The 141,753-nt window shown below is 37.4% G+C and overlaps 1 protein-coding gene across 4 annotated transcripts; it reads left to right on the top strand.

The window, feature by feature from the left end:
• The first annotated feature begins 22,065 nt into the window (after positions 1 to 22,065).
• LOC117403920 (A disintegrin and metalloproteinase with thrombospondin motifs 3-like) lies at positions 22,066 to 114,976 on the top strand. Of its 4 annotated transcripts, XM_034902489.2 has the most exons (24): positions 22,066 to 22,400; positions 23,080 to 23,104; positions 23,678 to 24,096; positions 45,995 to 46,151; positions 67,874 to 68,061; positions 79,678 to 79,761; positions 80,043 to 80,199; positions 81,391 to 81,496; positions 82,499 to 82,642; positions 82,823 to 82,955; positions 83,608 to 83,721; positions 83,826 to 83,971; positions 84,403 to 84,578; positions 85,700 to 85,833; positions 86,966 to 87,089; positions 88,486 to 88,542; positions 91,377 to 91,460; positions 92,358 to 92,438; positions 98,374 to 98,537; positions 103,239 to 103,410; positions 104,042 to 104,174; positions 107,047 to 107,254; positions 110,913 to 111,030; positions 112,407 to 114,976. In XM_034902489.2, exons 1-24 carry the CDS (start codon positions 22,332 to 22,334, stop codon positions 112,940 to 112,942), a joined length of 3,729 nt encoding a protein of 1,242 aa, XP_034758380.1. In that variant the 5' UTR covers positions 22,066 to 22,331; the 3' UTR covers positions 112,943 to 114,976. The 4 variants fall into 4 exon arrangements, with proteins under 4 accessions (XP_034758380.1, XP_034758388.1, XP_034758382.1 ...); XM_034902497.2 differs by lacking the exon at positions 91,377 to 91,460; XM_034902491.2 differs by lacking the exon at positions 92,358 to 92,438.
• Positions 114,977 to 141,753: the final 26,777 nt, after the last annotated feature.

Below are 141,753 nucleotides of genomic sequence, written 5' to 3'. Positions count from 1 at the left end.
AATGTAGAGTAAAGTAGGTGTGTCACACACCTTTCAGTCCAGCTCAGAACAGGTTTCAGACAGTCTGCAGGCAGGGGAAATTTACTCTGGCAGACGCTGAAAGGGAACTCTTGTGGATTGGCACCAGTAGAGTGAAGAAACTGTTATATGTTGTCGAATTTTAAAACCTTGGATTAGAGTAGCATTTCAAGGGCAGTTTATTTGTGTTTCTCAAGCTAATATCTAGTTGTGTGCAAGAGGTAGTGTAGTGATACAATAATGGTATTTACAACCCTCAGGAAAAAAAACAAAAAAAACTAGGCAAACAAATGTGCTCAAGGCTGCCAGTGGAGTCCAGCACTAGATATTTTGCTTCTTTATGAAACGAGAAAACAGCTTGGATTGTCTTTGGATAATTTAAATCACAGACTTGTGACTCTGCTTGTCTCTGTGGCAATAAATATCTTGCCTTTGGTTTGCAGTTTTTTTGTATGGATATTTACTGGGCATACATTTAGGAAATTCTTAAAAAAGAAATATGATACATTGTTTCTTAAATTTCTTCCATGAGAATACTGTTTAAAAACAACTAAGATACTGCTACTGGGAGAATCAAACGTGCTTTGCTTTTGTTCCATGTTTGATCACACTGAGCATTCTTTAAGAATACAGAACTTGGAATTTCAGTAATGGCACAACTGACTAAAGTTCATATTTAATACAATTATAATGTGTTCCCTTTATTTCAGGAATAACGGGCTAACTGAAATATTTTCATAATCCTTTCACTTTTCTTCAGCTAATGTGTGTTACATGAAAGAAAATGATTGGGATGGTAACATTCCTCAGCCCAGTAGGTTAATGCTCTGTTTTTGTTGTTGTCTTTTTTTTTTTTTTTTACTGAGCACTAACCCTGACACAGTTACGGGTTGTAGTTTCCTCTCAACAATTGTTTTTCCAAAGCCTTCTAACATATCACTGATATTTATATTTATAGCACTACAATTGATACCAACTATACAGTAGTTTAGTGATTTACTTCAGCTAGGGTAGTTCATCCTCACATTGATTCAATATGGTGTTGGTTATATTTTGTTATACTTTACATTTTTAAACTGGGAGCAGTCATCTTCCTTTATTTGCCTCAAAGGTTTTAATAATCGACTATACAAATACTATCCTATAGCATCTTATTGGACTACTGTACACATGTTTTGAAATGGAATTATAAGGGCCTAGGATTCCAGTTTGTTTCAAAACGAATTTTAATTCTAGCTCTGTTAAAACAAAGGCATCATAATTAGCAGAGTTGGCACTTGCAGTATATCCACAATGGGAAGAAAATGTGTGAGACATTCCAAAAAATGTTATTGCACCACAAATTATGAAGTACTTTATAATACTACAGCCAACACTTTACAAACGAGTCTCTACTACACACTTCACTAACACATGCATACATTATCATAATTACAAACATTTACATCAGCCCTGTAGACCCTTTCTTTTAGTGGTGCTAATGAACCACAGAGCCCACATTGCTTTAAAGTACTCATTTAAAACAAACAGCTGCGATAAAGATTACAGTGCACCCCATTCATGTCTCATTTAGGATCAGGAAACGACGAAGATATGATATTTTCTTTGACTATTTGAAATCCTTAGATGTGCATAACGGAGAACCCCATCTCTCTTAAAAATCAAGGGGGATGGGATTGTTCACATTTGAAGCTAGATGCCCAGAGATGCCTCATGCATGCATAGTTCTGAGGGTACTGGATATTTAAAACACCGCCAAGCCTTTTGGGCAAAAAAAATGGGCTCAGTTGTATAAGGGTGAAAAATTGGCAGCGGGCATGTGACCATACACATAAAGTATAAAAAGGGATGTTGACACGCTGGCTTGGACAGATAAGTTAACGCCTGTCTTCTTGGAAAAGGAGTGGAATGTTAGCATCCAAAAAAAATGCAATTCCATACCAATTTAAGTTAAATAGGGTCCTTCATGTATTTCAGTGATACAAACAAAACAAACAGAACATAATTAAAGACGCTCTAGGCAGCTTTTCAAGTACTTTCCCAAATCAAGAACGCTGTACATTTTTGCTTGAAAATATCTCTTTGTTGCTTCAACAGTTCTGTTGTTTTGCAGCTTGAACAGGGTTAGGTCAAATAAGAGAATGCTCATGATACAGCAGGAAGACATTGTACAGAAATAATAATTACATTAAAAAACATATTAAAACATTGTACTGGATTGGATTAACACTTCTGTGTCCTTGAGTGTTACTAAAAAAAAAAGTCTTATATTACAGCCTGAACGCGAGCTCCTGAAACATATATCAACATTTGTATGCATTGATGAAATGAATAGCATGACGCCCAAGTTAAATTAAATCTGCAGATGTTTAATCCTATAGCAACCTGCCCTCCACATTACAAAAAAAAAATCTTATTTGTATCTTCCCAAGTAATTTCAGTAAACGAGAATACACGTCCAGCAGCAGAAAACCTTTCACTTCAGTATATTCAGTTGAAAGATTATGTTCATCCATTTTGCAGCCAAAAAAAACATTTTAATGTCAACTGTTTTACTTTGCAGTTTCCATTGAATGTTTTTTTCAAGTGTTTTTTTATTGCTTTTCACAGAATGCACATTGAAAGGGAATTCACAGGGTTTTATAACCTTTTTATAGAAATAAAACATCTTATTTCTTTCCAGCTGTTGAATGATTTAACAACTTGTAAAGTATCAGTACACAAATACAGTATCCCATTGTTAAAATAAAACCATTACAACCATTTATTTACAATAATGTATTTTGTAATGGTGCAACCCATACTAGGTATTGGTCTAATTGTGTTTTCTGGAGTCTGCTGTTCAGCTTCATTACAAAGCTAACCAGTGTTGGATAATGACATGAAATAAGAGTGAAAAGTTCAAATATTAGACTTTCCTGTGGAGCTGGTTTCATGACAACTCAACAGCCAACATCAACACTGAGATGGTGTGGAGTTCGTTTCTGTCTAGTCTGTGGTGAACTGCTGAGATGGCATATGTTTGTGAAGAGAAAATATCCTGGGCATTAAAACCCCCACCTGTCCTATATGGTAGAGTCAGATTGAATTTCCCCATACATTTAATATTGGCCCTGAAGTATAGTTACATTAAACTAGTATTAGAACATGGATTGAAGATTTCCTGTAACCTGACTGGTCAATAGGAGGTCCTTACTCTCTGGTAAAGGACCTTGAATGTTATCGTTTAAACTATGTTTAATCACTGTTCCAAATCAATCCGCCCGAAAATGTGTAAATAAAATATTAACGTATTTTACCTTTTTCTGCTTGATGAAAGAAAATCTCTGTTCTAGTACACGCCCTCTGAATGTTGTCTGTTAATGTCGACTAAGTGTGCTTCCTCGCAGTCCTATACCTTCTATAAATCTATCTATTTAAATTTAGTATAGCAAATAAAGTTTAAAAAATAGCGAGAACAGTTTTTGCTGTCAGCAGCAATGCAGTAACCACAATAGCAACTAGTGTCCAGTTTGAATGACGAGTTGAAGAAATCAATCAACTAGATGCAGTCTGATTGCTTTCAGCAACGCTATTCAGCATATCACAGTAACAACACAAGACGGTGCTCTCTTGTCTAACAAACAAAGCCAGGAAGGAGGCTTTGAATAAATGTTACAAACGCACTGTGCACAAGTTACTGAACAAACAGCACGATCAGCATTAACACATGTATACTATTTTAATTAGTAAAATTCGCTAATATATTTTGGAAACTTGTAGGAACCAGAAGTAGAATGGTACCATAGTGGTAACATAACATTTTCCACTGTTGACATACACATGGTGGTACAATTGTAAATACAAAAGAAGGAACAGCAGTGAAAATAACCACTTTTCAGAAGAAACAATCCTTTGTTGTAGAAATGTTGCCCTCTTACCTTCTCCCTGAAGCCTGCTCTCTCTTTTTAAATCTAAAACTTAAAAGTTCTACTACGGAATACAAATCACAGAAGTTTTCTTGCAGTTTCCCAATGTTCAGGAAATATGTGCCATTTTCAAGCAAAATAAAAAGAAACTACCACAGGTTTGAACACTAGACATCCTGGACAAGGGTGTAGGAGGTCAACCACACCATGCAATGGTCCATATTTGGACTATATGGCACTGAGCAACTGCTAGTCCTCTGTACATAGCCTCAGTATCTATTTTGTTCACTGATAAATCATGATGTCCTTTAATGATCGATGTGTTAAGAGTATGGAGATCCTGCGGAGAACAATTTACTAAATTCAACATTGTTGACTAGGACTGTTTTGGTGGGGACTCACTTTTGCAGTGGATAGGCATCTGCATCAGAGGTTGCATGGATCTTATTGTGCATCCAAGGGGTGGTTTTACGACTCTATGGTACAGTCAGTCTTAGACCCTGTAGTAAATAGTAGTTTGTTCAGATGCAAAATAATACCTGTTGTCATACTGCCAGGATTGTCATGGATTATTTTGATCACCTTTGGGGCCTTCTAGGACATTGTGTTCATCAGTGTTGTAACATTCCATGTGACATCAGAGAGCTTGGTGTACTGACTGAAGAATGGCACAGGATCCCCCAAAATGTGATCTTCCCTCTGATTAGAATCAGGTCTCATCAATGTAGAGATTGCATAAACACAGGAAGAGCCCAAACTCGATACAGAGACATCCATATGGACCATTTTCAATCTGGATAAAAAACTGATCGCCAGAGACCAAGCCTATAGGCATTTTAATTTCATTGGGTCTTGTGTTCAGATAGGTGTCACTTATGTTACAGACATAATAAAATTCATGTATCTGTTCATTTCAGTGTGTAAAGAGTGCTCCATTGAAATATTCAAATTTGGTTAATTTTGTTAATTGTATTTGGGAATATTCAAGTTTTAAATGTTGCTCCCTTATTTTTTTGAGTAGTTATAACTTGCGTTAGTCCTGTGCTCAAGCAATTTCAACAAAGCACAGCAGCAAAAAAAATTATTTTTTGCTGGGACCAACGATTTCTGTCGTCCTGCAGTAGGAATGTGCTGTTAATTGGCCTTCCACCACTCCAGTGGTTTGCACTTGTGGATTGTGGAATGCATGTTTCCTTGAAGTAACTTTCCAGTTCACAGACCACTGATTGCTCAATTGGTGCTTGAAGGTAATCTTCACCCAACAAAATTGCTTTAGCACTCTTTGAAGTCACCACTGTTGTCATTTCAGTGCACTGCATTTGTGCATTCTTGCTGACTCAACCTCAACTTCTACAGCAGATTGAGCTTCCATAGAATACATCAGCTGTGAACGCTTAGGCAATAGCAGCAGTTTGTACATACGTGTTGGTGGATCAATCATAGCTCTAGTTAATGCTACCATAGCTACAGTGCTGTCCTGTTGCAAACTTGAGTAGCCTGGCAATTGACTTCAGTAGTATCAAATCTAGTGTGTGTGCTGTAAAATAATACAATTAAGAATTATACAACTGGTACATGACATAATAGTTCTTCCTTCGAAGAATCAAACAGAATAGATTTTATCTATATTTTTAAGTGGTAGTTAAGTATTTTTAAGTCATACTCAATATATTTCTTGTGTCTGTGATGTTATGGCATACACTTTGAATAGCAAGAGAATGAAGTTTAGTGAGGACTTCCCAGTTAGCACAGGGATTATAGAGCATAGATTTTCTAGCTATTCTGTACCTTGATCACATACATCTCTCTGTGTAGAAGACTAGAGGTTATAGGAATGTAAACATGCTGACTTCTTGAAAACGTACAGTATGCTGGGCAACCTCAGAGAGATCACAGGGAATCCCCATTGAGCTCTGTACTGCAGCTGTGCTGGTTATTGTTACACAATATTAATATGCTAATACCCATCAGGTAATATTTTAATACAAAAATAAGACTGATCAAGGATGTAACAGTCAGTGATGAGTTTATAGAGTACAAACAACATACTGTTCTGCAACATTGGCAATGTTTACAACAAAAATAGAGAACAAATCCACTTGACCCTCTCCTTTTTTATTTTGACACAGGTTTACAACAGGCATTTAAGTGCCACTCCAGTGGGTATCATTTATGTTAATTAAGGCGGGTCTATGCTAATATTTTGGATGGCATGCATCATTAAAACCATATAATTAATTAAACATACACTGTATTAAAAACTTTGATTTAGAATGGTATTACAGAAATTCTTCAATTTCACTTACCTAATCATGGCCATTTGGATTGGTATAATTCCATTGAAGTTTATTTTTTTGACTAAGCTCTATTTGTATGTGTTTTGTGTGGTTACCCTTCCACACTCAGCAATGCGACCATCAGTATCAAGAGGCTCACATATGAATTTCAAGTTAAAACAGTCTACTAAGAGACAGACGATTCTTAACTCCAAACAAATTACACTTTCAAAGAGAGGTTACAACTATGATAATTATAACAAAATAAGTACCTTTGTATTAAAATACTTTTCAACAGCTGGATTTGATGTAATGATCTTAAAGAGCTACATGTAGAGTTTTGCCTGCTGCTGAGATTTCAGTGGTTTAGCAGCAACAGTCTGGAGGTGTGTATATCTCAATACATTGTACATGTGTTTGTAATTCATATTTCTAAAAAAAATGTTCAGTATAAACAGATCAAGCTGTTCTGAAACATTGCTGTAGCTCTGGTTGACATTTTTTCCCTGGTTGGCTTTTCCATGCTTGGAATGCACATTTCCAAAATCTAGAAAAGCATAGTATAATAAGGGTATGATGACATAAAACATCTAGAAAAAGAATGTTACACTCTGGATGCCAACAATCATTGTAAACATAGCCATTTCTTTCTAATCATAAATGAACGTTCACAATACTTAAATACAAATAACAAAATTATACCCAAGGGTAAACAAACAGGCATTCACTGTCCTACAACAACATTGCTCTTATTTACCAAAAACGCTTTTAAAAAAATATTTGTTTTTAGGTAGGATTTACAAATACAGTTGGAAGTTTGTGCTTGTCGTAGAAAATTGACCCGGGTCCCAGCCACCCAGGATGTGGGTTGACATGCTTTGACCCGGGCTGAGCGAGACAAAACGCTTGACAGACGTTCGTGAGCCCACGCAATAACAAACAGCCACGTCTGCAAGAAGGATTCAGTTCTGCAAGGAACATTTCTGTTTATTCTGTTTAGCCAGATTTGTGTTGATTGAGACACAGGATGAGCCAGATTGCAGCAGGGATGAAGAAACATTTGCTCTTATCAAAATTTGGTCTGACGGTTCAATCCAGAGAAGCTTGGATGGAAGCGTCTGTAACAAGCTGCTTCCAGGGCACTGATACGCGTATTGCTTGCTTGCTTACCTCTGTCACCCAGGTCAACCCTGCTTTATCAAAAGCAGCGTGAAATTGTGTACCTGACCCGCATGACACCGGGTCCTGCCCGGGTAGGTTCTGACCCGGGTAGAGCATGCCAGTGTGAAAGGGGCTTAAGTTTCTTTAATAAAAGGATCCATAAACATGATATTTGCACTGAATAATATTAATAAAAGTGTATGTAAACTGGTTGAGTGTACAAGCAAATAAACAGACAAGTACATGTATTACTCAAAGTATGTTTTCTTATAATGCTTTAAATACAGTTTTATAAAGCATGTATCGCTTAGGTATATTATAAATGCTGTATGTGGGGAAAAAGTCAATGTGAGGCTCTAATCAGTGTATTTATTCCTGTTCATAACTTCAAAATTAGTTCCTTATTTGTGCATAAGAAAAAAAAAAATAATGGTCTTCAGAACTGTATTGCTACAGTGTATTTAACATACTCTATAGTCAGTTTTTGTGACACTAGTTTTCTGTAATGTTAAATGCAATCTTTCTGTACAGCCACTCATTTTTTGTATGCTGGAATGTTAAATATGGCACTTAGCCATTTGCAAAATAACTAAATAGTCACCAAATAACAGCTGTGTATAGACGTAGACACTGTTTTCAAGAGGCCACTATTTCCTGTATTTTATAAAACATTTATCTCAAGAGTTTAGCTTAAAGGATGCGGCTCACTGGAATCTAGCACAGCAATGGTCATACCATAACAAGAAAAAGTATAGTTTTATTGTTTTGTTGCAAATCTACCTTATATGATGATTTAATGTGTATCAGAATTGGTCTTTTCACCTGTTGTTCATTACAAGCGTTTAAAAGATCTAACCGTGGATACTAACAACACCCACCCCCGCCCCCCAGTGGAATATTCCAGAACCTACAGCTTCACTAAATCATGAAGACATTTTCAATTTTCAATTTCAAGCAGTTCACTTGTTATCATATATGATACAGTATAAACAAACATATTAGTTACATAAATTCCCTGCCAAAGCTGAAAATATAAAATGAGTACCTTGAAAAAGTAATCCACCATGTATATGAAAAAACTGAACTAGGATTTTATTTACGGACAGATGGACTACTTTTTATATATATAATATATAAAATGAGGAAGAAACACAGTAATTTGGGGACAGCAGGACAAAATGAGGGCTGGAGACAGAACTGGGTATGTCAATTAATGTATCTTTATAAATGAAGTGCAACATTTACTGGCTACCATAAGAACTACTGTTTGGGGACTTTGTTTTTGGATACACTGTCTGGCTGCAATATGTGATAATTTGTTTGAAAATAGCACATTTTCCCAAGTGACTATATTGAAATGATTTGTGAGCCAGTTATACATATAGGGATCCATTCTAAAAGTAGTGGTCAGATTTATTTCTCTAACCTCATAGTTCAGTGCAGATTTAATCAAATTAAGGCATAAGAACATATTGTAATAAAGATTGAATTAATACTCCAGTCATTATTGTTTTGTATATATAAAACAGGTGTTTGAGAATTGTTTACAAATTTACATTTCTTACGTTTTTGAAATCTTAATATATTGGAAAACGATTCAGTACCATCAGACAATCAGCTTCCAGCTTTAACAGACTTCTCTCAGACAGTAGACTGTAGCACCAACTGTGACTCAAAATATAAATCTATTGGACAGCAAATACTAAACAAAGATACAATTGGTAAACATGTAATGCATTATCCACCAAAACCAGCCAGTCAATACTTTGCACCAACGGAAGCAACCAGTCCTGTACCCGCAACTGCCAAATCAGCCAATCACAGCCTGTCAGCTCAGCTGGAGCTCAGCACATTTCCACAACAAACCGGGACCCGGACAATTAAGTAATGTTACTGCTCTATACAGATATCTGGCACTGTCCAGATAAACTGTAAACAACTCTAACAGGAAAAAAAGTTCTTTGTTTAATGAAGTTTTTTCTCCTCTAATTATGTATGTGATCCTTTGTGGACATTGTCATGACTATTTTCCTAAAACCTTTCTCAGCAGATGGTTGACCTTGATTTCGTTAGCAGCCTCGCTCAGGACGCATAACTCCAGTCGTTGTTTTTTACTTTCACTAATACATTTTAGCTCCTAATGGTAACTTCAATACTTAAACTAACACAAATACATGAATATGCACTCAACTCCTAATTCAAATATGAAGTTATTTAAGATGTAGATTAAAACAAGCAGTTCACAAACCATATTTCTCGTTTGTGTACTAGGGGCCTGAACTGAAGAATAGCTCCATGTAAGTAGAGGACTTTTTTTTATTGAGTTATTATTTAGGCTATTGGAAATTCCCACAACGCGACATCGTCCACCGCTGGGATACTGAAGCCTGAAGGCTACCAGACCATGTATGGAATTCTGAGCAAACCGCATTATGGAATATGATGGAAAACGTTTGTATTCATTAGCAACAAAAACTAGTACTGAATACGATCATGAAAAAAAGAAAACTATATATATATATTTTTAACAGTCATTTGCTTGTAACCATTGGGTGTTGTTTGGGGAGCAGGTGCAGGGGCTCCTCCCTAGTTAATCAAGCCAATCTATTAATTAACCTCCTGTGCCAGGGTGTCCCCGACACTGTGTATATTTGTATTAGTTTCTGTATTGTTGGTATTTTTATTGTTATTGTTTCGGTGTATTGTGTGTATCATTAGTGTAGGTATGTGGCAGCATGGCAGGGTGAAAGCTGGGAATGTGGCTGGAGCCGTCAATTGAATAAAAGTTGAAATGATTAATTAAGTCTCTAGCCTCGGTTATTCACATGTGCTAATTTAGATTTAGTTTGGAGAGTTTATGTTGGTGTTGGTGAGGGTGAGGGTTTTGTGTGATGTGCTGTGAGTAAATATATAAATAAATATCGTTGGGGTGTAGGGGAGTTTGTGAATCTGTGTTTTTTTGTTTTATTGTTTATAATTAAAAGTACGTATTTGCGTTTAAACTTGCAGCTTTCTTGTGTTTGAGTCTTCCTGGTAGAAACAGTGACTTTTCTCTCATCTATCCCTCCTGTTCGCCTTCTCCTTAAGGGGAGGGCGATGAGTGCCCCTCCTCCTTCTTCTTCCCATCCCCCCATCACTACTGATATCCTCTTGCATCTAATCTCAATCCTTCGTCAAGGCTGTTTTTCTCCTTTTGATGATATAGTCATGGAATCTCTTTGTCGTTCTGCCTTCTTTGGTTTTCTCCTCTGTTCTGAATTTGTTGTCCCCTCTCCTTTCAGTTTTCCTTCCCTGGGCCTTCATTCCTGCAACTTCTCTCTAGTCCCCCATCCACTCTATCTCCTCTTTCTTCATACTTCCAACAGACCAGCTACGCCAGGTTCAATTTGTGTTCCTCTGTAAACTCAACTCTCATCTTTGTCCTTATTCCGCAACCCCTCCAACCCTTCTGATCCTCTCTTCATCAATACTAATCACGATATCATAAAACAAAACAGTTTTTCTACTCATCTTTTCCCCCTCATTTCTAAAGCTGGTCTGCCACCTCAATTGTATTCCCCTCATTCCTTTCATATAGGGGCCGTAACCTCAGCAGCTAAAGTTAATGTTAGTCAGTTCCTTATCAAAAAAATGGGCAGCTGGTCTTCCACCACAGTGGAATCTTACATTCGTTCTTCACTTCCTGATATTTATTCAGCCCAACAGAGTATTGCTGGTATGCCTGGAGCGGGGGCCATCTCTCTGCCGGGACCACCAGAGGTTTCCTCCTAATCAAGGATGGGGGGCTCCTCTCCGCTGAGCTTTGTCCTTATATAAAAAAATAAAAATAAAGCAAAGTTTTAGTATTGATTGTCAATAATAAAGCTATATTTTCTTATTAGCCCGTTTTGCAATGGTGGCACAGATGCAGGGAGCCGGTGGTCCTCTTTTTGGGGCAAGTGAAGTCACTTCCCAACCTCGACCTCCAAGAGGAAGGCTCTCTGAGCCAGAGGGGACCCCTGGGCAAACCTATCTTAACAATCCCTCTATCATTCCAGCATCCCCTTGGGGGCAGCATACATGCTGTCCCGAAGCGTGGGCGTTCTTTGTTAGTCGAGGCGACTTCTAGTCTTCTCAGATGTATCCTCTATTCTTAATTTCATTTCCCCTTTGGCTGATCGGCTTGGTCACCTCTGTGAGGGCGGCTCTCTGCGAGCCAAGGGGAAAGCATGTCCTCTTCCTAAAGTCACAAGCACATAATTCCTATTTCAAGTTCCAGGGCTTATTCCTCTCAGCCCTTGCTCTTGTTCTGTGAATAATTAATCAATAGAATCTGAATAAGAGGGCTTTACCGTCTGGTAAGGCCTGACCCGTGCTGTTAAATGCCCAAGACGAGCTTAAGTAGTTCATGAGAAACAGTTTGACAATCTATAATGTATAACGTATAATCCATGGTATGCAGATCAAGTTCAAACTGAAACATTCACATATGTATACTGTACACACATCTCTCGATAATTGCAGTAAATGAATTGTACATTATTTTCCTGGATATCCCTATGAGACACCACATGAATTCGAGTTTGTTTGTGCAAGTATAATTCATCCACAAATTAAAATACATAATATTACAATAAGGTATAACAAATATATTACAAAAATATCCTTAATGTTACAGATAAAAGCGCTTAACTACTTAAAACAATAACAATTCTCATTTAAAAGTGTGTTTTCAATGTACATGACATAAAAGGAAAGTCAGTAACCTAAGGCTCTGAAAGAAAAAAACCTTGCCTGCCTACTTATTTCTAGGTAGTGTGTATCAAATTACCTTAAATTGACACGATTCCAACAAAATAGTTCTGGGCATAAGATGGAGCACCTGCTAGTAACTAAGACCAAACACAGCATAATTTTATCTAGATGCAGGTATTGCTAGAAAAGAAAACTTGCAAATAGCACTTAGTTGGCCATATCAAGAATGTTCCTGGCTTTAATGTAACAATTATATTATGGAAACTGGGCAAACCTCCTATAATCTTCTGTGCGAAAGGTTAACCGTCTGGAACATTCCCTTGTTGGGTATAAATAATGGGGAGATGCCTTTGTAAGTTAGGTTGAGTAGCCTGTGACAGGAGAGAGATTCCAAGGAAACTGCAGCAAGAGGGACACAACAGGAAGTACAAATGAGAGTTCACCACAACCCAGGTAAAAACAGCACACAGTGAAGTGCACTTTTTTGTGTTTTGTTTTCTGCACTCCCCATCAAAGGTCACAACAGCTACATTTTAAGAAGTGTTGTTTATTTTGACAATTAAGAGATGTACAACAGAACCACTCCTATAAACGCCCTCAGGGACATAAACCGGATTTCATAAAAAAAACAAGAATAATCACAATAATGAGTGTGTAGCAGGGCGATTGCCCTGCACGTGTGCATTTAGTGTTGGTATCATTTGTATGGGGAAATTTTGTTTATTGTGTGTCGTTTTGGAGTTGATTTGTTTAATTGAATTATTGTTTTACAGACGGGCGCTCGATTGAGACTTGCTGCCTGCTAGGTTTGGTTGAGAGGAAGGGCAGCAAGTGATTGGCTGTGCTGGACCTCAATCTGCGGGTGGGCGGGTCTTGATCGAGTGTCCGTCAGTTCAAAAGCATCCGCGGGAGATGGTTCGAGGCGACTGTAACGCCATGCCAGATGGGAGCAGGACACCTCGTTTTAAGGCTAGCGCTCGCCCTCTGGGGCACCTTTTATTTGTAGTTTTTGTACTGTGTTTTATTTTGCCTTTTGAACAGCTTGCTGTATGTGTCCTCTGTGCGTTACCGTGGCTGGTAACATCACATGACCACCTTTACTTTCTTTTCTGTTTGTGTTAATAAATCCTGCGCGCCTGTGCCGGCATTTCAACTCCACCCCCAGTTGTCTCTCTGTAGTTTGTAAACAGCGGCTATCCACGCAAGTGACGTAAGACCTGGTCACAGAGTGTTATAACGAAGGCAACATATTTATATGTATATTGTATTTAAAAGCACATGGGTCTTGATTCCCCAGTTTTTCATTTTTGATACTTGCTGAATCACTTCATTCACCCTGCTCAAAAGTGCTTACATCAGCTAAAAACAGGGAAAACAGGAATGCAGGTCCTAAATAGCATGTAGTAAATGACCTGTGAATTGCTGAAAACAGCAAAATGAACAGCAAAAAAGAAAAACTATATTAACCCAAATGAAAAAATAATAATTTCATTGGAACACCATAGCATTATGCAAGTGTTTGCCACCCAAGTGTTTTGCTTTCGCTGAATGATTTGAATGATTACAATAGTTGTAATTACCCTCCTGTTGCCGTGCAACTAAAAAGGAACTCTGTGCTGGCAATGCATTTGGCCATAGAAACATTTCTGAAAAACCTTGTAGTTGCAAATACAATGGCGCTCCCACTGACATTGCATTTGCATCTCAGTGAGTGTTCCTACCTGACAATTACAATCCCACGACACACAAAGGCCATTCACTCTCTTGACACTAAAGGTAACATAGTTCTGTGTGGTTGTGGGAAACAACCCTTTTGGGAATCTGAATCAATAAATTGTTGAGTTGTTTCTATACAAACTACTCCACACACAGCCATCCTCGTTTACGTCACAAGGGTCATTTATGGGCACCCATGCTTGGGTAATAGCAGAAAGACCAAAGAAAACAAGTGCCGATGTTTTGTGATAACATAGTGATTCCTTCTGCATTAAGACTTTTACTTACTTCTTAACTTACTAGCACTAGCAACATTATCACTTTTCTCATTATTATTATTAATTTCTTAGCAGATGCCCGTATCTAGGACGACTTACAATTGTTACAAGATATCACATTATTTTTACATACAATTACCCATTTATACAGTCGGGTTTTTACTGGAGCAATCTAGGTAAAGTACCTTGCTCAAGGGTACAGCAGCAGTGTTCCACACCAGGGATTGAACCCATGACCCTCCGGTCAAGAGTCCAGAGCCCTAACCACTACTCCACACTGCTGCCCATTCAGATATTCGGATATTTTAAAAGTTAAATGTTTCTGCTGCTTCCTGGTACCTAATCACTAACTGCTGTATAGACTACACAAAGTATCTAGATACTACGAACTAATTAGGCGCCAGTAAGTAAATTAAAAATAAATTGTACAGTAATAACAACAATGCAGGGGGGGGGGAGGCTGTGATAAGATACCATGCACAAATGAGAAGTAAGATGTAAAAGGTTTGCTCCTTTAATAGTAATTGCAGATGTAGCAAGGTAGGATTTCACAAGCAAAAAAAAATCTGGCAACCTTCGCCAATCTGGGACTATGTGGAAGTGTTTTATTTGACAATTGCACTGTGTTTGAAAGAGTTTTCTAGGACAGAATTCCTCTGGTGTTACTGGTGTTACCCAGGCAACATGTCAGGCAGAACCCAAGTCTCTACCACTATTATGGCTAGGCTTGAAAAAGTCAGTGGTTTTTACCTTTCTGTGTATTTGTGTAAGAGCATGTGTGCCATGTTTTTAAAGCTTTAAACTGCTCTTAGTTTTTTTTTTTTTTTTTAAGTGGCATAATACCTGCTAATTCCAAAGCGAACAACTAATATAATTCAAGGGGGTCAATTCAATTGATCTAAACAACATATTGCTGGAATTGTGTCCTGTCAAAATATAGTAGTCAATTAAAATCTGGAGTCAAAGCTTAAAAAAGACACTCAATTTCTAATTGCTGTGATCTCACAAATGAACCAAGGTTCTTCTAACCAGTACAGAAATACAGGTGCTTTTGAGTTCAGCACAGGTAGGATACCGTAGCTCCTCTTACTTCCTGTTGCAGTTCCTTGAGGGTCTCCCATCATAGTCCTGGCCAGGCCCAGAATTCTGAGCTCGAACAAAAATTCAGGTGGTATTCTATAAGAGTGCTTGGGTAAAAAGGATAGCATTGAGTAAATTATATCAACTAAGTCCTTCAGAGTGATGATTCACTGTAAAACGGGTTTTAAATAGATCTGGGTATTATCAGCATACAGATAAAATGAGATTCCATGTAAACAAATCATCTCGCTAAGAGGGATGAGATAAACTGTAAAAGGCTCAAGACTGTCTTGAGGAAAGCAAGGACTGATTTCTCCTCATCAGGCTGCAGTTGGTTCTACTGGCCAAGCGCCCGGTAAGCTCAAGTGTACACCTGCCAGGACTGGCTTTTGTACACTAGGGTCAGGTAGCTCGCCAACATCTGCTCTTGAGCTCCTGAGTGCAAAGAGGCAATTGGCTTGGTCCTGGGATCAGAGGATGCCCAGTGACCTTCAGTTCTCCTCAGCTCTTGTGGGGAATGGCTGTGGTTAGGAAGCATAATTGGACATTGTAAATTGGGGAAAATAACACTCTAAAACTCAAGCTAAGATAAAAACATTCACTCTAAAATCATGTCTAAAAGGACAAGTTAAATAGGTGTATAATCAAAGCATGATTACCCATTTATACAAATGTTCAATGTGGATGGAAGATAAGATTGACCACATGGAACTGATTTCAAGGAATCACTAGTCCTGATGAGATAAGGCCAGAATAGTGAGTAATCCTGGTGACAGCATTCACTTATTTATAGACAAGAAGCTGCATCCAAATTAGGCTACGAATAGAAAGCCTGGAATCCCACCACAATACTCACATCTCCAAAACTGCTCAGAAACAAACCAAGGTTCCTAACAACAAGAAAAGACAAAATTATAAAACAAACACTACGCAAATACATATGGTAATATAAAACAGCATCATCAATACATGGGAAGCATTATTCACTGGTCAAAATAAATGAGATGACATTTAAGGGGTTAAAATGATTATAAGATTATCCACAGAGAAATTGGAGAACGACCTTCTCTAAACTAACTTCTATAAGCAGAACCAACAGCACTAACAATATTAATATGAAGTAATAAACCAATATGACACCTTAATAGAACCTGCACTTTGGGTTGTTCAGTTTTAAGATAAAATGTTGGTGCTGGTGCAAGACATAATAAATTGAAACACAAGTCATGATTAAATTTAGATGTGTTTTTGCAATGTAATATACTAATATAAGCAGCAAAAGGATTTTCCCTTGAGTATTTCTAACAACTTGTTTCACAGACCCTGATCAGTGCTAATCTTCGACTAAGGTAAAATTTATGCAAATTGGCATCTGTAGAATTATGTGTGGTTTGTTTGATTTAAGGACAATAAACACAGTTTTATAATAAATCAGCATTTTCATATACACATGTTGCCCATTGCCCTATAATTCATTCCATGCCAACAGAAGCAGGCCCCAAATCTACAGTCTGATGCCAGACACATCCATCAGATTTAAAAAGTGTGTGTGTGTTTTTTTTTTCTCGAAAACATAGAATTGTAGGAAAAATCTTTTGGAGCAAAAGTTTTCCTTTTGTGAGGAAAAATGTTACAAGAAATAGTCTACAATTAATTATTTCAGCAATTTTAGGATTGAGACATAGTAACATATTGTACAAATAAACATAATGCAACATGTTTAATGAAGCAGCTATATATAGTCACAGCTTTCATCATAGAATCTTCTGTCAGATATTTCTATAATTTTTTTCTCCATTTAAAACCTCACAGACAGCTGCAGCAGCCACTGCAATGACGTCCATCTTTAATCAACCTGTCTCAGGGATTATGGGGCAGTTGGTAGCTTTAGATTTTCCATTGTCCATTCAGGTCCATCAGGGTGGTGCTTAATTACCACTGAGCTATGGCCAAACACAGACATTCATGAAAAAACAGGACAACTAGCAAAAAGCGGGACAACAGTAAGATTTTACGAAACTTGTGGGGACACCAGGACGTGCTACCTAAAAAAGAAAATCAGGAAAATTGGGAAGGTTGGTAGCTTTATTTATGGATGAACTTAAAATACTTATCTGTATCATAAGATGGATGATTAATAATAATAATAATAATAATAATAATAATAATAATAATAATAATAATAATAATAATAAACACTGTAATACAATGTAGAATATTATTTCCTACTGTTTTGGTTTTGTTGTGATAAAAATAAGGACATTAAAATAAATCGCTTTTTTTTTAAACCTGAAAGAAAATCACTTGTAAGTGTTGTTAAAAGTTGCTATCAGACATTATAAACCTCAAGGATCGTCTCAGCCGATGAGATTTCTAGCAGAACGATCATTACCCAACAGTATGCCCTCTAAATTCTCACAGGCCTTTACAATCGTAAACCTGTTTTAAACAGCAACTTACATTTCAAGCAGCCTACGAGATCCAGACCACAATATAACCTCCTCACACAAAAAACGAATTTTCAGTTTACAATTGCATTAATATTCGCCACATCAGTCATAACCTGTAGATAACTGACCTTGCCTTTCATCGCGGTGACGAGCCCATGTTGAAACTCCCTAATCCTGGGTGAGTGGGTGAGCTCAAGGATGAGTTTTCATTAAGCTGGGTGAGAATGTAATAGATCCTCCTAACGGCTGATGAGTTAGTAATAGTGACATTAGCAGAAGACATGTAAGTACCACTTGACTACAGAGTTTTCTCTTTGGCTTTGAACTGTGGGGTTAGCGATTCACATCCAGACCTTTAATTCAATGGGCTGAGATCCCAAGCCATTACAACAGCAATAAAAAAGCTGTTTGAATAAAATGTATGGTACCTCATATGCTTTGAGTGTTACCGTTTGGTCTGCGTTGTTCCTGTCTGTAGATCTGTAAAAGGAATTATTACCAGATGACGTGTACCTTTGACCAGAACAAAGACATAGCTGTTTAACACAAACCAGATGTTTGTCTATTTTGTGGAAAAAAAGTCTTTGGCAACATAAAAATTAAAATATTTTTATTTATGAAAAAACTAATGGAGGAAAACTATGAACTTCATAGAACTTCATAGATAGCTCATTTCTATATTAAAACTGCCAAAATGAGTTGGTTAAACATATAATAGCCCTGTGTTGTTATAAATCAATTCTTTAAGATCACTAAACCCATTGAAATATACTAAGGGCTCAATTTACAAAGCGTAACACACCTTTGTTCCCTGAAGTAAAAGATGCAGAGCTTGGATTTGATATCAATTCCTGTATTCCTGTAATAAACCCCTGCTAACACACACAGTCGACATTAACAAAAAGAGTGCAAGGGTTGCAGGCCTGTACCAGGTGTACCTCAGTATTAATTGAGTGAAGCAGAGCATCTAAAAAAAGTGGGATGCAAACCATGTGTTTCAGTCCAAAACACACCCAGGTGACCCTACCCACCGGCATAACCAGGGGTCTTTGTAAATCGAGTCCTAAATGTGACACTTTTCACTGCTGAAGCAGTAATTAAAGAAGTGATAATCAGTACTATAAAATCAGTGTTCTTACTTCTTATTAAATTTGTTAACATTATTACTGATCCCCTTTCTTATTACACTAAAATTATTTGGCTCTTTTTTGATCTACTGTTTCCTGGTACCTTTGCTGTAGGTCACATGGTCTGATTTCTAGAAGCCCATTGGAGCAAGTTTGACCTGCAACACATGAAGGGATTAGGTACAAGAAAGCAACTTTTCATCTTATGTATTATGTATATTGCAAATTGAAGCAAAGAACCTAAACAGCTTCAACAGAGACTTCAACAGAGATACTAGAACTAGAGCAATAGTGTCCTATTGCAGGGTGCAGGGTGGAGGGTGGAGGGTGGAGGGTCTTATTATTATTATAATAATTATATATGAAGTAACCACAATTTCTTACTGTTCTGTGCTTTATTGTGTGATGTATGAAGAACATTGCACAAGATCTTAGAACTCTCACTCTGCTTCAGCCATTATTACCATCTAGCTGTTTTGCAGGTTTTTTTTAGAATTACTACTGTATGTGAAATATGTCATGTGCCAAACACATCTGATGATGATATGCAATTCTCCATGTAGTTCTGTACAAAACGACTTGTTTGTTCACAGTCAATCCCAAAGTTGCACATTAAACAATTTCTGGGTCCTCTATACATTTTAAAAGGAGTATTTCTAGATTCTAGGAAGCAGTTTTCCTTTTGTTACTGTTTACTAAATACTATTTTGATGTTTTTTTCAATCACAGTGATTCTGGGTTATGTTTCTGCAATACTGAATTATTATATTTTTCTAGGATTCTTCTGATAAATTTAAAGCATGTTTAAAGAAGTAATTTAACTGCCATCAGTTTGCAAAAGTAGAACCAAAAAGCTAATTACAGTAGAACATCAAGCAACTGTTATCTGATTTTCTAGATAATTGACCCACACCAAGCAACAAGGACACATTACAAGATCAAAAACTACTGAAAGCGTCTAGCTTTGACCTGTTAAAAATAAAATGGTTATTAGACAAAAAGATCGACTGTACTGTAATATAAGTCAAGGTACTCGCGAGTTATTTTTTTGTAACTTAAACATGGTATTTCATCCTTTAAAAAGTTAGGAGTTACAAGACTGTAGTAAAAAGGGTTAACAATATGCCCCATTGGATCAGCAATTCTTCAGTACAGCAGGTGTTGGTTTCAGAATCAAATCAATCCAAAAGGGTCTGTCTGTAATTGTTATTCGTTACTGCATTTATTGTCTTGTTACGACGTTATGTTATTCAGAGTTCTGTTGTTTACTTGTGTTTTGCGTGTGCCGCTCTGAGAGCCTGTACAGTGCTGATCTGTGGGGGGTGGGGTGGGGGGGGGGGGGGAGGGGAGTGACTTGCTGGGGCTGTGAGTGGAAGTGTGGAGTGATACTTAACTGCTTGGCTGGCTGGTGGTTCGGCTGCTTTTAATAAAGAGCTAAAAGCTAACTCTGGTGTACGCTTGCCTCCTTCAGGTAAATCTCAACAATAGTTCTTGTCAGTGCTACACTGGTGTGTGTGTGTTGGATGGAGACAGTGCACCTGCTTACCCTCATACTGGGGGAAGGCTCAGAGACTCAGAGGAAGGGCCGCCAAATACACCCAGAGGAGGGCAGCATGAAGACCAAAGCAGGCAGAGAGTGTCTGGCCACCCAGAAAAGAGTAGAGGAGGAGAAGCTGAATGCGGACAATCTGGCTGCGGACATGCTGTACTTGGCACGGCGGGGGTATCCCTTCATCCGTGGCCTGACCTCCACCTTGCTCTGACAACAGGTCCAGCTCCCTAGAGCAGGCCTTCGCCCACGCCGAAAGGGTCGAGGTCGTACTCGAGGAGGACGTGCAGCGCAGGATCGGGAGCTACGGTTTTGTGTGGACTATAGGAAAATTAACCCAGCAACCCGCAAAAACTCGTACCCTCTCCCCAGAGTCATCGAGGCCCTGGACAGTATAGCAGGCTCTTGTTGGCTCCCTCGACCTGCGGAGCAGCAACTGGCAGGTCAAGCTCCTGAAGCACGCCTGAAGACCGCATTCTCCATTCGTCAGGGTATGTGGCAATTCACGGTCATGCCCTTAGGACTGTGCTATGTCCCAGCGACGTTCGAGCGACTGATGGAGCAGGTGTTACCCGGAGTCCTGCAGACTGCCGGAGTCGCATACCTGAATGACATTATGGTGCACACTGCTATGTTCCTCAGACGCACTGGCTAACCTGCAGACTGTGTTCGAGTGCATCCGGGGAGCTGGACTGAAGCAGCTCTGGAACTCGCTTCCCTTGGCACCAGTGCCAGACCCACTGACTGGGGATTTGGACATTGGGACCCAGGACAGGGTTGATCCCCAGCTACCACAGCCCTCACTGCAGCACAACGGCGCTCCCGTCAATCGCCTCAAAGACTCTTGGACTTTGTTACAGACCGTGGACCAATGGGATGTTTAGCCCTAAGGTGGGGGCAATGTAACAAGCACTGATAACCTGTTACCTGCTGCCTGCTAGAGGAAGCTCAGGACACTGCACTAGCAGGCAACTCCCGGGGGAATCCTGCGAGGAACATGCAAATTATGTAAATATGCTGGGACAATGGGGTTTTGGGGAAAGGTCAGTTATCACAGTTATCTCGCTGTTTATAATTGTTATTAGTTATCGCATTTATTGTATTGTTATGATGTTATGTAATTCAGAAATTGTTAGCTTGGTCTTCTTGTTTACTTGTGTTTTGCGTGTGCCACCTTGACTTTCAGTACAGTGCTAATCTGTGGAGGAAGTGGCTAGCTGGGCCTGTGAGTGAAAGTGTGTCCTTGTACTTTACTGCTCAGCTAGCTGGTGGTTCATCTGCTTTTAATAAAGAGCTAAGTGCTAACTCTGGTGTCTGTCTGTCTTCTTCGGGTAAATCCCAACAATAGTGCTTGTCAATAATAATAATAATAATAATAATAATAATAATAATAATAATAATAATAATAATAATAATAATAGCAAAATGTAAATAAGGGAGAAGGAAATGCCTACAAAACCATACCAGTATTTACTGCATAATTCCAGATGTATAATCTACTGCAAGGCTACATCAAAAGGCCTCTCTTTTGGTGGCTCCTTCCTACCCCCTGTGGGTATCTCTGTTATACTGCAGTGTTCTGATAAATTGATCCTCTAATACGGAAAATCAAATTGTGTAAACTTTATTATTCGCGTCTGGGGTGACTGCCTTCAGAGCTCAGGTCATTCTGCCCTGCTGGATTAAAAATGCTGCTTTGTGAGTGCCTGGAAGGGAGTGTGACGTCACAGCGGGGGCTGGTCTGTGGTTTATATTAGACGGAGAGCGATCTGACTTCAGTGAAGTGCAGACGCAGCTCTGAAGCAGCAGGGCTAAAACTAACAATCTTCTAGGGATCTTTTACTAACAACTTCCAGAGTTTAAGAAATAGAATATCCTGACCCAAGTGCTGCAACAGCGGAAAAGGCCCGTTGCAGATACACTGAACTGTAAAACATTGATTAAGAAAAGGATTTAACGCATTATTGCTGAAGAGATAAACACATTTTGGAGCTTTTGTAGGATTTTGTTTCTTTTAAGTGAAATCGACTCGTGATGGTTCTCCTGTCACTATGGTTTGTTGTAGCTGGAACTATAGTAGTGAATTTGACTTCAGCTGATAAGGTAAAATAGTCATTTAAATTTTTATACGGATGTACTTTTTTGTTTACGATATTGTTTACACTGTATTGATTAAACATTTGGAAGATAGATACGGGTTTTCCTCAAAAACACTGTAAGTAACGTTATTCTTTGACTTGACACTAATGCAGTGTACTTCTGATTAATATTGTCAAGGTGAAACATGGGAAATAGTCACTTATTTTACCAAATGTAGTATTTGTAATATTAGACGAAATGTATGTTTGTTTGTTTTTTTTTCTGGCATGTTTAATACAATTAACAATTAATAAAATTGCTTACTTCCTTCCCACATTATGTAACTAATTGTAGACAGTTTGCTTTTAGCGCCGTAGTTACAACCTGCTGCTAGATACACAATGTAGCTAGTATTACATTCAGATAGGGACTGGGGTTATTGTCTCCCATATTTTTATCCCACTTATTTGGTCATCTAGAAGCCTTTATAATAATCTAATTTCGATTTTAAATGTTGCACACTCTCTCGTGTGACTGTGAAACACGTGAAAGCGAAAGTTAACATTTTGAATTTATTCCAGGTCTATCAGAAGCCCTTTCCTACCTAGATGATTCTAAATTGAAGAGTAATTCTTATTGAATGAGTTTTATTTCAGCTTTAACTCGCTTCTTTTTTACTTTGTATTTCTCTGTTTATTTGCAGGCTGGCAACATAGATGATAAAACAGGTAAGATTAACGGGTATGGTGCTTCTGGGCTTTTGGCAAGTAGCACTCCCATGCTTGCAGTATGTGTCTGAATCAAGCAGTATTATCACACCACATCTCTACTAACAGTGTTTGGTTTGTTTTTCCTAAGTTTGTTGTTAGTTTGCAAGTTCGTGTCAGTGAACAGTATTGCTAAGAATGTGATGGAAACGGACCTATGCTACTTGTTCAAAGGTTTATACATTATGTGTGTTTGATACATACCTGTTAGCAAGCCATCTTTCATATGTCTAACCAAGTGAGGAAATTACTTTAAAATGAAAAGACTGTTTCAGGGTTATGAAGTTCCTTCCACTGCTAACCACACATTTGAAGTTGAATAAGGATCTCAGTGTACATTACAGAGCATGTTAAACACAGGATAATTAGTCACAGTAGATTCACTTATTTTTTTCCTTCATATATTGAATCTCTATATTAACATATGTTTTAAGTATATTACAAGGACTTGTGAACCTTATTAAAAATACATATTAAAGTATAGTGGTGTTCTTGGCTGAAATAATGTTTAATTTTTTTTTTTTTCTTTTTTAGATTTCCTAAAAAAGAGCCTGAGAGAGTACGGGCTGGTAACTCCAATTAGTACTGACTCAGAAGGACACTACTTATCAAATCTCCTTTCAGCTAGTCACAAGCAACGAATCAAAAGGGATCTATCTAAAGATGCTGACCATGAAAATAAGAAGCTCTTTTTTAATGTCACTGCTTTTGGGAGGGAGTTTCATCTGCGCCTTCACCTCAACAGCAGGCTGGTTGCTCCAGGAGCTGTGGTAGAGTGGCATGAAGAGGGTGGGGAATCTGAGAAGGGAACCGGTGTGGGGAATGGAAACCACACTCTCTACAGCACAGAAAGGATAGTGAAGAAAGAGGTGCTCAGAACAGACTGTGCTTACATTGGAGACATAACAGACATCCCTGGTGCGACAGTTGCTATTAGCAACTGTGATGGACTGGTAGGTGTTTTTTCTTAACTGTAATGCATTTAAAATGTGTGCGTGTGTGTACATACACTAGAAAGTCCATTAAGTACATTGTGAAAAATGCTCTGTGTATATATATATATATATATATATATATATATATATATATATATATATATATATATATATATATATATATATATATATATATATATATATATATATATATATATATATATATATATATTTATATATATATATATTAAGATTGATTCAATTTGCTGAGGGGACATATTGTACACTACATCCCATCTGACACGTGTGTGGAGCAGCAATATGGCTCTGGCTAGATCGTAAAATTGGTCTATATGAAATAAATGGTAGTTTAAGAAAACACAAATGTGAAGTGTCATGCAAGTACTTTGGTATACTGTATGCTTAAGAATAGTTTTGTTACTTATTCAGATAAGTAGTTAATTTAAATTTGTCACAGTTATTTACAGTTTAAGAGTGCATTTGTTAGATAATTTAAACTTGAAAATTGTATTACACTGATCCAGATTAGGCAGGATTTAAGACTAGTTAGAAGTACTGGGGTTGTATTATTGAATTGTACCTGCATTGAAACACTCTGAGGAGCTTCATTTGAACCCTAAAACAAATAACTTCCCACACTTTGCAGTATAGCATTTCAAATCCTTTTTAAGTCACATAAACAATAAGTCATTAAGTCTTGCCTTCAGTACTGTGCATGAGTCTAAAATGCTTACACATCCTGGTTATTGGTACACAGGTGTTTGCTTCTTTAGAAGTAATATTTTGTAGCAATTAAAGTAAGAAATTCGAAGCATATTTTGAAGCGTTTTTTTCATTTGTATTTCTGCTGCTGTGATTTATCTAAGGGTACCACTTGAGGTCATTGGCACAGTGACTGACTGCTGAACTTGTGAATGATAGGACCAGTGAGAGTACAGGAACAATAACAATGCTTTGTTTGAACTTTTCATATACAGTAGACACAGATTCTCTTTATTATTATTGTTTGTCCAACAAAATTACTTTGGTGGTGTCCCTTCTGTCAAATCTTATATTTTTTACTCACCAGCACCCCACAGAGACTTCCACTCTCGGGCCAAGCCTCTGAAGGCATGTCCCAACTGGGAATGAGGGAGACCCCACCCCTCCCTCCCCCCGGGCCAAATTTATAATTTAATCAGCTGTATCTTACAAGCATTTCCTCTGCTTCATTTATGTTTATAATTAAAGGAAAACCTGCATTGATTTATTATATAGAAAAATCTGTAGGTATCTCAAAATGTCAGATAGCTAAAACAAATCATTTTGTTACCTATTTAAAGGGGTGCAATCAGCTGCAGACAGCATGGTTTCTGTGGTGTAGGTGGTAGCATCCAATCCATGGCCGGATTAAAGGACGCGGGGACCCTATGCTAACCCATATTATGGGGGGCCTATGCCCAATAGCTTGTGAAACGGTGTTGTAATTAACAGCCTGTAGGTAAAGTGTATCTGCAAGGCCAGCTTTCATGTCTACGTCAGATGCATGTTCACCGTAAGTGACCACTGACAAGCAACCGGACTGTTTTACCAATTCCATAATCTCCTGCTTGTGATACTCGCAACGTTAGGTAAGTATCCCCATCTCAGCTGGGCTGATGAAGGAATTGCTAACTTTCGGTTGTCCAATTTTTCGAAAGGGATATTTGCGCAAACAAACGCCTCTGTCAGGTCTGTAATGCGTTTCGTGCTTCATGCGTTTCAGCTGACTTTTGGAACATGGAAGTCACCGTTTTGTGTTTCTTTGCAAGTAAAGCAGTCGCGGTACTGCTTTGGATTCCCGCCTTTCTCTTTCGGTGAATACTTGAATCTAAATGCTTGTCAACGGACGATTTTTGGTAGTGATATACAGTAACGTTGCAGGACGTACAGAAGAGCTTACCTCCATCGCTGTGTAAAACTGCTGCTGGATGTGATGTTACGCGATCTGCTGCAGACACATTTTTAGAGACATCCATTTTCTTGTTTACAGTGTATAGTTTGACTTTCCTGCCTAGGTTGCATATACTGTAGTCACATGACATAATCACTGCACAGCAATATTACACACAGGCACACTGCAGAGCTGTACAGTTTGGTTAATATGAAAATGTATTTTTATTTCTTAAGAATATTGAATAAATCACGGTATTGGGCTAATTTCACGATTTCCACGCAGTATGGGGAGAGAAACAAATGCTATGGACTTAAATCCCCTTATTAAGAAAGGAACGTTTCTAAAATGTAAAGAGGCATACTGTGCACATTTGAGACAGGACAGGTTTTTAAATTTGCCCTAAAACTGAAATAAATGAGTGCCTAAATTGAACCTGATTCATACATTTTATCCTGCACAGACTGATGCCTCTGACGTAGGACAAGGGATGGATCTCTCCCAGGAGGTAGAAGGTCCGGAGCATTTAGTATTATACATTAGCAGGAAGCTGCTTGTGTGAGAGACTTAGAGCAGTTATGCTGTAATTGAGAAGGAATGCCTAGCCATCATAAAATAAAAAAAAAAAAGAACCGAAAGCAAGTTTCTGTGCGCCTCTCTTTCTATGTGTGTGGGCCTGGCTGCCCACTGCAATTTCCCAAAAACGTCGACCTCTCGTGGGCCCCAATTCTGCTGGGGGCCCTACGCGATAGAGTAATTTGCGTATAGGTTAATCTGGCCCTGATCCAATCTGTGAGGATGCTTGGAACACATATGAAATTTATAGGCCTACATTTCATTTTTCAGTCAAGTGTAAAAACAGCAAGACAGGTCTGCGGTTCTTTACAGCCAGTTTGTTAACTTCTAAAACACTGACTCGTATGTCAGTTGGACGTGCCAGTTCAAATTCTAATTTACAGTACCTCTCTCACTTCTGCAGCCAGTGCTGATACTATCCTTGATGCTCTGTAGCCCACAGTGCTCCACAGTGTCCTCAGAACTGTTCCAACCAAAGCTCTAGACCTCATTCTGCCTAGTGAATGTTTTTGAATAAATGTGAACTGCTGTCGTACCCTTTCAATGTGACTGACATTTAGCATCGGAGACATCTGATAAAATTTGATTTTCTTGGCTTTTAAAGAGTGTCCTTTAGATTTACCAGGCATGTTTGTGCTTTTATGTGTTTCTCTATTTTTTTTACTGTGATTTACTATACTGTACTTTAGAATGCCTTTACAATGGTAAACAGCACAATATGTGGGATAGTTTGCCAGTCCTTGGTCTCCAGATGGAACATGAACATTTGCTTCCTGCAGTGCACAATTCCACTTGTTGCATTTACAGGCCTGTCACATGCAAGCATGCATCAAACAGTACACCATACTATTCCTTGAAAAACAGATGTGTTTTGTATCAGGCTCTGTATTGTCTGTCTGTGCGTGTTTTGTCAGGCTTGTCAATTTTTGTTTTATTTCTATTTTGCTGATGGCTGCCATTTTATAGAAATGTTTAGTCTCGCAATCTGAAAATCAGAATTAATACTTAAAAGCAGATGTCTTTTTGCTTCAGAGAAATCTTAGTGGGATGTACAGTACAGAACAGATTAACTACTTACATCAGTGGGAGGATAGCTGAGGAAGCAATTACTTGTAAGGTTTATGCTGTCTTGGCACCTTAATATCTGATTTTGATAAAGCCAGTTGACTTTTAGTCTGCATGATCTCTTGATTAAATTGAAAGGTTAGGCCATGCCATCGCCTTGAGGAGAGTCATATGATAGGGCAGCAGTGTGGAGTAGTGGTTAGGGCTCTGGACTCTTGACCGGAGGGTCGTGGGTTCAAACTCTGGTGGGGACACTGCTGCTGTACCCTTGAGCAAGGTACTTTACCTAGATTGCTCCAGTAAAAACCCAACTGTATAAATGGGTAATTGTATGTACAAATAATGTGGTATCTTGTAACAATTGTAAGTCGCCCTGGATAAGGGCGTCAGCTAAGAAATTAATAATAATAATAATAATAATAATGATAATAATAATAATAATAATAAGTTTACTTCTGTCTGCAATCATTTTGTAGAACACATTTTGACCAGAGCAAGTAGAGCTGTTGACATGGCGGTACTCGATTCTCATTTTGGTGGCACCAGAACTGATTTGAAACTTGCTGGTGGTTTCAACTCATTGTAAATCCTCACCTGACCATTTTGGTTTGCCATTATCTGTACCAGAGGTTTTTTTTTTTAAACCCTGGTCTTCAAGTATCTTTAATGATCTAGGGTTTTGGTTCAACCATTTATTTCTTTTTTTTATTTTGGTTTTGTTTGGTTTTTGCTGTATAACAGTATGATGATGAGGAACATCGAGTCTAAAGCAATACCTGCAGCTACGAGCTGTTTCAAAAGCTGTCTGTAAGCTTATTTACACTGGAAAACAATGTGTGATAAACATAAATGTTTAATTACTGGTTGAAAAAAAAAAAAACCTTAGTTGTGGGTTCTTGATGGCTAGGGTTGACAAACTCTGATGTGAACAAAGTTTAAAAGTGCTGGCTGGTGTTTTTGCTTCTTTCCACCTGTTGTTTTTAAATGTTGTCGTGGTTCAATCTGAATGGATTACCCCTTGCCATGTATTTAGCTTTACTTGTATCCCTACCTGCATAGTACCATATCACAAAATGTAACATATTTTCATAAAGTAATAACATGAGGTTTACAAGCAAACGAAAACTGAAAATTAACTTTAAACACTTCAGATAAAACAAATGTGGAAATGGCATTGTAAAATGAAAAGGAAAAAACTCACTGTTTTGGTTCTCGTTTATTACATTCCACATAACAGAAAGTCGCAACAAAAATATATAATATATACAATCTATAGAAAAATCACTACACAACATTTCCAGCAAGTTGGGCACTGTTTAAGCGAGGCATTTCAGAATGGCGTGCTTGCCTTTTTTCTGTCCCATGAGATTCTGGCTCACTCTAAAGCAGCACAACACGTTTTTGTCCCAGATGGTTTTCCATAGAAATCAGTATCCATGCAGGCATATTCTGGTTTGTTTACATTTTAGTGTCTAAAACTTTTAAATAGAGGCTCAAGAGCTGCTGTGCTGATCATGTGTTTATATATATATATATATATATATATTATATATATATATATATATATATATATATATATATATATATATATTCATCTCACATATCATACAGAGTTATTTTTCATTTGCCATTTTTGAAACTGACGCACAAAGTCTGGTAAGACAGTAAATAAGTTCAAGGTATTTTTGTCATTTGTAGCGAATACGAACATCTGATTTTTTATCCGAATACATGTCAAAAAAGTTTGAATATTCAGATATTTGTCCCAGCACTAATATATATATAATAATGTTGAGTTCTTGCCTGTAAACAACAGTTACACTTTTAAAGTTTGGGACTCGCTGTCAGTAGCTTGGTGTTTACATTATATCAGCATATTTTAAGTGACTGGAAGCTGAAACTACTTTTTTAAAACACACTTTTCTTATAACAATACATTACTGGCAAGCAACAATTAGTTTGAAAACCAGGCTTTAATCACTGATAATAGGTGCACAGGCGGTGATTCTGTGAGTGCTCCGGGGCTCAAGCACCAATGGGGGAAAACCAAGGTCCCGCATACAGCAAATAAATCACCTGTTCTGTCAAATTATAGTGTAGGTGCTTTGCAATCAGAACTGTAATTGCACTGTTTAAAAAGTAAAACATTCACTGGGGGTTCTGACAAACCGGAAGGCAATCCTTCACACATTCAAATCCATTGATAGGAAGTCTCCCAGCTTTATGCTCTCATTAGTAGCCAACCTAATAGATTCAGCATCCAGCAGTTCTGGCAGATTCTACTTTACTTGCTGAAGTGTTTTTCTCCCACTGCTAATTTAAAAAAAAAAAATTGCCACCTAGCTAACAATTTCATCCCGAGAACTGCAGTGAAATGTACTGTCTATAAATTGGGACTTTAGTGAAGACCGTGTGTGTATGCGAGTACATTAATTATTGCAGGCAGTAATTTATAGTTATTTAATCACTCACAGGCTGTAACCCCCAACTCCACAAACTAGCCAGCATTTTTGTAAATAGCAACACATGTAATGAACAATAAAATAAACATTGTATTTGTGTTATTGGTGTCAATGTCAGGCGACCCTTCGTGGTCGGCAGGGTGAAATAAAATCTAAGCACAATATTGTTAGTTTCTTATCCTGCAGAGAATAAGGCTGTAATGATTTTAAAAGTTCAGGCAGGTTAAAAAAAAAAATCCTAAATGGCATAGTGTTTTACTAAACATTAAACCCAAAATGTACTGTTTTGTGTAAAAAAAAAAAAAAAAAAAAAAAAAAAAAAAAATCATAATTTGTACTAGCTTGATATATTATGAACCACTGTAATTGAATACTGCATGTGAAGATCAATGCAACATTTGAAACACATTCAAAAGTAAAATGAATATGATAATTTAAAAAGATGGTTTAAATATGTTTAAACATAAATGAAAATACATGAATGCATTATTTATCTAAGCATTATTCATAAATTACTTATGACATGGATTGGACCAGGCATTATTTTATTGATCACTGCTGGTTGTGTATAATAGGATCGTTGGCATTGCTTCATAGAAACACTTGGCACAGCTTCCATAGTTAATCCTGTTGACCTTTGTTTTTGGATTAATGCAGTTAATGATATAAGGAGTTATTTTACTTTGTGTTTTTACTGCCAAATACAATTTCTTGTTCTGTTTCCACATTTATTTGAACCGGCCCTGACCCTGAAAGGCCTTGAGAGACTTTTTTTACCCTTGTTTCATGCCTCACATTCCAGTCATGTTGAACAAAGACTATAGTGTTGAAATTAACAATATACTAGATTATCTGAGATGTATTATTGGATCTGTGACATTTTACAGGCCCTGTATCAATCTGCAGTACATTTATGGAAAGATGCAGGTTTAGTGCCAGCAACAAAATAAAAAATAAAATCTCCACACTTGTGATTTTAAATTACACTATTGTGTACAAAAAACAGCATTTGAAATTATAAAGCAAAATATTAATATGAAAAAGTGAAAAAATGACTCGTCTGTCAGTTTGCATCCTTATTGTTTTTGTAGATGTCTTCTTTACAAGTAGTCAAAGAAGGAAAGAATGAATGAATACTGCATACTGTAGATTTGTAAATATAGGCTACTTAAAATTGATTATAAATTATATTAAATGGTAACATGATCTTTTAAAACATGTTTTTATTTTAAAAACAAAATTTAGTATACCATGAAGTCAAAATATGGTGTTTTGTCCAGTTGTTGTTTCAAAGTCTTGTGTACTGGCCCTTTTAAACAGGTCAGCATAATTTGTCCCAGAGAGTGGTGGTGTATGGAATGGTTTGCCAAGCCAAGTTGTTGCTGCAGGTTCATTGGGGTCCATCATGTCGCCTGTATGTGCTTCTGGGGTCAGTGATCTACCTTTTGTCCTCTAATGTTCTTATTATGTTGTCACAACAACAACCAATGTCCTTGCTTGAAAGGAAGTGGTTCCTTTCTTGTAAATAAAATTAATGTATGAGAAGCAGAACCTAAACCACTATTTAAGAAACTTCATTGGTAAGTAATTTCTAGATACATTCTGACCCAAAATGGTTAAAATTGATTAACCAATCACAGCCTGACAACACATGCTTGCCAGGAAAAATCATGATTGAAACTGTTGTCTACAGAGGTGTCCAAGTACCCTGAAGTGTTTCATCCCTCCCATATTTCATACAAGGACAGCAAAGTCAGTATTTTATACATCGCCCCTAATAAGCATCCTTCCTGTAGCCAATTTGATATTGTTATCACGCTTTGTCTTTTTTCTAGTATTTCTGTCACTACTGTTTTTTTTACTAAATAACTGGCTGTAAAATGATATATTTTCTACACTAGTAGTAGGTTACTTGCTGTCAGCAATGTACTGTATGTTTCTTTGCTAATCTGATGGCTCATTTCATAACCTGCACATAGATGACAGAAAAACAACTTTGAAAAACAAACCAGTGTTTTTATTTAGTAGATTATATGGGGGGCATTACAGCTATGGCCTATAGAATTAATAATGTTACGTTGACATATTGAAATTCCATTTCGCTTTGTAGAAATGTGACATTTCTAAATCTAACATGAAATACTGTACTGCTAATGTAGTTACCATTTGTAGTTTCTTAGATTTCATGATGTTAAATAAAATATGGAAATTGTTTTGTGAGATGGAATGATTCTTGGTGGTAAATCTCTCTCCCGACCTGTGAGGGCGCTGTGTAAAGGGAACAGAGTATCCTGGACTGGATGGTCCAACATTCATAACCAGGGTTAGGTGGAAGTCGGCCATCTAGAAAGGGGGAGGAGCTACGGTGCACTAAATCATCGACCCGGAAGGGAAACGATGTGGCAGCTGCGGATTGGAGGAGTGGTTGCACTCGTTAACCAAGGGGTCATGGTTGATGGTATATAAGGGGATGTAACGAGGTGATATGTTCCTTCTGATGGTCATGCTAAACCAAAAAGATCTGTATAGTGAAAAGTACCGTGAGTGTTTTGTTTGTTTTGTCTGTCTCGTCTTTAATATAACTGTTTGTTTGTTATTAGATTAGACGGCTAACACGATCCGGAGCTGTCGCTTATGGCCAGCACTAAACCCGGACAACACTGCACATTGTATCATGGATAACATGTACGTCACCTGGAGCACTACAGCACTCACTTTGGACTTGTGACCGTGTTTGTGTTTTGTGTGTATGTACTGGATTATTGTTTATTATTTACGGGACTGCAACCCATAATTATTCACTGCGCAGTACACATCGCTGGGTACTGCCAGCACTCTTTTTGTTTACTGTTTGGTCATCAGACCGTTTGGAGTTACAAAATAAAACAGAAACATTTCACCTGTACTTTATCTGTCTTTCATTGTTGGATTACTGCACCTGCTCTACACCTGCGCACTAATTACCACTTTGCCACATGTATTCATATAGTTTTTTTTAAAAATTATGTCTGCATCCTAATATTCTACTAGGTGATGCAAAACTTTTGGTCAAAATGTAAATTATATTCAAGTACATAGCCTACGGTGTGGTACTGACAACTAATGTACTGTACCATTCAGTTTTTCTTTATTGTAAGAAAAGTCAGTCGCGTAGTGCATACCGCGCCTATGTGTCCGGGTGCAGACTAGCGGTGTCGCGCCGCACTTGTCTGTCCCAGGCTTAAGAATTGTGTAGTGGGGTCTCCCGAGTGGCGCATCCGGTAAAGGTGCTCCGTGTGGAGAGCAGGATACTCTATAGCCTGGAGGTCGCCGGTTCGAGTCCAGGCTGTTCCACTGCTGACCGTGGACGAGAGCTCCCAAGGGGCAGCACACAACTGGCCAAGCGTCGCCTGGGTGGGGAGGGCTTAAATCGGCCAAGGTTTCCTCGGCTCACAGCGCACCAGTGACCCCTGTAGACTGGCTGGGCGTCTGCGGGCTTGCCTGTAAGCTACCCAGACCTCCAACGCTGTCGCTCTGCGGTGGCTGCGTGGCGGACAGAGTGAAAAAAAGTGGTCGGCTGACGGCACACGTTTTGGAGGACAGTGTGTGTTCGTTTTTGCCGCTTCCGAGTCAGCACGGGGGTAGTAGCGGTGAGCTGAGTCTAAGATAATAGAATTGGCTATTTCAAATTGGGAGAAAAATTAGGTTAAAAATCAATTTGCGACTACTAAATTTAAAAAAAAAAAAAATGTAGCGGCTTTAAACATTAGTATCTGTGTAAAAAGGTCTGCACATGCTATTTAAGTCTCTTCTGCTAGCAAAGTTAGTACTGAGCTCAGATACAACACTTGTATTCACTATAAGCTTTTGATGTTCCCTGTTTATTCAGTTCAGTACTTGCCTGTTTCTAAAGATTGACCCCAGAGATGTTTTGGTATATGGTTTGAGGTGCATGAAGGGTTCTGTGTGATGAATAGCAGAGGAAAAGTATTTCTTTAAATTCTGCTAAGAAGAAATATTGGGATTTGCTCCAGAGAAAAGGATCCCCTTTCTTTCCTAAATACTAGCATATGACTAAAAACCCACTGTATCACCATGAACCATATCAAATAAAAGAAAGAAAGATATTCAAATAGTTTACTCTGTGCTTTTCTGTAGAAACTGCACAAACATGGAGCTTAGAGTGAACTGTCCTGCTTGACCAACAATCTAGACTAGTGACTGTCTAGCGATTTCTACCTGACAGCTTCCATTGTTCTGTTGGCGAATGGTTTTCCAACTTTAACGTCACCCTGCACTGTATACTGTATAGCCACATAGTTCTCTCATTTTCACAATTTGTGGCTAGCTAAATAAAACCTAAATATTGAAAGTGCCATACCTTACAGAGTTATGTGAAAAGGAAAAGGTGGTGGTACATCAGGGCACTGGACAAAAACAGATCCGCTAGTACTGATACCCGTGTAACATTTTGTTTCATTAGTAAGCACGGTCAAAACGTTGAATATCCTAGGACATTCCTAAAAGAGGTAAAGAACAATTCTATCTACCAAGGAAGATTACTTCCACTTTCTGATTTTTATTTGAAATAAAAAGTTATATAAATCAACCAGTGTGCTGATCTTTGAAGTTCCTTTTCACCAGAATAAATGCACAGCCGGTAATGATGACGGAGGTTAGCACGCATTTCTAAGCTGAACACCCCTTTTTAAACAAAACTGAAGGTGAAAGGTACCAGTGTTTCAGCTGAATCAGTGTTTTTTTAAAGCGGCAGCACCTTTAAATAAAGCACGTTCATACCGGCTCCTTAAGAAGTTTAGACTGGAGGGCAGACTCAGAAAACTGGACCCCTTCAGCTGAATCCCATATGTTTGTCTTGGCAGAGAGGCAGTGTCTGCTTGGCTGGCGCTGATGCTGGGATATTAAATTGATGGAACACAGAGCTCTTGATCCCTTTCAGAGGGCTTCTATTTAGGTAACAGCAGGCTAGTGCTGTGTCAGCCACCTGCAATTGTCTTTGGTATAAAAGTACTTGGAGACAGGCAGCATACTAGTACTGCAAAGGAGGCTCATACCAGCAATGACTGCAACATACCGTATCAGCTTGGCTATCATTTGTAATGGAAAATGTCTAGGTCTGTAGTGGACACACAAAGTGCATTAGAATATCCCATAGTCAATGTTTTCATTCACTGCTACAAGGCTGTTTATTTGTACATTTAATCAACTTGGGGTCTGTAATGCAGATACATTTTTAACAGTACATTGCAACAGTTGCAGCAGTGAGTGGAACTTACACCAAATATTTGAGGACGAAGGCTCATACAGCTATGAATTACAGCATCTTGTGATACAATTATAGATGTTAACTTTGTTTAACAGGACATAATTGACCTATACATAATGTCAGTGCACCTATGTGCTAGCCTTGAATGAACTCATTCACATCTTAACAGAGGAAGTATTGAATGTTGAGAAAACCTCAGACAACAACAATTGAGTAATGGATACTGAACAGCAATTACATTAGGTGGGTGTCCAGAAGTGAGAGACTTCCAGTTCAAGCAATTGATTGAACCATTTTGAAGGTTTGGTGTTCTGCTGGCCCTAGTTAATCATTTTAAAATGAAGCAAACATGCCCAGACTCAAAACTGACACTCAAATTACCTACCAAGATAGTAAAAATGGATAACTAGTTTAGAGTAAAAACAAAAAAATCTGAAATAATAATAATAATAATAATAATAATAGCGAGCAGACTACATGTAATAGCTGGCTACAAACATTGCACATATCTTTGCAGAAATAGTTGATATTGGGGCCCCATTCCAGCTTGTCAATGAATAATTCTATTTGTTGTCATATCTAATTTTAGACCGTAATTTTAAAAAGTGATACTCAAACTACTGCCATTAAACACGTTTTTTCATTAGGAAGCACTGTCAGAAAGTTTTATAACCGATATTATTTTGTAAACCAAGAAGTATCAGCATGTAATCCACTTTTTGAGAAACTGGGCAGACCTGTTTAATAGAATTTGTAGATCCCATATTTCATTAGTTTTCAGTGCACACAAAAGACAGCACTCACAGACACGACATTTTACACAATTGGCTGTATATGCATCATGCAACAAATACAATACTCATAACTATTTAGAGCCTGAATAGATTAAAAAAAAACAAAAAACTGGTCTAGCTTGGTGCTTTGGATTTGGTCAGCCATGTACACTTCTGTAATCTGTAGCTTTGGACACATTCTCTTTTTGCAATCCTTTTTAAACATGGCATTTAGGGATTTAAAAAAATGTTTCAGATGAATCTATATTTTTCAGAGCAGCACTAAAGTTAATGAAGCCACCTTCCACATCTCGGTTACCATCAGTGGCAGCGGAAGTGTTTTACGATTGGGGGGGCCAAGCTTCCTCTGTTATTTTTAGTGTTCCCATCGAAATACAATACATAAATCGCGGTGAGAGTTATGACCAAAGCATGAAAAATCACAGAAATGCAGTTCTAGTGTCTTAATTATGAAGGTTAAAAAAGCCATACAAATAAGCATTAAATTTTCTTATTTCATAACAATACCGATCTGAAATGGTAGAAATGTGAAATAACTTCTTTTTTAATGGCAATTTTATATACATGTATAATGTTTTACAGTAAATCGCTGACAAAAAAAAAAAACTTTGTAGACTGAACACAAAAGCGAGCCCAGACATACCTGTATATTTACAGTTTACAGGCATTCACTTTCAAACAAAAATGCGCTCGCTAAATGTTTCAGATACTGTCACGCATGGTCTATAGCAGGGGTCATATTAAAAAAACGGACTCGCCTTTGGAGGCCAGTAGAGCAAGTCGATGTTAGTGTGACCCCTGACCCATTTTCCGATGTCTGGATGGAGATAAGAAACTCCTATCCTATGCACTGCATGGAGGTGATCGTCTGGCATTCTTGAACGCAACTTTGATGTTTGCTCACATAAATAAGTGTGAGCAAACTGGGTGACATTTGGATAGTCACAGTATGTGTCTTTGTGTTGTGTCTCCTAGCGCCTCCTAACACTGTACTCTTTAAAAACGGCAATGCTCTCTTTGCAAGTCAAACATAGTTTTTTGTCTTTATTCTGAACACAATATTTGTCACTCCACTTTTTGTTAAAAAAGCGGCACTCTGAATTTATTTTCCGTTTCTTCTTTCTTTGGATTTAAACTCATACCTTAATAGACACAACGATCGCCCAAACATTCGCAAAGAACCAGCGAACTTGGAAAAATGTGGCCTCGACTTGCACAGATTCTGCTTCATCATACATGCCAGGGACATTATTATTTAGAAACCAGAACTGCTACGCATCATATTCCACATGTAAAACGTGTAGACTGAGAGATTCTTCCCCCAATTTTTTACGATGTTTCAATTAAAAACAATTTTTTTTTTTTTTTTTTTTTTTTTTACCAATTTTATCCTTCTTTTAATATTTGTAAAATAAAGTCAGAAAAATTGCCGGGAATTTTTTTCAAGATAAAAACCGAAAATGCAGAACACCTTTAAAAGGCTGGAAGCATGTATAAAACATTTGATGTTTATGAATATAATGAAACACTGCAGTAACAGATGCACATTTGCTCTGTTTGCTATGGCAAAAAAACATCAACAGTTTCTTCATCAAAGTCACAGCAAAGACCATTTTTGCTAGGGCTACAGTTTTCTTAAAGGAAATGTCAGTTGCTCCTGATCTTGAAGCCCTTTTTGCCTCCTCAAGTGTAAAACACTTTCATCAAAATCGGGCCCTTTGTATCTAACGAGCGGTTGAGCCTTAATTACCCGTTAATACAATAATTACCTTAAGGCTCCAGCCACATTCCCACGAGGGTTCTAGGGAAGGAGTTTTAACCCCATCCCCACGACTACACATTACAAGACCGGATTTTCCGTCGGTCTCAAACAGTAAACAATAAAAGATGGACGGTGCTCGACCGCATGCACATAAACACAATAATAATGATAAGGACGGACGGCTTTGTCTGCCTGCATACAAATACATATAATAACAACAATACTACTAATACTAATAATAACAACAATGATAAAAATATAACACAAATAATAATAAAAGGGACGGGCACCTTGCCACAGACTCATACTTAAAGCCCACGAAACGCTTTCAGGTACATGTTTGTGGCAGTTTACGAAAAAACTTGTCATAGGTGACACTTTTTTAAACAATTTTCACTGTGTCAATAATTCAAGCTACTATATATTGTCTTAATTTTATTATATATAAAAAAAGTTGCCTACAACTAGTTCCAGAAAAAGTTGCCAGAAAGTTGCCTCTTGGAACATGGGCATTAGATGCCTGTAAAGTTTCAGTTGCGTATTATTTAGTTGCACTATCTATATTTACTCACACTAATTACAATTTCATAAACATGAGCCATTCTTGCAACTAGATTTCTAATGAAAACTCAATGCTTAATGTAGGAGGCAGTGTAGTCTAGTGGTTAAAGTCCAGGGCTTGTAACCAGAAGGTCACTGATTCAAATCCCACTGTGACCCTGAGCAAGTCACTTAACCTCCTTGTGCTCCGTCCTGTGGATGAGATGTCCTATTGTAAGTGACTCTGCATATAATGCACAGTTCACAGCCTACCTCTGTAAAGTGCTTTGTGATGGTGGTCCACTATGGAAGGTGCTATATAAAAATAAATATATTGTTATTATTAAAGTAAAAAAATCTGTTTTATCTGACTTCAACTCAAGGGTCTGCAACATGAACTTCCATCCAGGAACCTGGTTACTGTCTAGCTCCACTATCTTTAATTTCTGTTGTTAACCGAGGTTTCAGGTTGTTCCCTGACCTATTACTGGTAATAAAGAAACAAATGACAGATTGTAAACATTCACTCTGCTGTTAGTCTTGAGGAGATTTCTTTATCTGCATTTTAGTTCAATCTTGACAAGGATTTAAATCTGCATCTTTTGAAACTCTTGCCCAACTCGGATATATGTGATAGCTGCTCATAGGGCTGATACTGTAGGGTTAACCCTATAGGAGCTCATACCACTAATTTTCACATCTTTATGTGGCTGATATTTTCATTCTTTGTTTTCATACTTACTCTTCAAAAGTCCTGTTAAGCCTAAACTGAAGCACTGTATTGTAGAGATGTTTGGTCTGCACTTACACTGCCATTACTTACTGCCTGTTTAACATGCTGTTTATATGGGCAGGTAACCAAATCAATTATTTACTTATTATTCCCTGCTGGTGTGACAGGGATATATTGGAGTTTGTAGTGTACTGTAGGTATAACACCCTTTTGAGTTTTACATATTTCTGGAGAGCCGCATATAACTGTTCTCCAATCCAATCTTGGTCAGCAGATTATTCAGGAGTTATTGAGAGTGTCAGAATCTGTATTTGTAAGCCACAAGGTCCTGTCGAAGGGTCGGACTCAGCGAGAAAGCATAAGATAATTGACTCTCTTTAAAAAAAAAAAAAAAAAATAAATAATGAAAATCAAGGGCATGGAAAGACCAGGATATTTGTCACTTGCACTAACTATAAGTTACTAGAGGATACAACATCTGTCTTTAACTGAGTTCATATTTCATGCTTACATTTTAACTTTTTTGAGAACTGCCCCAAATGTGATAAAACTTTTCCACTGTTGGGAGTCTAGGGATAGGGAGGATATAGATCTACTTTTTCCTGATACTGATTCTTGTATTTTTGTATTTACAGATGTCTCAGAAAATGTAGGTTATAAAAAAAAACAACTTGTTAAAAGTTATATTCAGTTGTTTAATTTTTACATGTTAAGTTGTTTTGGATTCTTAAGGCAGAAACTTTTAGCTCTGTTTGAGTAATCCCTTCTGGCAATTCAAGTTTGGCATTGTATACTTCTTCACAGCTTTTGTCCAGATTTATGGCTGAACCTTTTCATTTTCATTCTCCTATAATGTTTTTTTTTGTAAAATAACATTAACAATAGTGTTAAATATACATTTAGTAAACAACAACAATGTGGAGTTTGTTAAACTTCAGCTATGTGACTTTTATATTTGCATACATTTTTACATATTGTTTTTCATCACTGAAATCTTTGGAAGTTTGTTAGTACCAATAAAGTTGTTTTTCTGTAATGGAAACTGTGATATCAGATCATTGTGGGTGCCAGTGTGCATTGTACAATTACAGACTTCAAAAACAAACAAGTTGTTTTTCATTTATTAAATCAGATGGAAAAGACTGGAAACTAACTTAAGTCATTTCTCATTGAAACGCAATGAAAGATATGATTCCAGAAAGTTGACCCCAAATAAGTAAAGGTGCCATGTGTTTCACTGGAAAATGCAAAATATAAAATACAGTGATATGTAAAGCCTGATTCGCACGGGACTAAAAATCCTCACATAAACAGGTGGTTTCAGAATTTTTACGAAATTTAGTCCCGTGCGAACCATCCAATAATTTTTATCCCAGATAATTTTCTCAGCAGTGCTCCTGATTTTTTTTACAGGACATCGGGACCTTCTGTATGATTTCAAACTCAAGTGTTGTATGTCTTTTTACTTCCATGCGAATCGACCATGTCAGTGTTATGTTAGAATTGATACAATAACCCGTAATATGTTATCCTCAAGAGCCCCCCCCCCGCTTCATCCTCTCACCTACCTATATCAACAGACATTCTCCAGAAAGGCTGTTTTTCTCCCTTCGATGACCTGGTCATTGAAGTTATGTGCTTAACAGCATTCTTCAGATTTCTCAGATGCTCAGAGTTCACGGTCTCATCAGCTTCCAGCTTTCCTGCATCAGGCATCCGTAACTGCGACCTTTTCCTGTTTCCGGACTCACACTTCCACATCTGGCTCCGCACCTCCAAAACCGACCCATTTCATCGAGGACACTTTATTCAACTATCAAAAATCGATTCTCCAGTATGCCCTTCCGAAGCCCATTCTCCCATCAGATCCGCTGTTCATCGATTTCTCCCGCACAATCATATGTCGACACTGGTTCTCATCCCATCTAACCACCCTCTCCTCCGAGCAGGATGGCTCCCCAGTCGTGGATCTCTTTTCTATTCTAATTTCCAAGTCCAGGCCGTATAAGCCAGCTCCTAAGTCCGGGCTAGAAGCCCACTTCTCTGTCCTAAGTCCAGGCTCTCTCTGCTCCCTACTGTCCCACTAACAGCTCGTTTCTGCTTCCTCTGCTCTGTCCTTATATTACAGTTGATACGATCTGTGCCGAAATTCTACACTTTTTTTTTTTTTTTTTTTTTTTTTAATTTAGTCGTCGCCAATTATTTTTACCCCGGTTTTCACCCCAATTTAGCATGCCCAATTATTATCTGTATCCCCGGCTCACTGCTCGCAACCCCCCCGCCGACTCGGGAAACAGAGGCTGGAACACGCGTCCTCCGAAACATGCTCCTTCCAAGCCGTCATTTTTCGCACTGCAGATCCACAGCAATGCCACCAGACCTATAGTGCCGGAGGACAACACAGATCTGGCGGCTCCGCTGCAGTGCCACATCGCCCTATCGGCCACAGGGGTCGCTGATGCGCGGTGAGCCGTGGATTCCCCTGCCGACCTAAGCCCTCCCTACCCGGGCAGCGCTCAGCCAATTGTGCGCCACCCCCTAGGAACTCTCGGTCACGGTCAGCTGTGACATAGCCTGGATTCGAACCTGCGATCTCCAGGCTATAGGGCACATCCTGCGAGGAGCGCCTTTACTGGATGCGCCACTTGGGAGCCCCCTCGAAATTCTACACTTAAGTAAAACGCAACGATTGAGCATAACCAAATTGGGAATCAGGTGAAAATGCAAAACATAATTGCCGACTATTAAAAAATGTGTTAAAAGATGTTTGAATGGTGCATTTTGAAGATATGGTAATACATATCACTCAAGAGACAAAATTATTATTCTAGTCTTTGGAAAAGAAGGTAAAATTAAATTAGCTATTTACACCCGGTTCACTGTTTATAAATCATGCACAAAATTGAAATTACCGACTTTTCTTGATGAAAACTAACCTACGTCTGGGAGGTTACTAGACGTCCTCTGCTTTTGATCAACTCCGAGGACCACTTTTTTTAGTCCCGTGCGAATCATGCTTATTTGAGTAGAGCACTTGAGTACTCGAAACAAAAATCATTGCTCGAGCACTTAATTTAATCTATTTTTATTCTTCTCTTCTCCGACCAATGTCGGTCCAATAAAATTAAACATGAGGACATGCCATCGTGTTTTTCATTTGTGTTACTACTGGTGTACGGGTACATAAATTAAACAAGTGAAACCTGTTTGCCATTCACTTCCATTGAGATTCCTGTTATTCTGCGATAACACAATCCACAGCTTGGATGAATCTAATGTAACGAAAGGTTCCATTGACAACATAGTGACAGCAGCCTGTTGCACAACTGAATGACTGATTTGGTTCAAGTCAGACTTGAAGAAGATCCAGGTATGGAAAGAACAAAACACTTTGTTAATATAATCGCTATAACTAGGGGATGCACAGAGTGCACTTGGAGACCACTGTATAAAATCTTGATTTTCTACAGTTTGAACGCTGTTAACTCTGTAGTGTAAACAGAAGACACCACAACGGTTTACTGAGTGCATTGCATTTTTGAATGAACTGTGAGCTTTTAGTGCTTGAGTGGTTGACTGTATTAAATGTATTGAGGCATATTTGCTCTAGAGCTCTGTTTTTGTTAGTTGACGGGCTAACTTAACTTTGTATGCTTTGGAGACCGAAAATAAAAGTATACTAATGTTCATTTCTTTCTTATCACACCGGGTAGTTTTAAAGTCACTTTGAACAAAGAACTGCATATTAACAAATAGCAGCGTTACCATAGCTCTTTTTGGGCCCCACACCGCAATTTGATTCAAAGATTATTTTTCAGCTTAAGGCTAATGACCTTGTTGAAACATAGTTTTTTCCAGCTATAAAGCTTGTCAAGATGAGGACTTTCTGCTGTAACTTAGCAACCGAAGGTGCATTCTTAATCGTGACAAAATAGACTTTAAAGAGCCAAGTTATTTGCATGCAAATAAGTGTCTGCAGGCTTGCATCATAATGCTGATTTAACAAGCACCGCTCTACTTCTCCTGAATATAGGGAGTACAGCTGAGCTTGGCAAAGGCACAACAAACTCTGGGTACTGTATGTGCCCATTCTAAAAGTGGATCTCTGTTTTTCACAGGGGTATAACAGAACAGCCATACACTGCTCTCTCATTGTTTTCTGCGCAGGTCTGATCTGTTAATTAACAACACTTGTTTATGAAACCCCTGCTTACTGATGAAATGCTTCACAGGGAAGTTCGAGCCCTGCTCTCCCAGAAGTCAACTCTTTCAGTGAATTACAATGATTGTTTCCGACAAACTGAGGTAAATAAATACATAACTTTAAAAGGTAGCAGTATAGAAGTGACAATAGCATTGCTGTGGTGTGTTCCTAATGCCATTATCCCTTAAACAACACAGTGAGCCTATTTTAAACAGTTCTGTGCAACTGTATACTTAATTCATTTGGTTTAATCCTGGTCCTTTTCCTAAAGATTTCCAATAAGCTTACTAAGAGTCTTACTTTGTTCTGAACAAAAAATATATTACAGACCACTATTATATTGAGTCCTAGTGAGGCACTAGTATGGAGTTTTAATGTTTTAATGTTTTAAAACAGGACCAAACTATGTTTTTTTTTTTTTTTTTTTTTTTTTTTTGCTTTCAATTTACATGCAGTAGTTCACAGTAATTGATTGTTTTGACGGTCTGTGGTAGACTTGCTGTACACATCAACAACCTAACCCAGTTATCTTGACAGATAATCCAGTGTGGCAAATTAAGAATGAGTGGAGCTGGTAAAATTAGACTGTGTATGTTAATCAGAGTTAAGTCTTTTCTGAAATTTGTTCAGATTTGCAATACACACATACTGTAGGATCTCGCTGATGAGGCCAGCTTGAGGTACGATGAGGAATGGGAAATTTACATTTCGACCACATTCCAACCTGACTGTGGAAGTAGACTGTGTACATGAGGCCTGAACTGGGGCCGAGTTGAGCTGTTTGCCTCATAGGATTTGATACTCATCCATTTAATTTAGTAAAGGTATAAGGAGACAGCACAGCATTCCCTACCCTGTCTAAAATAGGTGCAGTGGAGTTTCTGCCTTGTTTGCAGCCAAAATATAATTAATGACCTAATTATATTAAAAAACAAAAAAAGTCAGCGGGACATCCTAACTACTTTCCAGTATTAAACGGATGTAAAACAACTGTTGAATGAAAAACAATGTGATGTCATGTCTGGTGTTTTTAGCAATTTCTTTATTACTAAAACAGCGTTTGGAGATATATGTCTGTCAGTCGTTTTTTTTTTTTTTAAATACATTCTGTTCAATTCATTGAAGAATGTTAATATTAATAATCTTATTCTCCAACAAATATTGGAATACAAAAAAGAGAAGAACGGCTTGTTGGCAGGATTTACCCCTTTCTTTATCGTCATATAAATGCAATTCATTTTAATATGCCATCTGGTTTTTGTTGTTGCAGTTAAGAGACCAGTTTGATAACAGAAGCCTCATTCCTTCTTGAAAAACGTTTGATAATATTGCATGTGCTTTGTCTCAAAGGAAAAAAACACCAATTACAATACACTGTGCCAACGTATGGTGCTATCTGGACTATTATTGCAACATTATACTACAGTCGGATTTAAATTACATCTTCGAAAGCAAAATGTAAATGGTGTTTTGATAACGTTCACGTTAGACACCGTAAAACTGATATTTTCATAGTGACTTGGTGACTTTCTTATATATGTAATCACTATTTGCATATAGAAGGATGCATTTAAGATAGCTTAAAACATGTGCAAACTGGCTTGGGATTATTTCCTCAAAAGCAAGCCCCAGCATCGAATGTCTGAGATGTTTATTTCTGGTGTGGTAACTTTATTGGGCGTGTTATTACTTTGTGAAAATATCATGCTGATTGACATTTTGGAGTAAAGAGCTTTGATAATCTAGCCCAAAAGCAGTCAAATATTTCAATTTTGATTTCTTATAATCTGTTCATAAAATATATTTGAATAAAATAACTTTAGACATCAGGTACACTATCCTGCATCCCAATGAGTCTCAGTTGGATTGAGATCGTGGATTGGATTCAAACCTGACTAATACTGACATTGCTAATTTGGTATTCCCATTTCTGTTTGAGAAGATGCCTTCCAGGCATAACTTCATTTTTACAGTACTGGGATCACAGTCCCGAATGCATGAACATGACTCTTGACCCCAACCTACAATTCACAATGTTTGAGGCTTTTGAAGAATACTGTTCCCCTATTCTTCAAGAAACATTCCAGCTTTATGTAGACTCCCGTCAGGATGACTCAAGCTGTTATACTGTAGATGCTGAGGTGGACTAGCTTGCTAATTAATTGATGATAACCACATGGAGAGGTGTATTTATTGCTTATACAGTTTGCCAAGAGTACCAGTATGCCATGGACAGAAAGGCACTATGTCCTCTAAATTGGTACTATGAGTACTGTAGTTAAATCTGGTTTTCCACCAACCAGGCCTTTTGCTAGCACAAAAAAAATGCTTGCTTCAAGAGCAATAATTCAGAATCCTGTATCAAATGCAGTCAAAAATGGGAGTTGTTTACTTTATAATTAGGTTTATCTGAAAGTTTTTTTTATAGTATTTAGAAGTAGAAAATATGATGCATTATTTGAATAATAATAATAATAATAATGTGTGTGCTAAATTTCAACAATTTACATGTTACCCACATGTTTCTGTTTTATTTAATATGAGTGGTTGAATAACATTTAGGTTTACCTTCTGTTTCTAGGCTGGGATGATTCGAACAGGTTCTGATGAATACTTCATTGAACCACTGCAACAGGGGATGCAGAGAAATGAAGATAAAGGGAGAGTTCATGTCGTGTACCGAAGGTCAGCTGTCCAGCAGGCATCCCCTGACATATCCACTGACTTCCAAATTGCAGGTATGTTTTTATGTTAAAATAATCTCTCAGGATTTTAACACTACTTTTTTCTACAGATTAATTCCATTTTTTTAAAATTTTCTGGACGGTACATTTCTTGTCTAACTATAAACAACTGCTACCCTGTTGCCTGTAATGCAAAAGCACTGAATCCAACTAATGTTAGTGAAATCGTGCAAGTACTGATATTTCTACAGCATGTGTGCAAGCCTCTGCCAAGGAACTACAGCCCCCACAATGCACAAGCTGGGTACTCCGAGGTTTGCGTGTACAGTGTCAATATGATTTGATTGTTTCTTGCTTGTAATTGGAATAGGAGATGTTAGGTAAGCAGAGTTCAATTAGCAGCTGCTGTTTTAAAATGACAATTGTGTGCTTGACTGTAGTTTTTTGTTTTTTTGTATTGTTGGTTTGCTTGTGTAAGTCACATGTTCATTCCAAGAATGTCGGATGATTCTGTTGAAAGTAAAAGCAGCAGTTGTTATGTGCTAAGCATTGCATTGTATTCAAACCAGACCTGGTTTTCAGAACGCTCACGCCATGACAGAAGCACGTTTTGAAGCGATTTAATTAGTGCCATTCAGTTTACTGCATGTGGTTTGTTTATAAAAAAATAAATAAAAAAAACTTTACTGGCAGCTAGAACTTAAGAGCAACTGCTAAAGGCTGTAGGTCAAAGCACCGTAACTCAGACTGCAGATAGGAAACATCAAACATCAAATATTATGGGACCACTTAAAAAATGCATCACAGTTCTTGGTGTGTTATTGTCTGTAAAAATATGTAAAATGTCAGCGAAGATCCTATTTTAATCATTTAAATGCTGGCAGTATTTAGATACGCCACTGAATAGACCCCTAAATGTCAACAGGAATGAATCTTGATATATCTATAAATCCAGGGCCCTGCTAATGGAAACGTTTACTAAAATCCAGACTTATAGAAGTGCAGTACAGAAGATGTTTGGATGCTTGTACAGTGATTGCCATTGGTACAAAATACCACTGGGTAAATGTGATGGACTGGCCACCACAACACCTCACACCAGCTTCCCATGCACAGTTCACCCTGAGTTGCCATGATCACAAGTTCTTGACAGTAAATGACATCTCTGATGAATGTCCCTAGCAAAGGCCATACACTGTGGTGGCACATTACATTTTAACTAAACCTTGAGAACTGCTCATCCAATTATGATGAATCTTCCCTTATACAAGTTTACCATGGTATTTTTGCACTTTACCCATGCTTTTTCCATGGTAATACCATGTATTAACCATAATTTACCCTGGTTTACCATGTTTATTAATATGCTTTACCATACCTCACTGTTCTTTACATTGCTTTCCTATGCTTTACCATGCTTTCACTATGCTTTATTATGCTTTGCTATGCTTTTACTATGGTAAACTTGTAAATGGGTTATTGTGGGCATTCCTTGTACGAGTTAAAGTACAGTATGTTCTTTGTGACCCATTTTTGCATCAGTAATGTATTTTAATATCCCTGGTAAAGGGTATGTATATTACTAACATAGCCTCTTGCATTCATGCATGAAACATTTTGTGACTTGGAAACTTCCATTATCTTCTTTTATGTCTTAGAACCGTGCATTTTTAGACACTTTTTTACTTTCTGATATCAACATGATTTGCTGAAGAATCTTGTTCAGCCATTGACAAATATATTTATGTGATGGTTGGTAAGATTGTAATACTTGTTGAAGCAATATATCAGTGGGTTCCTAGCTAGGTAAACCCTCTCGGCTTTCATGTATTCATGTTTCATATTTAATAATAGTATCTCAATAATAAAACCACAATATCCAGGAATTGTTTTGATTTTTCTTTAAAAACCTGAAATCATTCATATTATTGGATTATACTGTGTACAATATGCTGTACTTCATGTAATATTTGTTTTCTTGCAGGGATCAAAGTGATGGTTAACAAAGCTATTCACGTTTTGAATGATAACTTTTTTTATTTTAAGCTTTTCTTAATCTTAAATTAACGAAAAATGTGCTTATGGTTAACAATTAGGGTAATTCCAAAAGTGGATGTTTCAGAAATGCATTGCCAACTGTTTGAACAGTGTTGGTGGCCATTTCCAATATATCATTCATTGTGAATTATGGTTTTACTAGATTTTGTTTGCCCCTTTGCAGTTCAGCACCAAATTCTCAATGACAAAACTCCCCATTCAGTGCAGCACATTCATTTAGAAAGCGCTTTGTGTCCAAGTAATTTTGTAATTACATTCTAACAGTGGGAAACTTGGGATAGCAGGGCCTTTATCTTACAGCTTCCTTTCAAGATTTTCTTTTTCACTTTCCCTAAAGAGCCAAGTTCTTGTGTGGTTGTTGTAGTTGCCATGACAATCTGTTAGAGTGTCTTTGTCCCAGGTGGGAAACATGCAGGAGTGGGGAATGATTTGGGAGTTGCTCCTGGTTGCTAGGAAATGTAGGCCAAAAAACATGGGCCAGGATAATGAGATAACTGCTGTCCACTTATGAGACCCCAAAGATTTCCCAGACATCCTAACATTGTCTGTGACCATACATGTATCTGTTGGGGTTTTCTGGCTCGTTTCTAAATGAAGTTGATTTTTTTAATAACATTCCACATGTTGAATTATTAATGCTGAATTACGTATTTGACTTCCACAAGTGTATAAAGTGTATAAGTAGCAGACACATAAAAACCGTGTGCAGTTGCTTGCAGAAGCATTTCTTAAATATTATAATTAGGTTTGACTTAATCGCTATGCATATCATAGAACTACAGCACAAATAGCGATGGCTAGACTCTGCATCCATCTGTCTTAAAAGTGTGTTGGCCAGAAAGAATAAAACATTGATAGAGAGCACAAAAAAAATAAAAAAATAAATTAGATGCTTTGTATGGCTCTGAACTGCTCCAAAACCTAAACAACTCTCCAAAAAATATTAATAGGAATTAAAAATACTGGGCAAGATTCTACATGCTGTTTATACCAAATTGCCATTAGAACACACTTTTCAAAAAAGGAAAACAAACCAAATAATATAAACAAAACAGTAAGCAACTCACATATTTAATTCAGTAGTCTTAAGTTGTTTCTTAAAGACATTTGCGGTAAATAGCTTTGAGAATCTAGCCCACAGAAACCTTAACTAATCTTTTGGGTACTATTTCATGAAACACTTGGGTATTCTAAATTAGTAAGAGGTCTATGGCAAGTCAAGAAGTTTCTGCCTTTTTTTAGATTAGTTTGGGTTAACAATGAACAAGAAATAGAGAGATTTATAGCACAAAGAAAAGCTAGTGCCATGTGCCATTGACTTCCAGTTACACCAATTACAGTGTGAGACTACTGGTGCGTTGTGGATTCTGAATTTTCACCTTACAGTATTAAACAGGAGATGCATAATCAATTTTATTTATTTTTCTGTTAGTTTAGACAGTTTAATCTTGATGCTGTAGGAATTTTAAACCAATTGATCGAAATTCGATTCTAATAATAGAAAGTACAAGAATGCTGATTCCTTACCCCCAAAAAATAACATTTTAAGCTATTTTCCTAATGATATTTCAATTGAAGACTTTTTGAACTGTTCGAATAACATTAATACTCAGTCATTGTCTTATGAAAGTTGTGCGTAAACTGAATGCATAACTGCATACATTGAGTTAAGCTGGTAGCATGAACTTAGCACTTGCAACCAAACAGATGTTAAGTACCCAAGATGCCTTTCAATGCTGTGCATGCTGAACCAGTGAGCCTAATTGAATTCCCTGTAACTGGCTGGGTTTGTGAATAGACCTATGAATGAGGCTTTTCGAGAGGCTGGTTATGCTGTAGCTTGGTTTTTTTAGAGCAATTCACGACACTGTGTTACTTGAATGCTTTCCATGCAGCTCAGGTCAGTCTTCGAGACCTCTTGCTTGCCAATCCGCTGCTGTTGAATCTGCTCTTTCCTGTGGGAAAATGGGTGCTGAAATAAAGAGGTAAGGTCTTTGACCACAGGTAGAAGAATTTGCCTGTTCATTTGCATTTAGAAGGAATAAGAAGGTTTGCTTTTCCTCTAAATTATAACATATTTGCAAAATATCCAAATAAATTCCTCCCTTTAACTGGAAATTCTGTTCTTTTTATGAATTATTTAAATTGTTTTGCACTGAAATGATGAAGAAGGCAGAAACCGTTAAGTCAAGGTTCATTGCTTTTATTTTATGAATCCATTTTCCAGCTGCGTCAGCCCACTCCCTGAAAGGTTTGTAGCAAGGTGACCATTTTGGATTGATATACTTTACCATTCAACAACAACAACAAAAAAAATGATTCTTAACTGATAATAAATGTATAATATTGCATTTACCCCCATTGGCTCAGCTTGTAAAGGCATTGCCTGGTGAAACACGGTGTCATTAGATCAGGAGCCTGCAGGGTAAATTCCCAGTCACGTAGAGTTGCTGGTCATGGCTGATGGCCCATAAGGAGCCATGCACTGCTATAGCGCTCCCACAGGCTGAAGAGCAAAAGTCAGCTGGGGTTGGTTAGTCAGCTCATGCATAATGGGTAGCATTATTGGTATCAGAATGTTAGCTTGAATTGTAAGACAAATAAGAAGGGAGCTACTGTAAAAGTATTTTCTCTCTTTGACTTGGATATTGGGCCAGCTGCATAGTTGGCTTGAACTTCATGATGTAAAATTCAGTTTTACAGTTTTAATCTGCCAGAATCATTGGCTATTACAACTAAAGGTTGAAACAGCTAAAGAATGTTTTGATACAAAAAAAAGTGTCACTGATCCACCAGGACAGTGCTAAATTCCTTTCCAATTCAGGATTGTTTAAATATTAGTTTTAACCTGTAAATGTTGCCTTGTATCGGACTACATAATCTGAGGTATGATCTCCCTTTGTAGCTTTACCAAGAATATGTTAGCTTTGAAGGTCCGTGTAAAAATGAACCTGTGCTCGTTTTACTTTTTAACACAGTTGTAAAATGAATTTCAAATGGATGCTCTGGCCATTTTTCTTTTGGTTTTTGTTTAAAATAGTAAATGAGTTATTATGGCTGTGCTGTTAAACCGATTGCATCAGCAGATGGCTGAATAGAACACCCCGTTCTTCTGAAGATGACTAGGAGACTTTCTTTTCTGATTAATGTCATGGACAGTTATGTCTTTCATACTTTTTTCATTATTCCATTGAAACAAGTTCACTAAAACTTCTTGGCAAACAGAAGGATTAGCTTGTTCCGAAATTTCACTGTGAAAACGCCACTGTTGTTGTGGTAGTTAATTTATAACTGTGTTGGACCCCTTTTTTCGGGAGTTCCCGTCACTGGCTGTCAGTTGCCAACTTTACATAGTGTTAGTATCCATAATATGCATCTCTGTATCTAAAATCTACAAGCAAACAGGGGGAGGGCAACCCGTCTCTGCTAGGTACAGTAGGTATGATGTGACCTTATAAATACTTTTGTATGAAATTAGGTTAGTAATATATCCACTATCTTTGGCAAAACATATACATACAAGTGGAGCCCTTTTTTTAAATCTGTATCCTCCAACTGGGAAGGATTAATTGCACAAAGACCCTAATTGTGCTTCATATTTTGACCATTTTGATTGGTTACAGCAAGGTGTGATCTCAACTACAGTAACAGTTCAAGCCAAAGACGAAATGAGCCTCTCCCTCTCGGGGTTTACATGGTCTTAGTTTATTGCACTCGGGAAGAGCAGCTGTTAACCCGACATCATGCAAATGAAGGGGAAAGAATGGAGTTCATATGCAAATTAGCCATGCGTACAGTACTCGTGCTGTTTTCACAGGAAAATGCCAGAAAGGCTGGTTTACACGCACAGAGAACAATACTCGAGAAACTTGCATCATGGAATCCATGGTTGTCATGTGACATTTTGTTCAAATTAAGCTGTACAGCTGTGGCTTGTGCCTTGTGTACCGAGTTTTTGACCCAAACGTGCACGCGCATCATTACTTTACGAGTCAGTAACACTGCATGTCAGCTCCACCAATATCACAAATGTTAGCAGTATTACTGTAGTTCAATTCACCGACAATCCACCAGAGGGAACTGGTTGAACCAAGTGTGGGTTAAAGTGTCTGACCTGTAGCATGGTATCACACCAAATAGCTTTCATTCAAGGGTGTTGTCTGTTTGATCTGGGGCAAGGGGTATGTGCTTAATTAGTAAAGCAATGTTGTCACTGAGGTTATGAACAGATTTGTAAAAAAAAAGTGTTACCTCAGTGTGATGTAATTTATCTGTATGCACTTTTAGCAGAGACTAAACTGGTAACACAAAAAACAAAACCAAAGAAACAGTACAGTATGTGCATTCTGTGCTGACTTGCATCAATAAATTTAGACATTTTATTCCCTGCATTTCTCATCAGAAAAGGCTTTTTTTTTTAATTATACAAACATACATTTGTTACATTGAAAATATACATAGAAACAAATCATCTGATTTTATGTATCAGCACTTTTGTATATTTTTGTCCCTGGTAGGATACCCAGCTTTGTACAAGTAATGTTTTAAATTGTAAAACTGCATTGACTCCACCATCACACAATTTTTATCTTTGTCAATAAAGGGATTAAAATCTGAAAATAATAAAACATATCTTAGTAGAGCAGACAAACCTTTCAACAGAGTGTCTTTACCAGTCATTTATGATTCACTAAGTATGTTCATAATATTTCAATTTTAAATGTGTCAGCTGTAAACAGTGAACACGCTGTATTGAGTTTCTCTAGCAATTCATACATATGATCTGTTTTTGCAATAAGTCTACATTTATATCAGAGCAGGTTACTTTCTTTCAGGCCAGGAAAAGGTGGAGATCCTATGTGAGAATTTATTACTGTGCTCAGCGTGCTAAAAAAGAAAGATAAAAATCTCTTGTGTGAAAGCGTGATTTATATTCATAACACATCTGTGTGAGGCTCAGTCCTGGCCGGCTCACTGGTAGGAATCTGGTGAGCTGGCAGGGAAGCAAAACAAAAAAAAAAAATATAATAATTTGACAGAAAAGAGTCAAAAGAAATATCACACAAAAAAATGTAAACCATTTTATATCTAACCTTGTATTAGGAAGCTCTTTAATTATACAGTAGTACGTACAAATATATTTTACAGTGTAATGTGCAGATTATTGTGGTTTCTAAAAATTGTATATTCAAAGAAAATAAAACAAGTGGGACCTTTTTTTTTTTTTTTAAATACATTCAGTGCATAATGTATGTATTTACATACTGACAAAATTGATATGTAGCGGCGTTGTATGATTTCCTCAGGCTAGTTTTATAATAGGTATTGACTAATAAAAATACTACAGTATCATTCATTTTGTGTCTCACCTGATTTTTATTTATTAAGAAATACGGTTTTGAAAATGTTCTTCAGAAGTACGTTAGAAGTATAGAATCCTGTAACTAACACTCTGTAAGGATACATGCAAAGTGCTTCCTGTGTTTAGCAGCTGTAAAGTCTGATTTTACCAGTCGCTAAAAATGCGGCGTATGTAAAGAATGGTGTTCACCTGGCGTTCTGCACCCGCTATCAGATTTGCACTTTGCAATCATTAATCCATTAAAATGACATTGAAATGCATTCAAATGAAGAAAAGAGCACAGAATTGGGTGGGATACTAAACGGGCGCAATTAATATAATGTGGTGTCAGGATTTTGCCTTGCACTTAGGAAATTGCTGACCCTGCAAAAACTTTACACCTCTTCTTACAAGGTGCAAACCATTGTAGAAACGAGTAACTAAGCGCTGTATAAAAGCACAGACCTGCAGAGACCTGTCATTGGCTTCAGGATGGCTGCTGTGGTATACTTCCTGATGCTGCGACACTTGGCTCTTGTTGAGGAGAGGCAGGAACACGTTCGGAGGAGAAGGGCAAGACAAGAACACCCTGCATATTCAATCCCAGGGTCACTTTGTTTGGGATGCCGGAGGATGTGGTGCTAAAGCGTTATGGTCTCACTCCACAGGTCATCCTAGACCTAATAGCTGAATTGAGGGATGAGCTAGACCCCAGCGTCAATCTAGGGATCGCTATCCCTGCACATGGGAAAGTGCTGTGTTCTCTGCACTACTTAGCCTCTGGTTCCTTTCAGACCACAATTGGAATGTCTGGAGGGATAGCCCAATCCACGTTTTTTAGAGTGCTTGGCAAAGTTCTGGATGTCATGCTAAAACGGGCAGGCCAATACATATAATTTCCTAAGGATACTAGCATAACTGATGTTGGCTGAGGCTTAAAGACTCTCGGCTCCTCCTTGGAAAACTCTGTGCGCCAAGAAGACTTTGCTGCCATTTCTCTGACATTTTTTTTTTTTGGTTTGTATTTTTGTGCTCTACAAATGTCATATAGCGAGTACTGCTCTCTGTACTCCTAACTCTGCAAGAGCGTCCGCTAAATAGACAATGCGCTCATTGAGACCCACATAATCATAATTGCGGATCATTATTTGTGTGTGTTGAGTAATTTACATTGCTCTTAAGCTTACCTAGGGCACAGTGCAAAATAATTGCCTGGCCGCAATGCAATTTGAATTTTGCATTCGCAATTATTTGCACTGCACCTATACTTACATCCCCCCCTTTATGTACTGTAGTTATATAGTACAGTATAAACTGTCATATCCCATTTAATTGGTTCCAGGGCTCCATCGGATATGTCAAAATATTGTATCTCCGAAAGAGTCGTTGTATTACATTGTATTAATGTCGGGGCATTTTAAATTTACAATGTCAGGTACATCTTGTATCTAAAATACCAAAGTACAGTGCTGCACGTATGCTGTACAAAGAAAATCAGTGAAAATGATTGCAAGTTATTGTAAAACAAAGCACTGTAATGCAGAATTTGTCCATTCCAAAAGCAGCATTCCAAAAACAGTTCTGGCCATGCTTTCTCAGTCTATGACAAAATAATCCAACAGTTTGTTTTTTTTTTGTTTTTTTTTGCATCGAGCATTTTAACCCAAGACAGAAGCAACAATAAGAAAGCACTCACACAAACCCAAACTGACTGAAGATCGGCAAAAAAAATCTTGTTTAAACTTAACGGTACAGTTTTCTTTTATTTAACATGGTTAAACTGGGCAGTTACGTGACGTGACAGCATGTAGAAAGTGAAATTGAATTCCCATGTACATTGATCAGTTTCTATCAGTACTGTTCAGTTGATAGCAGAATGTGTGAATGCCAGAGGTCCATTGGTAAATAGAGGGTATCATATCTTAAAGGATCCGATTTGACAGATTCTGCTGGAGTTTTTTTTTTGTTGTTGTTTATTGTTTAATACGTCTAGCTGTTGGGTTTAAGGAAGACATTGATTATCTTTGATAGTCTTAACTGCTTCAGACTTAAGACTGTTTCGGTATTTCTGATTTTTGGTGTTTTCCGGCGACTTTTCTACTCTCCTTTAAAAATTCAGTTGATACATGTTAAGCCTTTCGTGTATCATGGTCACAACTGAGAAACGTGTTATTAGTAAAATTGATTTAATTTACAGGACTTTCCTGTGAAACAACTAAATTGTCTTTTAAATCTTAAGTCTTACTTTTTAATTTCAAAGCAGAAGCGACTCCTCTTTATTAATGTAAATATGCAGTGCAGAACAATTGTAATAAAGTGTGTAAGCTATAAAATACTCATTATAGCTTTATTGTACATTCTGCTTGTTAATCAAAAATGAAGGCTTGGCCAATTTAAAAGCCAATGTAGTTGTTTCACAGAAAAAACAAACAAAAAAAAAACACTAAATTAAATCAATTTTACTATTAACACATTTCTCAGTTGTGATTGAGATACATGAATGACTTAACAGGTATCAACTGAATTCTTAAAGGAGAGGAGAAAAGCCAGGGCAAAGCACTGAAGCCCTAATTATAACCCTATTTGCCTACAATAACTTTTATCTCAAAGCTGGTTTCTGATATTGGTTGACAGAGCTGGCAAAACAGTGTGTAAAAGCAGGTGCAGGGAGGACATCCACAGTTCATTGGCCCAAAACATCTGTTAAACGCTGGAATGTAAGAGGGTTGGAATCCACTTAGTGACAACTGAACAATTAAGGACAATAATGCATTCTCGCACATTAATGATCAACACAATGGTGACACATTGGAAGGAAATGAGCCATTGTGAACACAAGGCCAACTTGTGAGTCATGGTATCAATGAAGGGGCATTTGAAGTTACTCTGTTGCTTTGATAAAGAGGTTGACATACATATTTTCCCACATTCTGTCTGAAATGCTTTGTTTTACCTTCTACAATATATGACTGAATTAGAATTGTCCCTCTTCCCACGACAGATTATCACAGTGTACCTTAGTGGTTAAGGTCATTTATGTCTGCAGTCTTTCCATTGATTAGTCTGTACATTTTATAAGAGAAATTGTAAAGGCTGTACAGTTATTGTCAGCCTTGTCTTGTTTTTCTTTGCATGTTTTTAAATCTCTGCAGTAAAAATGCTGTAGCTGCAGATTGGACATATTTCTGAAAGAAAAGTTGGAGCCAACACTTTATAATATAGGGTTATAAAATAACTGGGCTCAGAGAGGTATGGTGCTTTACAGCGTAGAAAAACAGATGGACATTTTTAACACCTTGAAACATCTGTGCCTCAGAGGAACAATCTCCTCTTTCAAGACATTAGACACAGACAGCAATGGGACATAAAGTAAAGTATGGCCTTTGCAAAGCCATTAAAGTTCAGTATCCGTATACAGTTTAAATGGATGCTTTACACCTTCTAATATTCTAAATATTTAATTTCTTATCTGATTAATACCCTTTTATGTGTCTTTGTATTTCTCTATTGCCATTTGTGCCTCACTCATTATCAAGGTCAACAGAAGACACGCAATTGGATTGTGGAATCCTCAAAAACTATCAACCTTCCACAATGTTGACATTATTTATAATAATGCAATATTAAACAATATAAATATATCCCTACTGTTTTAAGAGACAATGATTTGAAAGGCTATGTTTGCTGTGCTCCAGATGTGCTGGCTAGTGGACACCCCATGATGACGTGATTGGTCCTCCAAACGTAATCCACTGTAATCTATCATTTTAGCAAATACATTTCATATCTTATTCTTACAGTACTAGAGTAAATCACACAAGTTTCCTGTACTAAATGTATTGTAAATATTGAATATGTCCTCATTTGTGTCAAGGATATGAGTTCTCCTGTAGAACACGTATGGTGAAAGATGTCTTTTTAACGCACAATCACAGTATCTTGTATTTGGGATTTGTAATTCCCATCTGAAAAGTAATTTTTATCACATTGTAGATCAAGATGGTGCAGCCATATTTGTATTTCTATCCCATGTACCCATGTCATGCAGTGAGTTAAGAGAGGTCAAAGGCTACAGTAGCCCTGGAAACAAGTGCAATAGCAACAGCCTCTTTGTCCTTCATAACTGCTCTCCATCATTGAACACATCCTGTGAATTCACTATAAGTACTGTACTATTCAAATTATTGTTAGCATTTGTATTATTTCAAACATGACTATAGGTATAAAAGTGTTCCCCATCTTCACACAGTTTGTCAAGATACAGTTTAACAAGGTACAGATGGAACTGGAGAGGTGACTCAACTTGGTTTCCTCACAAGACATGCAAAGACATTTGGATGAAGACATTCTTGCATTGTACGACATAAAAAGCGAAACAACCCAGATGAAAACTACACACATTGGTATACATTTTCTGAACCTGTAGCCGTATTTATAGTAATAATAATAAATAATAATAATAATAATTTGAATAGCACAGAATTCATAGGAGGTCGTCAGTGTTGGAGAGCAGTAAAGAAGGACAAAGAGGCTGTTGCTAGTCTCTGTTTTTATTAATGACCAATACATGTCATTCAACTTTACCATCCAGAATTATTTATCTACCCCTTGCAATATACAGTTTGATGAGATTACTGGCAGTGAGAGTAGAACAAAAACAGAGAAACACAATGAAATAACTGCCAAGTTTTTATTACACCAGGCTCACGGCTAATCTGCCCATGTCCAGGGTCTCTCTTCTGAATTGTAAATTATCGTGGAAGAAATTGAATTGCTGACAAAACAACTTCAAAATTGGCAGGTTGACAGAATATCTGGGACGTCTTGGAGCGCTGCCTGAGGGCTAGAGTCAACAGACCACAATCTATTACTGAACTGGCACTCACTGGGATGGAGGAATCCAAATGTTAACCATAGTAAAAGCATAGCATAATTGAATACAGCATAGTAAAAGCAAGGTAAAGCATTGCAAAGAACAATAATGTATGTTAAAGTATATTAATAAACTAAACTATGGAAAATGCAGAGTATCACCATGGGAAAAAGATGGTAAAACTTAAAAAATACCATGCTAAACTTTTCTAAGGGAATGGTGCTATATTACAGATGATTAGAAGTTGAATAAACAGTTGTGAATTTATGACCTTGTATATGTCCTTACTGTCCCAATACGGTAATATAGTGTATATCATATCAATTTAAATAGATTTCTAACACAAGATGTAGTCCATATTAGAGGATGACAGATAATTAAAAAAAAAAAAAAAAAAAAAAAAAAAAAAAAAACATTAGAAAGATATTCTGACAACCTGTCATTTTTGAAGTTGTTTTGTCAGCATTTCAATTTCTTCCAGGATAATTTACTATTCAGAGAGTAGACATGGGCAGACTAGCGGTGAGCCTGGTGTAATTCAGCACAGAGAATCCACAATGTGGATCCACAATGTAGTCTCGTGCCGTAGATAGGAAGTGGCTCACTGGGCCACCTTCCCCCAAAAGACAAAGCCGCCAAACCAAGCTGAAAAAGAAAAAGATGAATGGTTAATGCAACAACTGCAGTGGCACCCTGCCACCTACCCCCAAAAATAGGAAATGGATGAATGAAAAGTAAGCCGCTGAAACACGGGCCCGCCCCCCGTGCATGAAATGCACTGAGGGAGAACCCGGCCTCTCTGGCCTGCCACGCACCCTGCAGAAACTAAATACGAACCGCTCGGGACTCGGGTAAGGAAAAAAACCCTACTCGCTGGTAGGAGGAAACCTTAGGGAATCCATGGCTGAAGGTAGCCCTTCCTCCAGGCTCTAAAGATGTCCGTCTGCCTGTTTGACCTTGCTGCGCGTGACTGAGAGGCCAAACAAAAAGAAGCGACATGAATGCAAGCAGAGTTATTTATGGCACTTGGATATGACGTGTTGATTAGTGGGCGGATTCTCCTTCCAGAAATACAACCAAGTTTTTCCATCAAAACATGGCAGTCATTTCAGCATGTGTTTCTCTGTTTTTGTTCTTCTCTAACTGCCAGTAATCCTGTCATACTGTGTATTGCAAGGGGTGGAGAAATACGTTTGGATGATAAAGTAAAATTACATTTATTGATAATTTAATAAAATCAGCAGCATACATTAAGTAATACAGCATCACAGGAACTAGGGTGATATATGCTTGTAAACATGCTGGTTTACCTTGGCTGGTAAACAAGTTGGCACATGCCCAGAATAGACCATCTTAAATTTGAAAAGCACTTTTACTTTAAATGTAGATATAGTAGCGAGGTTAATAACAGTTTCCATTCATTAAAGCTGTTTGTGATTGTGATTGTACTTCCTGGCATTGCCTAAATGAGGAAAACCTGAACAACTGACGTCATGTTTACCATAAACATTTCCGTTTAACTTTTAAATATATATTTTTGGGGGAGTGAATCACTTATCTGATGTCAGTGATTAACAGGAAAAGCTTTGGCTCAACAATACACATGCAGCTTGGAAATGTACTCCAAGTAAAACATTTCTTTGGAATTTCAGCATAGGTTGATGTCATTGTCAGACCTTTTATAAACTTGCATGAAAGAAAAAGAAAAACGTTTACAGTAGCACAGGTGACCGAATTGAGTAGGGAACTGGTTAAACATGAGCTGGTTACTCATGTTTTTTATTCATTTCATTTTTCAGTGTTTATTTTTAGCAATTTTATCTAAATAGTTTTTTTTTTCTTTTCCCCGGGGCTTTTGCTTTTTATATAATGTATGAAATTATTGTTTTCGGTTACTTTCCAAAATGCTTGGGTGTTTTTTTTCTGTCAAAATATGTACAGTAGTAACTCAACAGTACTTGCACACTTAACTTGTGCTTTCTTTCCTTTGCTGTCTTCCACAACTAAATCTTTATGGTCACGGGCACATTCTTCTAGGGTTTTTTTGTGTAGAAGTTTTTTTACATTTCGCCACAATTTGCAGTTATATATTTGAACTGTAATACAGCTTTAAATCCCGTGAACAAGCCTCCATTCCTAATTGGAATCTCGTTTTAAATCTCGCAAGCAGAGTCTCGTATAGAAAAATAGAAATGTGCTGCCACTCAGTAAGGGGTGTTTTATTGTTTTTTTGTTTTTTTTTACCAGTTAAAACCGAAAATCAGAAGCCCTGGTTATACAGAGCAACTGGGTATGGGGGGGAAATATCAGAGTTATCTTTTCTTGTTATTTAGATTTACTTTGTATTTTATATTTTATGACCTAATTCTTAAAGCTATTTTGAGGCCACTGGAGTCACCAGCATGTTACAAGTATATTTGAAACAGAAAGTGGTACACTGAATCTGGACAAAAGAACTGTTATACCTAGTTGATGTTTAAGGTGTTATAATGATATTCAATAGAACTAAACTGAGACAGTTATTAAATTAGGTAAATGTTTCAAATACTAGATTAACACTCACAATCACAATTAGAACTAAAAAAAAAGTGAACTTATTTCCTCTTTCTCCATAACTTTAAACATTAAATCATAAATGTGGTACTTTTTACGCAAATGTCTTTATCCGTGTTATGAAGAAGTGTTTGTGAAAGGAGATGAGGACCCAAATTCAATTGCACAAATTAAACATCTGTCATTGTAACCATATAGGCATAGTGGAAATACATTATGTGATGCTGTAACAGGAGTCTTGCTACCTGTGATGTAAGGAGTACTTGCAAATGAATTCTCTGGATACCGTGCATGCGTGTTCGCTGCTGGATTGGCAGGAGATGGAGACAGAAGGTTGGGATTGACACTCCCTGCAGATGTGCAGGTTTATTTACAGACACAGAGAGGAAACCCACATGACGCTACCAACAATGGCAGCTCATGTGGGACATACGGCCCGACGTACAAAAACCAAAACAAGCACTGTACAAAAACTATCAAAGTAAAGTTGCCATGAAAAACGGCGTGTGCTACTCCCAGTGTTGCCAGATCAGAGGTTTTATGTTTCTGCTCAGGGCAATCTGGAGGTAAGGAATGGTCAGAGGTTTTTTTTAAAGGTACATTTTTAATTTTAGAGGATTTTCAAAAGGTTTTTTTTTCTGTCTGAAAACATTTTGTTCCCTAATAATTTTTCATAATGTGCAAGTCCTTCCTTCACTAAGATGGCAGGTGCCAGTTGGTAGCTGCGACCACTGATTTTATATAGAATTTCTCCAGGTGTTAGATTTGACTGCCACATTGTAAGATCACTTCATGTGCAGCAAGTATTGGGGCTGCTAGGCACACATAGTCTGTGCTGCATAGAATTTGAGTGAGAGCCACAGGTGGGGGCCTAATACGTGTTGCAGAGGAAATTAATTTAGTTGTAAGAGCAGTTTTTAAGTGTTGTGTCAGAGAGTGAATATATATTCTGGAAAATTAAGAAAAAACTACATTTACAGATTTTTTTGTTAGAATGTTGCCATGGTGTGCCAATATATTATTACTGTAGGTTTAAAGTTTAAGAATTATACAAGTACAGTGCATTCCAATGAATTGCATACATGATACTTGCATATATCCCTGTTAACTTTTAAAAAAAGTGAAGCACATTTCCTATGAAAATGCACATGCAGTAGATTCCTGTGAAATGCGTCTCACGTGTGCCTCACAGTTTTATGCTTTTAACCAGAATAAGGTACATACATTTTCAAAAGAAATGTACTTCAGAATTGTATGCGATTATCAGATAAACAATTAAATATATTACACATCACTACAGCTGCCTTCAGTGTTTTTATAAAGTACCACCAACTCACATACACCTGGTTCATTGAAAAGGTTTGGAGTTTAAGATTATCGCTTTGCTGTTTCTTTGGTACAGCAACAGCTGTTTGCATTTAACAAGTCTTGAAATGTACTGAAGGAATTTCTAGATTGCGTAAATACTAAAGTGTTTTACTGCATGTCGGTGGCAGGGAAGGCTAGCCTTATGAGTTTTTCATGACTTGTAATTTAGTCCTACAGCCCCAAGGTGTCACTATAGCCTCCACAGTAAGCCATGTAATGAGCAATCATTAAACAATCGTGTCATTATGTTACTTTAACCATTTTAGCAGATTAATAAACAGAACCCTGTAGATGGCTACTGACAACCCTTACATCCCTGTGAATATGTAGAAGAGGATTTTAAAAGGGCATTTTTTTTTTCTCAATATTATTTGAGAACTCATTAAAATACATTATTTATAGGGTTTAATTTACCAGTACACTTTTACACAAATCATTTGGTAAAAAATAAATGACATTTTCTTGATGTCTGGATCTCACTGGGCACAAATATATATTTTGTCAACAGAAGAGAAGATATGTTTTTTTTTTTTTAAATAGATTTCCCTCTTCTGGCACTGATCGATGAACAGTATAGATATTATAACTATTTATTGGAATCTGGAAACCTTTTATGCTGGAAACCTGTCTTGTTTGGTTTATTAATGGTGCTAGGGGTTTTTTTTTATTATTATTATTTCTGCCTCGGCAACCAATTGTGATGTAATTTGGATTAACAAGTTTTATTAAGAGAATAACAACCTGGAAGGAATTGTCTTTCTGCCTGTCTGCATTGCACAATTACATGCAGATCAGTGATTTACATTGTGTTACTTCACAGCCATGGTGGGAGATGTATATTACTTGGTGACTTGTTAATTCTCACATACTCTTTATTCAGATAAGCATAAGGAATCTGTATATATATATATATATATATATATATATATATATATATATATATATATATATATATATAAAAATTTATTTTTATTTATTTATTTATTTATTTATTTATTTAGCAGATGCTTTTATCCAAAGCAACTTACAGAAATTAAACAAAATATAAAAATATAAAAACATTTTTTTAAAGAGAGAGCAGACATATAAAAGCAAATGAAGAATTAGAAACATTTAAAATCCACATTTAAGTAATACAATAAAATAACACAACGTAATACAGCACCACCCCAGAAGAGCCCAGAACAGCCCGTGTCCTTTCCCGATGCTCTTACACGATTGCCACGCATGCTGCCGCTCACACCAGCAGGGAAGATGAATCCACAGCAATCCTTAATCGGAGGCAGCAGGAACAGGTGTGTGATGGACGCAAGTGAAAACAACAAAGGTCAACCCCCTAGGTTTAAACGTACACATGCCTAACATTTCATTTAGTCTACACTGCTTTATTTTATAGGACATGCCCAGCAGTCTATGGGAAAGCCAAGTGTGTGCGTCAGAATTTTTCAAAGAATGTCAAGCAATAAAAGCCTCTGAGGCCAACAGGTTGTAAATGAACATCTGTCAACGTGACCCACTTTCCAACAGTGCATGTGGAACGAACACTGTGCTGTTTGTTGTTCAAAGAAAATAAGTGTTGGAACTTTAAAATAATGTACTGATTTCTTACAGGTACTTATTATTTGTTTCACTGTTGCTACTGTGTACTGTATGTGAGTTTATTTGTGTTATAAAGATACCCCCTACAGCACAGGTTTCTATGGGTGAGCTGCAACTTCATAGCTTTTCTGCTGTTTGTGAAAGTGTCTAATATGGCATGTCCTCTTTCAAATGATAAACTTAACCCAGCCTAAGGTGTTGTATTGGCCTTACAACATGATTTATTTGAATATATATATATATATATATATATATATATATATATATATATATATATATATATATATATACAGTACTGTGCAAAAGTTTTAGGCAGGTGTGAAAAAATGCTGTAAAGTAAGAATGCTTTCAAAAATAGACATGTTAATAGATTATATTTATCAATTAACTAAATGCAAAGTGAGTGAACAGAAGAAAAATCTAAATCAAATCCATATTTGGTGTGACCACCCTTTGCCTTCAAAACAGCATCAATTCTTCTAGGTACACTTGCACAAAGTCAGGGATTTTGTAGGCATATAGTCAGGTGTATGATTAAACAATTATACCAAACAGGTGCTAATGATCATCAATTCAATATGTAGGTTGAAACACAATCATTAACTGAAACAGAAACAGCTGTGTAGGAGGAATAAAACTGGGTGAGGAACAGCCAAACTCAGCTAACAAGGTGAGGTTGCTGAAGACAGTTTACTGTCAAAAGTCATACACCATGGCAAGACTGAGCACAGCAACAAGACACAAGGTATTTATACTGCATCAGCAAGGTCTCTCCCAGGCAGAAATTTCAAGGCAGACAGGGGTTTCCAGATGTGCCGTCCAAGCTCTTTTGAAGAAGCACAAAGAAACAGGCAATGTTGAGGACCGTAGACACAGTGGTCGGCCAAGGAAACTTACTGCAGCAGATGAAAGACACATCATGCTTACTTCCCTTCACAATCGGAAGATGTCCAGCAGTGCCATCAGCTCAGAATTGGCAGAAAACAGTGGGACCCTGGTACACCCATCTACTGTCTGGAGAAGTCTGGTCAGAAGTGGCCTTCATGGAAGACTTGCGGCCAAAAAGCCATACCTCCGACGTGGAAACAAGGCCAAGCGACTCAACTATGCACGAAAACACAGGAACTGGGGTGCAGAAAAATGGCAGCAGGTGCTCTGGACTGATGAGTCAAAATTTGAAATATTTGGCTGTAGCAGAAGGCAGTTTGTTCGCCAAAGGGCTGGAGAGCGGTACACGAATGAGTGTCTGCAGGCAACAGTGAAGCATGGTGGAGGTTCCTTGCAAGTTTGGGGCTGCATTTCTACAAATGGAGTTGGGGATTTGGTCAGAATTAATGGTCTCCTCAATGCTGAGAAGTACAGGCAGATACTTATCCATCATGCAATACCATCAGGGAGGCATCTGATTGGCCCCAAATTTATTCTGCAGCATGACAACGACCCCAAACATACAGCGAAAGTCATTAAGAACTATCTTCAGCGTAAAGAAGAACAAGGAGTCCTGGAAGTGATGGTATATCCCCCACAGAGCCCTGATCTCAACATCATCGCGTCTGTCTGGGATTACATGAAGAGAGATAAGCAACTGAGGCTGCCTAAATCCACATAAGAACTGTGGTTGGTTCTCCAAGATGTTTGGGCCAACCTACCTGCCGAGTTCCTTCAAAAACTGTGTGCAAGTGTACCTAGAAGAATTGATGCTGTTCTGAAGGCAAAGGGTGGTCACACCAAATATTGATTTGATGTAGATTTTTCTTCTGTTCACTCACTTTGCATTTTGTTAATTGATAAATATAAACTATTAACATGTCTATTTTTAAAAGCATTCTTACTTTACAGCATTTTCTCACACCTGCCTAAAACTTTTGCACAGTACTGTGTATATATATATATATATATATATATATATATATATATATATATATATATATATATATATATATATATATATATATATATTTATAAATTAAAAAATAGCTTTTTAAAAGAGACGATTAGCACAAACCCAGTGCACTAGTTTCAGGGCGATGGAATTAAGATCACTATTTAAAATAGATCTAGTGTGTGAGATATCTGACCTTTAAGTGGCATTCCTTATGTTTCCTTATGTTTCCTATACTGCTTTAAAATGATCTTTGCAATGTCCACAATAAACAATACAGAACAGCATTTTTCAGTTGAGTCTGTTTTAGTATAAATATTTTGGAACTGCAGGGCCCCAAAAAGAATAATACTGAGGATGTAACAGAGCCACCATTCCAGGCATTCCCTGATGCTGAAATATCCACAGTAAAGGTTGGAAGTACTTTTTTGGGGAGTGCCGTTATTTTTTGTTGTTGCTTGGCTTGTTGTTAACCCAAAAATACATTTTTTGTTTACTAAATAGGGATGTAATGACTAATCTCACGATATGATACGTGTCACGATATGAATTGCGATGCGTGTGATTATCCTGATTGGCTAATTGTATGATGCATAACAAGAAGGTCATTTAATGATGGACCATTTTGTTAAAAGACATTTAATGAGAAAATTTGGTGATCTACAATGAGCGATACATAATTCTGTTGCGATAAGATATATCATGTAAAAAAAGTATTGTGATTCATCGATGCACAATTAATCCTTATGCCCCTATTACTAACCATTGCAGCCTAAAAGATCAAGAGTTGCTGCAATTACTTTTTTCATACAAGAAAACCCTTTTCATCTCCATTATTTATACAGTATAGTCAGCAGGTGCCCGTGGTGCCAGCAATTGTTGACTATGTGATGTGCCCCATTTAACAGTAATTAGAATGCAGCTATTACAATGCTGAAATGATAATGCATTACAGGACTGTATTCATTATGTAGACGATGGGGGGTACAGTCAAGACGTCTAATGCAGAACTCATTATGTGTGATGTATTAGTTGTCTGCTCTAGAACGCAAAGAAAGGAATGCAGCAGAGGTCATGGATTGCCCAGAGTCCTGATACCTGATAAAAACATGTCTAGAGGATAAGTGTGGGGATGCATGCAAGTCACAACTTCCAGTTTCATCAGATTGACAATATACAATACTGCCAGAAGCAATCCATTACAGTACTGTATTGTGGAAAAAAAATATTTTATTTGATTGTTTTCAGATTCTAAAAAAATGGTATGGCTTGTAGAGATGACATCATTGGTAGAATTCCACTGGAGATGAAACGTGTTGCCTTTGCCAGTGTATGGAGTTTTTAGAAGTGGAGCTGGTCCATGCATTTCCCACTAGTGTGCGATGTTAACTTTGCTATTCATAAACTGAAGTCTGTGTGGTTGAGGTGTGGTGCTTGAGTCTAGCTCCTGGGTAGCACACAGTGAATTTTAGAGATTTTTTAGCAGCTTCAGGGAAACCCTGCTCTTTTGATGTGGGATATGAAAGATGTTATTTATGTGATGCTGTGGTTAACAAGAATACCAGGCTGATGATTCAGAGACGAGATTTTCATTATGGTTTCAGAAAATCTATTGGTTAACGTGACATCAAACTGGATCTTGTTCATTTACATCATATCACCCCTTATGGAAGTTTAACAGGGTGCATTTGCATGGTAATTGAGCAGTTTCCCCATACTTTCCCTGTGGTTATACCATGGTTTGCATGGTTTTATTAATATTGGTTTCTGGGTTTTTCAATACTCACCTATACTCACCTATGCTTACCCATGTTTTATCATGCTTTCACTATGCTTTATTAAACTTTTCTATGCTTTATCTATGGTAGTACAGCTCTTTCCATTACAAGTCATTGAGGTTAGATGTACTGATTGTAATCAAGTTCTAACATAGTTGTTAGTAATGAAGTTGATATGTACAGATGCTGCTGTACTTCTTCTGAAACCTGTTACCGTGTGCGTTTTATTTCTATGATGGATTCTGAGTAGAGTCTAGTTGTGTAAGACATTACTGTCTATAAGGCATTTTGTTGAAGGCTGTATGTTTTTTGTTTCTTTATCAGAGCCTGAACTTGATGTTACCGCATCGCTTGATCACATCTCAGAACAGCTGAATGAGACCCTCAGGAGGCGCAGACATGCAGGGGATGATGACTACAACATTGAGGTCCTCTTGGGGGTCGATGACTCTGTTGTGCGATTCCATGGAAAGGAACATGTTCAGAACTACCTCCTCACACTTATGAACATAGTGAGTAGCAGTTTAACTTTGTAAACATATTGGACCACATTCACACAGCATGTCAAGTTTGTACCATTGAGAGAGAGAAAAAAAATGATAACAGTACAGAACTAGCAAATTAAAAAAATGAAATATAGTGAATATATTCAACTTTAGACAACAGGTGTGTAATTTGTTTCTTTTTGACAATCCTGGATAGTTTAAAATGACTTTTCTGAATGTTGGATAAACTGGCAAATACAGCAAGTCATTTACACTTTTGAGATGTGTTTTCCCTGTCCATGTATTTAAAGTTTTACTTTCCAAACATTATCATCAAATGCAATGATTGTATCCCTTCAATCACTTCAGAGACTAGGGGCCCAATTTTAATAAACGCTACAAAAACAGATGTGCTAACTCAACAGCGCTTGCCTTGTATCCTCTGCCATATCCCAAACGCTGGACCATGGCACGATTGGTTTAGCGCTGGCCAATCCTTGATAAGTGGGAGGCAAAAAAGATTAGCCAATCAGGAGAAATGTCTTACTGTACATGTAGAAACATGTGACCCGTATTCAAAACTGCTCATGTGAGCATCATAATGAGGCCACGCCCCAAATTTTTATGCTGACATGAGGTGTTAGTGCTGGCGTAAAAAAAATAAAAACATGGCAGCAAAATCACTTCCCAGCGCAAAGTCCGACTGCTCCCACCGAGTGCCCTTTAATAAGCCACTAACAGCCTCTGCCTTAGCGTTAGTGATTAACATTGGGCCCTAGAAGATTTAATATAGTGTATATTAGAAGAAATATATAAATATACTATATGCAAAGATATACATGTGAACCCTGCAGACTGAATTCTTTCTCCTTTCTTCCTCTTTTCTCCAAGACCTTATTTTTTTATCTTGTATCTGCCTGTGTTTCCCTTTGCTGACAAGGGATATCAGCGACTGACAGCCGCAGTTCAAATTTTCATGGAGATGATATGTACATGAGCCAATTGCTGCACTGTGGCTGTGCACATTTCAAGGAACAGGGGTTACATTTGTGATAGTGATAAAAATGTTTATTGTAATATATTTCCTTCCATTTAAATAGGATGAAAAATTAGGTGAAAACAATTAACATAGCTATCTAAGACAGAATTTGACAGCTGTAAATCAGTATGGTTGACACCTGGAAATGTGTTTTGACCAAAGTGGGGTATTTTAGTTAAAGGTTCAGGGTGAGAAGATAGTGGCATAATAACCTTCAGTGTAGAAGGTTGTAAAACATAATAGTACCGTATGTACATGGTTATAAAACATAATCGTATGTATAGAAAGTAATTTTAGTTTTCAGAAACATAATTTAAGGTAAAGGGTTGTAGGCATCTGTTTGCTTGACTTTTGGGCCATTTGGTGCAAAAAGTCCCCCCCCCCCCCACACACACACAGACACACAAAAACAACAAACCTGTATTTAAAAACGAGTATGAAATGTATTAAGGATATATTTGTGCACACTTGAAAGATAACATATTGTTTACAGGGCTGTCCTTTGTCAGGCAACAGATACAAAACGTTACTATGAATGTAAAAACAAGTTAGAATTGTCAGTTTCTTTCCTTTTGTAATTCCAGTAAATGTGATGACATGTATGAACCAGTATCTTTAACGTTTTTATGTATTATCTTGTCAGACAGTCACTGTTTTTAAACTGCAAGTTATAATTTCTTTTCATGGTTCTAACTTGGAACTATGCAGCCAGATGTGGTCTTTTATAAGTTTAACCCTATATGGGTATTACTTGTATTGTAACACTTGAATGTATTTGTATTTGCTTGCGATTGTAAGTCGCCCTGGATAAGGGCGTCTGCTAAGAAATAAATAATAATAATAATAATAATAATAATGGGTGTTTAATGATATGTTATATTTAGATTAACGCAATTTCTACTTTTTTTATCCTTTTTTTAACTTTTTAGTAGAAAGCATTCCTCCTTTTATAGACTTTTAAAATACACTGCTTAGGAAATGTTGATTTTTAAAAACCATTGCACTGATAAACACTATTCAGAAAGGAGACACCCACCAATGGAATGTAATTAATGATTTATTGAACTGACAGATCAGCGTGCCTGTAAATGATTTGTTATTTGAGTTTGGCCCATTGGAGCTCGATAGCCACCCCTACACTTGCAAAACTATAATCAACTAAATATAGAGGAAAACTATCCAGCGAGCAGGACAAGTGGCACTTCACCTCACAGAACTAAACCACCCCGCGCTCAGGTAAGGAAAACCCCCTTGTGCACCCACAAGGTGACAGGAGGAAACCTTAGGGAAAACATGGCCAAGGGTATCCCTTCCTCCAGGCCCCAAAAATCAAACCACTGAAATGATCTTTTACAATTAACACTAATATTTTTGCGCAGTTACAGTGTCATTGACGTTTTCGGATACACAGTTCGTAAGCTGCTGAGGCTCATTTCCCTGATGCCTTGATTAAATGTGAAGAACGCTCTGTAATCTGGTGAAGCAGCAGCGTCTATTCTGAAGAAATTTCAAGGGTAGTTGCTGGAAGGAAATCCAGCATGTAGTAAATCAAGCCCGTAGAAGATAATAGGATATAAATATAATATAATTAATCAAGTCCTGGAGACCATTGTTCCCTCTGGGTGAAAAAATAAATAAATACAAAAAAAGAAGGGGATCTTATAGAATCATAGAAAAGCAGAAAAAGGACAACAGTATGTTAAGTGCAATATAATTCAATTATTATCAAAAATAATGAGAAAAAGAAAAAATAAATCTGCCCATATCCACTCGTCTTTTAATAACCAAACAAATGACCAACGACAAGGGCCGTTGATAAAGTTGGTATATACAGTGGTTTGCAGAAGTATTCACCCCCCTGCAAAGTTTTCACATTTTGTTGGCACCTGAGCGTACTCCACGACGCTTTCAAATTAGACTTTACATGTAGAATCTACGCAACAGATTAATCTCAGTTGCAACCCCTTTGCTACTGCAGCCGTAAATCAGCTCAGGTGCAAATGATTTGTTTGAAAGGTCACAAAATTAGTGAAATGGTTTCAGCCTGTGTGTACTAAAAGTGGTTTAACTTGTAGATAATTTCCCTCAGGTATATAAAGACTTTCAAGCTGCAACTCACATAGTGATCCAACAAAGCAACCATGAAGACCAAGGAGCTTTTGAAAGAAGTCAGGGATAAAGTGGTAGAGAGGCACAGAGCAGGAGAACGGTACAAGAAAATTTCAAAGGCGCTGACTATCCCTCTCAGCACAGTGAAGTCCATCATTAAGAAGTGGAAGATGCATCATACTACCCAGATGAGGTCGCCCTCCCAAACTGAGCAGCCGGGCAAGCAGGAAGTTGGTTCTGGATATCACTCTGAAGACAACAATGACCTTGAGAGATCTGCAAAGTTCTGTGTCTGAGATGGGAGTCAGTGTTCACACATCAACAATAAGCCGGTCCCTACACAAAGCTGGCCTGTATGGACGGGTGGCAAGAAAGAAGCCATTACTCAAAAAGTCTCATCTTAAAGAACGTATGGAGCTTGTGAAAAAGCATGTAGATGATACTGCAGACATGTGGAAAAAGGTTTTCGGTCTAAATTCCAAGCGTTACGTCTGGTGCAAGCCCAACACTGCACATCACCCAGTCAACACCATCCCAACTGTCAAGCATGGTGGTGGCAGCATCATGTTATGGGGATGCTTCTCTTCAGCAGGGACTGGGAAACTTGTCAGGATAGAGGGGAGAATGGATGGTGCAAAGTACAGGTGAATCCTTGATGAAAACCTGTTTGAGTCAGCCAAGACTCTGAAACTGGGGAGGAAATTCACATTTCAGCAGGACAATTACCCAAAGCACAAAGCCAAAGCCACACTGGAGTGGTTGAACAAGAAGAGAATTAATATTCTTGAGTGGTCCAGTTAAAGTCCTGACTTGAATCCAATCGAAAATGAATGGCGAGACTTGAAGATTTCAGTCCAACGACGATCCCCAACAAACTTATCAGAACTGGAGACATTTTCCCATGAAGAACGGGCAAACATTTCACCATCCTACTGTGCAAAGCCAGTAGAGACCTATCCAAAAAGACTCATAGCAGTAATTGCTGCAAAAGGTGCTTCTACCAAGTACTGACTTAAGGGGCTGAATACTTATGCAACCAGTAAATTTAATTTTATATATTTTCTTTGCAAGTTTTGCTGACATTTAACCTCCTCCTCATATAACAGTGTTCGGTTTAACCATTACAGCTTTGAATAAAAAAAGGTTCATTTGAAAAACTGTGCATACATTATTTGTAATTCAACAAAATGTGACATTATTGTATTATTGGTAGGGGGTGAATACTTCTGCAAACCACTGTGTATAATATATATATATATATATATATATATATATATATATATATATATATATATATATATATATATATGGTTCGATGATTACGTATTTGATTAAGGGGCGGATTCTCCTTTCAGAAAAACCAAGGGAAATACAACACTATTGTTGTGTGATATACAGTAACAGGTTTATCGTCTTTTGTCATCCTTTATTCTCTATTGTCCTCTACCTGACACTCACAAAAAACTGCTCATCAAGAACTGCATATTTACAGTCTCTTGTACATTTTAATATTGTGGTGAGCACTAGCTGAAAACCCAGGATCTGAATCCTGCTTAGGTCACAAGTGAAATGATTCTGGTTGTCTCAACGTGGTTTTAGTGGGCTGTAGCCTGCCTCATACATCACATGATTGAGTGGTCATTACAGTATTTACTGTACACTGCAATTGCCATTATTTGTACTTTCACCCTTGGAAAAGAGATGCAGATCTCAATGGGTTCTCATCCTGGTTGAACAAACTGCTCTCTCATCTCATAAGTGTGAGAGGCCTGTAGCAGTTCAAGGGGTATTATGGGGAAGCTAACATTGCCATTAGTTATGCTATCCCAGTGAATACATAGAAATCGCTTCAGTCTCCAGTACTAACAATCTAGTACTTTTCATAAATAATTAGAAAAGTCGTTTTTATTGCACAAAGTCCAGCTCTGGATCAACTATTTTGTTTCTATGTATGGTAGTGTGTGTGGACAGAGGTAACATTTACAAAGAAAGGCTTTTTAAATTGGAAAAAAGGCACCTGAAAAATGTAATACATTTAATGGTCTGATGATTTGTCTATACAGTACAGTATGCATATGGAGTATATATTTGAAGTTAGCAATCTAACTTTGTTTATTTCTAAAGAAATGCATGCATTATTTGCCCAGCCACATGCTGGTCCCAAGTCCCGGCTATCACAGTGTGCATCATTGTATAAGCATCTGTTTGTTACAGAAATGGAAATTGCGTGCAGCCTGCAATTGTGTTTCTTTGCAAATGTATTAGAGAGCTGAATCAGTGCCCACTCGGAGGCGTGTAAAAGTGAGGCAGACCCATAATTTTGTTGAACAAGTGCCACAGTTGATATTATAAATAACATCTTTCTAAGCTGTTTTTGGCAGAGTGTGGGGGCAGTCTGAAAGAAAATGTACTAGATGATAAAGCACTTAGTGGAACATGAATCCAGAATCACAGAATTATTCCCCAAATAAAGTACTCTCTTTTAACAAGGTTACACTTATTTTTTGTCCTTCAGCATCCCCTTTCATCTTCACTTAATGGAAGATTGTTTCAAATGTGTTATTTAAATGTGAATTTAATGAGGTGTTATTGTTTGCTCTTGCATTAAGTGATACCAGATATTCCAATTAGTATAGGACAATTGAGCCTCGAGACACACAGTTATGCAGTCCTATCTCTACCAGCAGGTGTCACTGTTAGACTGTGGAAATAGAAGAACAATAAGCTTGAACGTTTGTGAGATATATCACAGCATACACATGAGTGATTGCATCTGCAGGCAATGCAGACATCATCATGAAATATAATACATGTATTATAATGTATACCAACCCTCTGGTTTCCTTTGTTGACTGCTTTGTATAATTCCCTTAGATTTATATTCCAAATCTGTAATATTATCATTTTAGTATGCATTGTACATGTTAAAAAAATAACTTGTAACCCTTATAAAACTTTCAAAGAGTAAAAATGTGCATGGTTCCTGTTAATGAGCTCTGGGTCCTTGAATCCCTTGGCCTTCAGTCTTCAGTGGATTCTAAGGAATCTATTATCCTCTGTTTAACTGTACAGTGCAGTAAGTACAGTATTCAGTTCTTGCAGCTACGATGATAACAAGGGAGTAAATTTTAATACAAAATGCAATGAAAATTAATATAAAACCAAACATAAAAAGCATCGTAATTCAATTATCCATTATTGTTTCAGGCAAATATAACACTAAATAATTGTTTAAGCCCACAAATGCTTAAACTCCTAAAAAATATAGTTATGCCAATAAACAATATTTCTGGGTTCAGTGACCACATTCTGATTACAATAAAAAAAAAAAAAAAAAGACGTTCCACAGCTAGCAACAGTATGACAGCTACTTTCAGGACGCAGTTTTAGGCCTGCAGACAGCAACGGAATGTAGTTAATGGCTTTACCGCATGTCCAGTGAAATACTATGATTATTATAGCGTCATTATTTCTGTTTTCTGAAGAGCAGACGGGAAAGCAATGCCATATTGGTGCAATACGTTTGCATCAACAGCAACAACAACAATAATAATAATAATCTGTTTAGTAATGAGCTACATACATTTACACAAAACATTGCATTATGCAACATTGTATTTAAATACAAAATAGTTATTTCTGGCTATATCCGTAACTCATTTGTCTTTTTGTACAGTAGATCAAGTCATTCTGTGCAGGAGCCTGGAAGTGAAATAAAGGATTATTCAGTATTTAATAATCAAAACTGATTTTCAGTAATCATTATAATTATAAACCTCAAGGGATGATTGAACCCAATCTCAAAGTGAACTAATACTCAAGAGCCAATTACTACACACCATACCAGAGAGAGGCATCTTTACGAGATAGATACTCAGTTATCTTTGTGTTAAAAGAAAATTACAAATAAATGATTTTTTTTGATTTTTTTTTATTTTATGTGTCATACTTCAGATCCCTGAGATAGAATTGAATAACACCTTTGAGCTCTGTTATACAGCTTTTAAAAGTGTATTTGTGTCTGTAGGTGTTTCTGTTCTTGGGTAAAAAAGTGCTGGGGGATATGTGTATTATTTTATGTTTTTAATATATTTTAAAAATTCTGACAAATATTTAAAATATTCATTCCTTTTTTTAATGAGATGGAATTTCTTTTTACACGAAAGTTGTTTCTCAAGAGTAAATTAAAACCAGTAAATTGGGCTTGTTTAACAAGCATGTGCTTCTGTTTTAAATCAGAGATTCACACAGCTCTTATGGAGGATAGCAACGGTTTCCAGTGTGTCTGAGACAGTGAGACTGGTATAAAGAAAGGCATTGATTGATCAGTTAAGAGTCATTGTATGTACTATATATTAATAACATTACCCTTTTTTTGTTTACACATTTTACACACTTACATTTTCGCATACATCTGGAAAAGTGTTATTTAGCTTAAATTATTGGGAGTATCAGATTGGGGGTATATGTGGAAGTGTCTGTCTGTATATACTGTACATCTGTCTGTCTGTACTGTACATCTGTCTGTACTGTACATCTGTCTGTCACACTTATATTTTTAGATGTGAACACCACAAGAAATAATTTCACATACTGTAAAACAGGCATGTTGATCTACTTTACCATGATATTAACACCTTGCTCAACACCGGGAGTCTTGACCTCTCCAATCTCTTCGTCTCAGATATCTCTCTCTCTGACCATTTCTTAATCACTGCTAATATCAATCTTCCTGCTCCTTCCTCCGCTACTGATACTGTTATTTTCTTCCGTTCCAAGAATCTGCTGAATCCTCTGATACTCTCTGGATGTGTCTGTTCATTCCGTCTAACTGGTACTCTCCCGTCTTTGGTTGATAATGTGGTGACCCTCTACAACACCACCCTTACTCAGATCATCAACACCGTTACCCCGCTTACAACCAGAACAGTCAAGAAACACCGCAACTGCCCATGGTACACCCTCGAACTTCGATTGTTTAAGTCTGCCTGTCGCAAGTTTGAGCGCAAGTGGAGGTCGTCTGGACTAACGGTTCACAGAAAAATCTGGACCGACCATCTCAGTAGCTACAGGCGTGGGCTCGCCGCTCACAGGGTGAATTGCTTCTCTGAAATCATAACTACGGGACACGTTAAACTCAATGTTCTCTTTAAGACCATTGACCATGTCCAACATCCAGCCACCGATATATCCATCTCCCGTTCATCTTCCTGTCTTACCTGTCATGATTTCTCCTCTTTCTTTCGGAACAAAATTGACAACATCTGTTCTACGCTCTCCTACCACAAACACAGTTTACTACTTGACCACCTTGACTCGCCTCTGGTTGCCCCTCCTACTCTCTCCTCCTTCTCTCCTCTCTCCATTACTAATGTCTCCGACCTACTGTTTAAATCAACTACTGCCACGTGCCCCTTGGACCCCTGGCCAACTAATCGTATCTGTCTCTGTGCTTCTGATCTTGCTTTTTCCATTATGCACACTTTCAACCTGTTCCTGAATTCAGGCTCAGTTCCTGCTGCCCTCAAGCTTGCCCAAGTTACGCCAGTACTCAAACTCTCCCTTGACCCGGCTGTCTTATCTAATTTCTGTCCTATCTCCAATCTCCCTTTTCTCTTCAAAACTCTCGAAAGGGCTGTAGCCAGTCAGCTGATGAAACATCTCACGGATAACAATCTGCTTGAATCTCTGCAGTCTGGCTTCCGGCCGCATCACAGTACTGAAACTGCTCTGCTCCGGATTGTGAATGATCTGCTTAATGCTGATGCTGCTGCTCCCTCTGTGCTTGTCTTCCTTGACCTCACAGCTGCTTTTGACACCATAGATCATAGCATGCTTCTTGACCACCTTCAGAAGTATGCTGGGATCTCTGGAACCTGTCTCCTGGATGTCCTCTTACTTATCTGGAAGCATGCAGTCTGTTTTCTATGCTGGATGCAGTGGTGTCCCTCAAGGGTCTGTTCTTGGGCCTCTTCTCTTCAACATCTACATGCTTCCCTTGGGTTACCTCATCCGCCAACACAGCCTCATGTTTCACTTCTATGCTGATGACACCCATCTCTACTTAAAACTTGACCCTGGATGTCCCTCTGCCATGGTCCAGCTCTCTTTAGGGAGTAAAGTAAGAAGTATTCTTGCTCCTGGGATATTTTTCTACTTTAAACAATGAATATCTGAATGAATAGCTAAATCTTGAACGAATATACAAATGTATATCTAAATCTTGAACGGATATCCAAGTGGATATCTAAATGTTGAAAAAATATCCAAATGGATATCTAAATCTTGAACAAATATCCAAATGGATATCTAAATGTTGAAGGAATATCAGAACATGAAAATTCCATGGTTGTCCCAGCACTGCTTTATTTTAACAGTATATTTCACAAGTACTTAATACAGTAATATTATAACTTTTATCAGTTTACTGGGGAACTCAAGAAATGTGATTCCAATTTCTGCATCATGTAGATGATTTATTTTGGCCTGTAGCTGCCTTCCCAAATGTAGAATTGTCTGCTTAATTAGGCAGCTAATCACCCGAGAACCTAAGTTCTCCAAGGAAGCTTCTACCAGATTCATATCCTAGTGTTCTTGTGCTTTCACGTGGTGTTTTAAAAATACATACACAGTAGTTATGTGTCACCATTCACCCATGACAGTCTGTATGACATGGCCTACAATGGTAGTAGTTCTACATCAGGGTTGTCAAACTTCATTTATCAATAGAAAAGTTATTTGCTATTTGATTTTCATACCTGAAAAACAAATCACATTAAACGCTACAGACCGATCAATGGAAACCATTCAACGTGGCTTATGTGCACTGTAATAAACTCCTATTGTGATCAAAGCGTCGTATCCCATTGCTTTCACAGTCAACAGGATTTTATCTTATTTGATGGAAGTGTGTCTGATATGTAGAGTGCAAAGGAGTTAATGAATGAGAGGCGTATCAGTGTTGTGAGAGGCCTGATTCTTCCCCCGGCCCTCGTGTGACCTACTTCTTCTAGATTGTAGTTTAAACACTTTGGGGTCTATTCAGTTGCTCGAAACACTGATACAATTTAAAATACAGTATGTATTTGTATGTGTCTGGTTTATTACTTCATCGTGGATATTTAGTGCTGGTGAATGTACTATACACTAGGGAGAGAGCCCTATTTGGATTTCCATCTGCCTCTTTTTAGAATTAATTCACAATTAATTCACACATTTAATTACTTTATTTATTCATGGCAAATGTGTCATCCAATTTGTAATAGTTTTGTAGCTGTAATAATTAAAACTTTGGCTGAAATGGCCAACTTTCAAATGCTACTCTGCATTCTGAAAATCAAAATGTGTGAAAAATAAACTACCTCAGACGTATTGCAAAACAGAAATACCAGCGGTGCTCTCAAATTAAGCTGCTTTTCTAAAAGAAAGGTTGAGGTGGCAAACACGAAATTTTCTGTCTAATGATCCTTTTCCTTATTTGTGTGGTTGCTGCTTTTTACAATGCCCCACTGCCACATGCAATAACTGTGACTCTTCCCTAAGATTCATTATAGTTTGTTTCAATGTTCAACTCTTTTCACTGAGGCATCCTGCTAGTGATTTATTTCTCTGACAGTCCTGCATTCACAAATTGTATATGGCCGTTTATAGGGGTACGTTTCTGTTAAAAGTTACTCTTGTACCTTTTTCTTTTTCCAGAACTGATTAAATCTACAACTAAACTGAATAGCCAGCTAAATGTCAAGGAAGGCTTTTATACAGACTTCATTGTTACTTTTATAATGAGTTTCCACTTGCTTGAAACCAGTGCCTCTGTGTGGATTGCCACTACGCAGCAGTGCTTAATTGTGTACTTCAAGTTCTTTCCACAGATAGTTGTCAAGGTAACTGCAGTTATTGTTGTTCTTTTAAAATCTGCTGTCTATACTTGACATAATCCATCAATGCTACCCAATTTCAATGCTTCTGTAGATCCTTCACTAATCTCTTTTTCAGATTCAGAGAGTATTGTATTGAACTGTTCATTTCCTCTGGTATACCCCCTTTAAGTGTCAGCAATGGACGGTGAGACAGACATGATAACATCTTTTGTCAAAGAAGAAATATCATCTGACAATATTTTATTGATTTAAGTGTTTTTTTTTTTTCAAAACGTGTTTGGTTAAAAAAAACTAAACCTTTTAATCTCTTTGCAGCGTTTCAAAATGTAGTTTGTCTAATGGTGCAGGCATCTTCAGATGGTGATCTGATATTTGGTCCATTGTCAGATTCTTTAAATGTATTAACCCCAGCTGGATAAATATAGTTAAAGAGTGACTATATTTATATGTGCAGTTGATTAGATTATTCAAATATTGTTAATCATATATGGTATAACAGATACATGACCCTGAAATTTGACATAATTTAAACAATGTATTTCTCTTGTAAGATTATAAGTTTGTATTCTTATTTTTTAAAGTTCTGTGTGTAAGTTTCTTTCTCTTTATTTTTAGGTCAATGAGATTTACCATGATGAATCCCTTGGCGCACATATAAACGTAGTGCTGGTGCGAATGATTATGCTTGGGTATGCAAAGGTAAGACCTTTCAAGCAAAAAAAAAATACTGACAATGTAATGTGTGTCATTCATTCTTCTGATACTTTAAGGATTAAAACTGAAAAAAATTACAAATCTCTGAGGGTGTGCTTTAAAAAAAAAAAAAAAAAATCGAATTTACACGTGTACAAAACGTACAAGAACATTGATAAGTAATGTGATACAGATTTTTTAAACATGTACATAAATCCAAATTGAACGATTTGGAAAGGAATCTGTAATAACTGCATATTAAAGTGCTGATGTGTTCATTCTATCAGTCCATTAGCCTAATTGAAAGAGGAAACCCATCAAGGAGCTTGGAGAGTGTCTGCCGCTGGGCATTCTCACAGCAGAAGTCCGATCCAGATCATTCAGAGCACCATGACCATGCTATTTTTCTAACCAGGCAAGATTTTGGACCTGCTGGCATGCAAGGTATAGTAAAATCACAGCAGCTTTCGCACGTATTTTTTGGTTGTGCTTTTTTGTCTTTTCATTCTGCTCTTCTGTCTGTGTCTGGCCTTATGTTTCAGTCTAAATTCATGTAGGATTGAGTTGCAAACTGAAATTATTTGGTGTTTAATGATGTTGTGCAACAGACAATAGTGCACACAAGCAACACCCAAGTTATTACAAACATTAGAAAGCTTAACATGCACTAAATTTTTATAAAGGTATATTTTTCCCCAAGTTGATAATAAATGTAATGTAATTCAGTTGTATGACTGATACATGTGATGAATGTTACAGTATCTGGAGTGAGATAGCAAAAGTGACATTCTCAGAAGTTTGGCCTAATTGAATCCTATTGCATTCTGATAGTTAAGCTTAGGGTGACATTAACTGGAGTGATATTAAGCAAGTTTGACTTTGTTATCTTTATTTATGTTTTAGTTCATATGATTATACTATTAAAACATTTATAATGTAGTTGTTACTAAAAGGCTGTAATGATTAAATTACATATTTAGGGCTTCTGATTTTCGGTTTTAACCAATAAAAACACCCCAGATACAAAAAAAAAAAAAAAATGAAATCGTTGTATAGCCAATAAACACCAGTATTCACGTTGACTTCACTCCTTTCCCATTGAAAAAAATTAAAATCTACTACAAATTTCTATTAGAGACTCTGCTTGCGAGATTTAAAATGAGATTACAATTAGGAACGGAGAAGTGTTTGCAGGATTTAAAGCTATATTAGAGTTATATAGGGAGGATTTAAAACAAAATTGCAAAGTGTGTTGAAATGTAAAAACCACACAAAACCCCAGAAGAATGTGCCCCTGACCGTAAGAAAACAGCACAGGAAAGAAGGTACAACTTAAGTGTGCAAGTACTGTCCAGTTACTATACAAACTGTGACAGATGAAAACGTCCAAGCGTTTGGAAAGTAAAGTACAGTATATAAAAAGCGAAAGACCAGAGAAAAAAACATTTTGGGGTATCACAAAAATAGCTAAACATAAGCACAGAGAAATGAAATTAATTAAAAAAAAAAATGAAAAACAGAAGCCCTACATATAATACATAATACAGTTAATGATCGCCTTCATGGAGAAAGCCCAGCAAATAAGAGGATAAAAACAGATGCACACATTATTGAATCCCATTTGTCCTTTTTTAGGCTATGCGCCTGTAACAGGCATGTGTCATCCTGTGCGGAGCTGTACTCTGAACCATGAAGATGGATTTTCTTCAGCATTTGTTGTGGCTCACGAGACAGGACATGTGTAAGTGTCTTAAACAAATGTCAGACTGCCTTATATAACTTAATGTTCAGCTCACGCATGTAAATGTGACTGCGATTATCAGGATAATGTGAGGTTTTTTTGTCAGCAGCAGCAGTGACACACATAGAATGTGGCTTATATTTCTTCATATATTTCCAGTAATGGATATCAGATATACAGTAAATGGCACTGCACTGTAAACTAAAAAGTAATCAAAAACACTCAACACTGTGAGCTATGTAGTGTTAGATATCACACTGCAACCTGGTAGTATAAGTGATGGAAAGCCAAGGTCAGTTTAAGGTCCTCCACTCATAATTCATTTGATGTGAAATTCCTCCGGACAACCTATTATGTTTCCTGTATTTATTAAGTTCAGAACACTGGTCCCCAGGATAACTATTTAGAGCTTTCATTCACAACAGGTATTTATCATAATACCTGTTGTGATGAATTGTTAAGCATTGAATTGTTTGAAACAAAGGTAGTTTATTTACAGTAATGTCAGGAGTGCCTGGGGTTACTATGGGTTACATTCATCTTCCAAGTCGTTTACAGTAACCTCATTTTAGTATAAATAGAACTAAGATGATACTATTTGTTTGTTTTATTTAGGGAATGTTTTTTTTTTGGTTTGTTGAACAGTTTTTGGATGATGACCTGCGCATAGTAATGTACCTTGTGCATTAGATTTCAATTTTATTTTTGACGATATTTGTATGGAATCAGCGCAACAGGCAACACATATTAATTAAGTCATTCCATATGGACTGGGAACAGGGTCTTAGCTTCATTATCATGTCACTGCACACCACATTTGGGATAACTGAACACTTGTTTATGATTTGATATGCAATGTTCCCTAAAGCATTTGTCTAAAATCTCTGCATGCTGAAATAGCTCACTGACAAAGGGGAAAATTGCACAGAAATAAGAGAGTTAAACGGAAAGATGTGCTTCTTTGCAGTGTGTTTATTGCTGTTGACTTCATTGGTGTTTCAGACTCGGAATGGAGCATGATGGCCAAGGCAATCGCTGTGGTGATGAAACAGCAATGGGCAGTGTTATGGCTCCTTTAGTTCAGGCTGCATTTCACCGCTACCACTGGTCTCGGTGTAGTGGCCAAGAACTCAAGCGATATATTAAGTAGGTTTTGTTTTACTTCTATATTTTGTTTTATAGCATCCCATACTTGTATAACACATTTTATATAGGACTCACATGTCGGCTTTGTTGATTTTACTTAGTATAGATAGCATGCACAGATTTATAATAAAATACTATCCGACTAATATTATCTGAAACATTTTTTAATCTCTCCAATAGCTCGTATGACTGTCTTTTGGATGACCCCTTTGAGCATGATTGGCCCAAACTTCCAGAACTGCCAGGAATTAATTATTCAATGGATGAACAATGTCGTTTTGACTTTGGAGTTGGATACAAGATGTGCACAGCAGTATGTTTGTTTGTTTGTTTGTTTGTTTATGTATTTATTTATCAAGAATATACTCAGAATACGAGTTTATATAATATATAGACCTACATTATATAGCATAACATGTTGCCCACCCAACGGAATATAACAATATGCTCTGGTTATTAAAATTGAAGCTAGGCAGTGTCTTCTCGTTACAAAAGTGCACAATTTACATTTTTCGTTATACATGCTGCACAGAGCTGCATTTTATGTCTGAAGTTTCATTACAGTTATCGCAATACTGTTTAAATTGGCATGGTGCATTAAGCTTGGGGACAAACTGAACAGACTCATTCGTTAGCATTCTTTATTCATTCATGATACGTCACTTCAGTTCCAATCAGCCAAACCTAATAACACAAAACATTTTTCTTGGTTCATGAATATTTCTTACTGATTTTCTTAAATAATTAAAGAATAATTAATCAGTATCACGTGGAACGTCCCATGTTAGCCTTTTTACATTTTTAATAGATCAAGTGATGAAAGAGGGTGCAGTTTGTCATAGTGACATGTATTCTTGGCCTTAGACTTAGTGGGGAATTTAACTTGACTGAAATATTGTGTTACAGGGTTAAAATATATATATATAAAATAAAATATATATAAAATAAAAAATGTTATGTTTTAGTTTCGGACATTTGACCCATGCAAGCAACTTTGGTGTAGCCACCCTGACAACCCTTACTTCTGCAAAACCAAGAAGGGGCCTCCACTAGATGGAACAGAGTGTGCACCAGGAAAAGTAAGTTTTATATTCACTGGGCCTCCCTCCACAAGTACTGTATATACATACCACTCATCAAAACAAATGCCTGCTGTATTGACTGCTGTGTTTTTAATACACAGTGGTGCTATAAGGGTCACTGCATGTGGAAGAACGCCAACCAGCTGAAACAGGACGGTAGCTGGGGATCCTGGGCAAAGTTTGGTTCCTGTTCACGAACCTGTGGAACTGGTGTTCGGTTTAGAACTCGTCAGTGCAACAACCCCACGTAAGTTGACAGCTCTGAAAGCCATTTATATACACATTTACATGCTTGATCCAGTGTCGCTTTTTTAGTGCTTCAAATGTACTGATATGTTCCCCATATCAGTACATTTGAACTGTGAATGACTAAAAAGCACCTGTGCCATGCAGCTTTTTCAAACAAACTCATATTAAGTTCTCGACTACCTGTTATGTCCACTCTTTGTCATTCTGCTGTTGAAAAACCATGCTGTCTGTCTCCAGGGACTGCCTAACTTGCAATTTGTTTTAAGTGGGTATTGTAGATACAAAAAACTTGAATACAATGTATAAGCCTAGTGTTTCAGGATAATTTTGGTACGGCTATATAAAATGAGCTTTAATGTGTAGTAGTGTGCAACAACACAAATGTTTCGTCCATTGCAAAATAATAAACTCAATTCTTTTACATGCCAGGCCTTCAAATGGAGGTCAGGATTGCCCTGGTATAAACTATGAATACCAGCTGTGTAACACAGATGAATGTCCAAAGCAGTTTGAAGACTTCAGAGCACAGCAGTGTCAGCAGCGCAATTCGTACTTCGAGTTCCAGAGTGCAAAGCATCATTGGCTCCCCCATGAACATCCAGACTGTAAGTCAAAACATGTTACTTTTTAATTATTATTACATGTACAGTAAGGGTAGAATCTTTTGCATTTTTGAATGTGTGCAGCTTTGCTTTCATTGGTGACTCATTGACGGCGTTTTCATGCACAAGTCATGACAGTTTTCCTCACGACCTGTTTGCCGTACTTTTTCAGGAAACGCGTTGCTATGCAGTTCTGATTTAGGAAAAAAAAATCGGCCGCGCCAATGCAGATTACTCCGTTCATAGTCATTTAGGGGAGGGGATATGTAAATGTCTGTGTCTGCTTATTAAGTAGAAAAAGAATGACTCTGAATATCGTGAGGAGAGCTTCATGCGTTGCCATGAAGATAAAAACATTTAACAAGAAAAATGAATTCACGTGTTGCCGGGCACATTCTGAATTACACCACGCATTAGCTACTTGTTTGTCTGGTTATCTTTCCAACACACACACAAACACACACACACACGGACGCACGCACACACCAAATGATATAAAATATATTTTCTACAAGTTTTACTACTTAGAATTTATATTTGTCTGTGTGTTTGTGGAACATCTAAAAGTTATATTTCATTAACACTAGAACCGCCTTTTACAATACATGTTTTTATTTTGAATATAACCTACAATATTCAATTTTTAGATATATAACACCCTGTTTATAGCTAAAACGATGTAGAGAGATGGAGCTCATATTTATCCTTTACCGCATTTCGTGTTTGGACCCATCTCTTTTCTTGCATGTGATTTGATGTAAAACATATTTTGTAATACTATTTAAAAGCATTTAAATTACATTATCTTCAGCAATACAGCTTAGTTATAAGGTGTAAAGGGTGTACCACAGGGTTACTACTGAGGACCAGTTGCAGTATCTTAACACTTTCCCAGATGTGTTATATCTTTAATAACCTATTTTTTAGATATATACAGGTATGTTCAACTGCTCTTAAAACACATGTACATTATTGTTAACCATATGGAGTAAGATCTGTATTTACAGAATATCTCGTTAAACAGCCACTGCTAAGCTCTGTGGTTTCAGGAGAGTTTGATAACAAAACAAAAATGATTGGAGTAGTTTTTGGTGTCTCAACTGAACCCGTTTTGTCTTTCACAGCCATTAAAAGGTGCCATCTTTACTGCCAATCAAAGGAAACAGGAGATGTGGCCTATATGAAACAGTTAGTCCATGATGGAACACGTTGTTCTTACAAGGATCCCTACAGCATCTGTGTGCGTGGTGAATGCGTGGTGAGTGAACAAGCTCACATTAACAATTTCACAAGCTGAAAAAACAATACTGAAAATGCTACTACTCAAATTGACACTGTTACAGACAATACTTATCAATGCGTACTTAAAAAAAGAATGTCATTGTTTTCTACTTAAATGTTAAGACATATCCTAGATGTAATTGTAAAATGTATTAAACAGACAGAACTGCTGCTGTGAAAAGTAATAACATCAGAATAAAAAGAAAAAAAAAATGTAGAGATGAGTCAGTGGAAACTTGCAGCCTGACATGTTGTCGGTATGGAGACCTGCAGGTTAGCCGCGCAAACTTTAGAATGAAAGACAAATTTATAAAACTGCCAATTACGATTTGAAATGCATTAAAATGAAACACTGTCCTCTTGCTTTATTTGAAACCCTAAATCACTGGCAGTTTGCTTTCTCCAATTCCTTCTTGTTGAGCTCCAGTCTATTATGCTCTCCACCTCTCTACTGTATCCACAGGGAGGCTGTTTACGTCTTAATTTATAAATGTGTATATATATCTTGAACTGCTTTTCCAATTAGGTTTGCCAAAGATATTCTAGCACAAGTTATTGAAAGTATTAGAATCTGGGGCTATGGAGTTGGCCTTTTATTTGTCCTTTTGTCTGTCTTACAGTTTTACATATATCTAGAGAACATTCTATACAATTGTAATGAAACTTGGTACAACTTAGCACAAGTTATTGAGCATTTCAGAAGCCTTCAGCCTTTGCCAATATATTCCCTCAACTCCAGTCCATATTTGTATAATATTGCCTAAAAGCAATCTTGTAATGTTTTTACATTTTCACCTTTTCAAACCGAATAAATGATCACTGAAGCAATCATATTGAAGAGGAACTTGTTTAAAGAGGCTGTAATTTAAGAATTAAGAAGGCGAATGTAAACCTTGCAATAAAGGCATTAACATGTATGTTGCTAGAATAACTGTACCTTAGATGGTGTGCTTGTCTAAATGAGAAGTTTTAAAGATCCTTTGTACATGTATAGATTGAATACATCTCCGCCCTGAAGAAGTTGTTCCCAAATGTGCATACAGACCATAGTGAGCTTATTTCTCCTAGACTGCAAATCCCTGTTGTATCCTTCTGTTCTCGTTCCACAGAAAGTAGGTTGTGACAGAGAGATTGGGTCAAACAAAGTTGAAGATAAGTGTGGAGTTTGTGGAGGGGATAACTCGCACTGCAGAACTGTTAAAGGAACTTTTACCAGAACGCCAAAGAAACCTGGTAAGGATGTTAACTGCTATTCACTGCTCTGAATGGAAACCATTTTTAGTTCATTGTCATTATTCATACAAGATAACTGGCAGCGAAAACTGATATATATGTGAACAATCCTCCAAAGCAAAAAAAAGCCCACAATATCTAAAAATCTGTAAAACCTTTTGAATCAAGTTCTCTCAGAAACACACATGAAATATAAACAAAGCAGGAGTACAAACAACCTATCAAGCAAATCACCTTCTCTGATGCTTTGGATTTCAATGTTTAAAAATGAAAATAACAGCACTGGAACACAAGATCAAACTCCGATTAAATCGGCTAAAGATCCGTTATCAGTGCAATATGTAAAATAATAACTTTCTCATTCAGTTTTAGTTATTGATGCAAGTATTGCTGAAATGTTTGTCACATATAATTATTTTATAAATTATTGCCGTTATATACCAAATATGCTGTTATTAATACTAATATGACATACATGTTTTGTTACCACCACCATGATTATTACTTACTAAGCAGAAGGTAATGTTTTGCGACTCCCTTGTTTCAGTTGCGCACTGGTAATTACTGAAGACATTACCATTCAATTAATGTACAGGTTATATCTGATGCCCGTCTCCTATATCTGATGCCCGTCTCTGTCTACTAAATGTTGTGACTAAATGACCAGGTGGAACCCACAATTCATTTATTCTTCAAAACAGCAGTGTGGGCACTCGCCTAGAAAACAGAGCACTGACAGACAGCTACATTTACCATGTATGGCTATGTGTTTTAAATGCAAATACATACAACTTTCGTGATATTGAGATTTATGAATACCTATTACTTAGAAATGTGGATTTAATTATGTGTGTGACAATTCCAAACTTCATACATACAAACAAATCATTTATTCACGCACGAATGATAAATATAGGCCCAGGTATTTTTAAGACATGATTCAAGCAACGCTGTCAAGACAATGAGAGCATTTTGTCTATAGGTATGCTCTTGATGAGATTACTGCATCAATGTGGGTTTACAAATTAGTGCAAGATCCAAGCAGATATATCTGTTAAAGGATATTTAAGGCCAGGATACAGTAAAAGTCCCAGGAGATGAGGACTGCAGTTTAAATAAACCAATTTTATGTAAATGAGGTGACTTCTGTTTGTGTCTTGTGTGTCAGTTGTGTATGCATAAGGAAGGTGGTCTTCACCCCTCCCTTGGGTGTTGAATGGGGTTATAAATCAATTGTAAATGTAGAAGTTACAGAATCTATTATAGTCAGAAAGTTACAACTTGCAGGACAAATACACTTACTTTAGTAATATGTCTGCAATTATCTTTTTTTGGCTGTTTATTTTCTTTAAAAATATATATATATATAAATATTAATGAATCCTCTTTTTAACAGGAAAGCAATTAAGCAAGAGATGCCAAAAAGAAATCCATTTGTTGGAAAACAAAACCTGCAAGTATCCAGTATTATCTAACCAACTTTTGTTCCCAATTAAAATGACATTCTTTTTCATTGACTATACATCATGTTAATACTTTTGCAAGTTTGTCCAGATTTGCTTAGTCATTGTAATCAGATGACATATTGTTTCATAGGATATGTAAAAATGTATTGCAAACACAAAGCAAATTCACAAATGTACAGGTGTGGAAGGGTGGGAAAATTTACTGACACAGGAGACAGAAATTCTTTTGAAACACAGCTGAGGTGCATTGATTTATTTGGTACAGTAGATGGCGCTGTTATGCTGCGGTCCCAAATACCGACAACGGTAAATGGGGTGGCACGCAGTGATTACCAGCAATAGTATATTGTGTTTCACAGTCCCGATTGCACTCGCAGGTGCTGAAAATAATAACCCAAAACCAGAAGGCGAAAACAAAAAGGGAAAATAAAACACAGTAACAAAACTACAAATAAAAGGTACTGCTCCTTGCAGCGTCCCACAACCTCCGCTCTCCGGTACGGCTCGGGTTTCAGAGATACTCTGTTGATCCCTCACTAACACTCGGGTTGCCCAATATTCCCCAGCTAAACTGACCAAGCCCCAATCGGGTATGTAATAAAATAATAAGTATCGGCTGTCTTTCACAGCCGGGCTTGCTTGCCCCTCTCTCTTTCTCCAGACGCTGACGTTCTTGTTATGGTCTGCCATCCAAGTTTTCAAACATCGCTCCCGCTGTCGTTCTTCCTAGATGGGTGGGCGAGGGATCAACAGAGTGTTATTTTTATAGGCCAACTGACCCCTCCAAGACCCGCATCCCAACTACTCAGAGAGAGGGAGAGACAACACACCCTCTCCCAGCCTCCCCATGCCACTGCCATTATTGACAGGCAGATCCTCCAGGGCTGCTGCCCTCTTCCTACAAAATCATGCATGCGCCAGACAGCCAGCACAGACCTCACCCTGTCACAAAAGGGAAAAATATTTAAATAGATAATGACATAACTTATTTTAAAAATACTTCCTCTCATTTTATATTAACAGCCATGGCAGGAGATTTAATTTAGTTGTTTATATACCAGTATGCAAATGCTATTTTCTTAATTAATTTCTTTTTGTGAATAAGGCACATATTTTTTTTAACTCAATTGCAACATAACTTGAATATTTTACTTTTCTGTGATGTAAAAAGCAAAAGAAATTAAGCGAATATATATATATATATATATATATATATATATATATATATATATATATATATACACACACACACACACACACACACAGTGGTTTGCAGAAGTATTCACCCCTCTGCAAAGTTTTCACCTTTTTTTGGCACCTGAGCATACTCCAAGACGCTTTCAAATTAGACTTTACGTGTAGAATCTACACAAACTACTCCACATTGATAGTTAAAAATAAGAAAGATCTAAAGAGAAAAATAGATTAATCTCAGTTGCATAAGTGTTCAACCCATTTGCTACTGCAGCCCTAAATCAGCTCAGGTGAAAATGATTTGTTTGAAAGGTCACAAAATTTGTGAAATGGTTTCAGCCTGTGTATACTCAAAGTGATTTAACTTGTAGATAATTTCCCACAGGTATATAAAAACTTTCAAGCTGCAACTCACATAGTGATCCAACAAAGCAACCATGATGACCAAGGAGCTTTCGAAACAAGTCAGGGATAAAGTGGTAGAGAGGCACAGAGCATGAGAAGGGTACAAGAAAATTTCAAAGGTGCTGATTATCCCTCTCAGCACAGTGAAGTCCATCATTAAGAAGTGGAAGACGCATCATACCACCCAGACACTACCCAGATCAGGTTGCCCTCCCAAACTGAGCAGCCGGGCAAGCAGGGAACTGGTTCGGGGTGTCACTCTGAAGCCAACAATGGACTTGCAAAGTTTTGTGTCTGAGATGGGAGTCAGTGTTCACACATCAACAATAAGCCAGTCCCTACACAAAGCTGGCCTGTACGGACGTCTGGCAAGAAAGAAGCCATTACTCAAAAAGCCTCATCACGAGACAAAAATTGAACTTTTTGGTCTAAATTCCAAGCGTTACGTTTGGCGTAAGCCCAACACTGCACATCACCCAGTCAACACCGTCCCAACTGTCAAGCATTGTGGTGGCAGCATCATGTTATGGGGATGCTTCTCTTCAGCAGGGGCTGGTAAGCTTGTCAGAGGGTGGAATGGATGGTGCAAAGTACAGGCAAATCCTTGAGGAAAACCTGTTTGAGTCAGCCAAGACTCTGAAACTGAGGAGGAAATTCACATTTCAGCAGGACAATGACCCGAAGCACAAAGCCAAAGCCATACAGGAGTGGTTGAACAAGAAGAGAATTAGTTCTTGAGTGGTCCAGTCAAAGTCCTGACTTGAATCCAATCAAAAATGAATGGCGAGACTTGAAGATTGCAGTCCATCGACAATCCCCAACAAACTTATCAGAACTGGAGCAATTTTCCCGTGAAGAATGGGCAAAAGTTTCACCATCCTACTGTGCAAAGCTAGTAGAGACCTAGCCAAAAAGACTCAAAACAGTAATTTCTGCAAAAGGTGCTTCTACCAAGTGCTGACTTAAGGGGCTGAATACTTATGCAACCAGTAAATTTAATTTTGTACATTTTCTTTGCAAGTTTTGCTGACATTTAACCTCCTCCTCATATAACAGAAAAACTGTGCATACATTATTTATAATTCAACAAAATGTGACATTATTGGTAGAGGGTGAATACTTCTGCAAACCACTGTATATAAATATATATATAAAACAACAATTTAATAGTCAATGAAAAAGAATTCATTATCCAAAACTAACAAACCAATTTTAATTTAAGGGAAGACGAGAGGCGCATTCTTATTACCTAAAGGAGCACGCAATGTGCATCTCATTGAAACAAAGGATTCTAAAAATACACTTGGTAAGTCATATCAATTTGCAGAAGAAAGGGCATCCTTAGTGTAGAGAAGGCTATTTTGCAGCAATGTAGAGTTTACTTATCAGCTTTACAAACTGGGCAAAAGATTCACTGTTTATTTCAATCCAATTTGTGATCTGTGTACTGAAATACACACGTTTACTGGCTTATTGGCAAAAGCTTTTTTGTACAATCTGTATGTTTTAATTATTTTTTTTTTAAGGATTTATATATTCAACAGATGCTGTATTTAAAAGTTATTCAGATAGTAAATCAAAGCCAAATAATAATAAAGAAGTAGCAACAAAAAAAAAAAACACACAGAGATCAAAAAGCTGAGAGGAAGCCCTAGGGGTTTCATTTACTTCTTTTTCAACGAATATCCCACTGTTGCCAGGTTTGTAACGTTACCGTTAACTACTAAAGTTTGTTTTAATTAGAAATATATCACCAGCATTTCTATAGTCTGGTGCTTATATTAAAGTACAAAGGCATAGGGATAACACTATTCTAATTGTATACAACTAGCAAGAAACCAATCATTTGCAGGAGTAGTTACGTTATTATTCTGGTGGTGTCTTGCTAGTTCTATACTAGTAAAATAATTGTATTTCTCTCTGAAAGTGTGTTTTTTCACTTGCTTCAAAATAGGACCCTCTAAGTTAAAATAAGACAGTGAATCTTTTGCCCAAAGAGCATAGCTGAAATCTTTTTTTCAGGCATGCATAACATTGCATAAGGTATAGTAGTGTGTCTTCAACCAGTAGCATTTAGTGTAAACTGCCTTCATAGTAATGGGATGTCCGCTTCTGCAAGAAAAGTTAGCGTTCATAGCTCTACTAACCACTGCTTTGTCTTTTTTAATATTTTCTTTCATCACTGATCAAAACACATGCAAAGGTTACCTTAAGATGTTTGACATCCCACCTGGTGCCAGACATGTGTTCATCCAAGAAGACGAGGCTTCTCCTCACATTCTTGGTAAGTGGCTTCTAACATTAGAATGTGCAGTCCTGCAGATTTAAAAGGTGTTTGCAGTTTATGTCTAAATTGAGTGCATTTTACACACTATATGGATTGACAACATCAAAACTCCTTATACACCTAAAATACAGTAGCTTGGTCGAAAAGAAACATTAGCTGGATGCAACCTCGTGGACATAACATCAATTTTTTTTAAGCAAAATATTAGTTTCTACATTTAAAACTTCTGATGGCACAGTTTTAAAACAATTCCATTTAAATGATAATACTGTGTACAGTTCTTTACTCTCGTGATTACCTGTCAGGAAAAAAAAATGGGATTACTTTTTTGTGGAGGATTAATGCTGCGGGAATAAACTTCAGAACTGATGGGACCATTTCAAATGTATGTGTAATTCAATAATAATACAGATTTAGTTATTTTTAATTTCTGCTCGGTAGATGAAATATCCAACCCCCATTTACAAACCATTGCACAGTAAGTTAGCTGCATTATAAAGTCAATTGCCAGACAAAGAGGTCATTATTTCCAACATCTGTTGAAGAAGAACCTTTTTGCAACCCAGCAGATGATGGTCAAGACAAAGCAGCTGGATTCATGTTTGAGAAAAACACTCGTGCAATGGCTACAGATCAGTATCATTTACATCAGAGAATCGTCTGAGCAACTAAATTAAAATCCAAGATTAACAGCCAAGGACTTTAAAGAAAGATTTACAAACATCAGACAGTCAGCTGAACACAGCTGATCTGTATGCGCATAGATCTGACTGCAAATCACTTTTAAAGAAAATTAATATTTGCCAAGAAATATGAACAGGAATCTGAAGCATTACACCGTGTAACAATTTTTTTTTTTTTTTTTGTTCCTGGGTAGTAAGTGTTATTTCCTAATTGCTTATGCTTCAAAAGTATAGAAAATGGCTATTATTCCCCACAAACTTTGCTTTTGTGACCAGGACAGTGATATTTTGAAATTTACCTATTTTCCAGAACATTCCAGATAGATTCAGTGCTGAGTAAACTTGGAGTAACTTCTAGAACTTTCCAGTAATATAAATAGTAGTATAAATACAGGGGCCTTAAGCCCACCAGTTCAGTTTAGTTCCAGCTGCCAAAGTGGATACATATCTGCATTTTTCTGAAATGGCATCAAGAGGCTGCAAGCATCCGGCAGACGCATTTTGCTATGTCTGCGGCCAATTTATCAAGACAAGAGCGAAAAAGTACTCCGTGGAAGCATCTGCTAAGATGTGTGAGGCCTACAAGGCATATTTCGGCATGCCTGTCGGGGATCAAGACAAACCCTGGGCACCTCATTTCACCTGCAAGCATTGCAAAAAAACTCTGGAAGGTAAGATGGACAATTGTTGCTCGGAATTTTATGTTATAAAATTTGTTAAAATTTTTAAAATTGTAAAAGTTTTTAATTTTAAAATGTTTTACAATTTTCAATGTTATTGAAAAAATATATATGAAAAATGTTGTGAGAATCTCTTACACATTAGTCATGGGTGAAATAAATGTATTTTTGTAGGATGGTACAGAGGGGAAAAGAGAGCCATGAAGTTCGCTATCCCAAGAATTTGGCGGGAACCCACTGACCACTCAAGCAACTGCTACTTCTGCATGGTGGACCCTTCCAAACGTCGGACTGGCAAGAATGCACCTGCTATCACGTATCCGGACCTTCCTTCATCCATCGCCCCGGTACCCACTCCTCCGGAGAGAGAGCAACCGTCTTTAGAAGAGAGCAGCAAGTCAGAGAGCGAGGAAGACGTTGTAGATCCAGATGACAATTTCAGAGGTGGAGCTGAGGAGAGAAACCCATACTACCCCAACCAAAAAGACCTCAACGACTTGATTAGAGATCTTGGTCTCACCAAGTCCAATGCCGAGCTTTTGACGTCTAGGCTCAAGCAGTGGAACTTGTTGGATGAAAGTGTGCAAGTCGCAGATCAGAGGAAGCGTCACCGACCTTTTTCCAGCTTCTTCACCCGTCAAGATGGGCTCTGCTTCTGCCACAATGTGACCAGTCTGTTCGAGGCAATCGGAATCGCCTGTAACCAGAATGAGTGGCGCCTCTTCATTGACAGCTCATCCAGGAGCCTCAAAGCCGTGCTGCTCCATAATGGTAACAAGTACCCGTCTCTTCCCCTGGCTCACTCGGTGCACCTCAAAGAGGATTACAACAGCATCAAGACCTTGCTGGACGCCTTGAAGTATGATGAGTACGGCTGGGAGGTCATAGGAGACTTCAAAATGGTGGCATTCCTGATGGGTCTCCAAGGCGGTTTTACCAAGTTTCCCTGCTATCTTTGCCTTTGGGACAGCAGGGACACCAAGGCGCACTACCACAGGCGGGACTGGCCACAGCGGACCGAGTTCTCTGTGGGGAGGAACAACGTCAAGTGGGAGCCACTGGTGGACCCCCGGAAGGTGCTGATGCCACCACTGCACATCAAATTGGGCCTTATGAAACAATTTGTCAGAGCTCTAGATAAGGAGTCGGCAGCCTTCAAGTACCTTCAAGACTTCTTCCCTAAGTTGTCTGAGGCAAAGGTCAAAGCCGGTGTCTTCGTCGGACCACAGATAAAGAAGATCCTGGAGTGCAATGAATTCCCCAAGAAGCTCACTAGTAAGGAGAAAGCGGCTTGGAACAGCTTTGTCGCAGTGGTTCAGGGCTTCCTGGGCAATCACAAGGCCGAAAACTATGTGGAGCTGGTTGAGACTCTGGTGAAGAACTACGGCACAATGGGCTGTAGGATGTCCCTCAAAGTCCATATCCTTGATGCTCATCTTGATAAATTCAAGGAGAACATGGGAGCGTACTCGGAGGAGCAAGGCGAGCGCTTCCACCAGGATATACTGGACTTTGAACGTCGCTACCAAGGACAGTATAACGAGAACATGATGGGAGACTACATTTGGGGGCTGATTCGTGAAAGTGATTTACAGTATAATCGTAAATCTCGAAAAACTACTCACTTCTAAATCTTTTGTAGTCATTTTTGTATTACTTTAGTATAAATACATGTTAATTTGGATTCATATGTTGTTTTTTTCTGACTTTATGTGAATTAAAAGACACAAATTCACCCGTTTTCTAATTGGAAATAGGTACATTTCAAAATATCACTGTCCTGGTCACAAAAGCAAAGTTTGTGGGGAATAATAGCCATTTTCTATACTTTTGAGGCATAAGCAATTAGGAAATAACACTACCCAGGAACAAAAATTGTGTTACATAGTGTTATTGAACAAAATGCTCTGGTCCACTGAGACTAAAATATATGTTTTTCCCAAAAAGGGACCACTGCATGTTTGGAGGGAAAAAAGGGAAAGTCTTCAATGAAGTACCTACAGTTAAACATGGAGATGGTTTGATCACGATATGGGAGGTTTTAGCAGTTCAGGGACTGGAGACATGTCATTGAAGATCGAATTAATGCAGCCACGTATCAAAACATTCTGCAAAGTACAATAATACCATCTGCTCGTAGGCTGATTGGCAGACAGTTTATTACCAGATGTCAATCCAATATAAATGCTTTGGACTGATCTGAAAAAATATGTAGCCAAGTTTATCCAATCAGTCTGAGCTGAAGGAAATGTGCAAAACAGAATGGGCCCAGATTTCACCAACAAGAATGATCTTAAATGTCTAAATACCGTAATAAAAGCAAAAGGACGACACATGAAATACTAAAGCGGGTGCCAATACTTTTGTCATGAACGGAACGAATACATTTTTTTTTTTAAATACTAGAAATTGCGTATTTAGCTTTTTTTGTGTTTTATTAAGTAGTGGTTGAAGTTTATTAAAATATTCCTAATCTGTTACCTGTAATTATGGTATAATAAGTGTAGGATGTATAGGATGGCTGTGTACAGTATGTTTATAGTGTAACAGAGATTAGATTATTTAAAGTGTCTTTATGAATCTTTGTTTTGCTGGCAATACACTGTACTAGATGGCGATGGTGCTGGTGCTTACTAATATATAAAGACACTTTGGCTGATCAAGCCTACATTACATAGGTCAGTGGCAGGCAACTAAAACCAAAGAGCAGCTCCTGAACTCAAAATCACCACCTTCAGACAGACTCCTTATTTGTTTGAAATTAGAACCTCTCTGAGTAGCTGCCCCCTTTCTAGCTGGCCAACTTCCCTTGGACCCTGGGAAAGAACTGTCAGGCCAGCCTTCACAGGTCGGGAGGGAGATTTACAACCAAGAATCATTGTATTTGTCACAACAGCACAAACAAACTAAGTGTTTTGTCATTTGAAAGTAATTACTCTTTAACCTGTAGTGTTAAGAGTGGCATGATAACGACACCCTGTACAGCACAGTGCCTCCTAACACCATGCTGGTGCATTTCTTATGCTCCGGACCAGAGGCATTGTGTCCCCTACTGATGCCCCCTGCAGCACTCACCATATTTTCCATGTCTATGACATCGAGGCAGAATAGTACAGTATCTTCTATGTAGTCATTGTTTTATTTTAAGTGTAACTGTGTACTTCTGTACTTTGGGACCAAGAAACTCCCAAACTCCCAGTCCCACGTTTGTCACCTCTCTATCAGTGTGAAATAATTTTACATTTTAATGCTGAGTCATCCCCTAGCTATTATCTAAACTGTTCCCTGTTGAGGATTGGATAACTAAATCCATACTTGTTGTATAGCATTCACCAGTAAGTGACAGTATTGGTGTCATACTTTTCTTCAGTGTCCTTGAGTTATACAGGACTATAAAAAGCAGACTCTTGGCTGCATTAAAAGCACAAAATGACATATAATTGCACAGTGGAGAAACAGTAGATTAATTGCAATTTAGCTGCTCTATAACTACACTGTAGCTGCAATTAAATATTACAAAGCCAATTGCACTATAAGCTAATTTAAACAGCTGTTCAACTGGATTGTTACACTCTGCAATTGTAGTGAAGTATACCTGCTATCTACAGTCTTAATCCCATCAGCTTTTCATATTGCAAGTTATACCATGCACAACTACTGTATGTGTCATACCTTACAGAACTGTGTCTAAATCACTATCATCTGTGTATAAATGATGCCAACTAATTCATAAGTTCTTAAAAACTACAAGTAGTAATAATAATAATAATAATAATAATAATAATAATAATAATAATAATAATAATAATAATAATAGCAGTATGAAACCTAATTTGCAGAATATGACCTAAACAGAAATGCTTTCATCACATTTAGACATTTTTACATAGATACTTATTACTTTACAGTAAGTGTTACAAAAAAAAACAAGATTACATTTTGTCTAATTCCTAAAATAAATTCTTTAGCAAACTGGATGTAGAGGGCACCGTATCCCTTTGACAGTCTAAAGTAGAAGAGGAAGTTAATCCAACAGCTAAATCACACAGTGTCAAACTTCTGTTTGGTGTTGTCCATGAGAGCAGACCCAGTTAATCCCTTATATCTGTAAACAACATAGTGCTGCTTCTTTTGTATGCTCCTGACATTCTAGTAGCTTCTTATGTTTAACAATGTAGATATGTCTTTTAGATATGCTCTCTTTTCCTAAACTGTGGTTTAAATATCAGCCATGTGTTGTTGTTTTTTAAGTGTAACTACAGTTTCGATCTTCATGTGAGTATTGATTTTAGAACATGTTTTTAGCAGTAAGCAACATCTGTACCATATGATATGAGTAATGAGAATCCTTTATAAGCAACAACTTTCACTTTTGAAAACCGCTTTGTTTATATAAGATTTGTTTAAATGCTTGTGTAAATTGTATTTGTAATGCTGTAAAATAGTAACATGTCGTGTGGTGTTTAAATCATTAAGTACAGTAGAATTACTCTCTCTTGTGTTTCGGATGTTTTTCAATGGAATGGTGATTGGTTTTTATTTTTCACGTACCCTGAAACTTAACTTCAGCCATCAAGAATCAAGCCACAGGACATTATATTCTCAATGGCAAAGGAGAGGAAGCAAAATCTCGGAACTTTATTGACCTGGGAGTGGAGTGGGATTACATCATTGAGGAAGACATAGAGACCCTTCACACCACTGGACCGTTACATGATGCAGTTGTTGTCTTGGTAAGTTTTGCACTTTAATTAAAACAAACAAACAAACAAAAAAAAAACCAACATGTTTCTCTTGCTATTTCAGGCCTATACCAACGAACGTACAATAGACACAAAAACTGAACAGAACAGAATTTTAACATTCAGCATCTCACTTTATCAAACATATGTACAGTATGTATTGTCAGATTTGTTTATTTTTTTTTGTTCTATGTCATCATTTTTATACATATAGAACTGAAATGTGTCTCCACCCTGAACAGACATAACAAGGACAAGTTGCTGCACTTTCTGCATTTGGTCTAATATTGAAAACACTTGTATGCTGTATATTAGCCTGTATATTTCTGAAGTTTCCAAGTATTCAGTTAGCGATGCTGTCATCTCCCCTTAGCGTGCAGTTGTCACATTTGAATTGCTTGTGTGACCTATGCAATCCTGTTAGCTGTTCAGCACTCTGCCTTGCTATCCTCGAAGGAATCAGGAGGTAGGGAGGTTTGTGCAGCTTATTTATTCCTGACAAATAAACAAGACTGCGGTTGGAACAGGCAGGTTCACACAGCAGTATTCTCTCTCTCCTTCTACAGGTGTAGCAAGCTTCTAACTAACACATCGAGATACATTACCGAGTACTAGCCATGCTCCAGCACAGTATTGTGTGAGCGTGTAGTTTTGGGTTATTTTCTGAATAAGAAAATAACATTGCACAAACTATTCTAGTGACTGGTTTTGAGATATTACGAACAGTATTTTCGGAGCGTAGAAAAATTAACCCACCTTCTACGGCAGGAGCAAGCTTTGAAGCCGTAAAGCAAGCTACACACTCACTGATCAGGGTTCGTACGCTAGTCTGGAAGTCTGGGAAAAGTATGGAAAAATGCCAAACTGATTTCCAGGGCTTGAAAATGCTTGAAAAACCAGGTCTCCATTATGAAGTCTTGAAAAAGTCTGGAATTTTACTAGTATCATAAGAGAATGAAAATAATTCTGCGATTATTTTTTATTATTAATAATTCATTTCGAAAGCAGGTCAGTAGTTCTAGTGGCAACTGTCTAAGCAATTTACTAGTAGCAACTATATTGTGACCAAATCCTGCAAGGATTGCCTCGTGTAACACCCCTGACAACGTCCTGACAACGCAAGCAATTCTATCCAGTCAGCGCACTGGTATATGTCACATGACTCTGTCTGCTCCAGTGAAACGAAGGGTAAAATGGAAACGACAAAATACATTTATATTGAAGGCTATGATTTTTCAAACAAAGTTACAGACTGGAATTACAAAATACTGTACTCTGCTCACCAAGATTCACATTTTGTTATCTTGTTGTTACCTTTATTAAATCGTTAACGTGATTTCCCAACCAATAAAAAAAATACGATAGTTATTATCATTCGGATTAAAAAAAAAAAAAAAAAGCTTTCTATAGACCCTATGGTGTGTATAACGTAGCATGTTAACATCGCCTTGTCATTTCTTTAATGTGAATGTGGTTGTACTGTGTTCTTGAACGACTAGGATATAGCCAGAATACTGGATGCAGCGCGCCTCAAATTGCGCCTCAAATAGGTACTGTACTTGTAATTCTACTTTTATTCACAATTAGTGGTAGTAGTGACAAATACTGTAATAATAAAGAAAATCAAAGAATAAAAACTACTAATATTATTAATAATATAGCTCATGCCTTTATCCAAGGTGACTTCCTTAACTTACTCCAGCAGCTTATATTGTTCGTTTTGGATTGTCCTTTTACTATAGCGAACAAAAGGCTTTGGACCCAAACAGGGTGTACTGTATTTTGTATTTGACTTGTATGTTTAATATACGACACTTGCCCATTTTAATATATAATGCGTGCACATTTGTTTCATTTTTGTTAATTTTCACCTCCCATAGTGTTCAACATTTAACAGAGGGTATAAAGAAGTTTGGATCAGAATTCAATATCATCCCTTACAAAAAAGTAATATACTGCAAGTATACTTGTGCCAAAATTGTCTGGTTTTAGTATACTATTGGTACCATTATACTATCCTATTTTGGCACACGTATACTTGCAGTATACAACTTTTTATATTCTCTTTGTAAATAATGCAACATAGTTCTCAAATATTGGACATTTCTTGGGTTGTATCTTACTTCTCTTTTGCACACCTGCATTGTCTCTTGCTAGATATGCACCTCCAGATTCTGACAAATACTTTTAGAAAACCAGGTGCAACTTCTGCTCTGGATCAAAAAGCTATAATGCTCTGCGGCTGCCCGCCTATGTGGATAACTATCGAAAAACTAGTAGGAACTAACTAAAACACAAGTATGGGAAAAACAAATGGAAGTCTGGAAAAAGTATGGAATTTTGATGTTGAAAAAGTGTACCCTGCTGATGCTGAGTTGTCAGTTTCAGCCACTAGGGGTCTCTCTTTTCCCAAGAATAGCATCCCACAGTCATAATGCAAGACCTTAACATTTTAGTAAACTTTAGTAAGCTTAAATTAACACTCTGCTACATTCACCCCCTCTTGAATTCACCAACATTTTCAAATAATCAAACATTTTACATTTTAGCAGTAGGGAAAAAAACAACAAACAAACACAAGATACAGACTTCTAAAACACTTTCTTCAGGTTTAGTGCCTCCCAAGATGCAAAACTGGAAAAATAATATATAATGTCTCTCTGTGGTAATAATCAACCTGTTCCCAAGAATAACACCCCACGGTCATAAAGTAAGAACGTAAAATTTTGGTGAACTTCCTTTTTAACGCTCTGCTACAAATGCTCGATCACATCAACTCAAAATGACATGCCACTCAGCAGTCAAGAACAGGGCAGATGTCCTGTTCTCCGTGCCATCCTACAAAACAGTGTTAATGTGCAGGAAATGTGAAAGTAGAAGGTCACTTTCATAGTACAGTTTAACAATGCCAGGCTGAGAATCCAGACAGTGTGTTGTTCTGCTACATCCACAGTCCATTACCGAAGTGTTGCAGAAATTGATTTGACACTCTTTTATAGCACTGACCTGACTTTTGTAAAAACAGCCCGCCTATGATGAATGTTATAGTTTGCACCAAAGTGATACAAAAGTTCTTGCTTGGATGAATTCCTAGAACAATGGTCTGCAGGCACCATCATATAGAATAGGGACGAATTGAATATCTCAGATAATGGAGACGGATATGCTTATCCTGGTCAGGGGTTTTCACTGTCTGTGCATGCCATCGTTGGTGCGTTACAACTATGTAGTGACTGCAGTTCAATTTTTTTTATTGACAAGAGCACACGCCACTGCTAAATAACCCAATGAATTGGTTTCTCCCACTGTGACAAGCCATGTCTTCATTATTTAAGTATCTCTGCTCTAGACATAACATACATAAGAACATAAGAAAGTTTACAAACGAGAGGAGGCCATTCGGCCCATCTTGCTCGTTTGGTCGTTAGCAGCTTATTGATCCCAGAATCTCATTAAGCAGCCTCTTGAAGGATCCCAGGGTGTCAGCTTCAACAACATTACTGGGGAGTTGGTTCCAGACTCCCACAATTCTCTGTGTAAAAAAGTGCCTCCTATGTTCTGTTCTGAATGCCCCTTTATCTAATCTCCATTTGTGACCCCTGGTCCTTGTTACTTTTTTGAGGTCAAAAAGGTCCCCTGGGTCGACATTACCTTTTAGAATTTTGAATGCTTGAATCAGATTGCCACGTGGTCTTCTTTGTTCAAGACTGAAAAATTCCATTTTTTTAGCCTGTCTGCATATGACATACCTTTTTATACCCGGGATAATTCTGGTCGCTCTTCTTTGCACTCTTTCTAGAGCAGCAATATCCTTTTTGTAGCAAGGTGACCAGAACGGAACACAATATTCTAGATGAGGTTTTACTAATACATTGTAAAGTTTTAACATTACTTCCCTTGGTTTAAATTCAACACTTTTCACATAGTCCAGACTGTCCCTTAGTGCTTACTTATTTAATGATGCTCAAACAAGCCTATTAATAGCCAATTTGTAAATTCCTCAGTCATATCAGAGAAGTCAGTAGATGGTGATTGGCCCTTTCATCAGCCATGCAGTGGTTACTGTATTCCATGCAGAGATACAAATGCAGTTAGTATGAAGGACACTGCTAGCTGGTTGTAGGGTTTTTGCTTTTTTTAAATTTGTTCATAAGAAATAAAACAAAATGTGACCAGCCTTTTCTTCATTATTGATTTATTAACCTCCTCCAACATGTAAAACAATGTGATTGAGTCGATACCTGTCTCGTAGACCGCATCATTTTCATTATAATAATATGGCAACGCTGTAGATTTGGAATAGATCCTGATATGGTAACACATTGCTACAGAGATGGTACCATGGTAATGCCATGGATTTTCACTGGGTATTGCTTTATACTATTGTAATAAATTGGCAGGTCAAAATATAGAAAATTACCACTGTGTACCATTCCACCAATAGCTTATTTTAACTGCTTTAGCTGCTCCTGTTGCCAAGAGCACAGAAGTAATGCTTTGCCACTGAACATAATTTAGTAAGGCATTACAGTCCATCCATAGATCTCATGTTACTCCTTTATAGAAGAACTGTAGAGTGTAGATTTTGATGGATAAATCTATTAAAAATAATGTCTTGCAAATGTTTGTAGGAATTGAACTAAATGTTTAACAAGAAAACTCTACCACTGTTTGTCATTTACTTTTTTTCAGATTATACCTCAAGACAATGACACAAGATCAAGTTTGACATACAAATATATCATTCATGAGGACTCCGTACCCACAATTAGTACGGGTAACAACAATGTACTACAGGAAAACGCAGACTTATTTGAGTGGGCATTGAAGAGCTGGTCACAGTGCTCAAAACCTTGTGCAGGAGGTAACACTCTCTTCATTTCCATGATTTACTGTTACGTTTATTATATTGCAAAGTCCTACAAATTCAAATCTAATAGCAGAATATAAAGCTGGATGTGAGTGTCAGAAATTGTGTTTATAAAAGCATGTTTGTATGCTTTTTCATTTCATTAATTACCAGTGTCATTTAAACATGAATAGTCGTAAACTTTGCTGTTGCCACTGAATAAAAGATAAGATTCTGACCATGTTGTGAGAAAGTATTATTAGATGAGACAAATTTTGCAACAGTCTGTGGATAGTCTTTTATGAGGAGGAAAGGGTAACTGTAAGATTTTGTAGATTATGATGTGCCTCTTAATAAATATTACATAAGCAGAAGGGAAATCATTCAATATGCTACTGAAGGAATCATTCTTTTGTTGTGAGGATTTTGAAGTAGCTTCATACAAGCTTTTAACTAATGAAGGGAGAACTGTCTAACTCTGCTTGAAGGGAGTAATATGTAAGTCCTGTGTGGTTTCTTACATTTGAAAAATGAAGCACAGTGGACCTGAAAAGAAAGCAGCTGACCTTTTTTGACCAATCGATAAGCTTGACAGCCCTTTCATATTATAGTCGAAGATAGACGTGGCTCTGCTTTTCATTCATAGGTTTACAGTACACTAAATATGGATGCCGGAGAAAGAGTGACAACAAGATGGTTCATCGCAGTTATTGTGATGCAAGCAAAAAGCCAAAGCCCATTCGCAGGATGTGTAACCTTCAGGAGTGCACTCAGCCTATGTAAGTGTAGAATGTATTACGATTTATAAACAAAATCCTTCATTTATTATGAATGACTGACTAAATAATAAATATTTAGTATGTTATGTGTGTTGATAACAAGATATAATTAAATGAGAACAGAATCACTGACCCTCGCACTCCGTCTCATCTTCCTCAGCCAGTGTTACCTCATTTATTTTCTTTAGATATATCTGAATTTATGGAACTAATAAGACTATTGTTTTTGTTCATTAACATGTTCTTTCAAAAATGTTAAGTTAGGGAGTTTTGTCAGATTTCGCACGTTCTTCTTATATTTATATGGAACATATCCAGACAGCTTTTTATAATCAAGAAAATCACACAGACTCATTTAATTTGAAGTTTTAATGAATCAGAGCAGTAATAGTGCTCCTTCTGTTTATTAAATGCTTAATAAAGGATCGAGTGCTTGCAAGCCACTTTGGAACCTTGCTAATAGGCCTGGGCGATTCCAGTGCCTTTACAGGTTTAACAGCATTAATACTTCAACACAGTAATACAGGTATGGTTATCACATACCCAGCCCTTAGGCTAGACATGCAAACCACTAAAGTGCCCACCGCTAAATCCTAAAACATCCACTATATCACTCTCCAAAGCTAAAATGTAAATCCTATACCTTCTAGCAATGCATCAATATAAATTCAAAATTGTTCTTACCTTCCACTATGTGAAAGTGTAGTTGTAGAATACAACATAAAAACAAGAGTTGTCTTTAAAGGCAGACTTCTGAATACGACCAAACAACAAACAGCTTTTTCAGAGATCGTCAACCACGCAACTTGTAAGATCAAGTTGAGTGACACTTGACTGGAGTTTTACCTCTGCTTTTATATAGTTTGTTCTCCATTTAATACGTCAGAAGACCCAATTAAATCTAATTATTTGCTCTGTTTTGACAGATCCTATCTTTAAGTGAACAATATATCAAAAAAATACTGGTGACACCCTTTTCAAAATCAATTGAATATGAGCTCATTTTTCACTATCTTCCACCCCTCCTTTCCCTAAAATTTAGGTGAACTGGAGTTCACAGGGTCCTTGCTACCAGGTACAATACAAGTATATGTGTATATATGAGAGAGATGTTATATGTAACACCAGCTCTATTTAATTATATTAACCTGGGTCAAAAATATATGTCTCTCTTAACAGCATACTATGTTACCTTTTCAGTGTGTTCTCAGTGGGCCACTTTAACTTCATATACAAATGTGTGTTAACAAATTATTGGACAAAGACTGTAGGGGTTTATCATAAGCCTTTGAATAAAACCGCTAAGCATAAAGGAGCCAGTTCAGTTATTTTCATTTAAATTCAGGCTATAATGAGCACGTTAAACATAATAGTCTAACTGTACCATGCTTGGACTAAGCCTGACCTCTCTCCGTTTCTAAGAATCCCCTGCGCAAGCAGCTTTCAGACACCCTGTTTACAGCAAGGCTAGTTTTTTAATTAATATGAAACTCTACTGCAAGCGCTTTTCCAAATTCACCACATGAAGTCATTTTTGGCCGGATTCAAGAAAGCCTCAAACCAGTATCTTTTAGGATAAGAAAAATGCTTACATCCTAATTTTTTATAACTAAGCTCTCATTATTTTCTTATAATAATAATAATGAGGTACATATTCCTGTATTTCTTAAAGCACCTTCCTTTGGTTATCATTCAAAGTTGGCAAACACCGAATCCTGCCTTGCGGTGCCGTTCCAGAATTATACTGTGTGTCTGAGACAAACTTTTAATTCTTTCACTTTTAAACTATAGTTTCCCTGTAAATAAATGCATATGTTTATTACTACAGTAAAACTTAAATAAATGCAACACTGTGGTCTTTTGCTTTTGCCTGATAAGGGAGGGTTGGTACATTCAGCAGGTCGGCCTGACCTTACACATTCACTAATAATAGTTTTCTACTGTTATACTAGAATAAACAGGAATATGGAATCCTACAATATTCTCATAGACTAATACATAGTACATTATAACATTCTTTTTCTGAATAGTGTTTTTTAACAATGTGTTTAATATCTCTGCTGACTATATTCTTTTAAAATACATTACAGTCATTCCAATATTTGTTGCATTTTCACAAATGTTCAATTTGTATCCCAAAGATCACCTTTCACTCAAAAAGCAGCTTGTACAAGGGAAGACGAGTTTTAGGGTCACTCGTGACAGTCTCCATTTCTATAAAAATATAATTGTGTCCCGTATGGTAGTGATTTACACAAAAAACATGAAAACCTTTAACAACAACAAAACTTGTTAAACCATCAAATCAAACACTATTAGATGAAGCATTAATTTAAGAGAGAACTGGCTGGGGATAATACAGAAATGTGGTCACTAAGCCATGGCAAGATATGAATAATTAATCACCCAAAAGAATCAACTAGTTTTGCTTCATAAAGTCAAACGAAACCTGCTGAATGTTGCATTAACATATCGAATTACATACTGCTTTGTAGTTTTCCCATGTACTTAACGAAAAACTAACACAAATTAAAAAATGTGACATTTCAATATCTAACATGAAATGCTGTACCACTATTATGGCTTCCGGTAGACTTTTGCAATATAATGTTGTAGTTTTATACGATTACATGATTTAAGGAAAATAAATTATTTTATATAGTTTTTTTATTTTTTTAATGTCTCAATCCTAAAATTGTAGGTGATGCAAAAATGTGGCCATAGCTGTAATGTTTTAATAAATAAATAAGTTTCAACTGAAGGATTGTTTCCAAAAATATGCACTTTATCATCACAACTGATGCTTAAAGGGATATGTTTTGGTTCATTGTCTGTTGCTTTGAGGATTTTAATGTCATCGTTTCCTTCTTAGTTGGATCACGGACGAGTGGGAACACTGCACTAAAACCTGTGGAAGTTCTGGGTATCAAATTCGTACAGTGCGTTGCATGCAAGTCCTTAATGATGGAACAAACCGCTCAGTTCACAGTAAATACTGTAGTGGGGAAAAGCCTGAAAGTCGAAGGTCCTGCAATCGAGCTCCATGTCCTGCACAGTGGAAAACTGGATCGTGGTCAGAGGTTGGTATAGACTGTTTGTTGTTAAAGGAAGATTGTTAAATCCCATTCACTGTATAATCAATAGCTCACAGGAGTTTATACTGGAATATACTGTATGTTTATCAGCACCAAATCACATTTCTTACCTCTTTTTATTTTTTGTTCCCCCCCGCATTTGGTGATAAAGATCTTTGGATTCATTGGTTGTTTTTGTACTTTTATTTTGGATACACAATGTTTTCAAATACAGAGCTTTTACAGCTCAACAGCTGAAGTAAAACTGAACTACAGTACTTAGTATTTAGAACCAATATGCAGAACCCAATTTAATATAACATTGTCTTTGAAATATCTCTATAGTCCACAATAACGTATTAAATATAAGCAAAGAACCAAAGGCCAAAAATCAATATTGCCTGGGCTAATCAACGATAAACCTTAATGAGCTTGCCTTTGAATGACAGAATGCCAGTTTGTCAACTATAAACATTGAGCCAGATAAGAAATGTTGACAATTTAATGAGTGAACTGTGCAAACTGCTACCAGATTTTATGGGCAGCCTCTGCATGCATGGGGAGATCAGATCTCTGTTACATATGTATGAGTTCTAATCAGAATCCCATGGGCCCAATAAAACAAAGTCCAACATGAACAGTGGTCTACCAACCATGGTTTCCTCGATAAGACCAGTAGCAAACTTTTTTTTTTTTTTTAGAATAATGAAAAATGAATAATTACTGAGGATAAGTCTCTTTATGGGTAGTGTTCATCTTTTCATTCTATTATTTAGCCTTTAAGCTTACTAGATAAAACATACTGCCACTGTTGGTTCTGAAAAGGGCTCTGTTAATTATAAAGGATTATAGAGCAACTTTTTTTTTTGAAGTACAGCTTGTTTATTATTTCTTTGAATTTAAGAACAGATTTAAAAAATAAATACAATGTATCACGGTAGGCTGTACCACCACTTAATTTTTATCACATGAAAAAGCATACAGATTATACTGAAATTTATGCAACAAAAATAATACATTATTGTATGGCTCATAATTTCATTCTCCCCAGGACAGGACACGTTTTCAGAAACCACTGGCTTAAGGGATGTATCTTTGCTTTAATCATAAAATGACAAAATAATTAAAATCTTCCACCTAAAAGAAACCTCTCTAGTAAAATCTTTACTGCCAGTGTTCCATAATAGAGAAAAATGTTGGAATTTGGTCAAACAAATTAAGGTCATGTTGCATTCATATCTAATAGAGAAAACATGGCGTTAAGGCGTTTCTTGCACATTCCCGATATCAAGGAAACTTTGCAGACATACAGAGTCACGTGCACTCTGAAGGAAAATAAAATGAATTACCTCACCTGTGAACCAGTCCAAGACGATGAATGTTCCTAACCATGATGCTGTGGACTGAGGAGCACAACTAGCAGGTGGGTTACAACCATCTTGATCTGGCTGATCATCTTAGTCCCACCAGCATCATGGCCAGCACCAAGAACAGGGTCTCCATGTGCTTCAGCACAGGTAACCAGACTTGACATATACCCCAAATACCAACTACCACGGGACAGAAGCCATGTGGGAGCAACATCTCGCCATCTTCACTCCAAACCTGCAGACCATCAGTGTCTTTGTGTCGTATATGTACCTATGTCTTTCACAATGAACCTCCCTTTGTAAACATTATAAAATGACCTAATGTATCACAAATGTTTTTAAACTTTCTATATTCAATCAGGAATCAATACATGTAGTTAAACATTTTCAAAATCATTTTTCACTCTTGCCAAATACCACGGCTTAGACTGCAGATCAATTGTATAGGTACACATACAGTTGCTGTATTACTTCAGGAATATAACATACTTTAAATACTTTACACATTATCTGCTTTTAAACAAACCGTGCATAAATCACAGCATGGAAATAGAGACATTGACAGAATGCTGCAATGTGGGCCATACAGATCCATGAACATTAAACTTAGAAACCGTAGGCTATGGCTTGATAAATGAGCTTGCCATTGCTATTGCTGTATCTCATTTGTACGCTGCCAGGTGGACAGCTATTCTCCTCCTGCATTTATCATCGTGAAACAATACAAGAATTACCCACATGATTTAATTGTAATACTGACATAGCTCTGTGACAGGATTGGCTGAGGTTTGAGACTCGGAGACAGTTTTAAAGTTCAAAATAAAGCTTTTTAATAAACAAAAATACCAAATAAATAGGCACAAGGGCCAAACAAAAAGGTTTTAAACATAAAATAAACACAAAGCAAAACTTACAAAATAAGCTTTCCAGGCTGGGCGTTGCCTTCACTGGATTACCAAAAACAGAAAACACAGCACAAACAAAACACTCCTTCTCTTCTTCCAAAACACTCCTTCTCTTCTTCCAAAACACTCCTTCTCTTCTTCCAAAACACTCCTTCTCTTCTTCCAGAACTCTCCTCCAGGCAGGGCCTCTCCCCTCGCTTTTATCCCCTGTGGCTGGAGCCCAATTAATCAATAATTGCTAATTATTCAATTAGGGCTCCAGCCACATTCTCACATGTTTTCCTGGCAGGGAGGAATTTTAACCCCCTCCCTGCCAGTCCCAACCATGTTCATAAAGACGGGGCAGTCCCCCGTCACAAGCTCTTTTAGAAATAATTTCCCATCAATATGTTTAGGATTGTACTTATCTAATATGCTTGTAAATAATAGTGTTCAGACTTTGTTTTGTTTTTTTTCTTGGGCTTTGGTATTCATCTGCATATTAAGAATATTTTCCTTTTATTTATGGTGATAACACAGTTTTGTGTAATGACAAAGGAATATCTAAATATGATTATATGTTAAAGACTTGAGATGACAAAGCTGGTATCTGCAGTAAAGTGAAATACTTTTAAAGAACCAGGCTAGCAGGCTGCATTCTGTAACGTTAATGTGTAGGTGCAGTTAATTGTATACAGTCAATTCTCGTTAAAACAAACTCAGATTAGACGGATTTCCTGATAGTAAGAATTTTCTACAAGGTCTCGGCTAAATTTAGCAGTTGCTTATTGTAAATTACTTCTCATAATACAAATTCACTTAACACGAATGTCCTGTTAGTACGAATTATTTTGGAGCCCTCCCAGGGTAGAAAAATATAAATAAAACTAAGCACCCTAGTTTGAACAGCTGAGTGTAAAGGATATTGGGAAATGTATTAACTTGCATCCAGATTAGTGCTTCTTCACTGTATTTTAGTGCTGTCTGGGGACTACAGAGCCTATGATGCATTTCAAGTTGGCATACTTTCTCACGCAAAAACATGCACTATCCTTGCGTACAAGAAACAGAAAGATGTTACAGATTTCAACATTCCCATGAGCACTTTGTCAACCATTGTAAAAAAACGAGCTACACAGTACAGGCTTATGTTTCTGATTTACCCTGACTTTGAGGACGCCATGCTTTTGTGGTTTAAAAATGTTACGATCAGAATGGAACATGCCGGTTTTAAGTGCAGTTCATTTGCAATGTATACTTTTTGAAAGTATTTAAACACACAGTACTTTTAAATGTTTAATACTTTTCATTGTTAATTAGAATTTCTGATAAGACCTTTTTTTGCTGGTCCCTAGAAATTCATATTAATGAGAATTGACTGTGGTTATTTCCCTCTGTTTATGCTTACAGTGCTCTGTAACATGTGGAGAAGGAACTGAGCGCAGATCTGTCACATGTCGCACTGGGGATCACTGTGATGGAGAGAAACCAGAATCTGCCAGAATATGCAAGCTTGCTCCTTGCAATGGTATGTAAATGTTCGTATTTAAACAGAATTTGATTGAATCAAAAGATGTGTATGCTTTCCGGGTATCTCGGCTCATCCGGACAGTTTCAGATTATGCTGAGATGCACAGACTTCACAAAGCATTCATACATCTTGGCACTGTGTAATCAGACATGCTGTTGTGTGTTTCATTTTTACTCAAGTACATTATTACATGATAGTTTTGTATTTGGCACTTAATTAATTACTGAATTTTTTAAAGTCTATATTATCATTATCAGAGCCACGCCTGCGTGAAGGTTTCACTTCTGCAAGGAACTTGCGAGCCACTTCATGTTATTCTGTTTAGCCACATTTCTGTTCGTTGAGACACACCCTGAGCCAGATTGCAGCAGGGATGAAGAAACATTTGCTCTAATCAACATTTGGGACAACGATTTAATCCAGAGAAGTTTGGAGGGAAGCATCCGTAACAAGCGCGCCATCTTGAAAGCCTGAACAGATGAAAGGTCATGTGAACGCTGCTGCTTCCGGGGCATTGCATACACACACTGTGTCCTTGCTTCTGTCACCCAGGTCGAAAAAAAGCAGTGTGAAATCACAGAGCCGACCCGCATGCCACCAGGTCGCGACCCGGGTAGAGCAAGCCAGTGTGAAAGGGCTTTGGACTGTTGATTAAAACAATGATACTACTACATTACTAACTTTTTTTATTTAAACAAAGTTCCACAGGAGGTGTGTGTTTTACCAGGCTTTAAAAACAGAAGCACTAAGTGGCAATGTTGTGCTTCCTATGAACACTAGACCAGAAGTACTTCCAAATTCTGTATTTTCATTTTCTTGCTCTTTAAAAAAAAAATAATAATAATAATAATAATAATAATAATAATAATAATAATAATAATAATAATAATAATCACAAATAGTTGTATAATTTGTCTGAACCTCATTCAGATTCAGTTCTGAATGTCCATGTCTTTGTTTTGAATTTGTTATTTCTTCTCTGTTGTACTGTTAGATGCTTGTTGTGGTGAGACTGATAAAGGCAATGATTTGTTTTTAAATGAAGCTGCCCGCCTGTTAATTAATCTCATTCCAAGTTTTACTCTAAGCCTAATTGTTCACAATTGAGCTTAATTAGACAAACTGTAGAAAGGAAAGACTCCGGTCTAAAATCGTACCTGCTATTTTCTGATCAATTGTCTTCATATTTAATTCTATACCCTAAAGACTGTAATGACATAGATTAAATGGGGAAGATTAAATCTAAAATTAAGGACGCACGTGGGTTCTGAAACGCTGCAAGAATAGTGTGGCCTTTAAAATTTTTTTTGTTTTACTTTTCAATGAACTAGCTTTTCAATGTTCTAAGCATAATCTTTTTTTTTTTTTTGCAGATGAACCATGTACAGGAGACAAGTCCATATTTTGTCAGATGGAGGCGCTCGCAAGATACTGCTCTATCCCAGGTTACAGTAAGCTTTGTTGCGAGTCCTGCAGCAAGCACAATAGCACTCTCCCTCCTTCATTCCTGTCTGAAGCAGCTAACACCGAAGAAGAAATCAGTTTTGAATCTGTTCAGATTCCTGGACTCGTAACCATACCAACCTCCACACAATATCCTTCAGTCTCTGTTTCCAACAGAAAAGGCCCTCAAAGCCGTAGACCAGCCACAGAAGGTGATCAGGTTGTTTCTGCAGCTGACGAGAAGTCAAAATATGCAGGCAGTAAGACTTACAGGTTGGTAGCAATGCAATACCAGCCTCATTCAAGCAAAACCGCCAGTAATTCCTCTGCATTGGTAGTCAATAATCCACCACCTGAAAGTAACAGCAGTTCATCAGTCCCTCTGTCACCAGAGGCATTTACAAGGAAGACTGAGAGACATGTGGACAGGAGGTGGCCCACCAGGTCTTCTGCTGTGAAGAGATGAAGGTGGGCACCAGGATAACAAGAACTATTTGTAAAACCAATGTGGACATAATGGTGCATCCTGCAAAAAAATCCTTTTCAAATTCTCAACATTTATAGAGATCAAAAAATAGTAAAAGTGCTGGTTCACTTGTGTGTTATTGGCTTCCTCTACCAGTAAATCAGTAATTTGTCTGTAGTGACTGGAAACGCACCAAAGATATGCTCAAAAAGGGTGGATTACTTTGGCTGTTCCTCTAATAAAAGTCAAGGAAGTTTTGCACTTCAGCTGAAGCTATAAAATATAAAAAATAAAAAAAAGATAAGTTATATAGAATATACCGGACTCCAGCAAATTTGTTGTTTTTACTAATTTGCCTGTTTTTGTTAAATATTAGATATTTATAAGCAATTGCAGCTGTTGTGTAAATAATGTATTATGCAAAACATCAGTATTATTTTTAAAGAAGGCAAGTTGTACTGATTCATTCTTTTTTACATATGTTACCTGGACATTGGGTGCCTGCCATTCCTTAACTTAATGTTTATAGAAATACAGTGCAACAATTCATTGTAAATGAGCTGAAAGACAATATGTTCATGTGATCAAATTTCAGTTTCAGTTTGTTTCTAAAAATATATATAGCATAGGCAAAAAAAAACTCAAAAATAAAAGCATGCTCTGCTTCTATGTCAAAAGATACCACTTCATTTTTCTTTTAATAGTTTGAATGGTGCTGGCTTGAAATTACAGTGCTGTAATTTGTAAAAAAAAAAAAAAAAAAAATCTGTATTCTAGGTACTGTGTCCTTACAAAATAATAGAACTGATGGATTGATAGGTGAGTAATGCAAAAGAACGTTTTCATTTACAGATGCCATTCATACTCATTGTACGTTCCAAAAGGCAGACACGCTTTCAAGGTCATTTTTTTTGTAGGGGACCTTTTAAATACCATTTATACAGTACACATGTTGCCTTTAAGCTAATCTGTAATTAAAAGAAGTAAATACATGGATGAGAGCTATTTATTTCAACAGGTATCACCTCACTTGCACAACGCACCTGACTGCAATAGCAATATGAGTAATTTATATCAGTTTTATCAGTTATTTTTTCACAGTTCAGACAGTCATACTCTCCTGTGTGTTGCTGTATAGTACTTGTATATAGGATGAGAACCTAAAATATTTATTAAATATTGATGTTCTTACAGCATTTTATGTAGTAATAAATATGATAAAAAAGCAGTGAATAACTATTTGCCAACATATCATAGAAGGAAAAATGATGCTAACTACATATGGTACATGTCAAATGCATGTGACAACGACCATGGCTGACAAAACTAAATAAAAAAAAAAAGTTTAACTCTAAGGACCATTTTTAAATTAACAAAGATATGACAACGGTTTTGACAAGCATTTTAGGATTTCATAGTTTACTAAAAAAATTGACGTGCAATTATAATATTTGTAAAGTTTCCCCAGACAAAGCTGTTTTTTTTATCACAGCAAATGTAGAACTAAAGAAACATTAATATTCTTTTTTTTATTATTATTGTTGTTTATTTTTTAAAAACAAAATCGGCAAAATTATTTGAGGACATGATTGTGAAATTATCTCCATGATAATTTGGGGTAGTTGAAGAAAAATATATACAGTAAGTGTAGTCGGCAACTAACAGTATTGAAGCACATAGTGCTACACTATGGAAGTCTTTTTGTTGTCTTGCTTGTAATGTAACCCCTTGACTCGTTGCCTCTAAAGAATTGCTGCTACTTTTATGCAAGGCTTTCTATGGTCAAAGAGAAGCTAGTATTTTATAGATTTTATATTGACAATCCCTGAGCCTCGAACAGATATAGGATATATTATGTATGTATCCCCAGTACTCCCCAAATGTAAAAATATGAATGCAGAGATTCTTTTTATTATTTTTTACTGTTTTGCTCCTTTTGTACCAAGTCATTTTTTTCTGTTTTAAGTGTACACTACTGATGCTGTTTGTTGTATTGGGGAGCACATAGCAATAAAATTTTAACAAAACTTCAAAGGTGTCTCTTTTGTGTGAGGTTTTAACTTTAGTTCAGTGTACCTCTACAGTCCTGTCCAATATTCTAGCACCAGATTAATGGGACTTGTCCAGAACCTCTTCCCATGGTATTGTGAACTAATTTACTTCTCCTGTCACTGGCCAGAGCACTGTCTAAAATGTTGGTGGGCTGGATAACACATGAGTCAGTGCCATTGTCACCTTTTTATAATATTTGTAAACATAATTTACTGTAATAACCAAAAACATTCACTGTCCAAACACTGCCAGACAAAAATGCATTTTTTGATTTAAACAGAACAAAATCTAAATGGATATTATTTATCGGTTTTAACCTAAATCCATTTTGGATTTACTGTGCATGCTGAACTATACTACTTTGGTATATCCCAAATCTGTAATGGATAACATTTCTATTTCAGGGAACCAGGGTTATTGTATATAACCTAACGGTCTATAACCTTTTCAATGCTACTGTTCCGCTGGCCATATCAATAATGGGTTTTCCATGCAGGTCAATTTACACATGAAATCAGGTTTGTGGCCGTAAAAAATGGCCAAAGAGAGGGGTAGAATAAATCTCATTTACTCGTGTAAATGACGAAACACACGGGAAAATCCACACCCAGTTTGGCATGTTATAATAAGTGGGACTGGGCTTGTTTTTGAGTCGCTGGTTGGATTTTGCATAACCACCCATAGTAACATGGGTTGCGCTTGTTTAGAAAGGCAGTGGCTCTTTTTTGTCTCGTGAGTCTTGGTAACTGGTAACCTTCCCCATGTGTCTCACAGGGAGCCTGATTCCTGAACACCTCATTTTGTTAAGAGTTTGTGCAGGATACAGCAGGCAGTGGCAATTTTGGGAACAAACTAATGCACTTCAGTCCATTTCATCAGTATCTGCCACCTTGCTTTCAAGTACCATTAGCCATATTTGCCCAAGCGTGGCGTTGAATGCTTCCTCAGCAGCTGCCAGCCGTCCGGACGAGTAGGGTTTCTAAGCTAGGATAGTATACAAAGCATCACCTAATCCCCTATATGCTGTATTGCTTGAATGAAAGGATTGGTTTTCAGCCATGGTGATCTGCAATACCTGTTGGTCAGTTTCATTTTATACTCCGAGTTCATTTTTAAATTTAATGAGTCGTAAGATAAATTAGTTGAAAAGTATTCACTACTAATGATATGACACCACGCTAATATAGCCGTAAAACACATTATTAACCAACCAGGCATGAGGTATTTTGCTTTATTACAGCAGCTTAGATTCACTCGTGTACCAGTTCTCTGCGCACGGAAACCACATTTTCACAAAAATTCCCTAGTAATCTTCAAAAACAGCACGAGTTCTTTACACATAGCTAATTTACCTATCAACCCCCACCTTTCCCATTCATTTGCATGACGTCGGATGAAAAGCCCGGTTTACTCGTAAAATAAACTGAGCGAACGGAAACCCAAAAAAGCATTTTACACGAGACATTTTTCTTGTGTAAATGTCTTCAGTTAAAAACAAAAAACTTGCATGGAAATCTCATGAATGATACAGACAACTGCTTTCAGATAATGACTTCACAGTTTCTTTGAGTGTCTCTAACACTTTTGATTTTTCATGCCATGCAATAAAGACATTTCTGTTTTACTTCATTCTTACAAACCATTTGATCAGAGATGTCATTACCATTGCAGGATACTCCACTACGTTCTGCTGATCTTCATTATACCTGGGTAATTTACATTGGTTAATGAACAATCTATGTTAATTTTTGTGAAATTCGGGGGGGGGGGGGGGGGGGGTGAACCAGGGCTTCACTACTTCCTAATTTCACTTGTCTATCATCATTGACTCCCTATTTAAACTCAGTCACAGCTCAGCTCTTTCTCTTGCGTTAAAATCCTCCCTGCAAAAACACTTGGGAATGGTGTATAAATAGGGTGATCACGAGTGTTAGTAGGTTGATTGGGATTGATGTTGGTGTTAGAGGAGTTAGAGATGCGTATTCCGTGTTCCATGTTCCGTGTTCCGTGCTGCCCCGTGCTGCCCCGTTCTGTGTTATTTATGCCTGTGAGAGTTTTGTGTAGACCTTTTGTTTTGGCCCTTATGCCTGTTGTTTTGTTAATGTGTTTTTGTTTGTGTGTTTTTCGTGTTTTGTTTATTTATTTATTTATTTATTATTATTAAAGTGTGCATTAGCGCTTCACTGTACCTTCTGTATCTCATTCTCAGTCTTGGTAAACAACTGCCGTACCAATGACGATGTCCTGTCACAGGCTGCAATTAAAATCCCCAGTGATAAGTTGTTGCCATGTATTTTTTTAAAAAAACAGACATAATCAGTTAAACAATGTATTTTTAGATCCTGGAAATAGCATGACTACTGCAAGAATATTCCAGCTACCAAGAGAATCAGGGTTCCTTCTCATCATTTAGTAGTGAGATATGTCTGAACTGTTTAACTGTAGTTAATTAAATCTTCAACAGTGATCGACACAACTAACCCCTTCCCCTGCTTTTCACCATCGGGTAGAATCTGCTAATAGATGTTACTAAACCATTTCTTGTCAACTACTGAGTAAGGATTTTCAGGAATGCAGTGAGGTTCAAGCGAATGCTATAACATGTGTTTATTTTTTATTTAATGTTGTTCACATGCTGCATGTATACTAATTATAAAATCTCTGTGGTGTATAGCTATGTACAGTTTGATGTACCTCACTTCACCTTATGCTATTAGTGATGGTGGCTAGAGGGCTGTTTAGATATAAATGTCACATATAAAAAGACCTTAAAACATGACAAATGTATTTCATGACCAAAGTCATGTGTTATAATGCTGTATTGCTTATGTTAAATAAAACTGGTTGCCTTTCTTGCTTCTAGCTGGCAGCAAAGTATAGACTTTCCAATAACTTTGGAAAACTTGCTTCAGAAAAGTTCCTCTAGGTTCCTTGGGCAGTTCTTGTATACATCTTTTTTCACCGCAAATTTACTGAGACAGATATCAAAATCATAGCTCTGGAAATAGTGTAGCCTTTCTTAACGTCCTCCTTCAAGCCATGTTTCACAACCCATTCGTGCATTTCTGTAAGCTTATCCTTGTCGTAGGGTCAGCAAACATCTATACAAACGTGCAATTTCTCAAAAACCTGTGCAGTGTAAAGCATGCTGAAACTTATGATGATTTTTGTTTTACAAAATGGCAATGCATTTGGACATTTAGTAACATAAAATATACTGTGTATAGAATTATCTTACTTTTTCCCAGTTATATACTGTATTGTTGACACGTCAGGGTTCTCACAAAGCCTATTATTTCTCAATAGACACCTCCGTCATGTGATTTCCAGAGCTATTTTACTATAAACCAAACTCATAATTCATATGCTGAGGTTATTCTAGCGAAATTAAATAGATATACCCGCTTTAAAGTGTAATGAACTAGACCTATTCTTCCCTATTTTATCTCTTTCATTCTGAATAATTTAATGGGATTAAACACGCATTTAAAAAATATACATAATTCAAATAGCTTTTCAAGACGAATACAAAAAAACTGTCAGTACAGAATCTACTGTCTACTCGGAGAATACTGTTGCATGAAAGTCAATAGTCCCATCGCGATTGTAGCTCATTTGCTGATAAAAGAAAATAGTCTTTGTTCAGTGGCTGTATTTATTACGTGAATTATTACCCTGGTCATAATGTTAAATGTATCTGGTATTCACAAAAATGTGCCACCTCCACCAAAAAAAAATGATTATAAGCAGCAGTGTGGAGTAGTGGTTAGGGCTCTGGACTCTTGACCAGAGGGTTGTGGGTTCAATCCCTGGTGGGGGACACTGTTGCTGTACCTTTGAGCAAGGTACTTCACCTAGATTGCTCCAGTAAAAACCCAACTGTTTAAATGGGTAATTGTATGTAAAAAAATAATGTGATATCTTGTAACAATTGTAAGTCGCCCGGGATAAGGGTGTCTGCTAAGAAATAAATAATAATAATAAGGAATGTCACCTCACAAATTTCCAAGCATTGGACTATAACGCTGTTACGAATGAATCTAAAAGTCTTTCTTTGTACAAGGTGCAATCACCTTTTTTGAGTGAAAGGTGTGTGCGGCAGAGAAAGATATCTCTTTGATAGAAACAGTTTACTTTATTTGAAGTCTTCCCACTGATGATGGGAATGGGAATGTAGAGATGGAAGCCCTGTTAACAAGACTTAAGTTTTTGCAAGTATCAGGCTTTTAAAGTACTCTGTATGTATTAGTCTATGAGAATACTGTAGGATTCCATATTCCTGTTTATTCTAGTATAACAGTAGAACAATATGATTAGTGAATGTGTAAGGTCAGGCCGACCTGCTGAATGTACCAAACCTCCCTTATCAGGCAAAAGCATCTTTTTTAATTAGACTCAGAGCCTCAAACATTTTAATCCAGTGAGAACAGTTGGAGCACAGATAATATGCTAGGAACAATTGAACTAGAATAGGTTTGTGTTTCTACTATAGTAAGAAAAAACAAAAGTATTTAAATAGAAACTTAATATAATAACTTTAGTAAATGCATGAAGCTATTGGTCTGTATTAAAGTATGGCAGTCCTAAGTTTTAATATTCAGGGTTGCATTTGCTGCCAAGCAGGAGCCTAATTAAAAATGAGCCTCTTGCCTTCTGTGTATATCAATGAAGTAAAATAAAATTACAATTTATCAAAGAGACTGCTATATTTAAGTACCTGAATTAGAAATACATGTTATAAAATCATTTAAAGTTAAACTGTTATACAAATAAAATTATTATTGTTGAAAGAACATATTACAGTTAAAAATGAGAGAAGTTCAGTACTAACTGGCACGGTCAGAATATTGTAATAATTGTACTGTGTTTTACAGAATATACAACCAGTAGAAATACTATTGTGGCAAATTATGAGCAGAACAACAATTTGAATTAAGAAAACTGAACAAATGTTATAAAAAAGCTTTCCTGTATGCCTTTTAGAATTTTCAATGATTGAATCAGACTACGCAGTGTTCTGATTCAAGCATTCAAAATTCTAAAAGGTATTGTCGACCCAGGGGACTTTTTCGACCTGAAAAAAGAAACAAGGACCAGGGGACACAAATGGAGATTAGATAAAGGGGCCAGAGGTTTAGGTTCTATGGTGATGGGAGAACATCATATGTTGACCTGATGAGGAAACTGATCCTGCACTGTTCCATAATCCAGAGGTCTTGCCAGCCGATCTTTCCATGGCCTCATCCTCTCCTCCTGCTTTTGCACCTCGTTGACTACCAGCTTCCTCTGTTGAGCTGGGGCTGCATTGTGCCATGTAAGAGGAGCTGAACTGTGACCAAGACCGCCTCTTCCATGCTGAACTTGTCCCATGAAATTAATTTGTAGATAATTAATTTCAGCAATCGATATGTACTGAAAAGATTTTTCGCTGTATTTTCTAATCATATATTTATATTTATGTATTTTCTAATCATATATCTATTCAGTCTTGAACAAAGAAGACTACGCGGCGATCTGATTCAAACATTCAAAATCCTAAAAGGTATAGACAATGTCAACCCGGGGGACTTCTTTGACTTGAAAAAAGAAAAAAGGACCAGGGGTCATAAATGGAGATTAGATAAAGGGGCATTCAGAACAGAAAATAGGAGGCACTTTTTTACACAGAGAATTGTGAGGGTCTGGAACCAACTCCCCAGTAATGTTGTTGAAGCTGACACCCTGGGATCCTTCAAGAAGCTGCTTGATGAGATTCTGGGATCAATAAGCTACTAACAACCAAACGAGCAAGATGGGCTGCATGGCCTCCTCTCGTTTGTAAACTTTCTTATGTTCTTATGTTCTTATTTAAACCGTGATCATAGATTTAAAAAGATTAATTTTATTAGCTAAGCAACTCAATACAACAGTACATTTCACAAATAATTTGCTTGTTAAATAACTTAACAATATCTACAATTTCCTAGCTAACTACAGTTACATTACATTTATGTGCAGCCGCATCTGCCATATTTGCAAATTGTTCCCACTTGTCTCTTGCCTTTAACGTAAAGAGTTCTGGGACTTCAGCACAAAAACACTTGCGCAGAAGTCAACTGTTTTGTACACTCAGTCGAAGGGTGTAGTGAAGGGCACATAAAACACCCTTCACTCGTTCCCTAAGGAATTGGGACAACCCTTAAGATGGCAAACATAGTACTTCTGCCCCTCAAGGGAAGGTAACGAGTGAGCCAGGGTGTGGTTTGGGACGCAGCCCTAGTCTCCTGAAACCAAGTTCGAAGCCACAAAGAGGCTCTGTGTCCCCACAGCAGTACGCTACAATAGCACTAATGATCCTTCCACCCCCATAGGTCTTTATCTGCCAGTTAAGGAATGACACAAGGGTCAGTAACACTTACATAGTCTAATGATGGTGAATAATGTTCATATTGAGGTTTGAGAAAAATAATGTCAGTAAATGACTTGAAGAAAACTGGAAGTAGGTACTTTGAATTAATGGCTCTGAGGTAGAATTGACAAATGATCAAAGGAAAAGAGAGAAAGCTTTATTAGAACTTAAGAACATAAGAAAGTACAAACAAGAGGAGGCCATTCGGCCCATCTTGCTCGTTTGGTTGTTAGTAGCTCGTTGATCCCAGAATCTCATCAAGCAGCTTCTTGAAGGATCTCAGGGTGTCAGCTTCAATAACATTACTGGGGAGTTGGTTCCAGACTCTCACAATTCTGTGTGTAAAAAAGTGCCTCCTATTTTCTGTTCTGAATTGGAATTAGAATTGTGTTACCAAATCAATGGGCACATTGATAAATAAGTACTCGATAAAAATGCTGTCCCTATATCTTTTTAAATTGCCTTTCAACAATATTTTTAGACATCTCTTGCATACTGTGCTTTTTATTCAATAAAACTATCACACATGAAGGAGGTAGGTTAAACAAAAAAGGCTTGACATGGGGGAAATGAGTGATACAGACAACCCACCAAGAAAAAAAATATATAAATCATTAATTTAAAATGAAAGGAAAAACTGTAACCTTTACTTAATTGTTGTAACAAGCATTGCACTAATTAGTGAATGTAATTTACAAGGTAATGATTAAAGCAAGTATGATAAAGTAGACATCAAAGACATTCGTGAAAGCTGCTGTTATTTATAGCAGTACAGGGAAATGTTTCATACTAAATTATTTGCTGTAGAATGTGGGCATTATTTAATTGTAAATTAGTGTTTTGTAACTGACAGGTTGAAATATAGCTATTTAAAAAAAAAATCACAATCATTTGGAATTAAAAACAAGTTTGATGTAGCACATATCTAAAATGATTCACAGTATAAAATATTTGTGTATCACAGTCTTTTACACTATATTAATGTTTGCTGTGTAACTGTACCGAACAAGGGCAAAGTAGTTTTACTACTAATAAACATCTAGGTCCATAGTTAGCAGGACTGGCACTTTCATGCATTGAGGCACCCTCTCTAGTCAGAACATCACATGTCATTGATTTCACAGACAGCATCTGGTGAAAGAACAGTCCACATGTAAAGGTTCACCAGACATCCTCTGCTTTCGTCGCATTCTGAGGAGGTCAGTGTATGTGTTGAGTTTTAGACCTGTCCGAAGTAGCCTAAAGACACAGTTAAATATATCCTCCTATAATTTAATATTATTCGACTCATTTGAATTTGGAAGGAGAGAACTACACGTAAACCTAAATTGCCGAAAAAGTGTATTTTTAAACCACTATAGATATAGGGAGATTTTTTAAAATGTACCCTTACAATGGTTAACCTTTTAAGGGTCAAAATGTCCAGGTAAATTGACACTAGTAGGAGATGATCTAAACCTGAATCTATAAAATAAAATAAATAAATAAATAAACCTGTTTTTGTGTTTTTGAAGAAGGTATCTCCCTTTTCCTAAAGTAAAAAAAATGTAATTATGTTGTCCAAAAAAGGTAAATGGAAAGACAGATTACACAGTATTCATAAATAGTCACGGTTAATGTACCATCTCATATTGTCACATGGTGTATGTGAACATACAGCTCCTTAGCTCTCTTTTCGTCTGCAGGTAATGACTCTATTATGTTGTCCAAAAAAGCAGTCACAAACAGACATTGATGGTTAGCATTATCTCAAAAGAAGGTGTAATTTTCCAAATGTTTTTGACCAATTGTTACCCAGTTTAAATACATTTTCCATTACAATTACTGAAATGGAAAAGAAGTTATTGAAATTGCATCTTGATAATTGTTCAAATAAATCTATTACCATGCCAGAAAGAAAAGTACACAGAGCAATTCAGGTAAAATAACTGATTAACAACTAATCTCATCAGATTCTGAATGGTATGTCTTAACATTGTCAATGATTTTTACCCGTCACATTATAGTCATAGTTTTCAATGTCTTTCACACAGTTAAATCGTATATTACTTAATGGCAAGCAACACACAGATATGTTTGAAGTTGAAACTAAGATCAAACCCTAATCCAACAGCATGGTATTGTAAAATATAGAGATATTACTGCTAGAACTAAAGTGAAGCAATGCCTTACAAAAACAGGTATTTTGCAAATCTCTGACAGGCATGCCTTTTAATTACTTTGTATGCTATTTAATTTGTGTAGCTGTTTTGTATTTCAGATTGAGTTACATACAGTTTCATCCTCAAATGTATTGATATGGCAGGCTTTGGGAATTTTTGGAATTACAGTATATTATTATGTTCTTCTTTCCATGAAATGCCTGATATCCACAAAATCAACTTTAGTTTTGCAATTTACTAATAATTCTGACAATTCATTAATCTCTGCATCCAATATTTCTTTTCAGTTTTACCTACACAGATGTGTGTTTCAAATATGTTGTCTCCTGGCCAGTATACATATCAATTTCCATTTGTAATAACAGTTAAACTAAATAAAACATTTCACATTGTGCTAGCATCTTGTTCCGTTGAGGATTAGACTTTACTGAAACGTTCTTAATTTGAAATAAGTTTACCCATAGTACTTTATTAGCTTAATATTTTAAAAGGATAGTTTTCCTAATAAAAATAATGAATGACCTCCCTCATGCACGTTTTCTCAAATAAACACATTCTACAATACATAAAATCCCACATTCCTTTTCTGAAAAATACATATGGAGGCCCACAGGAAAAATTAAATAAAATAAACTGTTAACGAAAATGTATCATGCTTTAAACCTGAGCAGCTGACATTGCAGTTTGTTGTAATATTGCAAAAATAGAGCATGTTGCAAGAATACCCCTGAGGGTCAAGGTAAAATGCTAGGCCTTGTTATTACATTGTTATATAAATGCTTATGAAATGCCCCAAACCATTATAGATAAGTTATGTAATATTAGCATACAGAGATAGACAGCAACTAAAATGAACAGACACCCACAAATAATCGATTTAGCACATTTGTTTGATGTATTTATGTATGTTCTGTACAGTTTGTTCAATATTCTTTTGTTTTTTCTGGCATGAATCCACTATTGTTACTAGCTCAAAGAAACAATTGACATGCGAATGAAGTTTCTTTTTTGCCTCTGATATTCTGTAAGCCTTGAGACAGTTAAGACCTTGACACACACCTTTAAAAGTATTTTAAACAGGGGCTGCAAGAGGAAGCACCTATTAGCATTGCATTTGCATTCATCAGTGCTCAACATTACTGTGAGTTTCTCCCAAAAGAAGAATATGAAAATCAAGGCTAAGAGAATAGATGTATTGCTCATTCACAGGCCAACTTGAATACACTACATGAGAAATGTGCTTGTCTCAAAATGTGTTGAATCTCAACTTGACAGCTGTTGTCTAGATATTTTAATTGTTTTGGCTGTGGCAAGAAAGTTACTAATGAACAGTCATAAAGGAACCTACCTTTGCACTGTCTAACCGTTTTTACATTGGCGACGGGTTCTACTTCTACATATAATGGTAATCAAATCTGACTTTCATGGTTTCCTTTATCGACCAACTCTCTAACCTTGACAAGAATGCTATCCCTACTGCCCTAAAGGATTGTACTACTGGGCCCTAAATATATGTCATAACTGAATTCAAGGTAGTAAGCACCTAATATCAGTTTCAAAGTAACCTTGCTAGTCAGGTGTCAGTCATTTGGAAGAGAACATTTTTGTAATAATAATAATAAACAATATAATCTATAGTCAGTAACAACAGAGATAAATAAAGGAATAACTGGTATTTTGAGCAAAGCAATTAAATATAAAGTCAAATCCCTCTGTCCAAAATGTCCCGATGTGGCTTGTAGACATCAGGAAAATCCATTAATAAACCAGAAAGAAATCTACATGATCAAAGTCTGTTTTAAAGTTCTCATAATCCATGGTGCCAGCCGGGCTAAAAACAACAATCCAATATTGCTGGCTGGCCTGTTACATTCTTTACAATACGTTATCCTGTCCACAACTTCTATCAGTCTTCTGTGCTCAAAACTGGATTCTTCCCATCCCTTCAATCAAGACTGGATCCTTGCTTTCATCGCACACGCAAGAGACTCTCTCCATCTGGCTCTAGGCACAATTAAATCATACATTAGTGGGATCCAGTATCACTATCGGTTTTTTTTGGCAGTTTTTCCCCTATCTTGCTGTCTATCTCAACAGTCCGATAAATACTGCAAGGAATCATCAAGCATAGCCCGAGTACAATTTAGCATCATTAATTGCATCTGGTTCTCATTCAGCTTCTACCATTAGGCACCACACTCTCTCCAAACATTCAAAAGCAAATAATAGAAGATATCCATTTCCACCAACTGGAAATATAGATTAAACAATAACATTCAGGTTTTTTATCAAATAAATAATCGACGGTAAAGATATCAATGCTACACTCAAGTCACGCGACATTAAGTTCCACACCGCCGTCAAAAGCCGGATCAATATTTATTCTACATTATCGAGCTCTGTTAGATACAGGGGTACTATGTTCTATGAGTACTATAAAACATTCTCCACTAAAGCCGCCACCATCTCAACAGCAGATAACCATTTTGTCGATCGGTCTTCCTCTGATCCAGTCGTCTTTAACCGCATTTTCAGAGGTTCGCGAGCCAACGCCTGCGTACTCTGCACATTCACATCCCATTCTACCTCCCTCTGTGAAAATACAATCATGATACAGCATCAGAGTATTTAGGATAAACATTCCAATCGTGAGGGCTATTAATTACAATAATCAAATATTCTACCCTGTATCACTTTCTAAAGTCAACGGTTTTATTCTAATCATAACCTCTAGATGGCAGTATAACACCACACATTCTATACATTTTAGTGGGTCCTCTTTCAGTGCGAAAGTCATGTATTTTCAAATCAGGATCAATTTTACTTCAGACGTTAATATTTCATTCGACGTGAGACACGTCAGATACGGAAACCATGTCATACTATTGTCAACGTTTCAGTCATAGACTGCTCCTCATCAAATCAATAGGTTTCACAGCAGCCTCAGAGCAACGCATTCTTCATCCTCAGGTTCTGCAGCAGCCTCAGATCTTTGCATTCTTCATCTCTGCCTGAAGCCAGCCCCATCTTCGGCTCCATCTAAACCGCCTTAACACTCTAAGACCAATATCCACATTCAGCAGATCTCTGCGCTCTACAGCAGGCCACTGCACACTACCAATGGCAGTCCACCATTCACTAGTACAGATAACTGCTTCAGCAGATCTCTGCTTTCTACAGCTGGGCCACTGCATGCTACTGACAGCACTCCATCGTTTACTTCCTCAGAGCTCTGCACTGCTCAGCAGATCCCGTCCTCTACTCTTAATCGCTCCTCACTACAGCAGATCTCGGCTCCCTCTTCAGATATGCTCACTGTTGCAGTACGCAAAAGTTGCTTTAGTTTATCGCTTAAATCTACAACTGTCCTCCTCCAGAGCTTCCAATGCTCCAGCTTGCCTCCAATACTCAGATCGTGGCAGCCATTTCCGCTTGACTTCCTCATCAATCTAATCGTATGTCTAGTCATCCTTTCAAATACTACAAACATTAATACATGTTGAGAGATGTGGTACGAGACTGGAAATCTGTCTTGATTATGAGTTAAGGAGTTCAACTATTAGGAGAATGACTGGAGTTATGAAGCCCAAATCTCTGAATGTCAGTTCACCTTTTCCATTTCAAGCTGATATCATGGTAGCAAACCGTTGCTCAATCCTGTATTAACTAACACATAGGATGGTCTCACCACTCTCATCTCCAGAACCAGCTTCCTCCCCAATCATTTCGGATCGAGCAGCTACTTCCGCAGCCAGAGCCAACATCTCTGTCCGGTCGAGGAGCACGGGGCGCTGGTCCTCTGCAGCAGTCGATTCACACATCTGTTCATTTCTACTGACATAGCAATAGCCATCAAAGACTAGCTAGCATGCCTGCAGTGGGGGCTACCTGACCGCCAGGGCCACCACAGGTTTTCCCCTTCTAGGAAGGGTTTTTTTCCTCTCCACTGAGCGACAGGTAATCACATAACCATACCACACTAACACTATTTTAACCTCTCCAGTTTGTCTTGTATGTCTCTTCCTGTCCCATCTTTTTCAGCTGTTTCTTTTATGTTATGCACTGGCACGACCTCAGGTCAGCCACACTACCTCATCCTCGCACAAGGGGGGTTCTCACCGAGTGAGTCAAAGGCGACCCCCGGTCACACTATCCTTTCGCAGCTCATGCGCCTATTCTACCTCACCACATGAGGCACTGTCCTTCCTTTGCTCGGGACATGGCCCGCTTTATGCTCTCAGTGCCCAAGTCCCAGACTAACCTATCTCTCTCTGTTGCAGGTTCCCTGCGGAGGCCTATTAACACTATTAATCAAAACTACAAAACAAAGGTGCTGCACTCCGCAGCATATACCCCGACTGTAGCTACCAGTACGGCCTGGGTCTCCGTCCTACGCTCAGGCATTTCCTCACTGCCCTATACAATCACTGGGGTCTGCCCAAGTATTTCCCTGCTACAAAATATTATTTCAGTTCCTTTCTTTTTCCTTTATAATTATATGGTGGCTTTCTTCCAGCCACGCTGAGTCTGTCCGTAGCACTTCCGCTGGCTCGAATTCGTTTAGAAGGGCAGATCTGAGGAAACAACAGGGTATTCATTTATAGGCCCAGCAATCCCCCCCAAGGCCTGCCTCCCAGCCACTCAGGGAGAGGGAAAGCCCACACACCCTCTTCCCCACCTCTCTGTGTTACTGCCATGACTGGCAGGCGGATCCCATGGGGCTGCTGCCCTCTTCCTACAGCATCGTGCATACGTCAGACGGCCAGTCCAGGTCTCCCCTGTTACAGGCTCCAATAGGGCAGTTCAGAAAAAAATATATATGTTGAGTTTTCTAACCCGATTTCACAATGAACCAGAGTAGTATTATAATACAGTATAACAAATAAAAACACATTTTTTGCCAACATTGAACAGTATTTTTATTTAATGGTAAGTGGTACTGTATAACATTTGCCATTCAAATTATCAGCCATGGTATACAGAACACTATAATGTTTTATTGATAAACACATTTCACCAGAAAGGGACTTGATAGGCCTAAGAAAAGTTTTTAACATACACAGCACACGAAGAAATACAAGGGAAGCTTGTTGACTCACCATTGCCTTTTTTATTTGAGATTCATATAGAATCCAAGAAACCTTGGCTTTTATTATTATATTAGGCGTGGGGTTGACGGAGGAGTTAGACCACCCACGGCAAAGCAATGCAGCAATATCTCAATGTTTTGTGGAAGCTCTGTATTAAAGGGGTAGCTACAGCATGCAAGGTAATTGTGGTTTGTGATAAATTCAAGTCTTAAATAACCTTTCCTGAATGAGTGTGTGAGTGGTCTGGGGAAAGGGATATGGCCTAATTTCAATTACAGTACCATCCACATGGATCATCTGGGCCTTAGACTAACAGCAGAATTGTAATATGCTATTGTTGGAGAAATATTTATTACAATGTTTATAGTGTATTTTTTTTAAATAAATATCTATGGTTCAGGTATTTTTTATTTATGTATTTAGGTTCACTGTTGAAGCTGCTTCTGTGACCCAAGCTGTTGCAGATCTGTCCTCACAAATTGATTTATTTTTGTTTAATAAAGGCACCAAAGGCAGATAAAACTAAATACAATTATTTAATGACTTAAAAATGTCTTTATGTCAGGATTAAATACAGGATTAATTTTTTAGAGTTAGACTTGAGAACATACGCATAGCTTAAATGATTGGTATTTTCATTGATAACAAATATTAGTAGATGCTCAAGATGCTTTTTTGAATCTCATTATAAGTAAATAAAATTAATTTGAAAGGTACTGAGGTTATTAACATAGATTAGACTCATTGTCAAAAACAGTATTTTTTGTAATGTATTTGAAATAAGCAGAGCACCAGCTGACAACAGCAGGGGTGGACACATCTTACACAAATGTGGCAGGAAAACATATATGAAAAGCAGGCGGCAGCCAGAATAGTGATAATGCACCCTTCACCAGGAGCGCGATAATGTGGTCTCTCTGGGAATACCATCTATCAGGTGTAGAAGGAAATCAATGGAAGCATTGAGAATACAAAAATATGTGTTTCAAGCTGTTGAGCTAACTGGAATAGATACATTCATAATCATTGTATGAAAAGTGGTTGACAGAGCACCGTCTTGGCGTGGAAGGGTTTCATGCAGTAGTTCTCTCCATGGAGCGGAACACTCTCCTCCTCGATGTGAACACAGCAAGGTTTCGCTCAGTGCCTGTCCGTATGGCTATGGCTGTGCAGTAGCCTCGAGCTGTGACACAGACACTGTTTGAGCTGCATGCAGGATCCCCGGGGACGCCCCCCAGCCAGCGTCCCAGCTGCTTCCATAAAGGCACAAATGCACTCAAGAACAAGCGACAGGGTACTGCCTGTCACAGGTTTATTGTCAGTTTCTGCCCTGTAGTGTAGCCAAGGTTTGCTCAGTTCTGATGCCTACTTAACCCTTATTCTTTTTAGATGCATTATCAGAATACTGATTACTGAAGTGGTGGATTATCAAGATGAGGCATTGCTACACTAAGAATTCTCAATAGGTCACCCAATGCCAATATTAAATGCATTTAATTAAATCCATTAAATGGCTATTCTCAACACATAGTGACCCATTAAAAAGTACACAATATTTTCTCACATAAGATCCAGCTGTGTCATTCAAACATTATGCTGCTTAAGAGCTATATTGTATGTTGCCATAATACAAATCAGTGTTGGTTATGGGGCCTAAACATATCAGAAATGGGGGGTTGAGGATTGCCTGATAGACAGATAAATACTTTTCTTCTAGAACCTTAGTCTAGTCACTGTAGATGAAAGTATGTTAGGTCCTCTAAACTGTAGGTGTTTTCATTAGCTATAACTCCTTAACTTTATCTTCATTATGTCACATCGTTTCTATTTTTGCAAACCACGTGTCGTTGAGTGCTTCTTGATGTGAGGGTCTGGTTGAAATTACATGATAATGAAGATGCACCATATGTTATTTAATTATTACATATTTATTTATCCTTATATAATTCTCTCAATATCACATGCAGTTTGTGTACTGAGAAAATTCTGGTAGTTTTGTGAAAACATTGGCCATTTTACCTTTATGGTAGTTTTAATTATATAAACTGTTTACAACTCAACAAACATAATGACAGGAGTAAATAATGAATTGAATAATGATAAGTGTGCTGATAGTAGACATTCATCGAGAGTTAGCTTTTGAGCTGGTTTTTGAGCTGGCTCTTGCATATGGACATTTTTTACCAAATCTTACATATGCTACATATGAGCTTATTTCACTCAGTTTCTTGTTGTAAAATTTACATTCCAGCTTGAAAGCATTTGAGTGTTGTTACCTAAATGTTGTGCCACATGAAGAGTGTTTCGTTGATTTATGTGGTTTATAGTAGTTCTTTAAAATAAGGAGACAACGTACAATAAAGACATTGTTTCAGTGTTGTAAAATAATGGTGGACAGCTTGTACCGTCAATGATCTCATTACACTCTCCATGTCACATTTCTATGCTCCATGTAGCCTTTCATTTCAACGGTACAATACAGAGCAGTACTTGGCCAATTCAACATTTAATATAACATTCTACATGGAATTCCTCTCGATTGTGTTTCAACAGTGTGCATTACTTTTAATGCAAATCCATTGTATGCACAGTGGATATCTGTCAAGCTGATATTTATCTACAGTAATACAGTAATTTACCTTTTTAAATTCTGCATAAAACAGATTATACAGATTACCTTGGCCTGATGAGTAAGAATTCTGATCAATCTTGATTATGTGTCCTTCACATTTGTACAACTATCGAGTTAAACATTATATTTTATTTTACTTTTTTAAAACTCTAATTGCAGACATCGCCCATTGACTAATGTCTGATCTGTAACCTGTGATACCCTTGTAGCATAAAAGTAAAATGCTAAGGTCACTTCCACTGTAATAAAAATGGAATGTTGAAGGTCTGTGCTTTAATTCTCTTTTAAGAGCTCCTGTCAATCATACAATGTAACCTTGCCGTACCAGTTCAGGTGAATAATACTTTAAAAATGTAACCCTGGGCTCTTAAATTATGGCCCATTTTAATAGCCTGTAGCAGATTTCTTTCTTTAATTTGGCTGAGGGACATTCGGGTGAATTGTACTTTAAAAATGTAATCTTAGCACGTATATTATGAACCATTTTCCTAACCTGTTGCAGATTTCTTTCTTTCAACACTAAAATCCTTGTGATGTCTACTTTTTAGTGATATCAATATTTCTAAGGTAGTGTGTGACATTTAAATATTATATGTAATATACATACAGTATATGCATTTATGTTTCTTGTGATGAACCAATTTAAAACCACTGATAGATGATCAACTCTTGTCTTGTTCCAATATCACACTGGGGCGGTTGCCGGTTCCATTTGCAGTCTGCAATCCAAACTGCACCTAGACTCACAAAAAAAGAATGTGCAGCTTTGAAGTCAAAGATCACTTGTATGTATCACATTTTTGTATAAATCCAATTTATAAGTGGTGGAAATGCTGATGGTAATTAAGTCTGTTTTCAAGTCCCTTTCAAGCCAGTCCCAGTGACAGATGGAAGAGTGGAGTTATTTGTATACTGTGGCAGCTATGGAAAGACGCATTTCTACATTACCGGTAATACAATACAACAAAATTAATTTTCTTTATTGTGAAATTATTCGTAAAAATGTATTCATTTTTTTACCCAAACTAGCTGTTGTTCCAATGTGTTCTTACCAACTCTTTACAACAAAATACAATGATCTGGTTGGCAGCACAGTAACAACACGCCCACTTTGCTGTGCTTGTGGCAGTACAATGGGTAGGGCGGGGCACTGCTCACTCAGAAGGAGGAGGGAAGGTAAAACTGATACTGCATCTTTTGGTCACATATTTAACTCACAGAAGGAAACACAACAGGAATATTACAACTATCAAGTCCAGGTTTTTACTTGCAGTCAAGAGGGCAGCAACCTTTTGGGATATACATCTATATAATATGTCCAGTGGCAAGCTGGGTCACCTCTCACTGACGCAAGACTATTACAAAATGTGACACTGAGGAGGTAATATAATGTAGATAATTTGGAGTGTTGATGCTGTGTGTTGTGCTTATTCGGCAGCAGGTCAAGAAATAAAAAAGGCTTGTTTATGATCTTTTTTTTTTATTAAAAGTCCTGTGCTTTATCATTTGCCTCATTGTCTTTCTGTTGAATGATGGTGGATTGGCTACTTGATCAGTTAACCTCTGGAGAGTCTTCAATGACATGTAGCTGGAGAGAAGTAATGCTTCTGTAAAAAGAAAGAGGTCTTCAAGCAGATTCCTATCCCCAGGGCTACTGTCATTATTAGGTTTCACATTTTGCAAAGATTTGAGAGCAATCAATCATATATGAGGAAACAAAACATGAGCAAGAATCACAATGCAGTCATTGAAAAAGGATATTGTGTTGTGCCATCTGCCTATACTAAAACTCAATGAATAAATAAACCATGGGGCTTTCTATCACACTGTGTTATGTAAACTGTCTTAATGTCCCTATAAAGCACAGTGTATCTTATAACTGGTAATTTGTCACTATTGAAATGACACTGCTTTTTTTCCAGCATCCCATTCAATTACTATTGGAATAGAAAGTTTTGTATACTTTCAAAATTGTATAATTTAAAAAATCCTACAATTCTTCTGACATGTTAACAATAACACATGATTTTTAAATGTTCAAATGCACTTATACCTGAAGAAAATACTTTTGAGGTGGTGAATTTATATCATAGTTAATCTAATAAGTACATAAACAAGACTCCATAAGTTTGAGTAACATGGTAATACAAATAAACCCCTGACATACAGATAATCTTTGAAGTTCCTGCACTGTCGGCATAGTCTGTTTAAGCTATTTATCATTTACTCTGCTGACCAGGAATATTGTTGTACATAGAATGCACCCGCCTGTGGGCAGGAGGTAGAGAAATATTAATTGCATAGCGAAAGACAGGTCATTTCTTTTGTTCACTTTGCATATGTTAAAGTGAAAGCTAAATTTAAGAAAAATTGCACACTGAAAGCATGAACTCAAGCAAGTGCAACTGACGGGTGGGTCTACTTAATATAGCGTCTGCCGTGGTTAGGGCAGGGGAAATTTAAAGTTGAATAACCTTGTTTCAAATATAGTCAAATACATCCCAAAAACTACGCCACCCCTTGTTTATGTAGAGGTAGGGGACCTCTAAGTCGTGACCAAGATATGGGTTCCCTCACACAAGCCCCTTCAATTAAATGAACGTGAATAGTCAGAAGTGCCGTTTAAAATTGCCTATACAGGGCAGTTTTATTCAATGATAAAAAAAAAGTATAAAAAGAGCAGCACAGGACTCTAATATATCAAAGGAAACTTAGAATTAAAGAGAAATAAATGTCAGATTTCTAGTTTAACAGGTGAGGTTGAAGTTCAAAAAGAAACATCAATTATTTAGGGTCTGTAGAGAAGTTAAAAACAATACAAAGACAACCACACCACGGAGAGCATGGAGTAGGTCAGACACAGGAAATGTGATAACACAAAAATAAATATAAAATATAAAACATGAAAAAAGGAAACAAATAAATATAAAACCACAAAAAACACCAAGTGCAAAATAAACAGGTGCGCAAAATAAATGTGCAAACAAATATCAAATCCCCCAAAGCAAAATCAAAGGACGAATTCCTGCGTCTACACCGGCCATGCAGGCCCTGGTGGGGTTACACTCTGTCAAGTTAATGTAAAAGGCACATTCAATAATTAATAACGCTAACCAAAACACAAGGTGTATAAAATAACAAAAAGAAAACTAAATGATATTCCAGAAATAGAAGATTGATTTAAATAAAGAGAAGAAGGTAAAGGTAAATAAACAATAACCAAATAAATACAGTAAATAAAGAAAAGGGGATTGGTAATCATAAATAAGCAAATAAATAAACAGTAACTAAACAATAATAAACAGTAATCGGGATCACGGGAGACTGGCGTGTTCATAAACCATACAGCTCTCCACAGCTTGCCCTACAATACCTCAGGCAAGCTGTTAATATGCATACAAGTTGGAGAAGTCTCACACAGCTCACCCTGTATTGATTTGCAGTTCGTATTTGAAAATGACCCTGGAAAACAAAGACAGACCCAGCATTCTCCATGTCTAACCTGGCTAGCATTTCCACTTTTATAGAGGTTCTTAATTAGTGATTGCAAAAAGGGAGCTACAACCTGCATTCCGCGTGGCCCAAGGTGTCCCACACGCTACATTCACATTCACATTCACACTCACACCAGATGCCCTCACACCAGCACTGATTTGTGTGGTGAAACTCACTTTTTATTAATTTACTTCCCCTCTTGCAATTACAGCCAGCCCTGGCTTCTCTAAAAATCAGAAACACACAAGATCACCCTTGTTGTTGGACCAGGTATATCAACTCTATCAGCTACCAAAATAAATCGACAACAAATAAAAAGAGGTAAGGGCTCACATTACAGTCACCAGAGACTTTTACTACCCAATCCTCCTTTAGATAAACTAACCTTATAAAAGGTCAAGCCCACATCAGCACAAGGAGGGGCTATTTTACAGATCATTATGTGGGAGACACTATCTCCAAGCGGCTCAACTGCATTCCAGAACCTTTCTTATACCTCAGCCTGAGTTAATCACCTGCCTCTTCTCATCCCTCTGCTTCCTTACCGATTCAAAACATTGAGTTGTTTATGCCACTTAAAACACTTCTTCCTAATTGATACTTGTTCAATATCGAGATTCAATTGATTGTTAATGTTTGTCTCTTGCACAGACAAATGTGTTTGTTGTAAGTGAAGATAGTTGTGAGGACTATATGTTTTAGATGTAGAACATGAAAGTGTCATTAGAAAAATAAAATACAAACACAAAGGAATGGGAACAGGAAATGGAGATTAAAGTTATTGATAGCTTTGCCAAACCTAAAACAGATTATATATCATTGTCAGGGATCGGTTTACTCAAGTACTCAACATGTAAGTGAATGAAATGCAAAAGCTGAGTTTAAATCTAACGTTTGTGTAACTGATGGAGATTTATTAAGTGATGATGAAATTGCTGTTGTTCCTGAACCTGTCCAGAAGATATGTGAAATACAAATTAAAAGGGGAGTGTTTATGTGGATATTAATTTTGTGGTAGAATATGGGGTAAAATTGTAAAAGGGAGATACATAGGGCCCCAGATAGTATGCCGTCTTTACCCTAGAATGTAAAGTAGGCATTAAAAAATGAGGGTGGAAAAATATAGTTCTTGCTGTTTAAATGATGAATGAAAAACTACATTTCCCAGAATGCCACAGTTATCCAAGAATACTGATTGACTGGCAATCAGTTAAGCTAATGCACCTGTTTGTAATTTAACAAGCCAGGCAGGTATAAAAGGACAGATTTCAAAGACAATGGCTGTCTATGTGATGGTAAGGACCTGTGTATTGACAGTATGATGTACATTAAAGCACAGTATATTAAACCTGTGATTTGTAAATAATATATTTAAAGTCAGTAAGCCAGATTAGCGGTCTGACTGAAAGTTAGAGATCCTGCTAAAATGTAGTTAGTGCTTCAAAACAGGAGATGGGATTTATTTTTGGTTTTGTATTGTTTGTTAAAAGAAGCCGTGTTCCCACTTGAAAAGGGACACCGTAGAACAAATAAACAGGTATCATCCTGTTTAAGCCCATCCTTTGTTGTCGAGAGTGCATTATCCACCAAAGACAGTGTTAGGAACCCAGAACTGTGTTCAAAATTATACTGTAAATAAAGAAGCTTTGTCACAATTTGTATTTATGATAACTTTTTTTTACATTACGTTAATGTATAACTGTATTACTTTTAGCAAACATTATGAAATGCTCAACTGAAATTTGTAAGCCCTTTTCTAAGTGTTACATTTCAAATGCGTATATGGCAGGGCAGAAGCCCTGCTGCTGTAAATAGTGTGTGTGTGGGAATGTACGGTTGGCAGGGGGCTAAATCTGTCCCTGCTAGCAATCTCAGATGAGTGAGTGAGTGTTTGTGCTGTGATTTTTGTATTGTTTATCAATGTGGTAGTGAAGGCTAATGCCCAGCCTACACATATTTATTCTTTTGTTTAAACCTTTTATTTTTGGCCCTTGGGCCTTTTTCTTTGTGTCATTTTGTTTAATAAATGTGTGCTTTGCTCTTTAAACTGCAGCTTCTGTCTCTACGTCTCTAATTCCTGTCGGTAACATCTTGGGCCGTGATGCTATCCTGTCACAGTGTAATACTATAATTAACTAATTCTAATAAAACTAACTTTTTTTTTTTTTTTTTTACATACAATTACCCATTTATACAGTTGGGTTTTTGCTGGAGCAATCTAGGTACCTTGCTCAAGGGTACAACAGCAGTGTCCCCCACTGGGGATTGAATCCACAACTCTCCAGTCAGGAGTCCAGAGCCCTAACCACTACTCCACACTGTCTGCTAAGAAATAAATAATTACTGAAATGATTGTTGCATATAAATAAAATGGTATTTGCTTTTCTGTTGAATTGTTCTGGCTATGGTTTCATTGACGAATCTACAGTTCCCTTTCAATTCGACAATGACCACCACAACATACTTATGGGATATGCTTGCCTATTGGCTGGTATTCACTGAGCTCTTTATATTAAAGCTGCCGATAGGCCCCTTCCTGGAGTGACGCCCTCAGTCCCGCCCACCGAGGGATTAAATTATTAGTTTATTTAGCAGACGCCTTTATCCAAGGCGACTTACAGAGACTCGGTGTGTGAACTATGCATCAGCTGCAGATTCACTTACAACTGCGTCTCACCTGAAAGACAGAGCACAAGGAGGTGAAGTGACTTGCTCAGGGTCACACAATGAGTCAGTGGCTGAGGTGGGATTTGAACGAGGGACCTCCTGGTTACAAGCCATTTTTTTAACCACTGGACCACACAGCCTCCTGTTAAACAGTCAACTCATGGAAGTCATGATCTCTTTTGCCTCTCACCTATCGTAAGGTAAGACTACTGTGTTAAACTGAGTGTTTTGAAAGAGATTTTCCGTGTCGACTGCAGTGCCCCTGCATTCGTGCTGAAAGCTGGCTTGCCGCTTTCGTGGAACCAGCGGCTCCATTTTAAAATCTTTTTTTCTGCTTTCCTCAGCAGCCTGCTCACTTGCGTTGCAGGCTGCCTCTTCTTACTGTCTGTCATGTGTGAGCGGCTGCCTGTACAGTACTGATTTAAAGGAGTGCTTGTGTTGTCTTTTCTAGCCTACACTCTTGGGGAGAATGCAGTTCCTCCACCGGGGCTAGGCTTTGCTTTACCCCTGCTGTTGAGTGATTCCGTCGGCTGCCGTGCGTGCAGTTGGATGAAATTTAAATTCATATATTGTGTACTGTTGTTGTTGTGTGTCCACCTATATGTCGACCCTGCCTCGCAACACTGCTTTGCCTGTGTTGTGCTGTGAATTAGCTGCAGTGCAATTTAAAAAAAAAACACAAACAACAACATCCAGTCCAGTGTGTCGGGCCTTCAAAAAAAAAGCGTTCTCCCCCCAAACTTTAGGCTTTCGCCTCTGTGTCTCCCTGGTACATGCTGCGTGCTGACCAGGTGTGTGACTACACACGGTCAGGGTAGGCACTGCTGCATTAGCTGCCCCCCGGTGCTTCAGTACCTTGGTGCATGCTCAGCCATTGGTACTTTGGTGCCTTGTGCACATAGTGCCCGGTGCACACGGTGCTCAGTGCACTCAGTGTGCACAGTACTTCGGTACTTCGGTGCCTCGGTGCGCATAGTGCCTCAGCGCATGTGGTGCTCGGTGCATGCAGTGCTCACAGCACACGGTGCCCGGTGCACACGGTGCTCAGTGCACTCAGTGCTCAGTGCACTCAGTGCGCTCGGTGCTCAATGCACACGGTGTTAGTACCTTGGTGTGCATAGCACCCTCGGTGCTCGGTACACCCGATGCACATGGTGCACACGGTGCTTGGTACGCATGGTGCTCGGTTAGTACCTCGGTACGCATAGCGCTCTCGGTGCTCGATACACCCGGTGCACATGGCGTTTGGTGCGCATATAGCCCTTGGTGCTCGGTAGACCCGGTGCATGTGGTGCGCGCCGCACTCGGTGCGCACGGTGCAATAGTGCCATGGTGCTCGGTGCATGTGGCGCTCGGTCCAGCATGGTACTTGGTGCACTCGGTACGCCGCCACTTACCCCGATACCTGCTCCTGTCTCCCCCAGGGGAGCTCAGGGTAAGCTGGATGCGCCATCAATGACGGCAGAGGAGGACATGTTTTTGATAGTGACTTCCTGGGATGAGCGGTTTTCGCCCTATCCTAGACCTGAGACTCCTCAACGAATTTTTGAAAGAAAGAAAGTTCTAAATGCTGACTCACCATCACATCCTACACTCCGGCCGGCCAGGTGGACTTACGGGAAGCGTACTTCCACATTCCCATTCATACCAGCATTTACAAGTTTTCCGTTCTGCCATTCGGCCTCTCCTTAGCTCCTCGTACGTGTGCACATATCTGTCGAACAACAGGGTAACAGCAATTCGAGGTTGCCTCTCCCTATTTTGACAGGGATCGGAGGTTACCTTGATATCGTGTCAAAAAATATTGGGTCTGATTGCCGTGGCCGTATCGGCCATCGAGCTGGGCTTACTTCACATTCGCCCGCTGAAAGCGTGGCTCAATGCGTTCCACTTACACCCAAAGCACGACAGACCATCGCCTGACAGTGGCCCAGAATGCTCCTTTACGCGTTCCCACCAATACCGTTGCTCCTGGTTTTCCTAGAGAAGGTCTGGTTAGAGAAGGTGACAATTCTCCTGGTGGACCCCCAGGTGGCCCAGGAGAACATGGTTTTCGACCCTGTGTCAGCTCTTACAAGGCCAGCCCTGGGAGATCCCGCTTCGCCAGAGGCTAAAGGCACTCTCTGGCACCCGGAACCAGGCAGGTTCCAATTATGGGTCTGGCCCATAGTTCTGCGAGGTCCATGCGGGTACATACGAGGTACCTGAACTGCTGAACTGAAGAACAGGTGCAAGTAAGTAGAAGATTTTTTTTTTTTTTTTAATATTACTATTAAGTTATTATATACTCTACTGGAAATGCCCACAACACAACGTCGTCCAGCTAGTAATTTAAAATTTTACAGATAAGCGCACGACCCAGAGATTACCAGTTTTGAAAAAAAATAGAAAGAAAATATACAAATGAACTCAAATCTAATATTGTAAAGGCCTCTGAACTGGGATAATGAAGGCTGGAAGCCACCAGACCACACATGGAATTCTGAGCACACCACATTACTCAAGGATTGTTGAGTAAAAAGGTATGTACTTATTAGCAAGAAAAATTAGCGCTGCATAAAATCACAGACATTTTTTTTCATTCTTATTTTTTTAATGCAATAGTATGCTAAGTTTCCATCATCATTAACAGTTAGCCATTCTAGTGCTGGAATGTCAATGGCTTTGTTTCTCAGTCTAACACTTTCTTGCTAAATATACCCCTTTGACCATGTCTTCTTCCCATTGATTAAAGACATGTAAAGTTTGCCCTTTCTCAAGCTAGAGCCTATTATAGCCTTAATTATAAAATAATCCTTGATTGCAGTGCTTCTCCTACAATTTCTGCTTATATTCTATCTATCAGGCTTTTGGTTATACTAAAGATCATTTTAAGACACAGAAGTTCAGTTTCTCCACAATTCTCTTTTTTTCTGTACTATAACGCACATTTGTTTATGCATTTATTTGTTTATTTTATTTTTATTGAAAAACCGCCACTTAATCACAAATACTATATATATATATATATATATATATATATATATATATATATATATATATATATATATAGGTTTTTCCTGGCATGACACTTTAGATTCAGAGATTCCTCATGTAATGCAATGATTACCAATGCTTAATATCATGCTGGTCGAATGGCAAATTAATTACAGGTTTTAAACATTGACACAAAGTGGAAAGTAGGGCATTACATCATTACTACTTTATTTATAACATCCTGCCATTACAGTCCTGCAGGGCTGCGTAGGCTTAATTTGACTCACCAACCAGTTATATCATTTTCACCTAAGCAATTTGAAGACGGTGGAGAGGTTTGCTTTTATGAGAAAAACAAATATCCTCAAAAGAGGTCTTTTCAAAGAGCAAATGATATCATGGGAACCACTGAACACAGTAAATGCGCAGTTTCTGAGGGATCCACCAAAGTAGACAATGGCTTGGTTTAGATGCAAAAATATTGGCTTTTTTGTTACAGTGCTCTTATTAACATTAATTTATTTGAGATATGGTTTCTTTGAAAATAACCCACTCAGAACAATTGGTAAACTCTGATAAATTGAACACGCAGTTGTGTGAAGTTCGAGGCAAACAAGAAGAAGGAGAAGTCATTAGCAGATAACTTCTTGTCTGAATCTTATAAGCAATGTAAGTGCAATGTAATTACTGTTTCAATGGACAATTTAATTATCATGTCTGATTATCCATTCATATTGAAAATGTGATTCAGAATGACATCATGAATACATGTTAATCATGCATAATTTAGATTGCAGGAATAGAGAACAAAGAAACTTAAAATACACTTTCAAATGATATTATTGTTACATGCCTTAAAACAAGAAAACAAAGTGTCTGCACAAAACAGTATACTACTTCAACTGGACAAACCTTATGCACAGGAAATCAGAGCCTGATTTTATATGATTAAGTAAGAACCATGCTGGGATAGGATAGCACAGAATCTCTATTCTACCCACATCTCAAATATAGTTTTAAATTGATATATTTCTGAATTGTACTATTGAGTAATCTACCTTGAAAATCTTTTCATAAATTTAAATAGTGAGTAAATTACATTAGCATTTCCTTGCTTAAAATGTTCTGTAGTCCATTAAGGGTTGTGTTAGACTGAAAATCTTTCAGAGTCTGATTGATGTTGAGTACAAAATACCCCTATTCTATTTTACAGCTTTAAATTGGAACAAAGGCCGGATGAAAATGATGTCCTGATTACTGTCTTAATTATGTTGGCAGAGAGAACAAAAGCTCTGGCGCATAGCAACTAAAAGCCCTGGCACCACAATTCTTTAATGGAAGTCTAGGGA

This window comes from Acipenser ruthenus, chromosome 2 (genome assembly GCF_902713425.1).
Source record: "Acipenser ruthenus chromosome 2, fAciRut3.2 maternal haplotype, whole genome shotgun sequence".
NCBI lineage: Eukaryota > Metazoa > Chordata > Actinopteri > Acipenseriformes > Acipenseridae > Acipenser > Acipenser ruthenus.
The sequence above is the reverse complement of the archived record's forward strand: the minus strand, read 5'-3'. Positions and strand labels throughout refer to the sequence as shown.

What these genes read in the sequence shown, in the direction of transcription:
- LOC117403920 (XM_034902489.2), top strand. Translation starts at nt 22,332, where the DNA reads ATGGTTCTCCTGTCACTATGGTTTGTTGTAGCTGGAACTATAGTAGTG. An exon ending in GGCTTCTCCTCACATTCTTG is followed by an intron (nt 92,439 to 98,373) that starts GTAAGTGGCTTC and finishes ACTTAACTTCAG; the next exon opens with CCATCAAGAATCAAGCCACA. An exon ending in AAACTGGATCGTGGTCAGAG is followed by an intron (nt 107,255 to 110,912) that starts GTTGGTATAGAC and finishes TTATGCTTACAG; the next exon opens with TGCTCTGTAACATGTGGAGA.